The sequence below is a fragment of the Pyrgilauda ruficollis genome, unplaced genomic scaffold (genome assembly GCF_017590135.1).
Source record: "Pyrgilauda ruficollis isolate IOZ18807 unplaced genomic scaffold, ASM1759013v1 scaffold52, whole genome shotgun sequence".
NCBI lineage: Eukaryota > Metazoa > Chordata > Aves > Passeriformes > Passeridae > Pyrgilauda > Pyrgilauda ruficollis.
Genome location: NW_024526822.1, coordinates 846,181 through 987,743, shown reverse-complemented (window position 1 = coordinate 987,743; position 141,563 = coordinate 846,181). Strand labels below are relative to the sequence as shown.

General features: G+C 52.3%; 1 protein-coding gene and 1 long non-coding RNA gene across 3 annotated transcripts; one reads left to right on the top strand and one right to left on the bottom strand.

The window, feature by feature from the left end:
- Positions 1 to 60,656: 60,656 nt before the first annotated feature.
- ETS1 (ETS proto-oncogene 1, transcription factor) lies at positions 60,657 to 135,916 on the bottom strand. 2 transcript variants are annotated; one of them, XM_041480551.1, is made up of 10 exons: positions 135,823 to 135,916; positions 128,835 to 128,917; positions 126,447 to 126,591; positions 82,227 to 82,346; positions 81,530 to 81,730; positions 78,166 to 78,243; positions 76,897 to 77,142; positions 72,849 to 73,109; positions 63,433 to 63,551; positions 60,657 to 62,504 (listed from the first exon to the last, which is right to left on the bottom strand). In XM_041480551.1, exons 2-10 carry the CDS (start codon positions 128,904 to 128,906, stop codon positions 62,289 to 62,291), a joined length of 1,458 nt encoding a protein of 485 aa, XP_041336485.1. In that variant the 5' UTR covers positions 128,907 to 128,917; positions 135,823 to 135,916; the 3' UTR covers positions 60,657 to 62,288. The 2 variants fall into 2 exon arrangements, with proteins under 2 accessions (XP_041336485.1, XP_041336486.1); XM_041480552.1 differs by lacking the exons at positions 126,447 to 126,591; positions 128,835 to 128,917; positions 135,823 to 135,916 and adding an exon at positions 104,908 to 105,180.
- LOC121360587 lies at positions 96,253 to 98,919 on the top strand. The gene is made up of 2 exons (XR_005956228.1): positions 96,253 to 96,370; positions 97,802 to 98,919. It is a non-coding gene; the product is annotated as an uncharacterized LOC121360587 (long non-coding RNA).
- Positions 135,917 to 141,563: the final 5,647 nt, after the last annotated feature.

Sequence of the window (141,563 nt, the reverse complement as noted above, 5' to 3'; positions counted from 1 at the left end):
GACAGCTTTTATTATTCTATAAATATCGGGACAGGAGGTTGTTATTACCCAGCAGTAATTAATACAACATGCACTGTCCAATTAACGGCGTCCTGCCCTCCTGTGCACGTGGGGAATTCCCAGATGTGGCACAAGGCCGGCAGAAATGGGGATCAGGCAGGAGTATCCCTGAATCCAGTCCCCCTGCGCGGGGAGGATGAGCTGATCAGAAAACAGATGATGGTGAATGCTGCAGACATCAAAGCCTGCACGAGCACATCCCTGCACATCCTGGGGGGGCACGCAGGCCGTGCCGGGTGCCAGCGCTCCGCCCGGAGAGCCCCATGGAAAGTGGCAAAGGGAACAAATCCCAGAGCTGCAGTTGCTCCCTGCATGTTAATGAGCGCAGCAGAGCTCCAGGACATCTGCACATCCAGGGACACTGCTGGCTCCGAGGAAACCCTCCTCTGCTCAGCACAAGTTGTGGAAATGTCCGGCTAACTCCTCTGGATGCTGCCGGAAAAGCCTGGAGAGCTTTTCATTAATGGATGCTCTTGCTCCTCTTCCAGAAATATCTGAGGCTGGATGTTTTACACAATACTCGGGGAAGTCAGGACTGATGGATTTCCAAAGCAAGCCAAGGAGATATTTGGGGTGTGAAGGTGGACGGGTCATGCTGAGTCCCTGTAAGCTGGGTTACTGCAGTGGGGGCAGAGACCTCCTGGTGTGTGAAGGGAAGAAGCTCAAATGTGCTGTGGTGGGAAAATGGGAGAGTATCTGGTGTTGGTGTGGGAAATCAGGAGCTTTCAGAACTAGCTGTGTGGACCAGGATGAATTTTTTCCATGTTGGGTTTGCCTACAGCAGCAAGGATGGCACTTGGCCATCCCAGCACAGACCCTGCCTGGTTGTAACTCAGCTGCCAGGACCAAAGAAATTATTTCAGGAAAGCTGGGAGTCATTTTCCTCCGCAGCCACACAATGCCAGGGCGCCAAACTCTGGGAGCCCTGGCAGCACTGCCAGTGCCCACGAGGAATTTGCTCTTCTGCTCATTGATGGGAGTCCCCAAGAACATCCCCTGAGGTGACCTGTCAGTGGTGAGCCCCAGTTTAACTCCTGAGCTGGGTTTGTGAGCCCAAATCCTTCCTTAAGGAGGCAGGAGCATCCCTCAGGGACAGCAGAGGCTGCAGGGTGGGAGTGATCAGAGCAAGCAAAGAGCAAACCCACTCTGGCTGCTGCTTTCCAACCCAATTGCCAATGAATGGGAGCCAATAAATGGCCAATAAATGATCGAACTGACTGTGGGAAGGGACCAGCTCTGCTCCCTCAGTGTCTCTGCCCTGACCCTCCTGGGTGTTCATGGATAGAGTTTGGACCCCCGAGCACCAGGAGCACTTGGAAGCCTCTCCCCTCATCACCACTGACAAGCCCAGGGTTTGTAACTCTGGAAAGGCTCTTGTTTGGATTCCCAGCAGCAAATTTTGGCCCAGTACTTCGAGATGGCTCCCTGAGGGATGCTCATGGTGGGAGGGAGAAGCCAGGCCTGGGTATGTGCCTGGTATTATCCTCTTTAGGCTTGGCCTAAAGTGCTAGTGCATCCCTGAAGCTGGTGGCTTGGAATTCAGTCCTGAGGTCATTTTCTGAGCCTCTTTCCTGAGCAACCTCCCACTTACAACTTCACCTTCCCCAGGCCCTGTGTTTGCATGCTCAGCTCAGGCTGATTTAACATCAGTTGAGAGCAAGGGAGGGGCACAGGGGGGTTGAGCAAAGGGCTCAGCCCCTCCCCTTGGAGGCACAGATCCCACACACAGCCCGTGGCTGAGCTTCCCACGGCCACGGGGTTTGGCTGCAGGCTCCTGGTGCTGAGGTGTGAGGGAGAGCGAGCTGCACCGCGAGTACCTCCAGTGATTTATTTTATTGCCTGTGTGCAAAAGAGTCTTGGCACTCTGAGGGGAGGCTGCTGCCAGCTCCAGGCCAGCCAGGCTATCCCTGGTGGAAAATGGAATGGATGAACAGGAACATTTTCCCCTAATAGCAGAGTGAGGGAAGGAAATGATCCTCCTTGAACATCCATCTCTAATTCCCTGACCCTGGAGCAGTCTGGCAGCCTGGCCTTGGGATGAGAAGAGCTGATAAAACCCCTGGCCAAGCCCTTGTTCCCAGCTCCATCTGGGCTATCCCAGAACTTGCATCCCCTCAAAGCCACTAAGGGCCATTCCCTAGCCATTCCCATGCCCTGCACTGAGGCCTCCAGGTGATTCCCTCTGGTGGCAGTGCCACCACCTCAACTGCCTGGGGCGCGAGGAGGATGAAGCCCCTGGTGGAATCCATGTGCTGAAGAATTCCTGGCATCTTTCCTGCCTCTCTGGGCACTCAACTCAACCCAAATCGACTCAACCCAACCCAACCCAACCCAACTCAACTCAACCCAAATCGACTCAACTCAACCCAAATCAACTCAACTCAACCCAAATCAACTCAACCCAAATCAACTCAAATCAACCCAACCCAACTCAACCCGACTCAACCCAAATCAAATCAACCCATCTGAACTCAACCCAACCAAAATCAACTCAACTCAACTCAACCCAGCTCAAAGTTTTGGGTCTCCTAAAGGCTTTAACTCTGAACCTAAAACTCCCAAAGCTCCCAAACTCATAAAATCTGTTCGGAAAGATCACCTGGGTCCCAGGAGTGGCAGATGAGCATGCAAACCCAGGCACAAAAGGTGTGCACAGGAAAATATCCATGTGTGAGGAGGGAAATATTCATGGCAGGTCTTTGCCACAAAAATCTAGGTGTCAGCCCTGCCTGGGTTATTCCTGTCATGGGGATCCCTCAATGCCTCAGCAAATGCTTTCAGAGCACCCTGATTCTTCCCCTCCTCTTGGTTAAATATTCCAGGCCATTACCATGTCCTCATGTATTTCCTACACAGACAAACTGAGGGATGGAGGGGCAAAAGGCTGCTGGAAATTGGGATTTATCCACCTCAGCTGAGGATCTCAAGGAAACTGAGGGGTTTCCAAGGCCTGGGGGGATTTGTTTTGCTTCTTGTTCCTGTTTGCCCAGGATTTCTGGTGAGAAGGTTTTAGTCCAGAACTGGGAGATGCTGGGCTGAGACATAATTAATAGAAAACTAATAGAAAATTAATATCCTCTTTGTTCTTCAGCCTCGTCTCATGTCCCTGAGCCCACCAAAGGACCATTTTTCCCCCTGCAAAGCAGAGTGGGTCACTGCTGTGAGCCATTCCCTGCCTCTCCTCTATCTCAGACAGCATTTCCTCCAGGACAGAGGGACAAATCCTGCAAATTCCATAGAGGAGGGCAGCATCCAGCCCTCAGTGCCAAGAACCAGCACAGAGACAGCTCCAGGATGGCATTCCCAGCCCTCACCCACCTGCTGCTCCCAGCGTGGAGCCCTCCTGGCACCACTGCAATCCAGGACTCTGACGTGGGGCTATCCTGGGCCAAGCTCCAGGGAGAGCTTCCCCTGCTCCTCTCCTGGCAGGGCTGGTCTGTGTCCATGGCCAGGGCTGGGAGCAGCAGAAGGATCCAGAGCAGGCCTGGGAGGAGGCTGGAGCTGGGATGTGCTGGGGTTATCTCTTTAACAGGTTTCTCCTGTGCCTGAACATATGTGCAGGAACACATCCCTGGAAAAATATGTGAGTGGGTGAGCTTGGCCCCAGCTCCCTCCCAGATGGGACATTCCAGAGCCCACATCACAAAGCCATCAGCCGGGCTTTGACAGAGCTGCCAGCACCTCCAGCCTCTATCAGAGCCCAGAAATGTCCATATGATCCCTGCTCCCCCCCAAAAACGCCTTCTTGCTCTCATTTACAGGCAGGAAATGTTGGCAAAAGAGGAATAGTAGGGGGGAAAAATGTAGGGGATAAAAAAAAAAAAAAAAAGAAATGAGAGGGAAGAACAAAACTTCCAGAGGAAAATGTGGGAGAGGTGAGACATGAGGTGCAATATTGCTGAGCCCACTGCACAGAGCTGGGACCCCAAGGGGCACAGACACCAAATCTCATCCCCAGGGTGCCCCAACCCAGCTGTGTGGGCCCATTTTCCAGCAAACCCTGCAGGGTTGCTCCACAGCACCTCCTGGTCCCCTCCTGTCACTTCCAGGAGATGCTCCCAGGTTGCTCAGCCCTTCCCAGTGGTAGCAGCACCTCTCCCACAGCAGGGACTTTGAGCAGCACCAACCCCACAGTTTCAGGGCTGGTGCTGGATATGGAGCACTCCCAGGCTGGTCCTGTTTCCATCTGCAGAGAAGGGAGGTTTTGCTGAGGCCAGGGTGACATCCCCCAGCTGGGATGCATTTCAGCAGCTCCAGAGATTGTTCCAGGCTAAAGAGCTGTTTCCCTGCACACAGCCAAGTGTAATTCCCAGGAAAACCAGCTGAGCCCTTGGCCTGAGCTCAAAACACATTAGGAAATCAAAAGCATTTATTTTATCCAATTTTTCTCCTGAGCTTTGCTCAGTACTCCCAGAACAAGGAGCTTTAATAGACTTTGGTTTGTGACTGCAGACACCTTGCATAGCTTGGCTCTTTCATCACGTGGGAGCTTGGAGATCCATCATCTGGAATCTGCTTAGCGCCGTGTTCTCCTTCCCTGCTCCTGGATTTGCATTTTGTCCACTGGTGCCTAATGAATTTAGAGTGTCAGGGCTTATAAATCATGAAATCCAGCAACTCCTTGCATCCCCTTGTCTACCAAGAATCCCTAAGAGCCACAAAGGCATTTAAAACCTCTCAGGGCTGGTGCTGTGGGGATAATCTCCAATCTGAATGTTTGCTGTGCTCAAAATTGCTGAAATATGGCAAATTTGGAGGAGGTGCAAGAAGGAAATTGTTCACCAGCTCAGATTGAACCTAAAATTTTGAACAAATTTGGCAAAAAATGTCCAGACAAACCTTACTCCTTCTTGCCATTGCCCAGAAGAATGTTTGGTGTAGGGTTTAAAAAAAATATTTTTATGGATATTTTAGTCTTAAAAGCAGCCAGCCCATCAGGGTTTACTCCTCACCCAAAAAAAAAACTCCTCTTGAATGTCAAAGAACCATTTGCTTCTTCCAAAAATAAATAATTTGGCACAAAATCCCTTTGCTTTGACCTGGCCTGAACTTCCCTTGGCTCTTTGCTGCTGCTTTCACTCCTGTGCCTTGGCCCAGGATCCAGGGATGGCTGCAAACCCCTCGGGCTCAGCTGCCTTGGGATCCCATTCCTGACATCCAGGCTTGGAATGGGAGCTGGGAGCACCCAGATTTGGAGTGGGTGGGAAATTTTGGCAGGTTCCCAGTGGTCCAGAGGGGCAGGAGCATCCCAGAGACACTTCCAGGATGAGAAGCACTGGCAGCTTGGACAGACCCATGTTCAGATCCCCAAAACCTGCTCCTTCCTGTTTCCTTAAAATCAATATTCCATTGATTTCCAAGGGTAAAGCAGGTTCCCACTGCTCACCAGTAGATGATGTTATTTTTGGATTTTTCCCGCATAAACCTGCATCCCTGAAGGATCAATGTTCAACCACAGAGGTGGCCCAACCACGCTGGAATTATTTCCCCATATTTTGAGCCACCAAACACCTGGTTGCTTCCCAAAGCCAGCAGCTCTGTTTCAACACCCATAAATCCCAGGCTTGGAATTGGAACTGGGCTCACCCAGATCCTTGAAGCAAAATTTGGGTTGGGGTGGGGTAGTGGGGTTTTCTTCCCCCCATTCTTTTTCAAAATCCTTATTCTTTAACAAACTTGTTGCCAGACAAAAGACAAATTTTCTTTGAATGTCAAAACAGGATGTTTTTGACAATCTCAGGACATTCAAAGAGCATTTTTTTTTGTTTTCTTTTTGAAACAGGAAACTCGTCTGAGAGCCCTTTCCTGCAAATGGTTTCAGTTGTGACAAAACTGCCACTTTCTGACAGAGCTTCAGGTATTTTTTTATACAAAAAGATGCCACATGTTAAAAGTTTTGAAAAACCCATCCAGGTTGCTCAGTCCTGAAGGTGGATGTGGATTTTTCTCCTAAAAAAAAATCATTAAAGGGGAATATGTGGAGATTGAGCTGTGGAGCAGCTGGGAATGGGAATGATGGATATTTGGAGATCAAAGTCATTAAAGTGAATCTACCCATAGCATAGTAATCCAGGTGTCTCTGCTGCATCTCCAAATCCTCATGGCATCTCTTTGAGCACAAGGGGATGGAGGATGTTGAAGAAACATCAGTGAAACAGCACTGCTGAGATGCTCAGTTCTCAACAAGGAACCGAAACGAGATTTGCAAGTCAAACTCTCTCCCCCTCTTTGCACCCAGAGGGAAATGGGGCTCCAACAGCTCCAGGGGGCTGAAAAGAGGGTGGGGAGTTCATGGTGGGTGACAGGGGAGGAGCTGCTGGGGGTCTGGGTGCTGGAAAATGCTTTGGAAAATCCTGGGTGTTTTCCAGTGTCAGTGTCTGGATCCTGCACAGAACCTTGGAGCTCTCCTTGAGCCCTGCCCTTCCAGGTGTTGAACCTGAGCTGTGGAGGGGATTGCAGCAGGGGGAAACCCAACCCTGCACCACTAAAAATGGACCTGAGGCTCTGCATCCCTGGATCTCATCAGGTGAACCTGGATGTATTCATTAATTCATTCCAGGAGCTCTCTCCTCTCTTAGCCTGGCCTTGACAACCTCCAGTACAGGAGTGGGAAAAACAATCTGGTTTACACTCAGGCACAGACATTCCAAGACTTTTGTCTTTTATTTGCTGAGAGATGGAATCAACTCATCCCAGCCTGGCTTAAAACCATCATCTTGTGGGACCAGCTCATCCCAGCCTGGCTTAAAACCATCAGCTCCTTGTGGGACCAGCTTATCCCAGCCTGGCCTCAGACTTGGCTGGGTCTCATGCAGTCCTCAGCAGGACGAGCACCCCATGCTACAAATGTCAAAAGAGCAGCTGATGGGTTGAGATGGCTCCTCCAGAGGCTTCTGAACATGTCCTGGGCATTGCCTGGCAAAGCTCTGGGATGTCTCCATGAGATCCCAGCTCTGTCAAAGCTCAGGGAGCACCAATGAGCCTGGTGGGGACAGCAGGACCCCAAATAGAGTGGGAAAGGTGGAATCACCATCAGGCCCCATCTGGTTTCTGTATTGTTGGGTGGTCTGGAAGTTCTGGGATTAATGGGATCCATCCACAGTTCTTTGCATTCCTCCTCTCTGTTTTGGCCAGGCTTCTGCGAGGACTTGCAGGAGAAGTCAGAATATCAATATCAGAAGGAATGTAAGGAAATATTAATTCCCTCTGTCAAGGAGATCCAGAGGAAGGCAGGAGGAATTAACCAAATGTGAGATCAAGACAGGAAGATGTGTCCTGCTCCTTCCACTTGTATTTCTGTCACCCAGAGCAGGGAGAGGAGGGATTTGGCTCCTCATCATTGTGCTGGATACAAGCAAAGAGCAACAGCAGCACAAGGGCTCTGACAAGAAAGACCAAAATCTTCTGCTGGATCTGCAAGGAAAAGAGCTTTACTTTGTATTTAATTTACGGGAATTTCAGCAAAAAGAAAACACTGCAGTGAGAAATGCCTTGATTTTTTTCTTGTACAGCCCAGATTAACAGGACTGTGGTGCTGGAATTGTTCTCCTCTATCCCCTTCCCTCAGACTGTGCAGTGTCCACTTGGTGCTGCTGCTCCAGCACTGCCCATCAGAAATGTTCCACAGGAGTGCAAGGCACCAATAAAATTGTTCCCCAGAGGGGATTTTCAGACTCGTCTTTCATCTAATTTGATTAACTTGGCTCATTTCCTGCTCTCCCTGTGATCCCACTGACAAGATGTGCAATCCCAGGTTTATGGTGCCCTGATTGGGATCACTCAGTGACAGCAGGGAGCTTTGCAGGCACAACAGCCCCAGCCTGGCTCAGTGGATTCTTCCTCCTCTGAGTCCCCCAAGCTCTGTCTCTGCACCTGAGTGTTGGGAGATCATGGAATCACAGAATCCCAGGATGGTTTGGGTTGGAAGGGACCCCAAAGATCAGCCAGTCCCACCCCTGCCATGGCAGGGACACCTTCCCCTGTCCTGGGTTGCTCCAAGCCCCGTCCAACCTGGCCATGGACACTGCCAGGGAATGGCAGCCACAGCTGCTCTGGGAATTCCATCCCATCTCCTCCCCACCCTCACAGGGAACAGTTCCTTCCCAAAATCCCACCTACCCCTGCGCTCTGTCCATGGGGACCCACTCCCTGTCCTGTCCACACCACTTTATGAGGTGGCCCAAGGAACCACGAGCAGGCTGGGGGGCTCTGAGCCACTCCAGAGCATCTGAGGGTCTTGAGCTGCAGGTTCTGGGCAGTGCCAGACCTGCTATGCCTGTGCACAGGAATGTCCTGGCATGATCCCAGATTTCCTCCTGTTGCTTTTTTGGGTCCCAGCTTTGCCCCTCTCCCGATGGGAGGGGATGGGAAGCAGGGCTGCTCTCAGCCCCATTATCTGCTCTTTAAACAATGTTAAGCCTCCAAAAATAAATCCTCTGGAAGAGCTTGGTTTTGTTCAGCTCCTCGCCTGGCAGTGCTCCTAAAACATCCAGGAGTTTTCATGGAGCTCTTTAGGATAATATTTGACACTTCCATCACTTCTTTCATCCTGAAGTGCTTTTCCAACCTGAGACCACTGCTTCAGTCAAACTGTTCATGCAGTAGTGGAGTTTTTCCTAAAAAACAAATCCTACATCATGCTGGGAGCCCTGCTCATCCTCCATCCCCGTGGAATCAGTGAGGGTTCAGCACACTGCTCATCCCCGAGGGGATTATTGGGATGATGCCACTGCAAAGGGAGCACTGGGAAATGGTCCTGCTTTGGGAAAAAGTGGTGGTCTTTGGGAAAAAAAAAAAAATACATCTACAGAATATAGAGGACACTGAATTTGGCTCCAACCCTCTGCTGGTGCTGTTGCTAACACCCAAAGCAGGACAAGGACCTTCCAGAGTGAATTCCTGTGCAGCTTCAGAACCACTTTGGATCCAGACAGAGCAATGCTTTCCAGGATTTGGGAATAGTTTAAGGGTGAAGGATCTCCCAACCCTCAGAGTGCCCCAGCACACAATGCAGGCTGAAGGCAGTACAGCATCTCCCTCGCCACCTCCAGAGGACAAATTCACCCCGGACTGGGATTTTCCATCTATCTGCCCTTGGCCAGACCCCAAACACTTAAACCCCTCTTCCTGCCACACTGTGGGGGAGATGGAGATACTCACCCCATTCCAACAGGGTTAACTCTCCCTGTTCATTGATAAACTGGTAACAAACACCTGGAATAAATAAAATCCACTCCTGAACCCACAGCTAAACCCAGCACTGGTGTGAAACCCCAGGACAGAGCTGGGGCACAGCAGCCACACCAAGAGGATTCAGTGCCAAAGGCCCCATCACCCTTGGACTTGATCCTTCCAGGCAGGAATTTAACATTCTGCTTTCCTTTAAATTGCCACAAAGAGGTGATTGGCCCCCAAAACCTTGTTCTTCTCAGTGCTGGACTCCAGGAAGGTTTTGGGGGGAGGAGGGAGAAAATGCTTTTGGCTCCAGCAGACCAGGAGTTTGTGCTGCTATGGAGAATGCTCTGGAGCTTCCATTTCCAGGAAGGCTCCAGAAGAGCATCCATGCAAATTGAGTCAGGATTGCCAAGAAAAATGGAGCAAATTTGAAAAAATTAGCCAGGAGCTTGTTGCAGCAGCTTTCCTCCCTCTTCCAGACATGCAGGTGTTGCCCTGCCCTGGAAGATGTCAGCAGTGTGGCAGTGAGGTGTGGCTGATGTTAAACAGGACAGGACTGGAGGGCTTGATTGGGAAAATGCAAATGGATTGTGATGGAGATGAGGGGGTGTGGCTGGGGGGGAGCAGGACAGGGTGGGGAGGCCCTGGTACAGGCTGCCCAGAGAAACTGTGGCTGCCTCATCCCTGGAAATGTCCAAGGCCAGGTTGGACGGGGCTTGGAGCACCCTGGGGTAGCAGAAAGTGTCCCTGCCCATGGCAGGGGCATGGAATGAGGCGGGGTTTAAGGATCCTTCCAATCCATCCTGGGTTTCTAGAATTCTGTGGCATTATTCCCTCCATTACTGAGACCAGCAATCTCTCTGGTCCCCAAAATCTGCCTCTGCCTCGTCAGGTCCAGTGCTGGAAGAGGGAGCAGGGTCTTGGCAGGGTGGCCAGAACTGGAAAGATGCTGGAGAAGAATGGATGGCTTTTGGAGAAGGATGGCACCTGGAGAAGGAGGACACTTGGAGAAGGATGGAATTATGTAGAAGGATGGGATGATGGAGAAGGATGGAACGGAACGATGCAGAAGGATGGAATGATGGAGGAGGATGGAATGATGCAGAGGAATGGAATGATGGAGGATGGAATGATGGAGAAGGATGGAATAATGCAGAGGGATGGAATGATGGAGGAGGATGGAATGATGGAGAGGGATGGAATGATGGAGGGTGGAATGATGCAGAGGGATGGCATCTCCCCAGTAGTGAGGCTGGCAACGGGAATGTGCAATGCTGGGAGCTGCCTGGGCCGGAGTTAAAGGGGCGGTAATTACCTGATTACTGCCATTTAATGAAGAACAATTGAAATAGATAAGCCGTGGTTAGTGCTTGGAAAAACCCAAGGAGTTTCTAGGGAGACAAAACCTCCGAGATCTCGGCTGGAGGGGGGAAAGGGAGGCTGCAGCTCCTTGCCGATCCAGGCCGGGGAGGACAATCCCATTTCTGATCCCCAAATTTGACCCATCCCGGAGTGTTCCCATGGGATGACCTCATCCCACAAACCCAGCTAAAGCCAAGCACCAGCTTTGTGCAGCATGCTCGGAGACGAGGGAAGACAAATGGCATTTGCTGCCCAGGCCCCCCGGTGGCTCCTTCTCCCCGCGGCTCGGGCGTTTTCCAGCCGCCGCGGCTTCCAGCACGTCTCGCAGGGCCCGGGCAGAGCTGGAAAATGATGTTTAATGTGTCTGCCTGGGAAGGAGGTGATTAATTTGTCTGGGGGCATGGAAGTGCTGGTCGTGTTTGTGGCCACGGAGCTGCTTTCATCCAGGGAGGCACAGGAGGAGCTGTGGACACCTAGGAGTTGGGGCAGCTATTTATTTGCTTTATTGAATAAATATATTTAATCCTTAAGCCTTGGCTGACCTCCTGCATGAATGGGTGCCCTGTTGGGAAAAACCATGGCACCCAAAGCAGGGCAGCCCCCGCCCGCCCGCAGCCAGGGATGCGGTGGGAACGCCGTGCCAAGGGGAAGGGCAGGGGCCCGGCATCCTGGCACAACAAGAAACGCGGGCACGGAGGAAGGCCTGCGGAGATTACTCCCCCAGCACACAGCTGGGTTATTTCTGCTGCCGCCAGATAAAAGGCTGGAAGTTTATCCAGGCCGGGTGCAGCAGGGAGAGGTTTCCTGCAGACAGGTGAAACGCTGAGCACGGGGCTGATCCGAGAGCAGACGGCCTTGGGGAATATCCCAGCCCCGCTCCCGAGCCGCTGCAGCCCCCGCTGCCCCCGGCACGGGCAGACGGGAGGGGGCCGATAACAGCCCCGGAAACCCACCAGAGACACCCGGCCGGCCCCTGCCTCTCGTCACAGCTCCCTGCCAAGGAGGCTCCTGCACCTTGTCAGCCTCCGGGTAATGGGAACCAGCTGCCTGTGGAGGATGGAGCGGGGCTGGGGAGCGGGGGAAGGGACCAGCCATAATTCCTGCTGCTTGGCCGGGGCTCCGGCGGGAGGGAGCCATGGGGATGGGGATGGGGATGGGGATGGGGATGGGAATGGGGATGGGAATGGGAATGGGGATGGGGGATGGGAATGGGGATGGAATGGGGATGGGGAGAAGGCACTCAAAGAACCTGGCAGTGCAGATGCTGAGCATGCAGAGGATGCAGAGGATGCTCAGCTCCCAGAACCAGCTCACCTGTGGGTGCAGCTGACACTTGGCTGAGGTGTTTTTTCCAGCTCACTGGGGTTTCACATTCCCCAGGGTGGATGTGTTCCTGCCTGCCTTCACCTGTCCCAGAGGAAAGATTTGTACAGAGGGGATTCCATAGCCCAGAGCTGAGCTCAAGGCTAAAGCTATGCCCAAGAGACAAGCTGATATTTTATCCCAAAATATCCATTTCACACCCCAAACTGCAGCAGAGCTCAAATCACTGCTCTGCACAGAGAACAGACCTCCCAAGAGAGGATTGTTCTTGATGTGTGCAGCATCCTCCTTCCCTGTGCTCCTGCTCTCCAAAGTCACCAACACCCCAAACTCTCCTCATTCCTTTCAGGATTTTCACCCTCTTAGCTGGGAGTTGGAGCAGAGTGAGGATTTACACCCTTGTCCAGGCTGGGCTTCTGGGAAGAGCAGCATCTCCGAGGAACTGGCTCCATAATTGAGTTAGCCATGCTCATTTTCAGGAACAGGTTGCTGTTAACGAGTTTTAATTAAAACCATCTTCACAGTGTCAGCAAGTTGAAACCAAGGGCAGTGTTTCATATCCACAGTAATTTTCCCAGCCGGATCACACGCAGGGTGTCTGCCAGCATCGCAATTTTGGGGCAAAAAATGCCAAATTTGCCAACCCAGGTGGCTGAAGCCCTGCTTGGACCCCACACACAAAGCCCAAGGGCAGCTCAGCCTCTTCCAGCACCGTGGATGCTTCTCCCTCCTCCATCTCCCAGACTTTCTCCAGGCTAATTTTAGCAATCAGCCCCTCCAGAAATTTTCTCTGGAGCTTAATCCCACTTGTAGAGGAAAAAAGGAAGAGTTTTCCTGCAGTGGAGTGACTCTCTGCTCTTTGCTTGCCATGAAATTCAGGTTTTGGCCCTTTGGAACCTCTGGAAGAGATTTTCCCCTGCTTCTTCCCAGCCCTGGCTCTGCCCAGAGATTTCACAGCTCGTTGCAGCCACACTTTGAGTCCATCCTGAGTGATTTAAAGGCTCTTCCATGCTCTCTCCAGCTTTCAGTGCTCAGGGAGATGGGATCAGGGAGGGACGAGACAGGATCAGGGCGCTTTTGGATGCGCTGCTGCTGGAGTGAGGTGGATCCAGGCTGGGTTTGGGCTCCTGAAATCCCAGGATGCAGGACAGGATCCAGGAGTGCAACCCTGGCACAGCTGCCTGCCTTTTGCAGCTCTGCCTGTTGGATCAGATTCCTGGGCTGCTCAGAAAAGAGATTTAACTCACCAAGAGACAAAATTCCACTTCAGTCCATCAGTGGAAAATGAACATTGAATTGGATCCATTTCCCTACTCAACCCCCAATGCAAAAAGAGCTAAAACCTTGTGCTTCTCATCACAGAAATGCAATATTTTCCTTTATTTTCCCTCCCAAACCAGGTCTCCAACCCAAATCTGTGGCTGCTGTTGGATTTTTGTCTCCCTCTTGTGCCAGGCCTGGAATTTCCAGGGAGGAGGTGGGATGGTACCTTTGCCACGTCAGGTCTCAGCTGCACACTGAGGATGGGGTGAGCCCGAAGGGTTGCTGGGACTTGGGGCAGGAATTAGAGGCATGCCTTTAATGTGGGATTGTCCCAGAGGAATTCCAAAGGCACAAATCCTGCACGGACATGAGCACCACTCACCCACCACAAAGCCCAAGCGCTGGAGAAAAGCTGGATATTTTGGGAATCTCAACTCTGCCTTTCTGACTTGGACTAAAGGACTTGGCTTGCTGTTAAATAAAGGGAAACTCCTGCTGGAGGGGGAATTGTGAACCTGGCAGTCCCAGAGAGGAGCAGGGCGGGTTTTGTCTGACATGCCGGGTTCTCCCGGCGCTGGGGGATGCAGGAGCGATGGGACGCGGCTGTTGGAGGGGCAGGAGCGGCGGGGCCGATCCTCCCGGGGCATCCCGGAGCATCCCGGCAGGCGGGATCCTAACCCAAAGCAGATGGGGAGGGAGGGAGGCTTTTTCCAAGGACCTGGGGAGATAAAGGGATTAAAACCGATCATGTGCAGAAAGACAGCAGAGATGCCCCAGGGTCGGGCGATAAAATTTGGGATTAAGCCTCCAGCGGGGCGGGGTTTGCTGCATCTCCCTGCAGGGATGCCCAGAACCCTGTCTGGGAGGCAGAGCTCACTGCAGCCGGGAAGCAGAGTTAATCCATTCCCTTCTCAAGCCCCAGCTCGTGGCAGGTTTGACAGATCCCAGAGCTGCCTTCCCGTGTTCTGCCCATCCCTCACTCGGCTCCTGCAGCAGGAGCAGGACACGGGCACAGCATCCCCTCCTGCCTCTGCCAACCTCAGGTTCCACAGGGAGAAAATACCAGGAGAAGTCCTGGCTCCCTCAGTCCTGGGGAAAATGTGGGGATTTCCTTGGCTGGGATAGGAGGCAGTGCCCATGAGATCCCCACACCTCGGTTTGGACCCATGGGATTTTGGGATCAGTTTTGGGGCTTTGCCAGGAATGCCAGGTCTCCATCTCTCTGGCTCCTACAGAACCCCCTTCCCATCCATAAAGCATGGCAAAATTCCCTTTTCCATCTGAGTTCAGAAAAAGCAGAGGAAGTAGGGTGGATGTGGCATTGCAATGGGTGATCCCTGCCTACAGCACAGATTTCATGGACATTTGTGGGAAAAGCTGCTTTCCTTGGGGGGATGTGAGAACAGCACAAGGCCAAATCTGACCTGCAGTGAAAATCCAGGGGAAAAATAGTTTATCCAGAGGTTTTTTGCTGACATTTCTCCCTGCAGAGTGTCCTGGGCAGAAAAAAAGACCAGCCCCAAAGCCCTTTTCTTTTGCCTTCGTGGGACTGGGACTCTGCACTCCCAAATTCCTGCTGCTCCCTTTCCAGCCCAGCCTCGGAGAAGAATAACCCCATTGAATGGGCCAAGTTAATCAGGTGAGCTCCTGACACACCTCATTTATCTTCCCTGAGCCCGGGAGACCCAAAAAATGGGATTAAAAGCAGCGATAAACAAAAGATCCCAGACGGCCAAGAGATTTGTGGATTTTCCCCTGATCTGAACTCTGGGCCCAACATTTGGTTTTTATTTGGGAATAATAGGAAGTGACAGAATTGGGCTTTTTCTGCCTCACTTTGTGACTGATAAAAATATCCTGGAGGAGGTGGGAGGAAGTTCTGGGAAGGGGATGGACAGTGGGATCCACTAATTTGCCTTTTTTGGGAATTAGTGGAGGGTCTTCCCCACCTTGTTATTGGAGGGATGCAGCTCCCACCTCCCCTCCCCTGGTGCTTCCCTGGGTCTCCCTGTCCAGAGGGGAACAGAAGCTCACTCCTGGGTTATGGAGAGTGCAGGGCTGGGATGAAAACACTCCCAAAACATTCCCAGTCTCCAGGGCCACCCCCATCCATCACCCTGGATCCAGCCCCAAACATCCATCACCCCCAGGAGCCCTCTCTGCGTCCCTCTGATGCCTTGCAGACCCACAGCAAATCCCCTTCCTCTCCTGCAATCCCTCAGCCTGCCCTGCTCTCCCTCGGATCCAAAGGAAATCCCATTTCCAATGTAAAAATCTCCTTTCCTTACCAACATTCCCATCTCCCAGCTCTGTCTTCACCAGGGAATTTTGGGTGCTATGGAGCTGCAGCTTCCACTGGGCATCAGGGGCTCTGTGTCTGTAGGATGTGCCAGCACATGGAAATGCATCCCTGTTGGAACCCTGGCTGCTGAGAATTTCAGACTTTCTGTGCTGACAGAGTCTGAACCCCAGGAGAACACTGCATTGACCTGAGGCTGTGGAGAAGCTCCCAAAATTGATTGATAGCACTGGGATTGTGGGTGTGGGGTTTGGATAGAAGTGTGTGATATCACAGGGTGGAAAACTTAGAGATTAAGAGTTTAGAACAGAGCAATATCTATAAGGCAAGATGGAGGTTCTAATAATTTAGGTGTCATTTCTTAATTGGACAGTTTATCCTTAAAAGACCTTGTAGAGAGAGAGATGGGGCTCCATTTTTGTCTGTTAGAGTGAAGTGCTGCAGAACTCAAGGTTTGTGAGACTGTAGCATAGATAAGTAATGAACATCTGAGTCCCAACAAGAAATTCCATCTCACACATTTAATTCTGACCCTGGCAAAAAAAAGAAAATAAAGCCCAACACATCCCTATACATTTCTGGGGACAAATGGAAGTTCTTTCCCATGATTTATAAGAAATAGAGACATTGGGGATTCCAAAGCCCTGGAAATTAAAATTTTCCAGCAGTTTTCTCCTTTTACAGTTGCTCTTTCTGCCCTGGATGAATTATGTTCCTTCATTTGGAACTTCCCGAGAGGAGCACAGAGATCCATCAGCAGGCTCTGAAAAATCATCAGTGATCTCTTCAGTTCTGAATTTTTAGGGAAAACTGGGGTTTTTCCAAAAGATTTTAAAGGTTTCATAAAAAAAAGAAATGCAAAAAGCATGTTTTTATGTCACTTCTAAGAGCTGCAGCCTTGTTCCTCATTCCTGGGGTTTCTAAACCAGCATCACTGGCAAACTCTGGATCTAAGGGATGCAGCTTTACAGGAATGTGGTTGGGTTGTTTGAATTTAATAGAAAACAATCCCGAGAAGAAAAAAAAAATCCAAACACACAGGATGGTGGAAACAGCCTCTTTTATACTGCTTAGGATGCCCTCAAAGCAGTGAGGGCTGGGCTGGCTCTGCAGGTGTTTAAGAGGGAATGTTCTGATCTGGGCATAAAATTCCAGGGAAACCTCAGCCACCCCCCAGTTTTAGGGAGTTGTCCAAGGGGGAATTTAGTTTCGTACAGAATTAGTCTGCAGGTTGGTGGAGGTGGGCAAGAACCAAAGAGGTGTTTCCCAAAAATCAGTGTTGCACAGCAGATTCCAGGTGCACGGGGATTTAACCTCCTGGCTCACCTGGAAACACCTTCCTGGGACCCTGTGGGCCAGGAGAGCCAGAGCTTCCCTTTCCCTAAGGCCCTTCATCATTTGGGGTTTGGGTTTCCCACATTCAGCATCCCAAAGCTTCCCAGAGGAGGGAAGCAGGCAGGAGAGACAGAAGGAGGGACCTGAGCCCAATCCCAAAGGAAGGAGCAGCTCTGTCCCTACTGCCACTGGGGGGGAGCAGGAGTGTGGGACCACAGGGTGGGAGCTGGGGGTGCCCATGAGCCCAAACCCCTGGGGATGGGGTGTGGGCATCACTGCAGGTATTACAGCACCCTGCAGATTTGAGGTGTGGAAGGGCTGGATTTGGGAAGCACCCCTTGGCTCTAAGCAAAGCCCCTCTGGCTTCATTCCAGTGATGCTGGAAGCTGGGATGAGCTCTAAAAGCTGATGGAATTTTCCCCATATCTGTTCCCACCCCTGTCAGGTCCCCTGAGCTGTTCCTGTGTCTCCCACTCCTCACATCTCCCAAAACCCGATTTTACAGTTGAACCTCCACTTCTTTCCCTTTTAATTGAGGAGGTTTCCAGACCTCATTCCCAAGAACCTCACCTCGGGCTCCTCAGGGGATTAGAAAATCCCTGCCCATCCCCAGAGGGTGCACAGAGAGAGTCAGGAGCTTTGGGATCCTCTCCAAACCCCAAAAAGAGGGGTGGGATGAACTGGACTCTACACATGGAAAAGCTTCAGTTCTAAACTGCATCAGAAAAAGTAGGAAAAGCACAGGAAAACCATCCAGGGCATTGTGTTTTCCATGGTTCAGCATCTCCTGTGCAGTGTTTAAGAGAATAATGAGGAATAAAGGGAATAAAGAGGGAATCGTGGAGATGATGGGATCCACACAGCCACACACGCTGCTTTCCTGGGGAAACTGAAAGAACCCTTCCTGGAACCCTTCCTGGAATCCTTCCTGGAGCCTTCCTGGAGCCCTTCCTGGAGCCCTTCCTGGAATCCTTCCTGGAGCCCTTCCTGGAGCCTTCCTGGAGCCTTCCTGGAGCCCTTCCTGGAGTCCTTCCTGGAATCCTTCCTGGAATCCTTCCTGGAATCCTTCCTGGAGCCCTTCCTGGAGCCTTCCTGGCTGGACTGGCAATGTGGAATGGCTGTGAAGGGGATGAGAACCTTTGATGCAGGTCTCCATCCTGGCAGGGCAGGAATACTGCCTGAGTTATGGGATGTCCCAGGACCTGCTGCAGCCACAAACAGAGCTGGGTTCCTGGCATGGGGACGTGCTCCAGGCCCTCTCCATGCCTCTCCTGCCCCTCTGGCATTCCCAGGATTTGCTTTCTCCCCCTCAGGCCTGGAGCAGGGATGCAAACCCAGGCTCTCCATGTGCAGCATTCCCACAGTTTGGAGTTTCTCCTCATTTTCCCCCTCCTTTATCCCACAATCCATACAGAGGGAAGAGCAACATGTTTGGAGATTAAAACCCACCCAAACTCTGCCACCAAGGCAAGGGAAACCCTCTGGGAGGCTCCTTTTAGCCATGGATTATTTGATGTGGCTCAGCACGGTGCAGCACCTCCCATTTCCCTCCCATCCCTGGTATTACCCAGGCACCTGGGTAATTTAACACTGCAATTTGTAAATCTTCTGATTTTTGCAAAGCCCAATCAAAATACTCTTTCTTTAAAGGCATATAAATCACTGTAAAATCCTGACCTGCTGTGGTCAACAGCCTCTCTCTGGCCCTGATTATCATCTGAGCTAGCATCTCCATGGCCATGAATATTGGTTTTGGAGACCTGTAAGGCAAAAAGATCCATTCTATTATCAGCAAAAGATCTCTTTTGGAGCTTGTAGGAGCTTCCTCTCTTTTAAAATCCAAATAAAAAAGGAGCTTGAAAGCAGAACTGTGGGAGAATTCCCCTCTCTTCCCGAGCAGAGCATCTCCCGTGGCTGCAGCTCCATCCCGGGAAGCAGCTGTGCCTGTGGGAGCCCTGTCCCGGCTGTGTTATTGAGAGTGTCACGTTACAAATCCCCTTTCCATGCCCAGATCCCGGCGGGAAAATAAACGGGGCGAGGTCAGGACCCTGCCAATAAACAGGAGCCAGCCCTGGCTGGAGTGGGGCTGAAGGGATTTGCTGGCCTGGCCCTGCAGATCCTGGCTCTGAGGTGGTCATTGTCCATCCCCATCCTGCCAGGACACACAAATCTCCTGGGAAAAGCAGCCCTGGGAAGGGCTGGAGTCACTCACAACCCCTGTAGGTCGATCTATAATCGATCATCTTGCAGAGACAGAGGGGAATTGTTGGGTTTTCTCCAGAAATAATGTCTTTGGCCAAACCCCTTCATTTTCCAGGGAATATTTCTTGGTGAATATTTGAAGGTATGGACGACATTAAGGGGGTTGAAAATTCCTTCAATCAGAATAAAGCATGGCAGGAAACTCAAGGCTGGAGCTGTGGATCCATTCCTGGCACTCCCCATGGTGGATTTTGTTTTTGGCATCTGCTGAGGCAAAGGGAATGTTGAGGACATCCCAATGGGAGCCAGGGATCTTGAGCAGTAGCAGGGAAAGGGTTAACATGTATATTCCCCCAGGAGAATCCCATCCCATCCCATCCCATCCCATCCCATCCCATCCCATCCCATCCCACTGCAGTCACAGGAGCCCATGAGGGAATTATCAGGAGCATTGCCACCTTCAAACTCCTCTTCTCCCCACCTTCCCCAACCATGGATGCCCCTCCTGAGGATTTTTCTCCCTAATTAAGGATGTTTCCTGTGAATTTCTGGATTTGTTTTGCTGTGCAGAGTGGGGAAAGGCCAGAGAAGCAAAAATCCCCCCAGAAGGCACCAAAACTGAAGTTCTCCTTTTTCCATGTCCCTTTCCCACAGCTCCCTCCAGCAACTTCTGCCCTTCCAGAGTTTGGAATGAGGGCCCAGATAAATATTTTTAGAATAGAGGGGAATTAAAATGAATTTGTTCACCATAAGGACAGAAATAAAATAATAAATGAGAGATATTAGAAAGACAATATGGTTCAAAGCATTGGGGTTTCCATGGGATATGGGGGGAACCCTGGCACAGGTTGGGTGGATCACTGGAAGTGTCCCAGGCCAGGCTGGACTGGGCTTGGAGCAACCTGGGACAGTGGGATTTTGCCCTGCCACTGGCAGGGTGGAACAGGATGAACTGTGAGGTCCCTTCCAGCCCTGAGCACTCCTGGAGGCCAGTGATGCCTTGGGAAGGCTGACCTAGAACAGAGGCTGGACAGAGATATAGAATAAAGCAGGGATTTATTCAAAGGATCTCCTCCATGCCACCTTGGGCAGCACAAGAGCCCAGCCAGGGCTGCACCCAAGATGAACCAAAATGGTCTCAAAGTGCACAGCCACTCATGGGGTCTCTCACTGGGATCAGCTCTGCTCCATGTGCACATTGCAGTTCATTGTCCCATTACATCGTTAGGTTATGAAGGCCCTGCTTGTTTTTCTCTCTCCAGCCCATGTTGTTTGTGCTCTTGGGCTGAGATTTGGGTCATTTGTCCTTGGTCCCCAGCTGGAGCAGGAATTGTTTTGTCTCCCTGCTCTGTGCAGAGAGCTCACCATCCCATAATGTGAAGCCCAGACCCACACACTAAAGCAGCACAGAATCTGAAAAACAGAAAGACTAAAACCTGAGGCATCACCACAGTCCCACGGTTCCAGGTGATTTCAGAGCTTCACCCTCACTCAGTGCAGGACCCACCACAGATCCACCCCGGGAGGGGGCAGGGGTGAGGGGACGGTTCAGTGCCCAGGTCCAGGAGATTTTGGGTGGTGCCCCTGAAACCCCCGGGACCAAAGAACCATTGGATGCCCTGGGACTGAAACTGGGACCTGCCACGCCTGGGACCTGCCATCCCAAATGCACCTGGAGGGGGCTGGTAACAGGGAAAAATGAGAAAAAAAGAGGGAAAAAGAGAACAAGAGGGGAAGGGCTCAGCTGCACAAAGCTGCTCAGGTCAAGGAGCATCTGGAGCTGGTTTTAGGTCCAGATTGGAGCAAACTTTTAACAGACAAATTCTGGCTAAACCCAGACTTGCATCTCTGCAAACTGAAACTTTGCTGCATCTTCAGGAGTCAATAAAGGACCCACATTTTGTGTTATATTCATATCACATTTCATATCTCCAGGAGCCAATAAAGAACACAAATTTCATATCATATTTTGCATCCTCAGGAGTCAATAAAGGACCCACATTTCATACCATATTTATATCATATTGATATTTTTAATAAATGATATTTTGTATATTCAGGAGCCAGTAGAGCCCCCCCATTTTGAATCATATTTTGTATATTCAGGAGCCAATAGAGGCCCAACATTTTGTGTCTTATTTGTATCATATTTCACATCTTCAGGAGCCAACAAAGGCCCCATATTTAGGGCCATATTTGGCTTCATTTTCAGAGAGGCCCAGAAGGTTTTGGGTGACACCCAGGCACATGAGCAGTTCCAAACCTCTCTCTGTCTCTGTTGCACCTCTCCAAAAAGCAAACGCTGCAGATGCAGAGGAGAGATTTCTGTGGGTCCTGCTGAGCTCTGAGCGTTGCCAAGGCCACCAAAACCCCGAGCAAACATCGGTGACATCGGTGACACGGTTTGGGATGGGTGTGACAAGAGTTCTCCTCTCTCCTCTGCTGCGGGTCAGCTCGGTGACAGCTCCTGCTTTAAAGGCACAAAGGTGGTTTTTTTGAGTTTTTGGGGTTTGGTTTGCAGCTGCTTTGCCCAGGAGCTGAGTGAAACCCTCGAGATCAAGATAAAGGTTGCATGGCAACCGAGCACCTGATGGGTGAAATATGACACAAATGCAATCTGAAACGTGGGGCCTTTGTTGGCTCCTGAAGATGCAAAATATGATCTGAAATGTGGGTCATTATTGACTCCTGAAGATACAAAATATGACCTGAAATGTGGGTCATTACTGACTCCTGAAGATGCAAAATATGATACAAATATGATTGGAAATGTCAGTCCTTTATTGACTCCTTAAGATGCAAATTATGATATAAATATGATATGAAATTTGTGTTATTGGCTCCTGGAGATATGAAATATGATATGAATATAACAGGAAATGTGGGTCCTTTATTGACTCCTGGAGATGCAGCAAAGTTTCAGTTTGCAGAGATGCAAGTCTGGATTTAACCAGACTTTGTCTGTTAAAAGTTTGCTCCAATCTGGACCTAAAACCAGCTCCAGATGCTCCTTGACCTGAGCAGCTTTGTGCAGCTGAGCCCTTCCCTTCCCTTCCCTTCCCTTCCCTTCCCTTCCCCTTATTTTCCTCTTTTCCTCCCATTTCAGGAGCTGGGACCACAGGGATCAGTACAGGGGGAGGGGTTGGATTTGGGCTCCTGCTCCTGTTAAAGGTGGAGAAACCTGGGCTGGTGCTCCTGCTCTCGCTCCCGAGGGTGGAAAAACCTCTGGCATGGAGAAGAAAGCGATTGCTGAGCTCCAAATCCTTCCTCCAGGTTAGCTCCTTGATGAATGATAATGGATGGACTTGATGATCTTCGAGGCCTTTTCCAACCCAAAGGATTCTGTGATTCCATGATCTTCCCGTAAAAACTCACAGATCGCTGCAAATCCGCTGGAAGGGGCTGAGGTTGGAGATGAAAACTCCAAAACTCCCAGCCCAGAGGCTCAAATAAACTTTATTTTGGAGGATTTTAATCTCTTTGTGGATCAAAGCATGAATTGCATCATTTCTTTAGAGGAGGGTGGCAGAGAAAATCCCTATTTGGAAAAAATGGGAAACTGCAGCACAGCACAGGACTTTAAAAATCCTGGCCAGATCAAATATTCCACATTTCTTGGAGGATTTTTGGAGCACATTTCTTAGTGGAATAAACAAGGGGTGTTGAAAAACCAGTAAGAAAATAATCCTGTGTCCAGGGAAACTTGGACTGCTGGATCAGGGGAGGGAATTGTGCTGGAAAGGTCAAGTTCAGCTCTAAAAACCACCCCCTTGTTTGGGCAGATTCCCCTTTTCTGGAGGCAAAGGAGATTTTCCCATGGAAAGCTGTATTTTATTCATTAAGAGCAGAAGCTGTTCTGCCTGTTCAAATACCCTGATAAATGCTGGATAAATAAATCCTAAAGGATCTGTTTAATAAATGATGTTTTTAGGCATCCTCAGCAGGTCCCTTCTGCCCCTCGGTGGAATCAGAGGATGCCCGGGAGCAGCAGGAATTACAGAGGAAAATAAATTCTCCCCTTCCTTGCCACTCCCTTTCCCTCCCAATCCAGGTGTTTCTTTAGGAACCTCCAGGGTCAGAAATATCCAAATTTTCCTGATTTTTTTAAAGGCAAAGCTGGGAAGGAAGCATCCACCTCCAGTGACAATTTGCATTTCGTGAAATCCCAATTTTCCACAGATCTTTTAATTTTTATCGTGATCAGCCACAAGTCCTTTCCCTCCAGGAGGAAATGTTTTCATGGTTTTGGAAGGAGAATTTTGGCCCCAAATACCAACACAGCAGCAAAGAGCCCCCATCCTTCTCTCCGTTTTCCAAGCAGGGAAGGGCTGGAGCATCCCAGGCCTGAGGACTTTGCCTGATCCCCTCTTTGCCTGTTTTCACACAGAAAAGTGGTTTATTAATGAGGCCTGGTGGAATTATCTCCCCTCCCCACGCTCCTGTGAAATCCCACAGGCTCCAAACGAACGGAATTGCTGCGTTTGATCCCCATTTTCCCTCTCACTCCAGCCCCCCGTTCCAAATTTCCTCTTCCCCACCTCATAAAAAGATTTTCTCCCCAAGAAATGCTGTTCCTGCTTTGCTGATGGGGTCAGGACCTTTCTTTTTTAGGTTTTTTTTCCTTTTTTAATCCATTTTATTACCCCCGGGGAAGGAGGTTTTCCATCTGGGAGCTGTGTAATGCAATCCAAAAATAACAGCAGGGCTGCTCCCTGCCTGTGCCCCAGAGCCCTGGGAAGGGACCACCAGCATCCCTCTGGAATGATGGGGAGGTGGGAAAACCCTGCCCAAACCCTAATTTATAGAAATATATTCTGTATATTATGTTTAATAGTCATTATATGTATTATATATATTAAATACTTTAAATAATGTATAATATAATGTATACATGTTATAAAACATTTTATTATTTTAACATAATTATATTATTAATAATAGTATATTAATAATAATATTATATTCTATGATTAATAATTTAATAATATAATTATATATAATAATAGCACACTTATTATTATAATATTGAATAATTGTGAATTTTTTATAATAGGGAGACCTTTACATAGATATCATCCCTCTGGAATGATGGAGAGGTGGGGAAGACCCTGCCCAAATCCTAACTTATAGAAATATATTCTGTATATCCTCCATATTTTGTTTAATAGTCATTATATGTATTGTATACATTAAATAATTTAAATAATGTGCAATATAAATATTAACATCAATAATGTTTATATATGATTATACTATTATTATACTATCATATATCTAATATTATTATATATCCAAATTGTATATAATAACAAATAATTATTATAACATTATTAACGTATTATTATATTTATATTATTATAAATAATATCAAATTTTTATAAAATAACATTAGATAATTGTAAATTTTCTTTAATAAAGAAGACCTTTCTACAGATATCATTCCTCTGGAATGATGGGGAGATGGGGAAAACCCTGCCCAAATCCTAATTTATATAGTCTGTATACTCTGTATATTTTGTTTAATAGTCTTTACATGTATTGCATATATTAGATAATTTAAATAATGTACAATATAAATATTTTTATAAATAATGTTTATATTTTATTATAAGTATTATAATATTATATCTTATATATCTAATATTATAATATATCCATATTGTATATCCTAATAAATAATTAATATAACATTATTATCATATTATTATATTTATATTATTAAAAATAATATATTATTATTATAAGATAATTGTAATTTTTTTTTTAATAAAGGAGACCTTTATATAGATATCATCCCTCCAGAATGATGGAGAGATGGGGAAAACCCTTCCCAAATCCTAATTTATATAAATATATTCTCTATATTCTGTTTATTATGTTTAATAGTCATTATATGTATTGTATATATTAAATACTTTAAATATAACATAATGCATAATTATTTTAAAATAATATTAAATAATTATGAATTTTCTTTAATAGGGAAGTCTTTATATATACAAATATTTATTTAATAAATATATATTTTAAATAAACAATGATAAACAATAAATAATAAATAAGTAATCTTATCCATATAAATATTTCTCCCAAAACCCCATTCCTGAGTGTCACCTCCTTGAAGCAACTCTTGGAAAATTAAAAAATGAAGCAGGTGAGACTGGGAGCATCTTTGCCCCCTAGAGATCCTGGCAACCTCTGCATTTGGGCTCTTCCCAAAAAACCTCTGCTCCAGTGGAGATGCTGGGCCTGAGGCACAGCTGAGCTGGGCAGCATTTCCTGGAAAATGGGGGAAAAAGGAAAAAAACTCTTGTTTGCCTGCCTGTCAGCCTCTGCCCCACCACCCAGCTGTGTCCAGGGGTCTGGGCAGATGGGGAGAATTCATCTGAAAATAGAAAAATCCCTAACTTTTTTCAATTTTTCCCAAACTTTTGAGCTTCTTGCTGTGCCTCATATCCCAGCAGGAATCCCAAGCTCCCTGCAAGCATTGGATCCCGCCTGGGACCCTCCCAAATTCCCAGATCAGGGAGGAGGTGCAGGACAGCAGCTTGTCCTGGGCTGCAAGATGTGTGTGCTCTGTTTCCTGTGTGTCAGAGCTGGGCAGTTATCTTCAGTTATCTTTCTTTCTCTCTCCCCCAGCTCCTGCCATCCTGGGAATTCCCTGGAAATAGAGCAGCATCACCCACTCTGCACAGCCACAGAATCCTGGAAAAACAGGATCCCCTGGGCTGGAAACAAACATGAAATCCTGAGCTGGGACATCTTCCGCTGCATCAGAAAGTCAGATTATGCTCTTTTCTGAATGGGGTAACTGAGGGAAGTTTTGAAAACTTTTATTCCATTTTCAGTCTCATGTGAAGGGTGAGACAATACAGATGCGATAATTCACACCTCACAATCAGAAGCCAACTATTTCCTCATTACAATACACTATAAGTTTTTGGTTTTTTTTAGTTTCTCAGCTTTAACCACACCATGCTGAAGACGCCTTAAAGCCAAACATCTAAAATTACCCCTTGTGGGTCCTACTACAACGAATCTTTCAAAGTTCTATTTCTCCAAAGTATCCAGTCTTATTTGTAATGCCATCTTTAAAACTTGTTTCTAGTTCCATTTCTCTCTCAACAATGTCTGTCCTGTTCCATGGCATTTCTAAGTCAGCATGTCTTATCTCAAGGTTTACATACAGATGCACACTGTGTGAGCCTTCTGTGAAGTTTTGGGAATTTTCTATACATCTATTTCCCACACAGAACCTGCTCCTGCATGATGCCAGGAAGCAACGCTCAGCACAGCCCAGGACATTCCCAAGGGCAGAGTAGGGCTCAGGGGGGGATGCTGAATTGAGGATTCCCTGTGCAGCCCCCTTTGGATCACAGCACTGGTGTGCACCTCTTGAGAAAATTCTGAACCCAAACCTTCTTAAATTCTCATTTCTTCAGCTGAAATATCTCCCAGAACAAGACAGGGACAGCCTTGGCTCCTCCAGCCCGGGATCTCAGCTCCACAGCCCTGTCCCAGGATTAGGGGCTGCCTTGAGTCCTCATCCAGTGCCACCCCTGCCATGGGCAGGGACAACTTCCACTGTCCCAGGCTGCTCCAACCCCAATGTCCAGCCTGGCCTTGGACACTGCCAGGGATCCAGGGGCAGCCACAGCTGCTCTGGGCACCCTGTGCCAGGGCCTGCCCACCCTCACAGGGAACAATTCCTAATTCCAGTGTCCCATCCAGCCCTGCCCTCTGTCCAGGGGAAGCCCTTCCCTGTGTCCTGTTCCCCCAGACCCAGGGAAGCTGCTGAGGACTGACCCAGCCCGTACCATGTGGTCATCCCCAACCCCTCCACACCAGAGAAGGGTTTGGGGCTGGTAATTCCATGTGACACCAAGGACTTTTTGGGAAGTCCCTCTGAGGATGGACTGTAGATCTCCATGGGAGTTATTCCCTTGGACAGCCAACAAAATGTCTTTTTTGATATCTAATGTCTATCCCTGCATCCTCTTCTCCTACCCCCTGCCCTCCAAGGCTGTGGAGAAGCCAGAAGGGAAGAGGCACAGAAAGCCACCCCAAATCCTTATCCAACCCACTAAAAATGCTGCCTCTCCTCTGCAGCCCCTAGAAACAGCTGTTTTGAGTGGGAAATGGATTTGTAGAGAACTCTCAAAGAAAATTCTGAACCCAAACCTTCTTAAATTCTCATTTCTTCAGCTGAAATATCTCCCAGAACAAGACAGGGACAGCCTTGGCTCCTCCAGCCCGGGATCTCAGCTCCACAGCCCTGTCCCAGGATTAGGGGCTGCCTTGAGTCCTTCCCAACCCACACAGAGGGGGGAAGCAGGGAGGTTAGGAATCAAGAGGAATCACGAAAACGGAATCACAGAATTCCAGGATGGTTTGGGTTGGAAGGGACCTCAAAGTTCATCCAGTGCCACCCCTTGCCATGGGCAGGGACAACTTCCATTCTCCCAGGCTGCTCCAACCCCAATGTCCAGCCTGGCCTTGGGCACTGCCAGGGATCCAGGGGCAGCCACAGCTGCTCTGGGCACCCTGTGCCAGGGCCTGCCCACCCTCACAGGGAACAATTCCTAATTCCAGTGTCCCATCCAGCCCTGCCCTCTGTCCAGGGGAAGCCCTTCCCTGTGTCCTGTTCCCCCAGACCCAGGGAAGCTGCTGAGGACTGACCCAGCCCGTGCCATGTGCTCATCCCCAACCCCTCCACACCAGAGAAGGGTTTGGGGCTGGTAATTCCATGTGACACCAAGGACTTTTTGGGAAGTCCCTCTGAGGATGGACTGTAGATCTCCATGGGAGTTATTCCCTTGGACAGCCAACAAAATGTCTTTTTTGATATCTAATGTCTATCCCTGCATCCTCTTCTCCTACCCCCTGCCCTCCAAGGCTGTGGAGAAGCCAGAAGGGAAGAGGCACAGAAAGCCACCCCAAATCCTTATCCAACCCACTAAAAATGCTGCCTCTCCTCTGCAGCCCCTAGAAACAGCTGTTTTGAGTGGGAAATGGATTTGTAGAGAACTCTCAAAGCCTGACAGAAGGTTCACACAGTGTGTATGTATACTTTAGAGAAATACAGCTATGAAAGATGCACTGTAGTGGGACCCACGAGGGGTGATTTTAAATTATTGGCTTTAAGGCATTTAGAGCATGCTGTGGTTAAAGCTGATAAGCTAAAAACCACATCTAGTGTATTGCAATTAAGAAATAATTGGCTTCTGATTGTGATGGTGTGAATTATAACATCTGTATTGTCTCACCCTTCCTATGAGACTGAAAATGGAATAACAGTTTTTAAAACACCTCTCAGTTGCCCCATCTCTAGGTCAGAAAAGGGCCTAATCTGACAAATTTTGAGAAAAAATTCCATCCTTAACAAAACTGGGTGTTTCCCATGAAAACTGGGATAGGATATGATGGTCAGAGTGGCAGAGGGGGAATACTTTATTATCTGTTTATATCTCAATTTTATATAGATATTTAACCTCTATCATATATTTTATATACCTCTATCATATATTTAACTCCAAAATCCCCAAGGAAGGCATTTTCTATGTCCCCTTTCCCCATTCTCCCCTTTGTCAAACCAGTTACAGCTTCCAGGCAGGAAATAAAACTCAAATATTTTGCCACTTGCAACCAAACTCAACCTTTATTTATTTTAGAAACATGACTTGGAAAGAAACTCATAAATCCCTCATTCCTCAGAGCTTCCAAAGCTCCTGGGAACATCATTTTCCTTTGAAGTGGAAAGTGGGAAAAGTAAAGGTTGGGAAAAGAGGCTGGTCCTGCATAGCCCAGTTTCCCCTCCCCCTTCAGAGTTTCCAAAGGGTTTCTTTTCAATTTTAAAATGAGTTTCACTCCCTGGTTTTGGTTCAAAAAGTGCAGGAGAACGATCCAAACCTGTTGGATTCACAGCTCTTCCCATCAGTGTGCTTTAAGAAAAGAAGGGAAAAGGGGACATTTGGCCTTTTTCTCCTTGTTTAAGGGAAGATAGCAGGCAAAGTGTTCAAACTGGGATTTTTGGTGTTATTTTGGGAAGCAGAGCTGACCTTCAGCACAGCCAGCACCACTAGAGGGCCCAGAAAGTGCTTTAAGTGATGCTGGTGCTTTCCTTGTGCTTATCATAATATCCAGTGCCTTAAAATTGCTTGTGCATCACTAGATCCCATCCAAAAAATTATAATTAAAAAAAAAAAATAAAGTTCCAGCAGTTATTTGGGAGGATTTTTATACAGAGGCTCCTCCAAGACTCCTGCAACTGCAAATCTCTCCCATTTCAGCTCCTGTTTGCAACTGCCAATACCATTATTGTATTGTAATCCATATTTTGGACACATTTGTACCTGTTTGAAGTTATCTGGGATCAATACAACTTGAATGGATGTCATTCCCCTTCCCAGGCTGGAATTCAGCTCACAGTGACCCTCCTGCCATGGACAACTCCCAGGACCCTCCTGGAGCTGGGGCTGAAAGGTGACAATCAGTTCTCCCGGGATTTTTTAAACTCTTTTTCCATGAAATGAGGAAGGGAACAGCTTTTCCTGCTGTTCCTCTCTTGGATATTTGGGGTTCAGCTCAGCAAACAGGGAGGGGAAGGTCCCCAGGAGGCATCTGAGGGTGCTCCAGGCCCAGCAACAGGGATGTATCCGTTCTGATCCCAAACCTTCCCAAATCCTCAAATCTGCAGCTTAAATATCTCCCAGAACAAGCCAAGGACAGCCTTGGCTCCTCCAGCCTGGGATCTCAGCCCCACGGCCTAGGATTAGGGGCTGAGGCAGCCTTCCCAACCCCCACAGAGGGGGGAATCATGCAGGGATGGAGCAGGGATGTCGGGAGATGTTATCCCAGCCTTTATCTGTCATTCCCGATTGGTATCTGTGCTTCCAGCAGCCTCTGTCCCTCTGAATCCTCCCTGAGCACTCCCAGGGGACAGCACTAAGAGCTCCTGCAGCTCCTCGGGGACACCATTAGGGATTCGAGACGGGAAATGGGATATTCATGGGAGCAGTGATGGGGGAGGGAAATCCAGAGAGCAGAGCAGCCCCCAGCCCTGTTCCTGACCTCAGTTTGGGCACTCCCAGGGCCAGACTCATGGGGATCTCGGTGATGCCCCCAGCAATGCTCCAACCAAATCACAGCCAGGGGTTAAAGAGCCCTTCCAGCAGGAGCATGAGTCCCAGGGAATGCTGTCATTCCTGGAGTGCCTCTCCGGGCTGGCAAATCCACACACACAGGAATTACCATTCCCAGAGCCCCTCTCCAGGGTGGGAAATCCATGCAGGAATTCCCATTCCCAGAGTGCCTCTCCGGAGTGGGAAATCCACGCAGGAATTCCTGGAATGCCTCTCTGGGGTGGGAAATCCACGCAGGAATTCCATTCCCGATGTGCCTCTCCGGAGTGGGAAATCCACGCACCGGCAGGAATTGCCATTCCCTGAGCTCCTGGAGCAGCTCCTGAGCATCCCGGGGCCGGGAGCGCGGGGCCGGGGCGCAGGAAGGGGCCGGGCTCCCTGCAGAGCCATCCCGAGCAGCCAGGATGTTTCCTGGAATTCTTGCTGGCCCTGACCCGCTCTGGTTATCGAGGTGCCGCTGCTGGGCTGCCGCTGACCTTCCCCCGAGCCCGGCGTGCAGCATCCCGCTCTGGGCTTTATCTCTGAGGGGTTTCGCATCCTCTGACGTCTTTGGACCAGCAGGGAGCAGAGGAGGCTCCGGGGGCTGGAGGAGGCAGCAGGGGAGCACCGCAGCCTCCCCTGTCCTCGGGAAGCACGGGCACACAAAATCCCATGGGATGCTGAACCCTGCTGCCTCTGCTCAGCTTGGCAAGAGCAAATCCCATTGTCCACATCATCCATGAGCAGCTCCCAAAGCCCGCTATCTAAACTTGCACTGATGTAAGGTCCTAGCGGATCCTGGGATGGTTTGGGCTGGAAGGCACCTCTAAGCTCACCCTGTTCCACCCCCTGCCATGGCAGGGACACCTTCCCCTCTCCCTGGGTGCTCCATAGCCCCGTCCAACCTGGCCTTGGACACTCCCGGGCTGGGGATCCTGGATAACTTCAGGTGTCCCTGTGAAGTGCTGGGAGGCTCCGGTGGAGCAGAGGTGTGCCCCTTCCTCTCCAGCCTGCCGGCATGTTCACAGTTAATTAAACCTTGGTGGGAATTTAAACCCAGCCAGGCACTGGCTCTGCTGAGCCCCTTCCACAACCAACCAGCACCCATGGATGGATTCACCCCTTTTTGGGGGGTGGGAACCCCAAATCTGGCAACGGGGAGCTGCAATTGCCAAACCCAAGCCCCAGCTCGCGCTGAATATCCCAACCCTGCAGAGCCCAGCTTTTAAGGGGCCCTTCCAACCCACATTAATCCAACATTCCATGACTTTCTGGGGTTCACGGGTTCTTTGGGGACATCATCACCGCACAAGCCCCATCACCCTGCAGGGACCACTGCACCCCAAGCTCCGAGGCTGAGCTGCGTCACCGCCCGGCGGGGCGGCCTTGGCCCCGCTCGTCCCCTGCAGCCTTTTCCATCGTCCCGCTGCCCATTGTTCCCGCAGCCCGGCCCTGACCCCGGGTATTTATAATCCCCCTTTCCGGGCCGGCATTGTGTGCTCAGCCCGGGATGAGCCGGGCTCCGCTCCCGCTTCCGCGCCTTCCTGTTTACAGCGCCGGCCGCGGCGGAGCCGGCCCCGCCGCCGGACCTGCACAGCTCTGCTCCTCCTGCCAGCAGGGACGGCTCGATGGCTCACCAAAGCACCTGGGGAATGGGGATAAATCATCCCCTGAGCAGTGCAGAGACACCAGGGGGAGGACTGGCCACCCTTCTGGTCACACTGCTGGTCACACTGCTGGTCACACCCTATTCAGAGCAAGCCCTGGTGCTGGTTTGCCTCCTTTTTGCAAGGAGGTTCCTTGGGATGGACCCAGCGAAACCATAAAGCCCCTGGAGTTTGGGAATAGTTGGGTTAATCCAGGATGAGCTCTAAGACACCTTATTGCTATTGCCACCTTCAGCTTCAAACCCTGGAGAGATTGTCCTGGGGCTTCTCAGGCAATAAAATCTGGGCTTCAATCAAGTTCTTCTACACCTCTGAAACACTTTGTGATCCCACAACAATGTCCAGGCTCAGATTTGGGCCCCAAATGGATTTTTTTGTCTCCTAGAACAGGCAGTGTTGTAGCTCAGCAGGCCATGGCCATGCCTTGACACAGACAAGCCTTGTGTTTTGTATTGTAAAAAGTGGAAAATATCTCCATTCTCCATCAGATCTGATCTGATCCTGTGTGTGGAACTGTTCATTCCAGCAGCAGAGACCTTTTTCCCAGATAGATTTTATTGCTGAGGGAGGTAAATCAGAGCTGGCAAGGGGCAGACCTGGGGCTGCCAAGAGCCCGTGGTGACCTCTGCGACAGAGCTGGGCCACAACAGGATGGGCTGTGGGCTCCTCTCTGCTGCAGGGCTGAAGCTCAGACTGACAGAAACGAGCTCGGTGTTTAATGGGAAAAGGTGTGGCGAGAAATTCAGTCCTGACCCCGTTCCAGTTGCTCTTGCTCGTTCGGGTGGATGAGTGTGAGGGATCCCCAGTGCTCACCGCGGTGCTGTCCCGGCAGAGGGAGAGCCAAGGTGGAGGGAAAAGGTGGGGGTTTTGTGCTAGAAAGAGGGAAAATTGCAACAAGGAGGCAAACCAACACCAGGGCTTGCTCCGAATAGGGTGTGACCAGCGGGGTCACAGAAGGGTGGCCAGTCCCCACCCTGGTCCCTCTGCACGGCACAGGGGGTGATTTATCCCATTTCCCAGGTGTTTTGGTGAGCAGAGCCATCACTAACCCCGCAGCTTGCAGAGGTTACCCATGGCCAAGCCCCAGCCTGTACCAGCAGCCCGGGCACCCCCGGAGCCCGGCGGGGTCGCTGTCCCGGCAGTGGAACAAAGGCAAACGCCAAAGGCAAGCGGGAGCCCTGCCAGCGCTAATCTGCCCCTCGCAGAGCCGGGTGGAGCCAGCGCTGCAGGAAACCCCCATGCAGCCTCTCATTAACCCAGACTGCAGAAATCATTATCTCCGCTGCTGTCCCCAGCCCGCTCCAGCGGGGACGTCACTGGTGGCCTCCATCCATCCCTGGAGGAACTCGAGGCGTGTTTTCCCCTCGGAATTGCAGGCAAACAATGGCCCTGACTCACGGAGCTGCAGGGTTTGGGGGGGTTTTCCTGCTCCCAGCCCTTCCAGGGAGAATTCCCCCCAAAATCCCACCTGCAGCCCTGGCAGATGTGCAGAGCCCACAGCTGTCACTGCACATTTGTCCTTTATCAGCCCCTGACAGGCCAGCTGAACAGAATTCCAGATGTTTCCTACCCCAGAGCCCAGCCCAAGGTTTTGGGGGTTTTCAGTGTTGTTTTGGGTTGTTCAGCATTTGCTCGGCTTGTCTGGAACTGGGACATCTGGAGGGGGCAGCTGCCTGCAAACACTGATATTTTTCCCCCCCAAAACAGGAAAAAAATTTACAATTTCCATGCAGCTCTGGTTATTTAATATTTAATACAAAAATAAAATCCTGGCATTTGTCCTGGGACTGCTCAGGCAATAAAATCTGGGATATCTCAAGTTCTTCTACCCCCTTGAAACACTTTGTGACCCCCAGACAATGTCCAGGTTCAGATCTGGTCCCCAAATGGGTTTTTGGGAAAAAAGGTATAATTTCCATACAGCTCCTGTTAGCCAATATTTAATACAAAAATAAAATGTGCTGTCTAATTTGTTAGGTCATTTTTAACATTATTTATGGAGAGAGGGATGGATAACAAGAATAATCCCACATAAAGGAGGCAGTGGGATTGCACCAGCCTTCATGGAAGGATCTGAATTCCCTTTGCTGGGAATTGTCACATTCATATTTTCTGAAAAATCCCTTCACCCAGGATTTTTCTCCTGGGAAGCTGGGAAGCCTCCGAGAAAAAGGAGAGCAATTCTTATCTCACTTGCTTCTCCTGTGTTTTGCTCCTTTGGAATGTGGCTGGAGATTGTTTACTCGCAGGTCGTTGTTTCATTGGTTTCATGTGAATTATTTTGACTTATTGGCCAATCAGGGTCAAGGTGTGTCAGGACTCTGGAGAGAGTCACAAGTTTTCATTATTATCTTTTTAGCCTTCTGTAAGTATCCTTTCTGTATTCTTTAGTATAGTACAGTTTAGTATTCTTTAATATAATATAATATTATAAAATAATAAATTAGCCTTCTGAGAACATGGAGTCAGATTCATCATTCCTTCCTTCCAACATCAAGGCACCCCTTGATGTCCCTAAATACAACAGGGAATGGCAGCAGGATGGGAACCCAGCTGAAGGCTGGGGCATGCACTCCACAGGTTTCCCTGGTCCCTGGGAGGGACTGGATCAAACAGCTCCTGGAACGGTTTTGGATGTGTTGGTTTTGGCAGAACGGGAGCTCCTAAGTAAAACAAATATTTTTTTAAAAACAGATTTTAGTTTTTACTTTCTAATTTTATTTTAACTCAGAAGCAAAATATTTTCCATGGAAAGCCCCAGTCTGGCTGTCAGTGTCTGTGAAGTGGAGCTGATGGCCACGATCCAAGCATCCCACCCACTGCCTGTGCCAACATGGGCACGAGATCCTCAGGGCTGGCATTCTGCCCTCCTCTGCCAGACCTGCTGCAGGCACTGCAAACTGAGCACAAATCCCACCCCGCATCACCCCCAGCCCCCAGAGAACTCCTGCCAGGCAGCAGCTGGGGAAGGGACTCCTTGGCAGTGCTTTTGGGGAGCTGGAGCATCCAGGAACATGGCGTGGTGGGATGGGGCAGTTCCCAGCAGGAAAATTGGATTTTCTCAGGGCAAAAAGCAGGATGGTGCTGGCAGCATGCCTCAGGTGAGCCAGGAAATTGGTGGAGGTGAAACTGGAGATCCACGTCCCGTCCAGATGGCAGCCAGGAGGCTGCTGGAAGATTCCACCATGGGATTATGCCAAGAACTTTCTCTGCATTAATTCCCACTTTGGACTTTCCAGGTGAGCCCCTGCAGAAGCCCCGAGCAGTGTGGATGGTCCTGGTGCTATGGATGAGCTCTCTGGAGACAGATTCCTTCCCTCTTCTGGAGAAAAATAAAATTTCTACCTTGACCTGAAGTCTGTAGTCACAGATCCATGGAATCCAGGCTGGTTTGGGTTGGAAGGGATCTTAAAGCCCACCCAGTGCCACCCCTGCTATGGCAGGGACACCTTCCACTGTCCCAGGCTGCTCCAAGCCCTGTCCAGCCTGGCCTTGGACACAGCCAGGGATGGGGCATAACTCCATCCCTAATTAATGAAGGGAAACAGAGGCAGAACATTGATGGTGTGACTGAAAAACCCCACAGTTCCTCCATGTCCAGAGGAGACTCCCCAGAGCATCCCTGCTCTGTGGCCATCAAGCCCTGCTGGGTTCACATGGAAGATCTGAAAAAACAAGAATTAAAGGGATGGGAGAGGGGAAGATCTTTCTTTCCCTGCCTGATGAGGAGCAGCTACAGGCAGGGGAATTTCCCTTTCATTATATTCAGAGCATCTCTCCCTGCACCAGGAAAATCCAAGTCCTTTCCTCACCAGCCCTCTCAGAAAGTTCCCCAAGCCCTGAGCCTTTCCCCCTTTATTCCTTGTGGGGTCATCCAGGCTGTGAGGAACCAGCATAAACAAATTATTGTTGAGATGGGAGGATAAACAGGGCTGGGAGGAGGGGACTGGCATCTCCCTGTTATCCCCAGGGAACAGGGACATCAACAGGAACCCTTGGTGGCTCTGGGCAGGTTGGGAAAAGTCCAGCTTGAGGCTGTGGAATTCCAATTGTTCCTGCAAAACCTGGCTCTGGAGATGTTCAGCTTAAATCCAGCATCCTTGGGAGCACATCCATCAAATCCAGCAGTGCCACCAGGCATGAGGAGCATCCACAGAGAGCTTGTCCCATTCCTGTCTCCCTTTCCCCAGAAATTCCATTGGGGTTAAGGATCTTTTCTGTTGGAGCTCTGGCTGCTGAGAATTTCAGACTTTCTGTGCTGACAGACTCTTACCCCCAGGAGAACACTGCATTGACCTGAGGCCACAGAGAAGCTTCCAAAATGGAATGACAGAACTGGGATTGTGGGTGTGGAGTTTGGATAGAAGTGTGTGATATCACAGGGTGGAAAACTTAGAGTTTAAGGGTTTAGAATATAGTGATGTAGATAAAGCAAGATGGAGGTTTTAGGGCAGAGGTTGGTCCTTCTTCTTCACCTTTTTCTTCTCCTTCTTCTTCTTCTTCTTCTCCTTCTTCTCCACAGGTTGGGTGGTTTTGTGTAATTGGACAGAAAAGTCCACATTGTGGGCATGGGTGGTTGGTTATTGGGTTAAAAGTGAAAATAATTCAGGTGTCATTTCTTAACTGGACAGTTTAGCCTTAAAAGACCTTGTAGAGACATTTTGTGACTTGTTAGTGAAGAACTGCAGAGCTCACGGCTGTGAGACTGTAACATTGATAAGAAATAACAAACACCTGAGTCTGGGCACGAACCATCCAGAGCTTCAATCCCGACCTCGAGAGAGGAAGGAAGAAGCCAAAAACCAGCACTTTTCCACCCTGGAAAAGTGAACCCCTGTATGGCACAAGGGATAAATTTCATTAATACAAATTTTAATAGATTTTCTGCTTTTTAGAGCTTAATCCTCATAAGAAGGGGCCAGCAGAGGGGTTCTGCACTGGGAGCCATCAGAAATCCAGCACAAAGCTCTTTTTAGGGAAAAAATGGCATGGAAAGAAGGGGCTCTTGGGTTATTTTCCAGTGTTTCCTTGTGTCTTCCAGCTTTGGCAGATATAAGGATCCCCAGGATTTTTCCCTGGTGCTGTTGATCCCTTTCCATCCATACACTGAGCAGAAAAGGGTGGGAAAGGACCAAAATCAAGCAGGAGTCATTGGCAGGGAGGGGGCAGGAGCTGCCAGCATTGGTGCACCATAAATAATAACCAGAGGGGCTTTGGAAAAGGAAAGAAGTCCAGAGAAATTCCAGAATAAAGCAGGAGAGAGCTGGGATAAAGCCTGGAGGGTTCACCATCCTCTGCAGTCCTTGGGGCAGCAGCAGGGGCTCTCTGTGCTGAGCCCAGACATAAAAAACAGGATAATTTGGGAAGTGCAGGATGGATTTCCTCCCCAGGACCCTTTGGATTGTCTCACCAGTGCATTACATCCTCTAAAGCTTATAAATCAATTAACTCAGGCCTGCTTAGCTAATTAGAGCTGCTTACACTTCCAGCTAATAAAATATTTGTCATTTCTAAGGCACATGGGAGTTTTTCTTCAGCTTAACCCAATCACCCTGACAATTCCTGCAGCTGAAGACATTCCCAGAAGCACTTTTTGCTAGAGGTAAGAAGAATCTGATTAGGTAAGATGACAAAAACTTGCATTCCTGTAGTTTTCCCTGCTGGAGTGTGGATGGATGGAGATGATGATCCAGCAGCACTCCCACTGGTAATCCAGCAGTGGGGATGGAATTTGGAGGAAGTTTTGGGATTAAGGGTGCAAAGATCCATTGGACACTTGGGTTCAATGGATTTCATCATTTTGTCTTCATCCTTAAGCCAAGCCCTGCTGATCTTGGGAGGGTTCAAGCTCACCTGCCTGGGTTTTGGTGTTTATTCATCTCCACATGTTCAATTCAACAAAGGAAAAAGAAACTCTTTGAATGTGCTGCTGCATCCAAACGTTTTTGTTTTGTTTTTTTTTTCCTCCCTTCTATCTTCCCTTATTTTTTAATGGACTTAATAAAGAAGGAAATGTATCAGCCAAGTCCAGCCCATGTGGCTTTAACAACTCAATTTAATTAACATCTCCCAAACTGTCTTATTAAAACTAAATTAAATCCTGATTTGAGAGGTTTAATAGATCACCCAGACCTTGTGCAGAGACAACTGCAGCTGTGGGAGTGCCAGCAGAAGGAGCTGAGCCTTTCCCTGCTCACCTTTGTGGGGCCAGAGCTGCTCTCTCCCCCATTCCCAGGCTGCAATCCAGGTCTCCTGCTGGGTTAAATCCGTGTTCATTCTCTGGGGCTGCAGCCAGCCAGGAGCTCCCCGAGTCCTGAGTTTATCCTGGAAGACAGGAAAAACTGCCAAAACAGAGAATTATACCGAATGCACAACCCTTTCCCTGGCTTTTTTTAATCTGTTTACCTAAACCACATTTTTGTAAGGTTATTTTTTGACTTATAAAAAAAGAAGATGCTCAGGTTAAATAAGAATTATCCTAAAAATGGCCCTGTTTGCCATATATGCTGTGTGGGGAAGGATTTTGGCTTTGGAGGTAGGTGGAAACTCATCATTTTGGAAGGGAAACCGGGAAGAGCAAGAAAACGCAAATTTATTTTGGAAAATTTTGCTCCTGACAAGGAAAGTGCTGCTCCATCAGCCTCTTCTGTGGAGGAGCTGGTGCCTTCCCCCATCCTTCTGTGCCCTTTTCTCTCTATTTCCCTTTCCCCCTTTGCTTCCCTGCTGCTCCCTGGGGGGTTCTGCCGTCCCCCTCTGCTCTCCAGCTCCCAGGGATGCTCTCCCACCAGAAACCCTCCAGGAGCTGCTCCTGCTCCTGCTTTTCCCAGCAGGCCCTCAGCACCCGAGAGCTGATGAGGGCAGCATCTGCTTTCCATCACCCTGCCAGGCTGGGCTTAGCTCTGCTCCAGTCTGATCCCTGCCCAGGTGAAACCCTGCCCAGGTTAAACCATGCTCAGGTTAAACCCTGCCCAGGTGAAACCCTGCTCCCACAGCCCTGCCTGGTGGCTTCAGAGAGCTGGAGATCAAGGGAGCTCCTCGGGGTGAGGCTGAGCAGCCCAGAGCCCATCCTGGGGACACCTCCGAGCTCCTGGAGGGGCTGGAGCTGCTCCTGGGGACATCTGGGAGCTCCTGGATGGGCTGGCAGGGCTGGAGCTGCTCCTGGAGCTGTTCCAAGGTGGGGCTGAACCCACTGATGAGTTTTGGGGAGGGGGTTGCTAGCAGGGCTCAGCTGCTGCTTTCAGGGGTCCTGCCCCTTCCTGGGGCACTGGCATGGTGGGCAGGGCCATCCCCAGGGACAGTCCAGCCTGGAAAAGGTCCCTGCTGAGCCCAGGAGCCCGCAGAGCACAGGCAGGGCTGTGGGGCTGGAGGGAGTGGGCTAAGTGCCCAAATCCCCAAATGCAGCTGCCTCGGGGCCAGCTCTCCGAGCAGTGGGCAGCCCGGTGCTGCAGGGTCCTGTTTTCTCTGGGAAGTTTGGGATTCATTCATTGTGAGCCCTAAAGGTGCCCCTGCCCACCCAGCCAGCCCCGGGTGTCAGCCAGCAGCAGAGAGGGCGGCCAGGATGGCTCAGACTCCAGAGCTTGGGGGGAAAAAAAAAAAAAAAAAGAAAAAAAAAGCACTTAAAGCCCGATTAAACCACACTAATTAGTTAAAAAGCCATTGTTTCATCATTTGGTAGTAAAACAGTGACTTTAAACCAGCAGCTGCTCATTTTGCAATTCTCTTGACGAGGATTTTCCATCCCTGCTGACGCTGGTGGAGTTATATCACCTGGAAATCTTCTCCCAGTGTGTGTGGAGCAGCGTTGTTTACTGAAGAGTTTTAATCCTCCATTTACAGCCCCTCTGCTGAGAATCTGCGCTGAAATCAGGAAGGGCATCTGCAAAAAAAAAAAAAAAAAAATCCCTAAAAAACCCTTTGTAAGCAGAAGGGAAGGAGATTTGAATCATCGAGTGCTGGAAAACTTCTCTCATCTATTTATTCCTGGGCCTGACATCTCCAAGAAAAAAATCCCCAACCACTTTCCAAACTCCAAGAGGGGTCTGGAAAGGTTAATCCTGGCACAATTTTGCCATCAGCCCTTCTGGAAGCTGTTTCCCCATGGAAAATGTTATCTTGGGTAGGGCTGGGGTGTCCCTGGGTGCTGCAGGGCAGGAGGAGGATTAGCCCCAGCCGTGTTTGTAACTCTGTTAACTTGGGAGATAAGGATCCTGTGATAATTGCTGGCAGCAGGGAAAGAGAAATATTCCCCAGCTCCAGTCTTGGGGGACAACTCCCTTTCCCTAAAAAGCATTGGGGGAAAATGTTCCTTTGTCCTAAAAAGCATTAGGGGTAAATTCTCTTTTCCCTAAAAAACATTAGGGGAAAACTGCCTTTCCCTAAAAAGCACTTGGGGAAAAACTCCCGTTGTCCTAAATAGCATTGGGGGAAAATGCTCCTTTCCCTAAAAAGTGCTGGGGGGAAAACTCCCTTTGCCCTAAAAAGCATTGGGTAAAAACTCCCTTTGTCCTAAAAAACATTAGGGGAAAATTCCCTTCTCCTTAAAAAACATTAGGGGAAAACTGCCTTTCCCTAAAAAGCACTTGGGGAAAAACTCCCTTTGTCCTAAAAAACATTGGGGGAAAACTCCCTTTTTCCTAAAAAGCACTGGGGGAAAATGTTCCTTTCCCTAAAAAGCATTGGGGGAAAACTCCCCTTTCCCTGAAAAGCATTGGGGAAAATGCTCCTTTCCCTAAAAAGCATTAAAAAGTTGGCAGAAAACCATCAGTGAGCTTTTTTTCTGGCACGACACCTTCCTGGGGCTGCTGGGACTTTTCCCACAGAGGATTTCCAGGAGTTTTGTCCCCACCCATGGGTTGGGGTTTGTGTGCTGGTGGCTTCACCAAAAGGTGGCATCTCCCCAGGTTTGTCCTGGTGACCCTGAGCATTCTGGGGGGAATTGGGTGGTGTTTCAAAGCCAGAGCTCGAGTTAGAAATGTCACTTAAAGCCTGAGCTCTGTGTGGTTTGAAGTTGTTATTTTCTTTTTATAAAGGGTCCTTAGAGACTTTTAATTATTGGTATGAATAATCTGCTTTTCCCTTTCCTGGGAATCCACTTCAACAGCTCCTTGGAAAAGCAAAGTGTTGCCTTCCAGCCTCCCAGAGAAGCTGGATAGTGTAATTAAGGACACAGAAATTCAGGGAAAAGAGGAATGAACAAAACCATAGAAATTATTTTCCTCACTTTTTCAAAATAATTTTCCTCTCTCTGCCACCTCTGCCTTCCCCAGCTCTTCCCTTTCCTCTCCTGAAGCACTTGGTTGTGAGTGGGGTTCAACTTTCCACTGTCAAATTAAACTTTTCTTTTAGAACTAAAAAACTTTCAGTTAAAAAAAAAAACTGACAAAACATCTCAGTAAAAATCATAAATTTTGCTTCAAGTGAAAATTAATGCTAAACCCCAAAGTTATGGACAGAGTTATTGACCTGCTTATGTGCAATGATGATGTGGAACCAGCTTCCTTGGGTTTATTTTTTTATATATTTTGCTTTATTTGTAATTCCCAGAGCTGCTTTCCTTCTGCCCAGAGACCCTTTAGTAGCATGAGGTGGGGTCCCCTCCTGGGGGCTCCTGGAGCTTCTCCCTCTCCCCCACAGCAGTGAGATACCCTGAACTTCCCAGGGCAAACCTCCAAGCCAGGGGCAGCGCTGCTGCTCCAGAGGGGGCTCATTTTGGGATGTCAGGATTCCAGGCAGGAAAATCACCCCAGTGAATCCCCAGTCTGAAGCAGAGAGGTTTCCGTGGCCCTTTGGAGATGGAGCAGGGATCAGACACGTGGAGAAGGGAGAGGAGGAGGGACCCAGTGCTGCTTTGATCCCTCTCGGCATTCCCCCAAGGCCCCCATGTGCCCAGCACCTGAGAAAAGCTATTTATAAACCTGCAGGAAGAACAGGGAGCCCATAAATCTCCTGGGCTTCCTTTTCTCTCTGGAGCAGGAGGAAAATTAAAACCACGTGCTGGATTTCCCAGGGATGCTCCATCCTCCTGCCCGAGCCTGGAGGTGCCCACAGGGACCTGACTGTCCTCACCTGGGGGCACTCAGTAAGGCACGAGGTGAAATCCACACTCTGGACAAGAGGGAAGACATTTCCCTGACATTTTGGGATGGTTTAATGTAAAAATCCCAAAGCTCTCAGGCCATGAACTTTGCTGCTGCTGAATCTCCAGCCCCACGGCTCCTTTGAGGATAACATTCCCTCATCTCTCAGCCAAATCCATTTTATTGGAAGGAGGAGAGCTGATCACTTTGAATAGGAACCAAACCCTCCATTTTAGCAGGGAAGAGTCACGAGTCTCCTACAGGCTTCTGGAAGCTGCTGTGGAGATTCTCTGGTGGCTTCTAAGGGGCTGGGCTTGTGCTGCAGCCCAGCATCTCCACACTCAGCACAAATTTGGCTGCTGGACCCCAAATTCCTGGAGGAAAGGTGGATGCCATCAGGCTCAGCCATGCACTGGAGCGGGGCAGAGCCTCTCTCTTTGGGATCAAAGGGTCAAAGGGCACCAAATGTGTGACCTCCCGTGGGGGCCGGAGCTCATCCCGACCCCAGAACTCCTCATGGGGCTTTGGGGCAGCACTGGGGAGTGGAGGGGAGGCTGCTGCTGTCCCTGCTCCCGGGTGAGAGGGGAGCAGTGCTGCTGACCCCAGGGGCCACGGGAGAGCAGGAGCAGATGGCAAACAGAGGCTCCCAGTGTGGCCCTGCCCGCAGGGAGTGACCCCGGGCACGGGCATTGTCACCAACGTCCTCACTGGGACACGGGGCCCAGTGACTGCAGAGAGCTGCCCCGGGCAGCAGCTGCTAAAAATGCTGGGAGGGACAAAACCTGGCTCCTCTTTCCCCTGCAAAAATTGGGAATTTGCTGTGCTGTTTGCATGGCCATGAAAGAAACTGTCCCCACTTTTTTTGGTGTTTTTTCCCCCATCCTTCCGTTCTTTCCATGGTGCTGTTCAGCTCTGAGCCCTGGACCTAAAATGAAGAACTTGGGATCCCTTCTGTCAAAAAAACCCAAAAAAAACAAAACAAAACAAAAAAAAACCACTGAAAAGTTATTCTTGATGTCATTTTAAAGGTGGGGAAACAGAGCAGGGTGGATTGTGCCTTCCCCTTCATATCCTGGGAACGAGACAGGGAATTTCATGCAACTTTTCACACAACCCTGGCCAAAATCAAAGCTGCTGCCCATGGACACGTGGGATGCTCTCCACATGGAGCAAGGCTGCCCCACTCACTTTGCATCCACTGAAGGAAAAATAAATCAAACAAACCAGTCACAAACTCCCTCCTAAAAGCCCCAGTTCTCACGGCCGGCAGTGACCAGAGCCTCCCTGCGGTGCTTTCCTTGCAAAAACTTGGGATTTTTTATCCATGTAGGATAACTGGGGCAAAAAAGGGCTTATTTCAAAGCCATGAGGAGAGAGAGGTGCCAGAGACAGGAATTCAGGGTAGTGAGAGGGAGGTGCTTGGCTGCACATCTGGGATCAAACCTGTGAAAACTGAGGAGAATCCGAGACAACCACATTTTTTGGGACGGAGCTGGGCATAAAATCAGGAAAAGCAACAGAAGACAGAAAGGGAAAAAAGATAAAATCTCTTCCAGCACCATCCAAGTGTTTCTTAAACCCCCAGGCCAGGTTGCACACGCAGGAAAGCAGCCATAATTCAGGACATTGGGATGGGGAGCTCTGGGAAAAGCAGCGTCTGAAGTTTCCATAAAGGTCCCACAGCACCTGTGGAATATTTTCTCTGCTGCCTGCCCCTAATTGCATCCATCTGGGATGGAGGAGCTCTTTCAGCGCTGCCATGCGTGGGCAGAAGCTGCTGGGCTTTGCCCCATATTTCTCTCAGGTCCCAGATAAACACAGCCCTGTCCCTGGAGAGGCTCCGGGGTGCTGGGATAAGGCAAACACACCAGGTTCTGCTTTCAGGGCAGCTCCAAGAATGAAGCTCTGATTAAACAGATGATTTTCAGCCTCTTTTTGTGATATTGTTGGGAAAGAGAGGATGACAACAAAAGTAAAAAGGAGGGGCAATGCCTCTTGCCTTTTTCCCCAGGAGCATCACTGGGAATACAGGCACTGTGTGCCTCAGTTTCCCTGTTTATCTTTGGGACATGCTAAAATCTTCTGCCCAGATGAGCTTAACAAAAATCCCAATGTTTAAAGTGACATTTCCATGTGTCACCCCCACGTGTGATGCCCCAGCAGCAGGAATGTAAAGAAAAGGGGAAAATTCCCCCTCTTCTCATGGAAAACTCTACTGGAGGGAAACTCCTCCAGGAGGAAGGACCAGGGCGTTTGGAGCTGCTTGGAGCTCAGAATCCCCCAGGGATCAGCCTGAGGCTGCAGCAGGGGCTGGGATTGTCATCACATTATTAAACAATTCTATAAAACATCCAAGTTTTCTTCTGGTGGGAAAAAGCTGCAGGAGGGAGGATGGGGGAGCTGGAGTGGATTTTTTCCCTGATTGCAATTTTCTTTGTTTGGATGTCAAGCCCTGATGCTCCAAAATATCCCAGTGACTCCAAATGATTCTGGACAGTGATTTGAAAAAAAATCCTTTCACGTTTTGGCATCATCCAGTTAAATTCTGGTGAGATTTCTCTCCCCATTGTCTTCCAAGCAATTCCTAGAGAGTGGGGAGAGGAGGTAATTAAGTCAAGCCTCATTAAGTGTTTCAAGATTCCTTCTCTCCTAAGTTTTCCTGTGATCCATTCACTTGCAGCAACCTTTACCTGAGCTCATCCCACCTGACACAGCTGGAGAAGTGGGAAAAATCCAAATGTGAGGTGCCCAGGCATGGAGAAGGGTCAGAAGCCAGGATTTAGACCCAATCCTGTTGCCCTGGGTGACATCTCTGCTTCTCCTGACCAAAGGGTTGGGATGAGATGTTTATTGCCAAGCAGCAGGACCTGAAATTACAGAATCATGGAATTACTTTGTTTGGAAAAGACCTCTAAGGTCACCAAACCCAGCCACAAATCCCAGTGTGACTCACTGAGGTCTTGTGGGAAGGTGTGGTTCTGACACCACCCACTGTCCCTTGCTCCCCAGGCCATTAAACACCTCCTCAGGTGGATCAGAAGAGGCTTTTCATGGAATCATGGAATTCCACAATGGTTTGGGTGGGAAGGGACCTTAAAGTTTCTCCAGTCCCACCCCTGCCATGGGGACACCTTCCCTTGTCCCAGGTTGCTCCCAGCCCTGTCCCACCTGTCCTTTTCTCTTCCCCATGGTCCTTCCACCCTGCTCCCACCATCCCAGCTGAACTTCGTGTAGGGAAGTGGAATCCAGGGAGGTGGAAAAGGGTGGGAGAGGAGGAAGAGGAGGGAGTTGCAGGCCCAGCAGCTCACTGACTGTTTTGTTGCTGCTGTTTTTATTTTTACTCCCTTTATGTTTTTCCAATTTTGAAATTCCACTTAATTTAAAATAAAAAAAAAAAAATCAAAGCCCTGCCTGGAATTTCTCTTGCTGCCCATTCTCAGCCTGTGAATTTCCCAACGCCTCGGCAGGGGCTGCCTGGACTCCGTGGGCCCAGAGCCAGCTCTGGTTTCTATTACAGTGATTAATGCCAGCGACCACGCTCAGATCCCAGGCCTTCCACGCTGCTCAGGGATTTGGGGAATTTTGGTGCCAGCTCTGGTGAAGCCCTTCATTCCTGCAGGGCAGCCAGGGTCACGTTTCCAGCAGGAGCTTGGAAGCTGCTCTCCAGCAGGATGGGAGCAGGGCAGGGCACCCCCAGAGCTGCTGGGGTCCTCCTGCTTTCCCTGCTCTCTGCCAAGGATTTCTCCCTGCTCAGATCCCAGGTTCCCCTGCTCTCTGCCAAGGATTTTTCCATGCTCAGATCCCAGTTTTCCCTGTTCTCTGCTGAGGATTTCTCCCTGCTCAGATCCCAGGTTCTTCTGTGGGAAAGCCACTGCTGGGATATGGGGAGGGCTGGTGGTGAGAGGTTTGTGATGGCAAAGGCAAAATGGATCAGAGCATTTTCCTTCTTCCCTGTGTGCCCATAAATCCTGGAAACATCCAGGAAGCCTCCACCAGGACCAGTCTCTTCCTTACCCCCAGCGATTCCCAGCTAACTTCAATCCCTTCCTGGGAAAAGCATCACTAAATGCAGCTCTATTCCTTATACTTTCATTTGCTTTCCTTCGTTCCCACAGACCACAGCTGGCTGCTCCCAAATCCTGGGGGATGGGAGATTTCAGGAGGAATCAGGAAAGCTGGGATGAAAGCAATGCTGTACAATCCATGCCAGATCTCCCCTGGGAAGGCTGAACTCTCCACCACCCTGGCTGAAGGCACCTTAGAGCCACCCCCACAGTTATCCTGCTTGTGCTCACGGTTTTCCTAATGCTGGATTCATTGGATCAGCCCCAGGTGGAAATGTCCAGGCTCCCCAAACTCCTTCTCCAACAGATGTTCCAATAACAGCACATTAAAAAGGAAGTTTCCTCTTCCAGGTAGCTCCAGCTGTCAGCGATCCAGAGGTGAAATTTATCCTTTACTCTTGTCCCTATAAATCCTTTCCCAGGCTTCAGGCCAAGGCAGCTGCTGCTGAGGGGCCAGGGGTGCTCAGGGAGTTCATTCCTGCTGCCCTCATCCAGCCAGCCTGGACCTGTGGGGAAAACCCCAAAATGCCTTAAAATCCCATGGGATTGCCCTGTTTGCAGCTCCTGGAAACAGGATTTCTCCTTGTCCAGAAAAACAAGGTGGCCATGGAAGTGCATGGTTTATTTGGGATGTGTTGATGGCCTTGCCCTGCCCCAGCAAGACCTGGTCAGGTTTGTTGGGTCTCGTCTCTCTACCCAGACACATGGATCCATCCATCCCAGCTCTCTCAGGCGTCTCTAAACCCTTGGATGGACACCAGATTATTTGGGATATATCAGTGGCAATGCCCTGCACCACAGACCTCATCAGGTTGACTGGGTCACCTCCCTCTTCCCAGAGAGAGGGATCCATCCATCCATCCATCCATCCATCATCCATCCATCCATCCCTCCATCCATCATCCATCCATCCATCCATCCATCATCCATCCATCCATCCATCCATCCATCCATCCATCCATCCCTCCCTCTGGGTACCTCCAAAGCCCTCGTGCGTCACTCCTAAATCTTCTTTGGTTACAGAGTCCAGTACCAGGAGCCTTTAGGAGAAAAATATCCTGGAATTTTTTGGACAGCTGATCAAAACGTGTTTTGATTTAATTTGATTTCTCTCCAGCTGATTTTTTCAGCTGAAAGCCAAACTCTCCCCCTCTACTCCCACACAATTTGTATTTTTGTGCTGATTCCTTCCCCTCTTTAGTAATGCCAGTCCCAGAATTTCTGTGGAAGGCAGACATCTTTTACAAAGAGCTTATCAGAAATCCCATTCTTTACCTGGAGAATTGTCTTGAGGGATTATTGCCTTTTCCAGGAAGAATTTTTTCAGGCTTTCCTTTTGTGTGTCAGCTCAAGTCTCCACGGAGCTGCCAGAGCCATGGCACTCCGGGGCACACATTCCACAGCTCCCAGCATCCAGCTGGGAAGAGGAGAACAAGCTGGAGCTGCCTTGGCCTGTTCAGCCCTGCTGGAGGTCAAAGTCCCTCATGTTCATCCTCGTTCCTGGAATGCACATGGATATTGTCTTTCCCAAGCCAGGCTTTGGCTTCCCAGCCCAGCCCACACTTCCGTGTGCAGAGCCTGAGCAACCAACAGGATCCCAGCTTTGTCCCTGTACTGATGGGGATGAAGAGCCACCATTCCCTCCTCAGAACCACATTCCTGCACAACCCCACACCCCCCGTATGCTTCCCGCTGGCTTCGGCGAGACCTCTCGTCTGCTTCCCGCCGTGTCCTTCCTGGGACAGGGAAAGTGCTGGGAAAGTTCTTTCCCAGGGCACTCAGCTGGCTGTGGCCTTGGAACAATGCTTGGAAGGGAGGATGGGGAAAAAAATAGCCCAGCTGACGGCGTACGGACTCATCCAAGCAGCAGCAGTGCATAGTTTGTGGTGGAAGTGTCCTGGAGTTATTTCCTATGGAAATCTGGATTGGGTTAGCCCTGCTTGCAGGCTGGGATCTTCCCAGCTCAGAGGCCCTGTGCAGGACTCCCATTCATTGGTCAGCAGCTTTCCTACTCCAAGCTTTGCTTTTCCCAAGGAGATCTCTTGGTCTCTTCCCTGGCTGGTTTTCCGAGGGTTGTTCCCAAAACAGCATCTGCTGGAGGCTGATTGCCTCCCCTAGAAGACACCACGGGACTCCTCATTTGGGATCCCCCAAGATCCATCCCATCCCAGTGCTGGGGCTTGAGGATCGAGTCAGAAACCATGCCTGTGGTTTTGGTGGCTACGCATGGGTGAGATGGAGCTCCTGGACAGGGTTTGTCCAGCACAAACCAGGACATGCCTGGGCTGGGCCTGTCCGTGTCACCAGAGCATGACAAGGAAAGCAACCGGGAGCTGAGTTGTCTCCAACAACTCCTGGTGTTTTGTTAGGAAAACAGGGAAGACAAAACTGAGTTCATGTTTGTCAGCGTTTCTGATCTCTCTCTCAGAATGTGATTTATCCTGATTCGGTGCTTTTTTTTTTCTGCACACCAGAATTCCTTCCCATTGCACCTTCACGTTGCCAAGCCCACTCCCCCTCTCCACAGCTCCATCAGCTCCTGCTCCTAACATCAACTTGGAATTTTGGGACCCCACTGGCTGGCTTTAAGCCCTGCTTTTCCCAGGCCACGTCACCACTGCTCTCCCAAAGCCGACCCTTCCGGAGCATCTGGAAGCTGAGCGCACAGAAGTCGGGCAGGGAAAACCACATGGCATTTTTATCCCCCAGCAGAACCTCCTGTGTTTATTTCTGGAGTCACAGCAACCCCAAACGAGGAGCGTTAGGGCTGAGAAGGAATGTCTGAGAAAATTGTCAGCAGGGCTGGGAGACTGGGTGGGATGTGCTCTCCAGAGGGTGGGATGTGGGTCGTCCCAACATGCAGCTCTGGAGAACAATCATCTGCTCTGTGCTGGTGTCCCTCCTTCGTTTTGGTCATGGACAAGGCAAGATTTGGGGTGAAATCCTTCAAATTCTTCTTGTAAGCAGATCCTCAAGCTAATCCAGCCCTTGTCTCCAAGGGATCATCTCCATCTCCACACTGGGGAGGGCTGCCCACTTGCAGATCTGTGCAAACCCCAGGCAAGCACAAACCAGCTCCCAAGTGATTCCTCTCAGCTTTTCTTGTATGCTTAAACAAGTTTGAATCACAACCCAAATTGTTTATTAAACCAGTTTCACTAAAATGTGCCGCTCCTGGAAGCAGCCTGTGCTCATTTCCCCCTCTCCCACAATCCCGAAGCTCACAGAGGGGGAATCCAGCACTGCAGATGATGAGATTTTTAAATCCACACACCAAACCTGGATTTGTTCTGCTTCTGTTTGTCATTTCCATAAGCCATCCCAGTAGGAATTGCACATTCCTTGTTGCTAATGTTGTCGGAGAAGGACTGCCCAGATCCCCGGGCTGATACCAGGAATGCTCCTATGGAAAGAGCGTCGTGTTTTCCTGCCAGCCTTGTGCGCACACAGAGTGGCACTTCCTGAGAGGAATTGCAAACGGATTTTTGTTGAGTTGTTGAGTTTGTTTGGAGTTTTTCCCTCCTTGCTGGTGGCTGAGCAAGCAGCTGGCACAGCCTCACCATGGATGATTCACCGTGACCAGGCAAAGGCGGATCCCGCTCTTCCTGGCCTGTCTGCTTGTGACGGGAATTTTGGGTTCAGGTTGGAAGGTTTTGGGGATGGGCACTGGCTTTGGGTTGGGTTGGTGCAGTACAAGGTGGTTGGGAAGGGGAACATGCAAAATCTCTCCTGCTACAACGTGGTCATCCTGAGATTAGGGAGGGATCATGGGAGTGGATCAGAGTGGTTTGGGTTGGAAGGGGCCTTAAAGCTCAGCTCGTTCCAGTGGGGCACCTTCCACTGTCCCAGGCTGCTCCAAGCCCCATCCAGCCTGGCCTTGGGCACTGCCAGGGATCCAGGGCCTGCCCACCCTCACAGGGAACAATTCCTTCCCAATATCCCATCCATCCCTGCCCTCTGGCAGTGGGAGCCATTCCCTGCGTCCTGTCCCTCCATCCCTTGTCCCCAGTCCCTCTCCAGCTCTCCTGGAGCCCCTTCAGGCCCTGGCAGGGGCTCCGAGCTCTCCCTGGAGCCTTCTCCTCTCCAGGTGAGCACCCCCAGCTCTCCCAGCCTGGCTCCAGAGCAGAGGGGCTCCAGCCCTGGAGCAGCTCCGTGGCCTCTCTGGACTCTCTCCAGCAGCTCCATTTCTGATGTTGGACCCTCAAGCTGGACACAGCACTCCAGGAAGGATGTGCCATTGGCACTGGGGTACATTTCCAGATCAAAATAATTTCAGTTGCAGAAACTCTCCCAAAACTTGTGTGAGAATCCCAGGTTTGTTGACAGCAACTCAGCCTTGGCATCCAGATAGGATCCCTGTAAGGAGCTGCTGTGTCCTGCTGCAAGGAATTATTTCTTTGAGCTGCAGAACATATTTGGGGGGTGAGGAGCAAAAACAACCCCCAGGCTCCAAATAAGCCACAGCATTCCTGAGCAAACCCTTCCAGAGCTTAACAAACCTCACCAATTAACACCTTCCCCATTGCCACTCTCTGTTCCTCATTGCACTCTGTATGTGTTCACAGATCAGTTTTTTGCTTTCCAACCCTTCATGGCCAAATTTCCTTTCCCCGTGGAGGAAGGGAGCCCGTGAGTTGGATAAATCCTTTCTGACACACAGGGAGAGGAATGGAGCTCCCAGAGCCTCATTCCAATAATTTTCCTCGCTCTCTGCTGAACTGCTGCCAATTTTGCAGCTCCTCCACTTGGGCTGTAAATATTGGTGCTGTTGGAGCCCAAAAGCTGTCACAGCTCTGGGATGCTCCTGCTGCTCCCGGTTCACATTCCCTGATTTTCACCCCAAAATCAGAATTAGATTGGCAGAGCTGTGAGACCAGGCAACATTTTTTGGTTATTATCCCTGTTTTATGGAGGAGACAAGGATGTGTACACATCAGACCCCTGGAAGTGACCAAGGCCGGGCTGGAGGGGGTTGGAGAACCTGGGATAGTGGAAGGTGTCCCTGCCCATGGCAAGAGCTGGAATGAGATGAGCTTTAAGGTCCTTTCCAACCCAACCTATCAAGGATTCCATGACAGATCTTCCCAAAACCTGGCAAACCCCAGGGCAGCACCACACAGAGCCTCACACATCTCATCCACCCTTTGGAAAGGCACCCCTGGGTGCTGGGGGTCCCAGGGACCCTCAGGAAGCTGCTGGCATCCCACAGAACCCACAGCAGGCTGGACACCCTGGGATCCAAACCCTTTGGCACATCCCAGACCAACGTTTGACACGGCCTTTGAATAGGTCAGCAGTGACAGAGATTTCCAGATCCAGCTGGGAAACGGGCTGGAGGGTTTGGATTCACACTGAGGGGCATAAATTTATTGCTTCACACCAGCGAAGGGGTTTTCCCCTGTGTGGTGACACAAAGGGATGGTGACAAAATCGCTCCATTTGATCCCTTTTCCTGTGTTGATCCCACCCAGCCAGAAGTTCCTTGGATCCTCAAATCCTCCTGCAGCTCCGTGAGTGCCACTTTGTCACTTTTATTCATTTATTTGGCATTTCATCCTCTTTTCTCCTCTTTCCCTCACTGGCAGGAAGCCCCTGCCTTCTATTTTTATCATCAGGAATTGGCTCTGCCATGAAAGCGGGACCTCACAGGAGCAGCCCCAGGATCCAGAAAAGGGGAGAGGGAAAAATAAACATCCATCTCACCCTGTGCCAGCAGCTGAGCCAGGGCTGGATTGCATGGAGGAGGGAAAAGTCAAACCAGGGCTGTGCCAGCTTCGTGCTGGGAGTGAGATTTCCCCCACTTGCTATTTTTTGGGGGGATTTCATGATGAAAACCCAGCATGGTGATGCAGATCCTGATGATTTATGAGGAGTTCTCCTCCAAGGAGGACTTTCCACTTGGCCAAACTGGGCAGTGCTGAGAAGTGCTTGGAGGGGTTTGGAAAGAGGAGCTGGCAGTGAAGGGGGAACAGGTGCTGCAAAACACCTTCAGTCCAGGCCCAAAGGGTCACCTCATCCCAGGGTTTGGGGCACAGGATGGGGACACGGTGCCTCCAGGTGCCTTTAGTGTCCCCAAGGTGCAGCCAGTGTCACCAACCCCATTTCCAGAGTCCTGACCCCAAAAGAGCAGGATAGATCCAGCTGGATGAGGCTCTGCAGAGCTTTTGCACATCACTAAGGTCCACAATGACCCAGGTTAATTTTTGATCCTCCGTGTTGGTGTTCCCCATGTTCCTAGGAAAGCGTTTGGGATGGGTTTGGGAACACAGAAGCACTTGCAAGGGCTGCTCACAGCAAGGAAATGCCCTGAGCTGTTTGGGCAGGGCATCCCACCAGGCTTCCCACGGCATCCTGATGGTCCCAGCTCCCAGGTCTTGGGTGTGGTGTCTCCAGGGAAACCCCAAATAACATCCCCCAGTGTCCCCCATCCCACTTCCCTGGGAAATATCTGGGATAGAAGTGGGGAAAGGTGGCAGCAATGTGGGAATGGGTTTATTCTGCTGTGCTGGGTTGATCCTGACTGAGGATTCAGGAGATTGGAAAAATGAAACATCACAGTGGTGGTGAGGCTGGAAGGAGCAGCTGTTCCATCCTGTCCCATCCCGTCCCATCCCATCCCATCCCATCCCATCCCACTCCCAAACAGGGACCCCCATTGTTCACGTGTTTAAGGTAGACTGGGAAGGTTTGGGATCTGAGATTGCACTTGGGGAAACTGAGGCAAAAATGGTGAAAGAGGCCAAACTTGCCAAGAGCTCCCCAAGTCACAGATCCCGAATCCCAGACCTCCACTGGGAGATCCCTGCCAGCTCCTCATGCCCTTCAGACAGGAAGCAAAGCCTTTTCCTGCTGCCAGATCCCCCTGCTTGGCTTTCTGGGTTCATTCAACCAAGGATTCTCCCCGTGGAGCAAAGCCCCCAGCAGGAGGACAGCGATGTCAGCACCAGCTGGAAATTTTTCAGGAGCAACCTGAAAACCGGGACAGGGAAGGGGAAAAACATAAAAACCCCAAAGAAAAATCTCAATGTGGGGAATTTTAGTTTTATTTTTTCTTGCAGAGGATGATTCCCTGCTCCAAAAGAAACCCTTCTCTGGCAGGGCTGGAGCTTCCCAGCCTGCTCCCAGCTCCCTCCAAGCCCTGGATTTGGGCTGGGAGCCGGGGGCTCGCTGGAGGTCCGTGGTGGGCACGTTGGTGGTCTGCCTGAGCCAAGGCCAAAGGCTCTGGCTTCACCTCGTGCTTTCCAGCTGGGAAATGTCATTAATGGGGGCTGAAAATCCACGGCACCGTTCCTGCCGTGCCTTTCCCGCTGTGCTGGAGCCGGAGCAGCAGGATGGGGGTGGAGGATGCCAGGGATGAGCCGGGAGGAGGGAGGAGAGTTTGGGATGGCAGGAGGGCTGGAGGAGAAGGGGAATGTGGGATGACAGTTAAGGAATTAGCATGGAGGAAGAGGGAGAGGCTCTGCTGGGTCCATCAAGGGCAAGTCAAGCTCAGGGAATGGGAAATTGGGAAATTTACCCCATGAAAAGATAGCCCTGCCTTAAGGAAAAGATGAGCTCAGTTCAGCCTGACCAGGCTGGGAATGTTCTCCTCCCTTCCCAAAATGATGCTGAAGGCAGGAGGGGGATGCAGCATCTGGGGAGCATCCCCACCTCATGATAGAGAATTTTGGGGGATATTCTCACCTAGGACTGCAACATCTCAGGAAGCAACCCTACCCCAGGGATGCAGAATTTGGGGAAGTACCCGCACTCCAGGGATGAAGGTTTTGGGGAGAATCCTTCTTTGATGGATGCAGAATTTTGGGAAGTATCCCAACCCCAGAGATGCAGGATTTTGGGAAGTGTCCTTGCCCAGGGATACATCAGCTGTAGGAGTATCCTGACCCCAGGGATGAAGACCTTTGGGGAGCATTCTCACCCCAGGGATGCAGCATTTTGGGGAGTGCCCCCACCCCAGGGATGCAGAATTTTAGGAAGCATCATTCCTTGATGGATGGGGAGTTCTGGGGAACACCCCTGTGCAGGGATTCTTGGTGAGCACTTTGGGAACCATCCTTTCTGCAGGGATGCAGCATCCTGGGGAGCATCCCTCCCCCAGGGAGCATCCCAGGCACTCTTGGGAACCATCCTCTTTCCAGGGATGCCACACTTTGGGGAGCATCCCTACCCGGGGATGCAGAATTTGGGGCAGCAGCCCTGGCCCGGGCTCCCCACGAGCCCTCCGGCACAGGCTGTTTGCCTCGTGTCCCGCAATCCCGGATTCCTGCCCTCCGGAGCAGCCTGGCACAAAGGCTCATTGTGGGAGCGCCTTTCAAGCGAGGCCAGGGAACGGCCGCGCTCCCGGGAGCGGGGAAAGGCCGCTGGAAGAGACGGAAAGTTGCTGTTGGACGAGGTTCAGAGGCCGGGGCTCGGCGGGAGGGAGCCGGGGGAGGAAAGCAAACAGCAGAAAGTGCTGACTCCGAAAGGCAACCCCGGCATCCCACGGCAGCAGCCCCGGCACGGCCAGCCCGGCAGGGGGAACGGGCACCAAAGGTGTCCCAGTGCCTCCCAGCAGCCCTAAATCTCCATGCTGGAGGGGGAACGGGCACCAAAGGTGTCCCAGTGCCTCCCAGCAGCCCTAAATCTCCATGCTGGAGGGGGAACGGGCACCAAAGGTGTCCCAGTGCCTCCCAGCAGCCCCAGATCTCGATTCCCTGGTGTGACGTGCTCGCTGTGCCCGGATCCACCAGCGGGATGTGTGGAAGGGTGTGCTCACCCCACAGGGAATCACGGAATGGTTTGGCTTGGAAGGGGTCTTGAAGATCACCCCGAAACCATCACCCAGGAAGGAGCCAAGCTCATCCCCTGCTGCTCAGCACCCCATTCTTCTCCTTCCCCTTCTCCCTCTGCATCCCTCTGCTGCCAGCCCTTAAATTCATCCTTCTCCTCTTCCACCGCCTCCTTGCACCTCCCTGGGATCTCAGGGATTTCCAGAGAGCCCTTCCTTCACTTCAATTCAATCAATTCATCAATTCCTCTTCCTGTTTCCATCTCAGTGTCCCACAAACACCAGTTTCAATGTCTCATTTCAAAACACCAACCTGAGAATGTCCCTTTTCCTTGCTGGTCTCCCCTTGGAGCAGCAGCTCAGAAACCTTCCAGCCCAGAAACCCCCTCCATCCCACAGGGATCCCTCAGGATACGCTGCCTCCTGCTCCACTGCACTGCTGGATGTGTGCATCACTGCATAATCACATGCTGGAGTCTGGGAAAACCCTTCTGCCTGCTCTGGCTCTGTTCAATTACACCTGAGCAGCCACACAGCTGCCAACACACTGGAAAAATCCTCCTCCAGGTGCAATTCCCCGGACTGGCAGGATTTTCTTGCTGGAGAGGACATCACTCCCAACAAACCCCTTCCTCTCAGCTCAATTCTATCATGGAGCTCATTTATTCCATGATTCTACAAAATTATTGAATGCAAAGGTCTTGGAGCAGCCTGAATTGCAACCTGAATAATTCTGTTATATTCTATTTCTTTTCTATTCTATTCTATTCTCTTCTATTCTATTCTATTAATTTTCTGTAATTATATTCTATGAATAATTATATGCTATAATATTATAGTCTATGATTCCAAATTCCCGTGTTTTTTATTAGAAGCCTGGTTGCAGGATGCTGCAAAGGGGATGGATTTTGGGGGAGCAGAGCTGTGGCTGCGATGGTTTTTTCCATGGAAAAAGCTCTGGCCCCCTCCCCAGACTCCACTTCCCCATCCCAAATCTCACTGCAGCTGCTGGTGGCATGGAGACCTTGGGGACAGGGCAGGGGCATCAGGGGGGCACCTTTGCTCCATGTGCCCCCCCCCCCGGGCTGCCGCTGGGGGAGCAGGGGGCGATTAACTGGGTTAATAATTAACGCGGGGCCGTTAATGGGCGCGGGGCTGCCCCGGCCCGCGGGTGGTTTTGGTAGGAGCGCTCCACAGGCTGCAGTCCCGGGGGAATGCGGGATTCATGCTGCGGGGGGAAACCTGCGGCATCCCCAGGCTCTGCAAGGACGGAAAATCCCCCGAGAGCTGCGGCACCTTCACCCCTTGGGGGTTTGCTGCTCCCCTAGGCAGAGCCTCCGCTGGGAAAGGAGCCGAAAGGAGCCGAAAGGAGCCGCTGGATATTTATTTTCCCGGGCCAGCCCAGCACGAGCCCCGGCGCTCCCGCTGCGATGGAGAAGCCGCGCCGGGATCCAGGGCCCGCGGCCGCCCCGGCGAGCCCCGCTTGGAGCTCCGCGGAGCGGGGAAAGGATGGAGCGGGCTGCGCGCTGTCCCAGGGCTGTCCCCGCTTCAGCTCCGTCCCCTCCGAGGTCGGGATCGGCTCGGGAGTGCAGCGATGTCCCGGCAGCACGCCCCGGCTGCCGTGAGGACCATCAGGAGTCCCATCCTTGGGTATCTCGGGTTGTTGGTCCCTGCACGGCTGCACTATATAATGGAGAGAGTTGCTATAAATGGAGAGAGTTCCTTATCCTGGATCCGCATCCCCCCGTGCCTTGTCCTCTGTTCCTGACATCCAAAAACCCGAGCGTCACATTCCTGAGCAATGGCTCTGACCCGATCCGCACTGACTCAGCCAATGCAGCGTCACTGGTGTCCCTTGGGAACTTCCCTTCACGCAGACTTTTATGGATCAGCATCAGCTCCTGCCCATGGACGTCTTCCAGATGCTGGACTCGTTAATCACCACTTCCAGAGGCTCAGGCTCCAATCCAGCCCCGTCCAACTGGGCACAGCACAGTTTTCCTCCTGGCTTGATGAGGACAAGGAAACACCAGAGCCAGCATAACATTCCCTGGAAAAAGCATCCCAACTCCTGTGCAGGCTTGGGAGTTGGAGTGTTGTGAGTCCTTCCTGACACCTTTAGGAGCTGGAACAGAGGCTAGGTGGAGTTCAGAGGAATAAAGTGGGTATTTATTGAGGTGCCTTCAAAGGCCACACCTGGCAGGACTGGAGCCACAGTCGTGGCTCTGCCCAGATGGCTCCAAGATGGAAACAAGAGAGGGCTTGGCCATGAGATCTCCCATTTTTATAAATTTTAGTCCATTTGCATACAGGAGTTAACTGTCCAATTAACAGTTTCAAATTATGAAGTTTCCTCCTCCTTGCTTGCTTGCCCATCCTCCTCACATTGCTTATGCTTTGGGCCTGAAGAAGAGATTTGGAAGAGATTGTCCTTGAGTCTCCAGCTGGAATGGGATTGTTTTGTCTCCACCAACCTGTGAGAAGATGCCGGTAACAGTGAATATAAAGCTAAAAGCTGAACACCAAAACAGAACAGGAAAACTCAAAACCAAAGGTATCACTCCAACCCAGGATATTCCATAATAGATCCAAACATGTTTTTTTCCAGGATCTGAAGCACAGTGGTGAAGGACTTGGAGAGGACCAAGGTGGATTTCTCCTCCCCATGGGCCACAGCCTGAGGTCTCCAGAAGGAAAGTGAATTCCCAGCACAGCTTCCCGCTCGTGGCCATGGGATCTGCAGAGGTGGCCACAGCTGTTCCCCGAGATCCTGCTGAGGAAAATGCCCCTCTCAATGCTCATTTGGACTGGTGAACCACAGACATCCCATGCTCCCCGTGAAAGAGGGTTTGGAAAGTCTGGGGTGTGGATGCACCACCCCAAAGTGAGAGGGAGCTGTAGGGAGCATCACCCCACCATGATGTCAGCCAGGCCCTTCTTTCCCATAAACCCCCAACTTCAATAAAGGGGAAAACAGAGAAATTCCTGGATTTTCTGCTTTTTTGGTGTTCCCACTTTTTGCCCCAAATCTAAAGAGGAAAAGCAAGGAATAATCACACGGACACCAAGGGTTAGGAATTATTCTTTTTTTAATTTCACATGGTTTAAAATACGATATGAAATAAGGCTACAGTATATAAAAAACTCTCCAGCAAAATGATGTGCCAGCATCAGCAATTAAAACAAAACCAATCCCCTCCTTCTCTAGGAATTCAATGGAGGAGGGATTTTATTTCTTTTTTGAATCCTTTAAAAAAAAAACAAACGGAACCAGACACAACACACGGACACACACACACATCGCTACATCTCTAAGCTACCTCAGCTCAGGTTTTTTTAAAAAAGCACCTGCTTTTTCCTTGTTTTTTTTTTTTATTTTTTTTTAAATCTCGCTTTTAAACTTTTTTTTTCCCACTTTTAAAAAATATAAATTATATGAAAATACACGTTGGAAAATAGTCGAACAGCACAATATAACAATCTCTTTTTTTAACTTCTTCTAAGTTTATCAGCTTAAAAAAATGTGTAAAACCAAAATAAAACAAAAAAAGACTTCCTTATTTTTTTGTTGTTGTTTGTTTTTTTTTGGTTTTTTTTTTTTTTTTACTGAGGCAGTTAATTCCTGGAGATATTTCATTATAACATATATGTATACATAGATTTATCCTTTATTTAAACCTCTTTGGAATGTAGACAACAGCTCCTGGGTGTTACACAGACCCTACCAGGGAGCAGAGCACACCAAGGCATCCCAGTTTTCCAATGTTCACAAGGAACCAGCAATTGAATCCTAAAACCTCAGAGAAAACCCCTCCAAAAACTCAAAACTCAGAAGTGGAGATGTTTCCTGCAGCATCTGGATTTGCTGCTGCTTTCTGGGACCGTTTTTTGGAGGAGGTGTTGCTTTGGGAAGACAGGAGAAAGTGAAATTTTACATTACTTTTTATTTGTTGCCCTGTTTTTTCTCTCCCTGAATGATCCCATCTGGATGGGATGGTGGGAGTGTGGGAATGACAAGGATCTCCACTTGGACACACCCCAGAGTCCAAGGGTTATGGTGATCCCACACATGGAGATGGAGAGGGACTGGCAGCAGGAAAGTGCTCGTGGTTTTTGTCATTATTGGGGTGGTTTTATCATTATTGGGGTGGTTTTATCATTATTGGAGTTTTTCCCTTTGTTTTTGAGTTCCCAAATATCAACTATCAAGGCCCCCAGAACTGTTGCAAGCAGGGCTCAGGCTCTGCCACATGGGCCAAGGGAACACCAACCCACATGGAAACAGTAGAGAATGACCAGGACACAGAAAATATCCCAAAATCTCACCCAAAGCACCTGAGACGTTCCAAACCAAGACAAAATGACCCTGTTTCAACAGTGTCTGCAAGGGGGACATTCACTCCTGTGTGGAGGAAGCAGCACAGGAGGGAGTCCCAGCCCAGGCAGATCTCCATCATCCCTCTCAAATCCATCCTTTTGGGCCAGCAGATGGGAATTACCCAAATTTTCATGGACTAGAAGGAGCTCAGAGGGTTTGGGTTGAGCTCGTCTGGCTCAGCACAGCCCTCACCAAAGGCCAGCAATGAAAAGCAGAAGGAAAAAGGAACCAAAGCAAAAGAAACAAAGAGAAATCTGCACATTTCCAGTGTATAAACAGCACCCATCTCTGGGATGGCCTCTAGAACGGGAATAAAAGCAAAGGAAAATAGGAAATGATGGAGCTGATGTGTCTGGGACTGTTCACAGGCTGTGAGCTGGGAGGGCAAAGGGCTGGAGAAATGATGGGGAAACTCCAGCCAGAGGCTTCTTCCAAAAATCCAGACCTGCTTCCTCTGGCTCACCCTTCCTTACCTTCAACCATCTCCCCAAAATCACTGGGAACACACAGGCTCAGCTTGGAAACCTGGAATAAGCTCAGTGGGTGAGGGATTTAGCCTGGCAGGGGCGTGCGGTTGTAGCCAAACCTGCAATTCCTGCTATTAGAGGGAAATTTTATCCCATTCCTTTTCTTTTTCAGCTGGAGCATCCAAGCAAAGCAGGAGGGACGTCCTGGGGCACGGCCCACGCCAGGACTGGGATATCTGGGAGTCCCTTTCTAGGGGTGGAAGGAGGATTGAAGTGACCCATCATGTGCACGCTCAGGGCACTTTGCAGCAGCCCTGAACATCCCCAAAACCCCTCTGATTGCTGTTGGGATGCTCTCTGCCAGCTCCTCCCTGTGCACTCGGTGCCCTCACACCTCTCCCGGCTCCCTGTCCAACCGTGGCTCAGGCTGGATCTGTCCCACAGCCTCACCTCTGGGGGTCTCATCCATGATATCCCAATTTTCCTTTACTCCCTCCAGCTTGGCCAGGCTGCCTCCATCCTCCTCCTCCCTGCCTGCCCAAGGAGATGAGCCCGAGTTCCACTGCTCAGTGGGCAGCATCCCTTTCCTCCTTTGGGGTTCCTTTCACCTTCCTCCATCCCCTCTTCCTTCCTTTCCCTCCATCCCACCCTTTCCTTCGGACAACCCACAGCACCCAAATGTAACAACCTCCCTTCCTGGGCCCCCTCTGCTTCCACCCCCCGGCAGGAGCTCCCTCCTGGCCTTCCCATGTCCCTCCAACTCCATCTTTTGTGAGGACACAGCAATTCTGGGGCTGACTTTCCCTAAAATGCCCAGTTTTAGGATACAGAGGTGCTGGGTCCCACTGCTCCAGAGGCCAAGGAGAGCCCAGCACCTCTGGGCATCACTTTGGGGTTGGGCTCCCCTCCAGCTCTGCCCCTCTGTGGGGAGGGGGGGTTGTGGCTGAATATTCTGGGTATTTTACACAGATTCCTGTCCCACCACCCCATCCATTGGGATGGGGCAGGAATCACTCCTCAGCCCCTCTGGAAAGGCTCTGACCCCGACTCCCAGAGCTGTCCAGTGGGGCAGGAATCACTCCTCAGCCCCTCTGGAAAGGCTCTGACCCCTCTGGAATTCTGATTCCCTCTGGAATGAACTCTGTGCCCCCAGACACTCAGAGAAGGGATTTTGGTAAAGTACAAAATGCTGCCTTTAAATGCAAACACCCGGGGGGGTGAAAGACTCCCTTGGGAGGCCAAATCTGCAGGGACCTGGCTTTGGGATTGTGCTGGCATACAGCAACAGCCTCTGACACTGCAAGTCCCACCATTGCCCCCAGGGTGGTGGGACCTTGTCCTCAGCCTGCCCAGAGCATCCCAGGGAGCACGGGGAACAGCAGGAGTGACCCTTCCAGAGCAAACCAGCTGCAGGAAGGGTTTGGAGGCCAGAGGGAGCAGCTGCCCTGGGCCTGATCCCACAGCCAGCCCTGGGGACACTGTGCCACTCTCACCCTGACAGCAGCAGCCCAAGAGCCATGAAGAGCCCATTTCAGGGACAATTTCCTTTCTGCTGTGCCCACACATGGCCATAAATACAGAGCTGCTTGAAACAGGAAGGAAAAAGCATTTCCCTTTGGGTTTTGAACTTTTTCCTGATTTTTCCCCTCAATTGACTTGCATATTTTCCATTTACCACATTGAAACATGGGAATTTCTCTCCTTAGCCCCTCCCAAAAAATAAAAAATTCTGTAAGCACCAAAGTGTTCCTTGAGCAAAATAAGTGATTTGGAAAATGCCAAAAGACATTTTCCTTGGAAATTTTGAGAGGATTTGTGCAGCCAAACATTAAAAAAGCGCAGGGATTTCAACCAGCATTATCAGCACAGAGTGTGGGGCTGGAAACAGGAGTGGCACCCCCAGCCAGCATCAACAGGAGCCACCTTGGAGTTCATTTTCCTTCCCATCCCAGTCCCAGCATTCCAATTCTCCAGTGGGGTCTACATAAACTAATTCCTCTTTTTCTCTTTTTCTTCCCTGGGATAAAACTCTCTGCTGGCAGAACAGAAACAAACACGCACAATATTGCAATACTGAGACCATCTTAGAGCTTAAGACTATTTAGGAAAAAAAAAAAAAACAAATACTGGCACAAAATTTAATAAAATAAAACTTTAAAAAAAAAAAAAAGTCTTGATCCCTCCTAGGAAAAATTCTTTCTTGTAGAAAAGAAGACAATCAACAGAAAGGTGATGGAAGAAGAACAACAGTTCTTGGTCTTTTCCTATATTGCCCCTCCCCAAAGCAAGAATATTCACCCATTTTGGTTTTCCAAAAGAAAAAAAGTTTAAAATTCCTCAAATCCTCAGGAATATTGTCATTCCTGACCTGTCAGTTTGTGTGTGAGTGACCAAAGGGATTCATTTCATCGCATTTTTTTTCTAAACAGCCAAGGGTGAGGAGGGGATTGTTGTTTTTTTAAAGTGAGCTACATTTTCCTGGCTTTCTCAAAACTCAGAATCTTCCCCCAGAAAAGCCTGTCTTGGAACTTTCAGGAAATCAACAAAAAGCCCATCCTTGCCCAAAGTTTTCCTCTTCCTCCCCCCTCTCCCCCAACATCCTCAAAGCCTAGAATCTGAGCGGCCCTCGGAAAAAAAAACGAGCAAAAGAACAGCGAAAATCAATAAAAAAAGAACCACCAAACGAGTCCCGTGGGCTCCCCCGGAGGACAGCGCCGTCCCCGCGTCCCTGTCACTCGTCGGCGTCGGGTTTGACGTCGAGCATGGCGTGCAGCTCCTCGGGGGTGTAGCCCAGCAGGCTCTGCAGGTCGCACACGAAGCGGTACACGTAGCGCTTCCCGGCCGTCTTGTGGATGATGTTCTTGTCGTAGTAATAGCGCAGCCCGCGGCTCAGCTTCTCGTAGTTCATCTTGGGCTTGTTTTTCCTCTTGCCCCATCGCCGGGCCACCTGCAGGCAGCGGGGATGGGGAGGAAAGGTCAGCCTGGCTCGGTTGCTACGTCTGTGTGGATGTTCCCTTCTTAGCAGGAAGGGGGAGGATTTTCACAGAATTCACAGAATTCCTCATCACTAAGAACTGATGCTTGGGAAAAGCAACCTCTGTGCAATGGCAGAACATGGCAGAGCATCCCATGAGGATTCATCTGGATAATTTCGTGTGCTGTCTCAGATATATCCTCATATCCCAAGTCTTTCACCCCTTTCCCAAGGTTCCTCCTCCACCTTCTGCCAGTTCTAAACCAGATGACACCAACATGCAATGGCCCAGTGCCAGCCACTTCTGCTCTTTGACAGGCTCTAGTCACTCATGGAATTATTTAGGTTGGAAAAGCCCTCTAAGATCATGGAGTCCAACCATTCCCAGCACTGATCCACATCCCCAAATGCCACATCCACAGAGCTTTTAAATCCCTCCAGGGTGGACAGCCCTTTCCATGAAGAAATGTTCCCTAATATCCAACCTGAACCTCCCCCAGTGCAACTTGAGGCCACTTCCTCTTGTTCTGTCACTGGTACTTGGCAGAAGAGACCAACCCCCACCTTCCAGTCAGGGGAGGGGACAAAGATCCCACCTGCTTGCCAAAGCAGGGGACAGTCACCCCTCACCTGTACCCAGCCTATCTGAAGAGCTTTGCCACTGCTCCTCTTCCTAAGGTGTTCCAGCTACTTCCCACCAACTTTGGGCACGAACCCCAGCTTCCAAAGGGTGACCGCATACAAATTTTCAACAAACTTTCAGTTGGACTCTGATTCCTTGGTTCCCCACAACATTCCCAAGACCAGAACAAAGTGGCTGCCCAAAGGGAGGAGGAGAGGGTTATCCACACTGATATTTCTGAGGAATTTGTGTTGTGCACTTAATTCCAGAGCACTTTACCTCGTCTGGGTCTGAAAGTTTGAATTCCCAGCCATCGCCCGTCCAGCTGATGAAGGATTGACAGGACTTGTCAGTGAGCAGTTCCAGCAGGAATTGCCACAGTTGAATGGGTCCACTGCCTAAAAAGACAAAGGAAACATGAGATATTAATGCCAGGAAAAGCACAGTTTTTTCTATCACAGAGGGAGGGAAATTCCCGTCCAAGAGGTGCTCACTGAGTAAAATAAAGCCTTCTCCTGTCAAAAAGAGCCACCAGCAGCCACAGGGCAGGAGCTGAGCTGGGAGTTAAACCCTACAGGTAACAGCTTCCTATTTGCAGGAAGAGCTGAATATTCATGCCCTGGAATGCTTCACATGGAGTTACATAAATAGGATTATTTTTCTGGCACACAAACAGGAGGAGTCACTGCCTTGGCACCGCAGCAGTGCCAATCCCTCTGTGCCAAAGAGCCGCCGGCCACGGCTGAACTCCGGCAGACTCCGCTCCCCGACCGTGACTCTTTGCTCTGTGCTGCTGATTGAGATAAGGGGGACCCAGCTACGAGAATTCCATGGCCTCTTTCCAAGGCGTGTTGCTGCAGGAATGGGCTCTGCGGGCTCATGGGGAGGGCGGGGGCACACAGAGCTCCCCAGCCCAGGATCTCCTCATTGGCACAGCCTCAGCAAATCCACACGGAACCTCCCTGCGGCTGCTGCTTCTCTGGCCCAGCTGGACGGGTACGAGGTGATGCGGAGCATCCCATGCCATGGGCATTCCATGCCATGGGCATTCCACCTCTCCTTCCACACCTCGTCTCCATCTCCCCTCCAATCTCTCACTTGGGCCATCACAAATTTGTCCCCAGTGAGAGTGCCCCCAGTGAGAGCCTGCAGTGGGGTTTGGCTGGAGTCACGGAGAAGTTTTGAAATATTTGTCTCTCCCTTGGGCTTGTGTCCCAATCCAAGGTAGAGGAGAAGCCCTGGAGCTAAAATATCTTTGAAGAGCAACTTCCAAATGTGACCACACCCCAAGTATTGCACTTAGCTGTGGGTAAGGTGTTTTGGGAGAAACCCCGCCATCGTTTAAACCCAGCTTGAAATAGATCATTAATAATGACAATAATTATAACGACACAGCCAGAGGAGAGAGGAAATTATTTATCCCACAGGGAGTTGCACAGGCTGGATTTGCTGGGGTAATCCCAGTGCTGACAGCACTGAGCAATGTTTCAAGCAGGGAAAAAAGTTATGGGCCCAAAAAAAGGGATGGAGCCCAGCCTGTTTCCAGGAATGACAATGGATGCTGTCTGAGCTGTGGCTGTGGGATAACCCATGGAGGGAAGGGAGAGCTGCTCCCCTTCTCCACAAAGTTTAAAATTACTCCAAAGCTGCTGGGGAGGAGGAAATGAGAGAGCTGGCTCCAGGACACGGGAATGGCCGTGTCCCATCCAGCCCTTCCCAAATGGATTCCCTCCTGTTATCCCTGTGGAAGCACTCCAGGGCTTTGTCAGCACCAGGCCTGGGGGTTATCACAGCCCCAGGCAGGGCAGGGCAGGGCAGGGAGCTCCCGGCTCATCCCGCTGGAAAGGGGAAGGGACTCGGCGGGGAAAGGCTCCAGCCCGCCGCTCCTCTGAGCTTGCCAAGATGTTGACTCCACAGCCACGCTCTCCAGCAGGGATGGAGCGGGATTATCCACTCCAAAATGAGGGAGGAAATTCAGATGACGCCTTTGCCTCTTGTTGAAAGGGAGGAGTGAAAAGCCTGGCCTGAAGTGCCACCACATCTCCAGGCTCAGGCCTATTTATAGCAGTGAGCTCTAAACGCAGAGAAAACACTGGGAAAAAGGTTTAGTGGCTGCCTGAGGTCTTCCACAGGTGAATTCCTAAGGGAATGAGTTCTCTTGGCCCATCTGGCCTTACACCAACTCCCCACACACAGCCAGGAAGCATCCAACACCCAAATTGAGTTAACAGAGACACAGCCCCAAGTGTCCAAGGCCAGGTCCATCCCCTCCCTTTGATTTCTCTCCTGCCCAGCTGAAGAATAAGGATTTTTAGTTGATTCCTTCCCCAAAATAAGAGGGATGGAAACTCATCAGCTGGGTGCCGGGTTCTTGGGTGAGGAGCTGCCCTCAAAACAGCCCTGGGCCATCCTGGCCCTGCAGGATCTTTGGAGGTTCCAGCCTCACTAATCCTGAGCCAATGGCTGGTGCCATTCCTGTTTGGTTGCCAGCTGGCAGGAAGAGGTGCTGGCAAACCCAGGAATTCTTGCCCTCTCCGTAGCAAGCAAGGTAGGGCTCCTGCCACCGCCCCCAGTGCCACCCTGCTGGGTATTTTGGGATTTCCAAGGAAGTGGTGTCATCCTTGGAACAGGGATTCCCAATGTCTATTATGAGCTGCCTGTAGGACACGCGTAAAACCCCAAATTCCTCTCACTGGACAGGCAATTATGTGAGGAATGTGTTTGTGCAGGGCTCCAGGCATGTCCCAGCTCCTGTAAACACCCCCTCCCTGCCCGAGGGGGAGGCAGTCGAGCCTGGCAGATGTGGCACCGCTCCGAGATGGCAGCGAGGTGGCAGGAGCCAAACCCCAGCACATGCCCAGGCCTGTGCCCCAAATCAGTGCCTGCAGGGAGGAGAACAGAGCAGGGAGCAGTGCTGGAGGTCAGGGCATCATCTGCTGCAGCTGTAATTAGTGCTGGGAGGGGGAGCTCCACAAATGAGCCACTCTGCAGCCAGCAAGGAGCAGGGAATATCCTCCCACAGGATTTCAAGGTGGCTCATGCAGCAATGCCACTCCCCTCAATGTCACAGGGCAAGTAGGAAGCTCCCAGGTTTGTCCCTGCACCCAAACCTCCTCACCCACAGGAGCTGGGAGCAGCGCCCATTTTCCATCCCTTGTGCTCCAACCCTTCCCCTCACCCCAGCCAGGGCTGGAAATCCCCATCAGGATGCCAGGTTGGGATCACTCCACACAGCCAGGCTGTCCCAAGGCCAGCGGGTGCCTCCCACCAGGGGATCTGCTGCCTTGGTTATCCCAAAACAACCATGTTTTCCCACAGCCTGGATTGGGCTGCAGCTCCAAGCGTGAGGTGGAGGGGCACAAGGCAGCTTTTATGGCATTGCTCCCTCCACACACATCATGGGGCTTCCCAGAGCAGACCCAGCCCGGGCTGGGGAGGAGGGGCAGCCCCTGCTCCACAAAAGACAAGGGGAGGACTCAGAGGGGTGGGGGTGTCCTCCCACCCCACCACGACCTCCTGCACCCATGGGGCTGCTAAAAATAGCACCCACAATGGGGGCCCTGTCTGGCCTTGGTGGCACTGAACAGGGTCCTTCAGCAGGGACTGTCACACCACAGGAATTCTGCGGCGTCAGGGGGAAAATATTCCTCTGGGCCGGGTGTCAGTCGGAACGGTGGGGACTGGGAGCTGCTGCCCGAGCGGGGCTTCCTCAGCACCAAACCCTGATGGTGTCCCCAGAGCGAAGGGTTTGGTGCCACGCCATCCCTGTGCCATCCCTCCTTGGTCAGGACAAGTCCCCCACCTCCTTCCCAGCCACGGGGACACCAAACTCTGCCGGGTGGGGCCGTTCCAGTGGCACAGTGTCCGTGGCACCACCCGGCTTGTGCAGATGGGCACCGCACAGGGAGGGCACAGCCCCAGCCCTGTCTTCTCTCTCGGGACGGTTTTACACATCCACCCCTCCCAACGGCCTCTGTTTTGTTTCCCTTGGTTCAAACAAGACAAGAAGACAAAAAAACCCCACCTACCAACCCCCAGTGAGGCACCTTTGCCTGGTGCTCTGCGGTTTGTGGTTCCAACCTCACAAAACAATCTGCCCTGGCAACAGCTCCAAAACAGCCCCTGCCCCACTCCCTGCCAGCCTGCCCACTCCCCTGGATGGCACCAGGGTCCCCAGATCCCCCAAAGTGTCGGGAGTGCTGGTCCCCATCACTCCCTTGTCAGAACAGTTCTCACAACTCCTGCCCAGCTCCTGCCCAGGCTGGTGCAGGCATCAGGCACTGCCACGTGGTGGAGCTTGGATGGAGCATCTCCAAAGAACAGGTGTGAAAAAACAGGAAAGGACCCAGGAAGCCCTTCCTCCTTCCTTAGGGAGCAACATGGCCATGACTGCAGGCAGGAGAGCAGCCAGGGGGCCAGTCCAGGTCAGAGCTGCTTCCCTGCTGCAGCTCCTCTGCTCTCAGGAAGAGTGTTGGGAGGACTGATCTCATAGAATCTCACAAGTGGGAAGCAACTCACACAGATCAACTCCAGCTCCTGGCCCTCCATGGGACAACCCCAAGGGTCCCACCCTGTGCCTGAGAGCATTGTCCCTGAACTCGAGGCTGACTCCAGGGGCACCTGGCAGAGCTCCAGGGGCTTTGTGAGCTCCACATCCCCCTGACAATGGTCCTGCAGGCCATGAGCTGCTGAGCACAGCAGCTGGGTGTGTGCAGGAGACCCAGGCAGAGCTGCTGCCCCCATCACCCCCGGGCTGGAGGAGCCCTGGGGAGAGCTGAGCTCTGCCACGCTTGGGCAGCGGCGCATGGGGCTGGGTTTGCTCTCGTTTGCACGTCTGGCAGGTGGGGCAGGAGCCACTGAACCGGCCCTGGTGCCACCCTGGAGTCCCCACCCTGGGGAGCCCAGAAGGGCACTGAGCCCATTGGGCCCTGCCTGAGGCAAAAGTGGGCAGGAGCTGCTGGGTGGCCACCCTGAAGTCACCTGTGAGGACAAGTGAAGGACATGAGCCAGGAGGGGCAGGGTGACACCATCCCCTGCATCCCAGCAGGGCCAGAGGAGCTGTTGTGCTGCTGGGCACAGGAAGGGGGTGCCTGCATTCCCCAGCTCCTGTGCCCTGGCTGCAGATGCCCACATGGACTTTGCTCCAGCCGTGCAGGCAGGGAAGGTGCTGGAATCCAGGGAGGCTGCAGCACAGGCTGGGGAAGGGAAGTGTGGCAGGAAAGGGGACAGGAAGGCAGCTGCTGGCAGATTTTTGGGTGCTGATGGCCACAGCACCGGGTGGGATCTCGCCTGTGGAGGCTCCAGAGCAGCACAGCACCAGGGGGAGGGGCAGCAGCACCTGAGCTGTCCTGAAAGAGACCCACTTTCCTTGGCACCGCCTCGACTTTCTTGCAAAACAGCAGCTGTGCTTTCACTGCTGGCTCACAGATAAGCATCGCTCACAAACAGCCTGGGGAGGCTCCGGGCTCTGCAGCACAGCAGCTCACACACTGCACGGGGCTCAGGCACATCTGGGCCCCACGGCACAGCCCTGGGGGTGCTGACAGCCCGGCTCAGCGAGGTCTGGCCTGGGCAGGTCCAGCTCAGGGGAGAGAGTGCTGGGGTGGGATAACATCTGTGAAGGAGGCTGTTCCTGCAGGGCCTCCTGAACTCCTGCTGCCCAGCAGGATAACAGGGATGCTCTGGGAGGGACACTCAGGGCATGGGTGACATCAGCTGGAAGGAGCATTAACTCTTTAACTGCTGGGACTGGCTTTAAGGGATCAGCACCTCCCTAAGCAGGCCCAGAGCAGAGGACAGGCAGCAGCAGCCATACAACCCCAGCCTACATCTGTGGGATCAGGGCTCGGTGTGCACTCACCTCATCTCTCCCATCCCTCTCCCCTCCCCTTAGGAACACGAGGGATGGCCCTGCTGGGTGCTCAGTGACGTGGAGCACCAGTTCTGGGCCATGGCAGCACTGACACTGCGCATGGAAAGCCCAGGGTGTCAGTCCTGCCCACCACAGAGCAAACAAACCCCATAGCTTGGCTGCCAAACCACACAGCTGCTCGAGGGAACCCAAAACCAGCTCAGTGCCGAAGCAAAGGCAAAGCACCAGGGTCTGAGCCTCCTGTGGCCCTGCAGCACCAGGGGAGCAGCAGCACGGACTGCAAACACCAGCACGGGGCACAAAGATCCAGCTGAGTTTATCCACCCGGTGCCAGGGCTCCTGCAGGATGCTGGTGGCCACGGGAATCACCAGAGGCTGCAGGAACCAGCACGGGCACAGCCCCAGGGCATGTGCAGGCAGAGCTGAGCTCGCTTTAGCCCAGCTGGGCTCAAGCACTGATCTCTGCCCACCCACACCAAACATGCCTCTGCTGCTGAACCACAGAGCTTAGACTGAGCTCAGCTGAGCCAGCGTGAGGTTTAGCAGTGAACACACATCCTGAGCCATCCCTCACCTGGATTTCATGGATGCACTCTGTGTCATGGCAAAGACAGTAAAATCTGGATTAATGTAGAATCTCAGAATCACAGGATCTGCTGAGCTGAGAGGGACCACCAGGATCATTAAGTCCAGCCCTGCCCAGACCCCCAGCAACCCCACCCTGGGCATCCCTGGCAGCGCTGCCCAAAAACTCCTGGAGCTCTGGCAGCCTCGGGGCCGTGCCCATTCCCTGGGGAGCCTGGGCAGTGCCAGCACCCTCTGGGGGGAGAACCTTTCCTGATCTCCAGCCTGCCCTGCCCTGACCCAGCTCCAGCCATGCCCTCAGGTAAAATTCAAGCTGTCCAAGCTCCAAACCCAGGTGTGGAGGGCTGGCCCTCCCTGCAGAGATGGAAACTAAAATTCATCAACTCCTGAGCAATTACATTTCTCCTTCAAAAAAAGATAAGAAAATTGCATCAACCTCTCTGTGAGCAACCATGGCAACTTGTTAAAATAGGTCAAGATGTGGGGGCAGATAAGGCAGCTCTGAAAGGCCGCTGGAGCTGGGTGAAGAACACATCAAACGCAAACGGAGCTTCCGCCAGAATGCACCTTCTCAGCGCCTCTGGGGCAGATACCATCAGAGACCTGCTGGGGCCACCTCCCTGGGCACCACAGAAACTGCTAACAGAACCTGAACAAGATTGTCAGGTCCTTAAAGTCAGGACAGAAAGCTCTGGTGTCCCTCTTCACCCTGCCAGGTCCAGCAGGGCCAGCACGAGGAGGGGGCTGGGGGCTGGGTGTGCCCTCGGGTGGGAAATGGAACCCCAAAATCTCGGTGTTTTGGGCTCCTGGGCTGGCAGAGCACTGCTCTGCTCCTTGGGAGGCTCCACCTCCTCAGCAGAGCCACAAGCAGAGCCCAGACTCGGAGTTCCTCTGCTCTGGCTGCCAGACAGCACTTCCTCCCCTGAGTAAAGTAAGAGTAAAGCACAGCATTGCGCAAAGAGGCCTGAGCCCTGCCCGAGTCCCCACTATGAGCTGCCCCCGTGTCCCCACTCTGAGCCCTGTCTGAGTCCCCACCCTGAGCCCTGCCTGTGTCCCCACTCTGAGCCCTGAGTCCCCACTCTGAGCCCTGCCCGAGTCCCCACTCTGAGCCCTGCCCAAGTCCCCACTCTGAGCTGCCCCTGAGTCCCCACCCTGAGCTCATCTGGCCCAGACCAGACCTCCAGCCCTTCTCAGGGCAGCCTGAGTGGGGTTTTCCTCACTGACACAGACCCAGAGAGTGGGGAGCGCCCACTTCTCCTCCAGTGTGAAACCCAACATGTTCTGCTTGCTCTCCCCAGGCCCTGCTGTCACAGTGACCCAGCTCTGGCTCCCTTTGCTTGGAAAATGCAGAGCTGCAGGTCTGGGGGCTTTAAAATGGCTCAGAGGGCATCTCTGGAGTCACTGCCTGCCAGGATCACCCATCCAGGGCCCTTTCCCAATGGCAAAAGCTGTCTCTGCTGGCTTGAGCCCTGAATATTGCTCAGCAGCCTTTGGAGCAGGAAAACAGAGCTCCAGCCTGAGCATTTCCCAGTGATTCCAGATTTTCCTCTCCACATTTAAAGCCTATCAAGTGAAGCAATGCAAAAATAAATAAAGAAATCAGGTGTTCCCACTTATTGATCCCACCAAAATGCCTGGGCCAAGGGATTCTCTTCCCAGCTCCAAGAGGGGCTGGAAATGAGGTGAGGGAAAATGTTACACAGAGGAAAGTGTTTGGAATTGTGCTCTGGCACTGCATGAACCCAAGTCTCCCCTTCCCGAAGGCACAGCTCCAAGAACAGCCTTTGGGGTGCTAATATTCCTTGGAAAAACACAGGGCCCAGCCACTGACTTCAGCTCCTTGCCTCTCTCCAGGGGTGGCTCTTCTGCACTCTTTTCCATGAGCAACACCAAACGTGGAGGGAAATATCCAGCTTGGAAAAGATTGCTCCTGATTTTGCCAGCACCTTGGTGCCTCGGTTTCCCCAGCTGTTCAAACTCATCCTGGGCTCCTGCATACCCAAAGCACTTCCAGTGCCACAGGGAAAGGCATTGCCAGGAGAAAATAGGAATAAAAATGGGAATAAAAATGGGAATAAAAAGAGCAACTTGTACTGAGTGGTCTCTTTTCTCAGGAACATCGATCTCCATGGCACAGCAGAGAATGAGCTCCAGGGCACAGTCCCTCCTGGCCCTCCCCAGCACACCCCAAGCCCCAGTCCATTCAGGAATGCAGAGCACACTCATATTTGGCATGGACTTGGTAGAGTCTCATTCAGCAGGCAGGGCTGAGCTCTCTTCCTAACTAAAGCCATAGCAACAAACCACTTCCTTTTTTAGACTCCTAAAATTATCTGCCCACCTTTCCTCCCCCCTGCACCTCTCCCACCCTCACAAAGGCTCGGTGTCAGCCCCGGAGGAGCCGTGCGTGGGAGGGCACTCGGGGACAGTCGCGCCTCAGGATCTGCTCTGAACCTGGGCACGATCTTTATCAGCACAAACTCTTTCCACCAGCTGCTCCCAGCTGGGGCAGGACAGATCTGAAGGTGCAGAGCCAGGGGAACTGGCAGGAGGGTTTCCTCAGAGCACAGGGAAAAGCCATGGCACAGAAGGGCTGGAAAGGATTAGCTCAGCTTTAGCTGGAAGTCCCATCCCACCAAGTTTCTCTCCTTGGAGATGCCAGATTGCTGAAGGGCTGTCATAAAGTGCAAGAGTTTCCATGGCCTATCACCTTCCCATCTCTCCCAGCGCAGGGAATGGAAAATGTTTGGGATGGCTCTGGCAGGGCCCCATCCCTGCCTCACACCAAGGTACAGCGGGGCCTCCTCTGCGCCAGAGGGAGAGGATCCATCCCCACACACAGAGCAGTGCTGGAGCTGAACCTGCTCCTGCCCCAGGGGGAGAGCACAACCAGGAGCCCACCAGTCACCAGCACAGGGCTGGAGGCTCTGCAGCACCTCCTGTGCAGGAGCCAAACCAGCCCCAGCTCCTCCACAGCTGGCCAGGGGCAAAGGGAGAAAAGGCATTGAGTGCCCCGTGCCCAGCCAGGTGCCACATCCCCCATGAGCTGTGGGATGTGTGGGATGCCCATGCTTGAAGGAGATGCAGCCCTGGGCTGACCCCAGCCACCCAAAAACCCTCCCTCACACCCCTGCACCAGCCACCCCGAGCTGGGGCAGCCCGGAGTGCCCCGAGACTCTGCCCCTGGGCACGGGGAGGTGCTGGGGGGCACAGAGGGGTTCCCAGGACCGTGCCCTACCTGTGTAGCCAGCCAGGGCAGCAGCAGGGATGACAGGCTTGTCCTTGTTCATGTCGGCCCGGTCCCGCACATAGTCCTTGAAGGTGCCCTTGGGCTTGTGGCTGGGCAGGGTGGCAGGGTAGTCCTCGGAGTCGAAGCTGTCGTAGGAGGGGACGCGCTGCAGGCTCTGGAAGGAGGACTGGCTGCTCCAGGACTGCGTCAGGCGGTCACAGCTGTCGTAGCTCTCTATGCTCTCAAAGGAGTCCTGGCCTCCCAGCTTACCTGGGGGAGGCACAGCAGGTGAGACAGGCCTGGCCAGCACAGAGTGCTTCCCCTGGCCAGCACAGAGTGCTTCACCTGGCCAGCACAGGGCACTTCACCTGGACAGCACAGAGTGCTTCCCCTGGCCGGCACAGGGCACTTCCCCTGGCCAGCACAGAGTGCCTCACCTGGCCAGCACAGAGTGCCTCACCTGGCCAGCACAGAGTGCCTCACCTGGCCAGCACAGAGTGCTTCCCCTGGCCAGCACAGGGTGCCTCACCTGGCCAGCACAGAGTGTTTCACCTGTGCACTGTGCAGGCACAGGGCAATTGATGCCGTTCCTTTACATCCCATCTCCAAAGTAAGCACAGCCCAGAGCTGCAATATTTTTACCTTTGCCATCCAGAGCAGGGCTGAGCCCTGGAAAACTTCAGGCAGAAGAGCAAGGCAGAGAGAGACAGGGGAAAAACCCAAATCTGGCCTCTCTACCCAAGACTGGCGCCTGGGCCTGACTGGAAATGGTCCCTCATTTCCAAAGGCAATTTCAGAGACAAAATTCACTTTAGATACTCAAGGCTGAGCTCAGGAGCCTAAACATGGGCACTCCAGGACCTCTTCATTCAGAGGGTGAGGCCCTGGCACAGGGTGCCCAGAGCAGCTGTGGCTGCCCCAGCCCTGGCAGTGCCCAAGGCCAGGCTGGACAGCCTTGGAACAACCTGGGACAGTGGAAGGTGTCCCTGCTCAGGAGAGAGGTGGAACAAACTTTAAGGTCCCTCCCAAGTCAAACCTCTCCATGATTCTCTGATTTCTATGATTCTCTTGCTGCTGAAGGATATTGGAGGTCTCCAATAAATCCCCACTACGTCTGCCAGCCCTATTCAAACACTGCTCAGGCACACCCAGCTCCTTGAATTTGGATGTTTCTACACAGCAGCCTTTTGCTGCCATCTGTTCCAGCCAGCCCCAAATCCCCAGCCAGCAGCAGGTTTGCTGGAGGAGGAGAGCCAATGGCTGAGAGCTCCAACAGCTTTTTCCAGCTCTGGTAAGGTGAGCACAGCTGGTTTGTGTCAAAGTCACTCTCTGGGGTATTTTTAGTCAAAGCCAGAACATGAGAGGCCAGATCCTCAGCAGTGCTGATTTACACCCCCCAGAGCCAGCCCTGTACTGAAACAGAGCTAAAAAAGGCCCCAAAGAACAAACTGAAATTGCAGCCTCTGATCTCCCTACTCTACTGATTGCTCAACCTCTTTCCTGACAGGCTAACAGGATCATTCAAGTTCACTAATTTCCCAAACCCAGCTAAAAACAGCTGCTGGGATTGTGCAAGAGCTCCTGGAGAAATTTCCATTGGCAGAGCTACCCACAGCCTGGGCCCAGAGAGCAAATCCCAGGGGACAGGGAACGTGGAAGGGCGCTGGCACACGCCCCCAAATATTTGTTGTGTTGTAGTTTGAAGAGCACTTGCTGTGAAAAGATTCAACTACTGCAGGGCCTGCCCTGATTGCTGGCCTGGAGTCACTGGGAGCTGGGATCCATTGGCTTCATTCTGCTGGGACAGCCCTGCTCCAAACTCTTTTCTATTTTCTTTTTGTTTTTTGAGGATTTTCACACTCCAATCCTTCCCTGAATCCAGATGAGGAGAACACAACACTGCTGTGTGTGTACATTAATTGGCATAACCAATTCCCTGAGCAATCCTGCAGCACAGGCTCATTTAGAAAAGGAATTAAAATCTGACAGAGATGTGATTTGTGTCAATCCATTGAAAATTCACCTAAATTCCACCTAGCTGGAACAATCACGACCTGCACTTACTCAGGACAAGCTTAAATGAGTTTGACAGCTCCACTCCCCAACCAGCCGCCCTCGCTGACAGGGCAGAGAGAAACAACTCCCATGGGACCCCAAAATTTCCTCCTCAAGGCCCCACAGAAGGCCTGGAAAAGGGCCCACAGTGTCTGGAAAACCTTCACCCTGAGGTGATGCTGAAGGGCTTGACTTTGTGTCAGACTAGCCTTGTAAGACAGTGCAAGGTAAAGAGGGACATAAATATAAATTAACTGGGCTCTGCTTTATATTAAGGCTTTCCCCCAGCCCTGGGAGGATTTGTGTCCCCCAAAGGCCCTTCCATGGCTGAAATGCAGCCCTGGTGTGAGCACAGCCTCTTGCAATCAGCGTTCAAGTCTTTGCTAACAGCAGCAGCCAGGGCTCTCTGTTCCCTCCCCTGAAACCATTTTTAGGTTTGCCACTGAGAACAGGCTCGAGGTAGAGTTGCAAAAGCCTTCCTGAACCATTGCACTGTGAGAATGATGAAATCACCTGTATTAAAGAAAAGGTCAAGAAAAGGCAAAGACAGTGCTGAAATTTAGGCAGAAAAACAACCCCAAAAAGAGAAGTTTCCCCAAAATTAAAACCCTGCTGCCCTTCTGGCTCAGGTCACCTTTCTCAGAAGGAGAGGCAAGAGCACGAATAACAACTTCCCTCTAATTAGCTCCCCCAGCCTGGAAAAAGAGTGTGGAAGTTCAAATGAGCTGCACGTGCCATGCAGGCTGGAAAGCAGCTCTGGCTTTCCTGGGAAGGCAGCTCATCCTCAGCTCTCTGCATAAATGGGTTTAGCTGCTGCACATCAAACCTGGCTCACAGCACCACGTCACTGTAACGAATTCTGGGGCTGAGGACGCCTAGATTCCATTTTGGGGGATGGCAGGCAGGTCACATCTCTTCCCTGTGCCCCAGGTTCCCTACCTGGAATCTGGAGATAATGATCCCAGTTGTGAGGGACTTTGAGCTCGATGGATTCAACTTTTTGCTTTGAACGGAGGCAGAGCCACATCCCCAGCCTGGCATCACTGATGTGATCACAAAGCAATCAGACATGTGGGCCTCACGTGTTCCCAGTCTCACAATATTAATTGGGAAGGTATTTGGGCTCAGATCCTCCAAAGTGTTCAGGTGTTTAAATCCCACCACCTCAAACACAAATCATGTACCTGTAACTCTTTGAGGAGCAGCATTTGTGGGGTCCTTAGCTCTGCTGCTGCCTCAGCCCCTGACATCTGCACCTCATAACCAAGCTCAGGAATTGGCTACAGCAGAGTATTTCAAACAAGCAGCCATCAAATAATGGACAAAGACTTCAGATCACAGAGTGCAAAACTCTTCGGAGCCTTCAGCAGCAATTCCTGATGAGAACTTGTGAAGAATTTGTGGGGATTTGCCTGGGCTCCTAAAAATGGGATTTCTTCAAGCACCCAGCAGTTTGTCCTCCCTGATAACATGAAAGCTCAGTTCAATTTCACTCAGGCATGACATCAAAGCACAGCACCAGAAAAATGCCCTTCTGCAGAGGATGTAAAAACAGGCAGCAGAGGAGAGCAAAGAAAGACCTTCCTCAAGTTTTCCCTAGAGAGAAGGGCAGGGAGGGCTTAGAGCCACCAGGGAAGCCAGCATTTTTGGGAGAGATGTGTCAGTACAGCACAGCTCCCTCGGTGCTCCCAGAGCCATTCCCTCGGGAGGAAACGTGAGAACAGCAGGAATCCAAGCCAGTCCCTGTCGGACAATTCCCTTTCCTGGAAGTTTCATCGTTCTATTTCTCCAAAGTATCCAGTCTTATTTACAAAGCCATCCTTTAGAACTCTTTTTCTAACTCCATTTCTCTCTCAACAACATCTGTCCTCTTCCATGGCATTTCTAACTCAGCATTTCTTATCTCCCAGCTTACATACACACACATACCGTATAAACCTCCTGTTAAACCCTAAAAACTCTCTCCACATTCATTTCCCGCAGGGTTTAAGCCCGGCTTTACCTCGGCTGGCACGGCCCATGCACATGTTGTCTGGAGTCACCACCTCCTGCTTGATGGAGAAGTAGTCGGTCTGCAGCGCGTCCGGGGCCGGCTCGCGCAGCAGCACCGCGGGGTAGTCGCTCTCGTACTTGAGGGACAGCAGCTCCTCCGAGCTGATGGGGTGCAGCGTCTGGTAGGACTCGGTGATGAAGCTGGGCTCGGAGAACTCGGAGGGGGGCACGCACTGGGCGTGCTCGATGCCGTAACCTGGGGGCACAGCGGGAGTCAGACCCCGCCCGAACCAGCCCCAAGTACCCAGAGCATCCCACACCCCTCCCTCAGGCACTGCTTTGGGCAAGGGCTCCAGAAGCTACAGAGATGGGGTCTGAAAATGCAGCAATTTAGCAAAGTAAGACACCCCAGACCATCCTCGATGTGCTTTGCACCAAACCCCTCCCAGGGCAGCTGCCAGAAGGAAAAAGCTGGAAAAACCTGGGGAGTGGAGTCTCAGCAGAGGAGCAAAAGGGTAAAAATGTTTCATTGCTGGTTGGGAAAGGTGAGTCCTTGCACAGCCACCTCTCGCCAGTGCCAGAGCCTGGAATCCCACAATCTCAGGTTTTGGATTGGAAGGGAACTTAAAGCTCATCCAATCCCACCCCTGCCATGGCAGGGACCCCTTCCACTATCCCAGGCTGCTCCAAGCCCTGTCCAACCTGGCCTGGGACATTTCCAGGGATGGAGAGTCCACAAACTCTCTGGGCACCCTGTGCCAGGGCCTTCCCACCCTCACAGTGAAGGATTTCTCTCTCACACCTCATTTAAATCTCTCCTTTTCAGGTCAGTTAGGCTTTTTGCTGGTTCATGAAATATCTCCCAGATTTCCAATGCCCTTAAAGAACATCTCCAAAGCAATGGCAAGGGCAGGAGTGCAGGTAGAGACTCCTCCCTTTGCTTGCTAGGCTTCTCCCTGGCAGTCCAGAATTCAGCCTTTCCCCCCATTCCCCCCCTTTTTTAACAGGCTTTTTACAATTCCCAGTATTCAGGTGTGCTGAGGCTGCTTTCAAAGTCGGCTGAGTTACAGCTTCAAACAAATAGCTTGAAGAACTCAGATGCTGGCACACAAGGCAGCCACCAAAAAGTCCAGGAGGCTTCCAAATGAACCCCAAACCCTTGGAAACACAAGATCCCCCTCTGCAGGGTGCACTCCTGTTGTGGTGTGGACAAACCTCTGCTCTAAGGTGCTTCCAGGCATGGCAATGGTGATAATTGACACTGCTAATTGAGACTTACTAATGAAGTAGTCTGAGGTGTAGCGGGACTCGGGGTAAGTGGTGCTCACTCCGTTTGCTGGGTACGGTTTCACCTCTTCTGCAGAGAGGAAAGGAAGGAAATGTCACCAGTGGAAGGCACACGGAGCTGTGCAACACTTGTTGTGCCACAGAGAGCCCTGAACTTCCCAAAATCTCCCCAGGTCAAACTGAGCAACAGAAATTAATCCAGAGCTGAAATCCCACAGGAACCTGGGCCACGTGGGGTCCTTTGGGAATTCCTGCCACAGGTATGGCCAAGCTTAAACCCAACCCCAACAGCAACAACATTCTCAGCCAGAGCTCCAGGAGGCTCTGAGCTCCCAGCTGCAGCATTTCCCTGCTTGCCTCAGGCTGTTGCCTCTCCTTCTCCTGGGGGTTGCTGACCACACTTCCATGTATGAGCTCCTGGAAAACCTCCCCACACAAGGACAGTTGTTCTCCTGGAAAAGCCCTATTTTTAGACCAGCAGTAGGTGGGTACGAGGGAGTTGGTGACCCATCCCAAAGCCAGCTCCTCTAACCCCAAATCTGTGAATTCCCAGCCTGTGCAGCACCTGATACAGGCAGAACATTCCATGTTCCAAACTGCTTTGTCTCACTGTCCCTGACCCCACTCCTGACACAGACTCCTCCATGTATATATGGTCAAAATGGCAAATTTCAGCTTTCCTCAGGCATAACTCACTGGGACAGAGCATGGAGCACATCAAGGCATAGATTCCCTGCTTCCTGTGCCTTTTTCCAAGCACCTTGCTCCTCCTGAGCTTTTCCAAGCACTTTGCTCCTCCTGGCCTGCGCTGAATTTGCCTTCCCATGTAACAGCCACCCTGCCCCTACCCTGAGCAGTTTTTCCCTGAACACCTGACTCAATCCAGCATGGCATGCTGAGCAGGGATAGAGGGATGGGGGTTTTCTTTCCTTTAACCAAAGCAAGGCCCCCTGGCAGCCCTGGCTGGGTTTGTTTCTGCCCTGGCTCTGGAGAAGCCGAGCACAGATAACGCACGTTCGCCTGTGAGGAGCCTAAATTTGGCCCTCTCCCCTGGGGACTGCAGGCTGGAAAATATTCCCTAACAAAAGGAGGGGTTGTGCAAACACAGAGGACTAATGAGAAATGCTCTGTTCCTCTCTCCACAGCGTCTGCCAAGGGGCAGGGGGTGACCACAGAGCAGGAGAGAACCTTCGGCTGTGCTTAGAGTCAAGTGCAGGGCACTGCTGACTGCTGGTAACTGAGGAGGTTATTTTAGGAAGAATTATGGAAAAGTGAGCCTGAAAATACCCAAATCCATGCAGGGAAAAGGCACCCATGTGCTGTTTTTAAATCCTGAGCAGCCTGTGGTACGTGAGTCACGCAGTGCTCACAGGGGACAGGGTCAGCTCAGGGGACAGCAGGGTCACAGCCTGTCCCAGCACGACCCTGGGCCAGCAGCACAGGTACAGCCAGGCATTTTGGGGCTAAGAACCACTCCCAGCACCAACAACCCCAGTGATGATGGTGGGGAAGATGGAGAGACAAGTTGGAGCCCTGGCTGAGCCTGGAGACACCTGGATCTCTTCCCACGTCACATCCAGGCGCAGAGGGAGAGCCCCAGCTCCTCCTGTGTGGAAAGGGACGTGGCAGGGACAGGGACAGGGACAGCTCTGTTCTGTCTGAACAGCTCCAGCCCAGCTCTGGTCGGGGCTGGAGATGAGCCCCAGCACTTACAGGGAACAGAAACCAGTTCTGGGGGGAGACTGGTTATTTCTTGGGGGCTCTCTGTCACTCCCCAGACACCTCACTGGAAATGTGTTCAGAGCCCACCAGAGGAGCAAGGGCCCTGCTTGCACAAGAGTGACAAAGTCATCAATGAAACCAAACAGGCAACAGAGATTTCTGGCTTCCCAGGGCAACACCAAGAGTGTGAAGACACAGAAATTCAGCTTTATTCATTTTCAGCCTTTCAGAAGAAGAGTTGCAGCAGGCATAAAGATTTTCAGCTTCTTTGAAAAACTCCTCCCTATCCCAGGCCTTTGTAGCACCAATTCAGTGTCTGAATACCCACATGTGTCAGTGCTGTCTAAAATTATGATTCCCCTCTGCCATAAATTTACAGCATCAATTCCATCTCCATGTGTGGGGAAACTGCAGGAAGGAGGTGCAAACCCAGCCCTGGTGCCTCAGTCAGTACCTGAAGCACATCCCACCCTATCCAGTGGGCACAGCCCAAAAAATCACAGAATTACAGAATCCTAGAAGGGCTGGGTTGGAAAGGACCTTGAAGACTTCCCAACCATGGGCAGGGACAGCAGGGAAGAAGGGCTATGGGAAGGTGCAAGCAATGGCTCAATGCAAGGAGAAATTGGGCTGACCACAAGGTTTGGCTTTGTTTGGTTAAACTGCTCGGTGTTGATCCAAGCACTCCATGAAAAATATGCAAAACAAAAGGGACAGACCAGATTTAGAGCCCAAGAGCAGGAAAACAGCCTGGCCTGCCCAGAGCCCGGGAAGGGCCATGTTTACCTTCTGCAAACCACAGGTAGCAGTAAAATTAGTAATGGGCAATTAACATCCATTTGTCAATGGTTTCCTGGAAGGAATAACTATGCTCCCCCTCCCCTTCCTGCCACCAGGGTCAGTAGGACAGCACAGGGGACATTCCAGGAAAGCAAACAGCTCTGCAGAGAAGGGAGCTGGGAAAAGAGCCCAGGTGTGCTGCAGCTCCTGCTTGTGGCTCAGGTAGAGGTGCTCAGCTCCTCACCTGCTCCTTAGAAACCATCCCAGTGCTCTTGGGCATCCAGACATGGAAAATCAACACCCTAAATTAAAGTGCGTGCCCCCAGTCACTGAAACTTAATGCCCTTGGGTGCTGTCATGCAGGGAATGGCACAGATGGCTTCTCCTCCCAGAAATGCTGGTTTTGGGGACATGGAACACCCTTTTTTGGGACATGGAACAAAGCAAAGCAGCTTCCAATTGCCACTGGGAAATTCGGCTAGGATTTTGGCTGTATTCCTGTACCCAGTTCCAGTGAAGGAAATAGTAAAATTCACAACAGGAGCTGAACAGGCTGAGGAAAAATGCTTTGGAAAATCCCACCATGGATTCCAGGCAGTCACAGTGTCCCTGCCCACTGGGGATCCCTGCCAAGCAGCCGGCACAAACACTCTGCCTCTTTGAGGCCCTGCCAGGATTCGCCTTGCCCGCTGCCGTGGGATGCCCATTTGGAATCCTGCTGAAAAGCTGGGCTTTGGAAGATGTTTTTCCTTGGATTAAAGCTCATGGTGAACACCTCCTGGTCTCTGGAAAGCCCCAGAACATGGCTAGCAGGGATGCTGTGAATTGTTCACCTGGGACACCCCAGGACTGACCTTTCTGCAGGATCTCCAGATGTTCCCAAAGGATATCTCCCACAAAGTCAGGCGCCAGCTCCAGGAAGCACTCCTTGCCCAGGGCACAGAGGGCAGCTCCATTCATGCAGAACTTCTGGAAATCCACTTCCTTCAGGCTGAACTCGTTCACTGCCCACATCACCCAGTCCCGCACGTGCGTCTCCGTCCACTGCTGGGGGTCTGCAGAGGGATCCAGCCGTCAGCACCCCAGGAAAACAGGACACAGACAGTGCTGCAGCTGCCCTGCACTAGCACAGCCTCATCCCTGGAGACTGGCAGCCCACTGGCATCAGGGTGTGAGGAACACCATGCCCAGCCTGGATCAGCCTTAATGCAGACACGTTTCATCCAAGGAACAAGCTTTGGATTTGTTCGGGATTTCTAAAAATCCCATCACTTCTCTGACCCCCTTCTCCCACCCATTTCTCCAATTTTCTTGGTTTCTCCCTGTCACCAGCCTCTGGTAAAGGGTTTCTGCTGCTTCTTTCTTTAGTGGAGATGACTTGTCCACATTTTTCCAGCTGAAGCTTCCAAGAAGCTTCAGGTGGTATTTGAAAGGCAACATCACCTGAGGAGAACCAGCAGAGGAGATGGCAGACAGGGAATTCTGGGCAGCTTGGAAGGAGGACACAACCCCTGTGGGCACTGTGGTCATTCACAGGAAGCCAAGTCTTACCTTTGGGAATTCCCAGCCGCTGCTGCTCCTTGGCAAAGCCGCTGAACGTGGCTTTCAGTGCCTGGGACATCATTTCTTTGCTGCTGGGCGTTAATAAAGGCACATCTGCACATTCCATGTCTGAAAGAAGCAAGAGAGGAACACAGCCATGAGGACACGGGGCTGGGAAAGATGTCAGGGAATGCTAGCCAGGTGCACATGGTGTCCCTAAGCTTCTGGAATGTGCTACTGGATGATGATATCAAGGCCCTTCCAGACAGTCTGCTGGGCTTCAGCATTCCAGGTGTGTCTGGAGCCTGGGAAATGGCTCAGCAGCTCCAGGCACCGAGGAAGGTACAGTCCCACACCAGGATCCGCAAGAAAGAGGGAAAAAAACATCCCTGAATTACCACTCTGTCATCCCAGCACAAAGAAAAGCAAGGAGAAAATTAAAGAATTCTAGAAAATTCTTTATCCTAGGAAATTCTTCCCTGTGGGAACGCGGAGGCCCTGGCACAGGTTGCCCAGAGAAGCTGTGGCTGCCTCTTCCAAGGGTCCAAGGCCAGGTTGGAACAACCTGGGATAGTGGAAGGTGTCTCTGCCCAAGGTAGGATGTGGAATGGGATGGGCTTTGAGGTCCCCTCCATCCCAAACCATGCCAGGATTCTAAGAGTCCATGAAAAAGTGAGCTGACAGCGGGCTGAGACAGGATGGAAGAGTGGCAGAATACCCATTTGAGGGGGGAAGGGAAACAAAGGGCTGGAAAATCCCACATTAGCCCAGAGTTACGTCAGGCACATCCATAGCACGGAGCCAGGGTGAGTCATGGCCAACACCAGCCATCCCATGGGACAGCGGGGCCAAGCCAAGAGCCAGGCCTGGAGTCAGTCCTGACAAGGACCAAACCTCTTCCTTTCCTTTTTTAAATCCCTTTTTCTAATTTATTTGGAAGCTTTGTAGCCAAAGAGTCTCACAAATAAAAGCAACCATTTGAGGCAAAATATCTGAATAGAGGTTTGGCTCTTTTTCCTGTACTTTCAGTATTCCTGAAAAACATCTTTGATGGAGAAGGAAAGTCTTGAACAACCACCACCCCAAAAACTGCCCTTGGTCAGCAGAGATGGAAATCTTCCACCTGAGGTTGGTTTAGCTCTGCAGCCTAGTGGAAATTTTCCATGAAAACTCAGTGGAAAAATTAGACCACGGGCAAAGTCTTTGGTGTTCTCACAGACACTGAAAATCAAAGAATTCTGTGTCTTGTGGAAACTCAACCACCACAGTTTCCATTGCTTCAAGTTCGTTAAACTCCTGATTTAATAAACCTTTACACCTGCAAAATGCTGCTGAGGGCCTGTTCCAGGCAGTGCTGGTGTATTCCTGATAAAACACAGTGTCAGGGATGGAAGCAGCCACTGGGAAGCGCCAGCCCAGCTACCCAGTCTGGAATTCCTGCTCCACTCAACTCCTCCCCAACCAAATTCATGGCCATCATTTAAAGGCCAAACAACCCAACACTGGGTTTTTTCCAAGTGGGAATCTGAGGGTTGGGTCAACAGAATTCCAGGGCAGTGGTGGAGTCATCACCCCTGGAAATGTTTAAAAAACCTGTGGATGTGGCTCTTGGGGACATGGGTTGGTGGTGACCTGGCAGTGCTGGGCAGTGGATGGACCCCATGATCTTAGAAGGCTTTTCCAACCTAAACAATCCTGTTTTTCCACAGATAAACCTCCACATGCAGCTCTGTAGCACAGGGTGAGGGGGACAATGCTGCAAAGCATCCCCAGATCATCTGCTGGATGCTCCTGACACAATTCCACTGCCAGGCCAAACCCAGCAACCACTCTGTCCCCACTTCTGCACCTTCCACCTCTCAGCCCCAGTACAAAAATTCCCCCTTCCCTTTGCACGTCCTCCAGCCAAGTCCCCAAGGCTCTCAAGAAATGATTTGCAGACTCTTGGCTCAGGTAGAAGCAGTGAAATTCCCAACACAGAGTCATTCAGGACACAATTCCTGCCCTCAGCCCAGCACACAAATCCAGGATTGCCTCCACAGTGGCAGGATCAGGACCTTTGAAAGCAAATCCCACATCCAAAGGCTATTTGGCAAATTACACTTCATTATTTACTGATTTGGCTGGAGAGGGCATGGAAAATGAGCAGCCACCATCGCTATCTCTGTTCCCCATCTGCTGCTTGAGATAACACTGGGAGAAAGTGGCTCGGTGCCCCTTTCCCTTCATCCTCAAGTTACATTTGAATGCTCTGCTCTCCCTGCTCTGTGGTCACAGGGACCACCCAGGAATCTGCTCCCTCCGCCTGCCTCAACAGCAGCTCCTGCCTGCCCTGGGAAGATGAGTCAGGGCCAGGCTGAGAAAACGGTTCTAACCCCAATTTTAACACTGAATCACCATGAAAACCTGTGTGGAGGTGAGCTCCTCAGGCCAGACACCAAGAGCAGGGTGAAAAACGGTATTTTTATCTCTGCAACAGCAAGGGCCCATCCCTGATCCTGCTCTTTGGTCATGCAGGATCCATGGGTTGGCTTTGCACAAGCCCAGCAAATCAATTTTTCAGTAGCGGGAGGATAAGATTTCGGTTTAGGAAGGTGAATGCTGAGCTCTGCACAAACAACCTGTCAAAACAGGGGAGACTTAAAAGTGATTCCCAGGGAGAGGTCACAGGGAAGCAAACAATCTGTTCCCAAATAAAAAAAAAACCATGCCAGAGGACGGTTTCTATTTAAACACCCAAATCAACCCAAATGTGCATTTCAAGGCTTCTGCAAAATCTGTTGTGCTCAGCAGATTTAGGACTAAAACATCATCTGCATTTTTCCTGCGAGGTCGCAGCCACTTGTTTGAATTTCTGCTGAGGACAGAGCAGCCCCAAAGCCCTGAGCCTGCAGAAGCCTTGGCTGGGTCAGCAGTGCCCCAGAGCTGGGGAAAACTCACCCAGGGAAACCAAACGTGTGTGAAGCTCTGCAGACATGTCTGGGGACAAGGCTTGGCTGGGTGGCTCCAGAAAGATGGGGTGGATGGACAGTTTTTACCCTAAATTCTTGTGCTGCTGCTTTGGGTGTACTGAATTTATTTAAATAATTCAGTATTTATTTTAAAACTGGGTGGTTTATGTGCAGGGAGCATGGTGGGCTTCACCCAGCTCTGTGCAGGGCCAGGACTCGGACTTAGTGATCCCTGTAAATCCCTGCCAACCTGGAATATCCTGTAACTCTATGAACTTTGCTGGTGCAGGGAAATTCCTTCCCGTGGAGGCAAACCCAGCCCTGGCAATGTCCTCCAGCCCTTCGCCTCCAGTCTGGCATGCCTAAAGGTCAGAGTTGAGCAGAATTTCAGGAAGAAAAGCAACAAGCCTGGCTTAGCTGCCCCGGTATCAGCTTTCAGTGCCATCTGAAACCTGTTTGCAAGATTTTAATCAAACCTTGCACCAATAAAACCTCTCCTTTAGTGCTGCCCATGGAGCACAGGGCTGCGTGCAGGGCTGGGGCAGAAGCCAGCAGCAGGCCCAGCTGTTCTACCTAAACCCAGTTTAGGAATGCTGAGGCTTTAATCCCAAAAGCAAGCTCAGCAGCAGGGGCCAGGCTGGGATTTCTGGCTGGTTTTTACGAGCCCATCAAAGCCCCCTGACACGGCTGCCACGTGCACCCGGCTGTGGGGATGCCATGTCCTCGTCCTGTGCCGACAGAGCCGCCTTTGATTTCCCTCCTGGGAGAGCAGGCAGGGAGCTATGGTTGGATTTTTAAACAGTGCCAGGAGTTGCAGTCGCCCTGGAGAGTTATGTCAGCAGCATCTGCAGAGCAGAGATGCAGGATTTGCCTCGCATGGGGACAGCTTTTATCTGGCTGCAGCTTTCCAAGGCAAAGAGGGATCTGGAGGCTCCGTGGCTTCTCCAAACCAGGCCCCTTCAGCTCCCTGACAGCCCTGGGGATGGGACTCAGAGACACAAGAGGATAAACCACCCTGACAATGCCCTGGATGGATTCTGTGCTAACGGGGACCTGCCCAGACCCCCCAGCCAGGGGCATGTGGAGCCTGAGAGAAAACCAGGAGCAAAGCGGCCAAGATCACCAAATTCATCTCCCAGCCACATTCCCACTCTGCTCCCACCAGGCCCTGCATGTGTAAACTATTTCCACACATCTGATCTTTTTAAAGGACTCAGATTTACAAACTTTAGGGATTTTGACCTTCAAATGCAGAGAACTCCTCTGCACGCCAAAGCCATTTAATGCAGCTGATTGCAGAAGGAAAATAAATGGCACACAGGGCAAAAAAAGGATGGTCAGAACAGAAGGATGGGAGCAAAGTCATTTTTCAGCAGAGTTTCCACTCGGGGTCAGTGACCCCTCCAAGCTCCCCTCGGCCACTCACTTTTTTTTCCATCACAGCCCCAGTGTGTCCCTGGGTGGGGTTTCACCCAGTAGCTGCTGGAAATGGATGTGGGGAGGGTCAGAGCAGAGACACCTGACCCCAACAGCACCTCCTGTCCCTGCCTGGATGGATGGATGGATGGATGGATGGATGGATGGATGGATGGATGGATGATGGATGGATGGATGGATGGATGGATGGATGGATGGATGGACGGACACCAAGGGCAGGACCCTGAGGCCTCCTCAGCCTCCCCTTCCCAGGCCTGGAGCACATGGATGCCATGGAGATCCCAGGCCCTTGTGTGGCTTGGCAGAGGCATGGGGACAAGGGCGAAAGGCGTGAAAATTAAACAGGGTAGATTTAGATTTAGATTTAGATTTAGATTTAGATTTAGATTTAGATTAGACTTAGACTTAGATTTAGATTTAAACTACATTTTAGGAGGTAATTCCTCCCTGTGAGGGTGGGCAGGCCCTGGCACAGGGTGCCCAGAGCAGCTGTGGCTGCCCCTGGATCCCTGGCAGTGCCCAAGGCCAGGCTGGACAGGGCTTGGAGCAGCCTGGGACAGTGGAAGGTGTCCCTGCCATGGCAGGGTGTGGAATGAGATGGCCTTTAGGGTCTCTTCCAAGCCAAACCATTCCAGGATTCCATGATTAAATTAGGGGGGAAGATGCACATTGTTTTCAAACAAGATCATTTGCAGAGACTGTGCATCCAAGAGCTCCATGAATTCATGCCTGTGTCCCTCAGAAACCCCAATCCTTGAGCCCTGAGGCAGCTGAGATCCCCCTGGAGCCCCCATCCCATCCTGGAGCTGCCCACGCTCCAGGATGTCCCCCCACTGCTGGGTGACGATGGAGCAGGAGTTTCCCAGAGGGGTGGCAGGGGTTCACTCTCCCACCCTCCTCCCACGTGCCCGCAGTGAGTCCGTGGCCACCACAGTTCCCCCCCAGCCCACCCCGAGCTCATCTCCTTGAGCCCCTGTGCCCCAGCTTTCCCCAGGATTCAAAGCAGGGCAGAGCTGGAGCTGGGGGAAGCTGGAGCACAGATTTCCCAACGTCCCCCAGCTGGGAGGGTTCAGCAGCCCAGAACCTTTCTCAGGATCAGAGGAGGCTGAGGAGAGGGGGGCTGGGAGCTGAGACCCTTCCCACGCTCCCCAGCGAGGCTGCCAGGCACCGTGGAGCCACCACGTCCCCACCACATCCCCACATGTCCCCACCATGTCCCCAGCTCAGGTTTCCAGCACCCCCAGGCACCTCCAGCCCCTCGGGCAGCTCTGCCTTTCCCAGGTGCCCCCCGCCCTTGAGCAGGGACACCCGGGCAAAGAACCCTGGCTGAGCCCCCTGTTATTTAGGCAGGATTAGGCAAAAATTTGTGTGCACTTTTGAACTGTTTTCACAAGCGTTGCCTCTCACTCCCACGCAGGAAGCAGGAGAGGAGCCGGCCTGTTCCAATTAGGGCTCCTCGGACCCAAAGGGCAGCGAGATTCGAGGGGGGGAAAGGGAAAATGGGACAGAAAACTGGAAAAAAGAACCAGAAGTAAATCTGGGTGGGGAGCAGGGATAAGCACAGCAAGGGCTGTTTGCTGGGGCTGTGGGGATGGGATGGGACAGGAGCAGATGGAGGAGATTTGGGTCCCCTTCCTGCAGCAACGTGCCAGAGACCGGCCCTGCTTCCCTCTGCAAGGATGGCACAAAAGGTGCAGACATTTGCTGTTTTAATTTAAAATAAATATATTTCTTAAACAAAAAATAAAAAAATAAAAAAATAAAAAAAAAGAAAAGAAAAATAAGTCTTTTTTTTCCCTCCTTCAAGCAGTGAAAAATAAATAGTGAGATGAAAGCTGGGCTTCAAGAGAAAAACAAGAGAGGAAACCGAAAGCCCACAGTGCTTAGCACTGCAGAAAGCCCAACAAAGCCGGCTTTTTTCCGGCCCTCAGCAGTTTTCTTAGGGAGATGCGGTGTGCCATGGGGGCCAGCTCTTCCCCTCAAAAATGGGCCTGAGCACTGTGCTCCCTAAATGCAGATAAAAGCATCTTGTCCCAGGTTTGGGCTCTCAGCCCTCGGAGCACCAGGGGGGAAGGTTCAGCTGCAGGTGAGGTGTTGGGATGCTCTGCTTGGCCTCAGGTTTTGGGGTTCAGCCCTGTGTGCTATGGACAGCCTGGCCTGGCTGTCCATGAGGAAAACTGGACACAGAGCAGCCACCAGGTGAGGAAGGGCTGGTTTGGCTCTGGGGTTCTGGCAGCTGTGAGGGACCAGGCCCAGGGAGAGGATTCTGCAGCCCCCATCAGTCACAGCCCGCCCTGCTCAGGCTCCGGCTCCTTCTCCTCCCTTGCTCTCCCTGCTTTGTAACGTGGGTGTTGGATGGCAATCCTGGGAAAGCAGCATCCTTGAGAGTCCCAGGAGCTCATAGGGGAGCAGCCTGGTGGGCAGCTCACTCCATCCTTGGCTTTTGTGGAGAGAAGAGGGAATGAAGTGCTAGAGAAAGGCCAGGGCTGAAGCTGAGCTAAACCACAGCCCCTGAGTCAACGCTCACTGCGATTATGGGAAAGTTCCCCCAGCTCAGCAAGGCCAGGGCCCACGGCTCCTCTTCCTTCAGAAGCTCAAGGGCTTTCCTCGGCTGGGATTCACCCCATCCTCCCCATTTCAGCTGCTGGAAGGAGCACAGATGGATAAAGTAAACCCTGGGGAGATTCAGCCACCTCTGAGGTTGGGGAATGTGGCCATGGCTTAACAGCACTCGTTGGAACCATCAAAGAAACAGGACTGGTCATCAATAAAATTCCATCAGCATTACCCAGAGCAGCTGTGGCTGCCCTAGCCCTGGAAGTGTCCAAGGCCAGGCTGGACAGGGCTTGGAGCAGCCTGGGATAGGGAAGGTGCGTGTGGGATGAGATGAGCTTTAAGGTCCCTCCCAACCCAGCCCACCCACGGGTCCTAGGATGAGCTGCTACAGGGCTGGAGTGGTTCAGCTCCAGCGGCGGCTCAGCACCAGACCCTCCCACTCTTGAATCAGCTCTAAATGGCCTCTGCAGTCCCTTCAGACCTAACAGCATCACAACCTAAAACTTCCAGCAGCCTTTTCTGAGCCCCTGGCCTGGGGGCAGAGTCCAGCTTCACTAAACCCCCATGGAGGCTCCAGGCTGGACACAGCCAGGCCAGGAGTCTGCAGCCAGCCAGGAGCAACCTCCACCTGCCCAAACCCCTCCTGCTCAGGAGGCAAAGGCGTCGGGCCCTTAGAGCCCTTCCCTGCCTCTTTCCCAATGGAATATCCCATGGGCAGCGTCCCCTCTGGAGCCAGGATTAGCGCCTCACCTCCAGGCTGGGATCGCTGCCCAGCAGGGCTGGGAGGACCCTCCCAGGCTGGCGCAAACCTGTGAGCCACGCTTCCCCGGATAATCACCCTAATCCCTGCTAACCGCGCCTCTAAAGACTCTAATCCCCGGGCAGGGCACACACGCGCTGCCGAGCCTGGAAAAGCCTGTCATGGACACCCAGCCCGGCTGGAAACAGCTCAGGTGGAACCAGCCAGCCCAGGTCATGCCCCACCTCTGGGAGATGCTCCTTTCAACCAAACCCCGCTGCTCACACCCCACAGAGCTCGGATTGCTCAACAGCAATGGGGAAAAAAGGGGAAAACCCCTGCCAAGCCCCAGCACTCTGCACCGAGCAGATGAGCACAGATATTGCCCTGCTGCTGGCACAGAGCCCAGGTGCTCACGGGGCTCATGACCAGAAGCTGTTTGAAGCTCCTCACTGTCCCCGGGCTGGGCCGGGAGCCCTCAGTGCCAGCCGTGTCCCCGGAGCCTTGCAGGGCTGCAGGAGCCCAGCCTGAGCCTTCCAGAGCAATCCCACGCTGGGCTCCAGCACTCAGGGAGGGCATGGTGCTCCAGGTCACACGCACCCACCGTCCCTGAGAGCTCACATCCCCTTCCAGCCAGGTCCCACCCTGTTCTGCTGTTCTCTCCTCAAGTCCCCAGCTGATGTTGCCATTTCTGGCACCTTTGATGAAGGAGGGATGGGACTGGAGGATTTGTCCCAAGAGAAGGATGAACCCATCCCAGAACCCTGCCATGGGTTTTTCCTGGATTGCAGAAGCACCCATGGGATGCTCCCAAGGTACTCCCTGGGCAGTTCAGATGGAACATTTCTCCATCCATCCAAACAAACCCTCAGACTCTTCTGCAGATATTCATCTCCCTGTCCTTCATCATCATCCAGGAACAGGGACAGACACAAAGGGGATTCAGCTGCAGCACATCCAGCTGCTGCTGCAGGCTGGGGCTGCCAAACCATGCACCGGAGTCTATCAGCAAGGGAGAGCAGGGATGTAGCAAGGCCAGGTTGAGGATAATTGGCAGAACATCGTGTGGGGAAGATGCTGTCAGGATGGGAAGTGTGAAAAGGGAAGGCTGAGATCTCTTGGCAGGGCTGTCCCTCACAGCAGGAGGAAGGCCAAGGAACCTTCACTCAAGCTGAGCTCTTTCATCACTCACAAAGGATCCCAACCCTCCGAGCCGCCTCAGACACTCCTGAAGAACAAACTGTGCCAGCATACTTTGTGAGTAGCCACGCATGACCTCACAGCTCGGGATGTTTTCATCCCACAATCCCGATGATCCATGTGCAATGACTCCATGCCCTGGATAAAACCCCATCATTTGTGCTGCCCATCACCAGGACACGAGACATTTCTGAGGCCAATGGACTCCAGAGCTGTCCCTGCTGCTGGGAAATCACTGGTCCCAACAGAAGCCTCAATTACCCTTGCCTTGGGAAGGGATTAGACACGGAGATGCTCAGCCAAACACCTCCAATCTGTCTGTCCCGAGGAATTCCCAGCCTTCCCTTGATTTCCCTGCTCAGACTGATCCCTCTATGTCCAGGCCCAGCCTCTGCCCCCGGGCCGAGTCACACCAGACACGAGGCAGCACATGGCAGGACAGTGGCACTGCCCCGGGGCCGGGGTGATGTTCAACCCCCCAGATATGTCCGTCCACATCAAAGCCTCTGCTGCGCTCACCAGCTCCCATTCATCCTCCGGGAATGTTTGTGAGCTGGAGCCGCCGCTGGTGTGCCCATGCGCTCATGGGGAAGGTCCCTGGGGATGTTCCCAAGGCTTCCTGAAGCCCAGAACATCCCCGCAGGATGCTGCCAGCACAAGGCGGCGATGCGGAAGGATCAGAGGATGACGAGGGAGGGAGGGAGGCTCGGCAGCTCCGGGTCACCTCCGCTCGCTGCCGCGGGCGACGGGCGCTGGGCGAGCCCTGCACCGCTCGGCAGCTGCAGATTCCTGCCTGTCCCACCCCCTCCTCCGCAGCCTTCCCGGGCACCCCTTCCCCGCAGGGCAGCGCCAGCCAGACAGCCGGGATTGCTCAATGGCAGCGGCAAGTCGCATCGCGTCCCGCGGCTGGCAGGGGGACCGTGCCCGGCCAGCCCCGCTCCTTCCCGGCTGCGACAGCTTCCACATCTGGGACTGCTGGGCTCTGCCCGGGGCAGCGCTCCGTGAGGTGTGCAGGGCAGAAGGAGGAGGAAGAGGAGGAGCCCAAGAGCTCCTTCACCTCACAGGAGCCTCACAGGCTCCTTCACGGGAGCCCTGTCCTCACCTGTCCTCCCCGTGTCCCCCCTCACCCCTCCGTGCCCAGGGAAGTCCCCGCACACGAGGACTCCAGGGCTGCCCTCCCTTATCAGCCCGAGCTGTCCCGGTGCCAGCTGCAGTTTCCAAAGGCGGAGAGGGAAGATTAGGATATTTAGCTTTGAAATCAAACAAATAATTGCACAGGCTTTCTGCAAACAGATCAGGGTTGGGAGGTCAGAGAGCAGCTGGTAAATCTCAGCACTGTTTGCTCTGCCTAAATAATATTAGACCAAGAATAATCAATCATTTTAATCAACAAAATTATTTATAACTCTTTAGAGCAAACAGTCAACTTCACTGGCAGCTGCCAAAAGATGGCAGGTAACGATCCACATGTGTCCAATTCCCCTGTGTGGTTATGGATTGGCTCCTTTGCATCCCTGGATTTACTTGCCCCCACAAGTGCCATGACTCTCTCTGAGGGTGCCCCTGGCCAGGCTCACAAGCATACACTGAAAAACACACAAATACACCCAGCAGCCCCCTACAGCTGAAACCCCTCTCCCCCAGGGCAGCTCACAGCAGTCACTACATGCTCCAAGCACCTTCCCATGTCCCAGTGCAGCTGCATCTCCCAGGGAGGGAGGGAGGGAGAACCTGCTGGACAGGAGAGGGAGAAGGTGCTCCTTCTGCTCTGCCACCTGAGCCAGCCCCATCTCCTCAGCTTGTGGCTGTGCTGATGGCACCACCTGACCCCTCCACGGGCACCACTCATGTCCCACACTCTGCACATCCCCCAGCGCCGGGCAGGCTCCGCACAGCAGCAGATGATCCCAGCAGCCACAACAGGACAGAAACCTTTTCCTGGCTGGGTTGGAAGCCATGAAAGCCAAGGGATTGCTGAGAGGAGAACAAGAGCCATCTTCTCCTTTGGGACCAGGAGGGAACCAGGACAAGGCCATCCCTGGATGCTCCTGCCAGCCCTGCACCATTTCACCTCCCTGTCCCCTGTCCAAGCTCAGCTCCCCCAGTGACAGAGGCCAGGAAGGGCCTGGGAAAAACCTGGGAACCAAGGTTCTGCAGCCCACGCCAGCCTCAGGAACAGTGGTGCCAAAGTAATTTCATTTCACAATTTCCCAGGAACAGTTCTCCTGGTTTTATTAATTTTTAAGCAGACAAGAAAAGCAACAAAGGGGATTTTCCAGGAGAGCCCCAAGATTAATCATCTCCATCCCAGGCTGAGCACAGGGCTCCTGGGCTTTGCCCAGGTGTGTTACACCATGCAACATTCGGGTTTCCAGTATCCTCAGGCACAGGAGTGAGGGTTTTCCCAATCCCCAAGAAGTTCTTCTTTTCCAGCTCCTACTTCTAGGAAGCTTCCCACCAGGGAAGGGACCAGTGCAGGGATTGGGCCAGACCAAGCCCTGGGAAGATGAAGGTGGGAGTGAGCTGGAAAAGGCGGCCAAAGACGGGCTGCCCCATCAGGCTCAGTCCTCCCCATCGCAGAGCCAAGCGCTGTCCAGGACGGGATTATGTCAGCTCCTGGCCTCAGCCGGGAAGAGCGAAGGGCAGGCAGGGATAAATGCAAACGGCTGGAGGTGCTCGGATCTGCCCAGAGGAAGCCTGAGCTTGGAAACCTCGGGTGAGGGCACGGGGAGAGAGGCTGAGACACTCCCAGGCCTCGCATCCACCCCGCGAAGCATCCGGAAGCTATTAAGGAATTACAGCCTCCCTGGCCCCGAGCCCTCCCCGGCAGAAGTGCCTGGGAGCAGATGGTGAAAGGGCTGATTGAATTCGGCTGCTCACGCCAAGAGGCTCTTTAGGAGACACTCAATGGAGGAGGGGGTGGAGGGGGCGGCATTTGGGACTCGGGAGCTGGGAGCCCTTGCCAGGAACTCCAGGAATCCTCCGTCAACCCTAAAGAGGTTGGAGGAGCTTTGGCAGTGACTTGGATGTGTGGTTTGAGGGGTGTGAGATTCCCCTGGGAGCTTGGCCCCGAGCTCCTGGTGCTCCAGGAGTGTCTCTTCAGTGATCCAAGGCTGGTTCCTCTCCCTTCATCTCCAAGGGCACCATGCATTGGACCAGCTCCCTTCCAGGGATGTGGGATGGCCCCAGGAGCTGTGGGATCTCAAGCCTTGATCTCAGCTGAGGAGGAGGCACAGGAGCTGTCAGCCCAACAGACCTGCCCATCCCCAGGGCTTTCCTCCCAGAAAAATGCTGGTTTGTAAAGATCCTTAATTCCCAACTTGGTGTAATCCCACCCCATTCCCACACTGGGTATGGGATCAGACCTCCCAAAGAGCCCTCAGAGAGAGATGGAACTCCAGTTACTCTGGATGGGGAGGAGGTGGGGTAAAAAGACCAGGATGAGAGAAATGCAGGATGAAAAAGAGCCAACAGGAGGGGGAAAAAAAAAACAAAGGAAAAATGTGCTTCGAAAGTCGTCCTCGGTGCCAGCCCTCCCGGGGGTGCTGCCAGTGCCCAGGCAAAAACACAGACGGAGGAACCAAAATTGCCTGGGGATGAAGGAAGGGTTTAAACCCTCCCTGGAAAGTGGAGGGGAAGAAAAGGAGGAATGCCCCAAAAACCAACATAGCCCCAAGCTCTGGGCTCCCTGCCCTGCCAGCTGGCTCCAGCTCCCCATTCCCTGTGTCCCAGGGGGACAAGGTATCGGCTCCGAGGCCCCCGTGCCATCCCCGAGTCCATGCCTGTTTTTCCAAGGGAGAAAGCTGCAGTGAGTCCCCCCGGGATCCTTGGCCGGCTGCCCGAGGTTGGGAAATCGGGAGCCTGGTCAGGCTCTGCCGGAGGGGCCGGCACGGAGCGCTCCGTGACCGTCAGGGGATCTTTGCGGAGCAATCTTTTCCGAGACAAGTCATGAGATTATTTCTTGCCTGGAATTTGCTCCCGCAGCTCCCATCGGCTCCGGACTGCTGAGTCAAGAGACCGCCGGGGCTGTGCCCTCCAGATGAGTAAATAAATTGCCATGGGGAGTGCGGGGGGCCGGGGGGGCTGGCGCCCGGCGGGGCGCGGGATGGGGCAGGGAGGGGACCCGATGACTCCCGAGCCTTGGGCTGGGGATGGATCCCGGCTTGGCAGCCGCGCATAGAGTTAGTCACCAGATTAGCGAGCAGTTACACACGCGGCTTAAAGGCACATCATCCTCCCCTTCCCTTCCCTTTCTTCCTTTTCCTCCGGGGCCTTATCCCCCTTTTCCCTTCTTCTTTTATTTTTGAAATTTCTTTCAGCCGAGCTTTGGCTCTCAGTGAGTGGCAGAGCCGGGCAGCCCGACAGCCACGGAAGGCAGAAGCCCCTGAAGACGCCAAAGGGGGGGAAGGGTCCGGCCCGGGGGTGACACAGTTCGGGGCAGCCCCTCCTGATCCCTCCCCTCCCCATCCCGCAGCGCCCCTCCGCCGGGCAGTCGGGTCACTCTATAGGATCCATATGGCCCCGGCTGCTCCGGGCTCGGCTGCTTGGAAGCAAGAGTGGTGCGAGTCATCCCGCTCGAAGGCAAACAGGCGCAGGGCCGGGGCCTTTCATGTTCCGGCCTTTGGAGCCAAATTCAAATCTGGAGCCGCTTAAAGGGATGGAAAGAGCCCCAGCGAGGAGCGGCCCCGCCGGGCCGCGGCTACCGGGACAGCTCCGCATCCCAAACCCCGCGGCTGCCGCTGGAAAGGGAAACCTTCCCAGCCTTCCCAGACCCCACTGCTGCCGCTGGAAAGGGAAACTGTCCCAGGCTTCCCAGACCTCGGCACAGCCCCGAACATCGAGCCCGAACTTCCTGGCAGCCCTTCACAAGGATGGGCTTGGGAAATGCCGCCGATGCTGCTCCCAACCTCCGGGCTCCTCTGCTGCCCGGGGCTGATGCCAAGACTTGAGCAAAGGAGTTTTTCCTCATTTCCAGCTGCAGAGCAGGAGGAATTGCGTTTGCTGACCTCATGGAGCAGTCTGAGGGATGGAGCAGTTGGGTAAAGTGCCTCGAGCACTTGAAAAGAGAAAGCTCTTGGCATTGCATTTTCAAACCGCTTCTAACAATAATGAGTAAAAAAAGAAGGGGAAAAAAAAAAGGACCCAAATTTCACGTGTCCCACTCCATCTTTTTTTAATTTTCCAGTGGAAAAAGCCAGGACTACTCAGCTTTTGCAAGTTGTTTCTTCAGAGGGTTCAGGTTTCGGTAAACAATTGCTCAAAACTAAAAGGTAAGAAAATAAAAATCCCCTTTTCTGCTCCCAGAGCAGTGACCAAAATTCAGTGGCTTTGCACAAACACATGCAGGCACCTCTGAAAAAAACTTTCATGTGGGTTAAAAAGCCACAGTTTGATTATTGTGATAAAATGTGCTGACAACGGGGGGTAAACAACAGAAAACAACCCCAAAGCACTGCCCAGTGTCCAGCTTCAGCTTTTGGGCTCTGCTGGTGGCAGTGGCAGCTTCCCTGAGTGAGCAGGGTTATCCTGCAAGGCCATGCCAGGAGAGGCAGCACCCCAGGGGGATGGCAGAGAGCCCATCCTGCCGTGCCTGACACTTGGTTCCCGAGGGATGCTGAGCCTGCCCCAGTCTCCCAGCACCCCCAAACTGGGAATTCCCGGGGGCGGGGGGTGGTCAGGGCCTGCCTGCTGCCGGGGAGGAGCAGGGATGAGCTGGGCACTGGAACAAGAGCATAGAGAGTGGGAATCCTGCAAGCAGAGGGAGACCTGGAGCACCCAGCTGAGGATGCTCCCACCTTCCTGACGTGGCAGAATGGGAGTGCCGTGCCTCAGTTTCCCTAAAAAATAAGGTCTCATCAAACCTTTTCTCAACATCTTTTGGGGTGCAAGGCCCCAAAGCTTTAGAAATAAGCTTTTAAAGAAAAGCTGAGTGCCTGGACTGCCTTCTCCTGCACTCCCCACCAGCCATGAGAAGAATGCCTTGGAATCACGTCAAGTATTTGAGATGAGGTGGGGGGAGAGAGAGGGGCACGGCGAGGGGAGAGGGGGAGCTTTTGACTCAGTGTCTGGCTTCTTTCATCAATCCCACATTCCTGCTCATGCCATCACCCTCCGGGAAAGTGCGACAACCTACAGAACCCATGTGGAGCCAATTTGGAATCCCCTCCGTGTAAGAAAATGCATTTTGTTCATTAACAAGCTCTGGATGCTTAGCTGGGGTGAGGAGGCAGCCCCACAGCCATCCCACAAACACAGGATTCAGTGGGAAGATATCCTACACACATCTACAACCCAGAGGAGAGCAGTGCTCCCTGCACTCCCTGCCAGGACATTGTTCCAGCCCAAATAACCCCGGGGTTCCTGCCCCAGCCACCTGAGCTGGAGGTCTCTGTCTCTTCTGGCTTTATAGGAAAGGTTTAAACATGAGGAGAAAAGCTGGAAAACAGGGAATTGCTGGAGCAGTTATTGCTGTTGTGCCCAGCAGCAACTGGGAGATGAATGAATGGGAATTCCAGCCCCAGAGCCCAGTTCAGAGCCAGACAGAGCCCTGTGACTTTGCACATCCCAATCCACAACCAGGGCTGTCACAATGACTCCAATCCTCATTCCCAAAGCAAAGGGAGCCACAGAAAGGAGGGGATTTTCCTCTCTGGGAAAGCAAGCTGCTGTTTCTCTGTGTGTTTGTGATATTTCTCTGGCAGGTTATATTTATCCACGAGCTCCAGGAACCAGATGTGGGATCGAGGGGCTGTGCTGCACCAGCTTCCTGCCTTCCTGCAAACACCGGGTCCACCTGCCCTGCACAGAGCAGGACACAGCCTGGAGAGCCAGGAAACTGTGCAAGGTCAGCACAGCCGGGGGAGGGGACAGGGAAAAACGTGTCACCTGCCTGGTCCTGCACAGGGGGCATTGCTCCCATGAGCTGGTGATGTTCATGGGACAGAGGAGCAAACCGGGGCTTGGATTTTTGGCAGTTGACTGAAAAAAAAAACACCCCAAAACCTCAACATAAAAATGCAGAGTTTCAGTTCAGAAAGAGATGGTAGTGAGAGAGCAGGGCTTGACCCATCCAGGGCTACTCTGAGCCAGCCACCCCTCAGGAGAAGGAAGGAACACCTCAGAGCAGCTCTGAGTACAGCACGGGGGGCTCTGCCTCCCCCTCAGCCGTGCAGGGCTCAGGCTCTGCCAGCAGCATTTGCAGCCTGTGAATGGCTCCAGAGCTGGGTGAGACACTGAGACACCACGGCTGAGCCCTCACACCAAAGTACAAACTGAAACCACCCTGGCAGTGCCCAAGGCCAGGCTGGATGGGGCCCTGAGCCACCTGGTCCAGTGGGAGGTGTCCCTGCCATGGCAGGGGTGGAACTGGATGAGCTTTACGGTCCCTTCCAACCCAAACCATTCTGGGATTCAGGGATTTATTTCTTTTCTTGTCATCTCTGTGCACTTGGCCTCCAACAGTCCATCCCAGGCTGTCCCTCCCCTGTTCCAGGAGATATTCAGGCACATAAAGCCACTGTAGATTTCCACATTTTCCCATCTCTGACACAGAAGCCTGCAGGCACAAATCCCCAAAGCTGGGGAAGCTGGGCTGGGGAGATGAGAGCAGCTCTGCAGGGCTGTGCAGCAGGAGCCACCCCAGCTTCCCAAAGTCACCTCTGCAGGAGGAGATCCCACTCCAGGCCCACTATCTCCAGAGCCATCTCCCAGCTCTGCCATGGGCAGCACTCAAGTGCTTCCCCCCCTCAAATTCCACTGCACCTGGGAAAAATGTAGGAGCTCGTAGGAGAATCAATAAATATTTATTGTTTAACCAGCAGTATTTTGACTGGAGATGTAAGCATGGCCCTGTGCCAGGGAAACAAGAGCCTTCTTGGCCAGCGCTGCAAACAAATTTTTGTCTGTATCTCGTTGGAAGATTATAAACTACACAATGAAAGGAAAAAAAAGAAACACAGGCAGCGAGCAGCTTAGTCACGGAAGAGGAACAAAAGAGCTGAGATGGATAACTGTGGCATGGGGTTACAAAAAAAAGGGCTGCAGGCCTGAATTTTGGCTGTGAGACAGCTGTGCTGCTCAGATCAGCTGCAGATTGTGCCACTGGCTTCTGCTGGGATGGGACTTGAAGCTGCACCAGGAGGCTCTGGAATGACTCTGGAATCCACCAGGAACTCCCAGCCAAAAACAAACCGGGGAGTCAGGGCTCAGCCTACATAGGCACAGCCTTGCCCCTGTGGAATACCCCAATTCCCACAGGGATCCCAGGCCCAAAGAACAGCAGGCCCTGGCTCCAGGGGAATTTTAGTGCTCAAATACAGCAGATCATCCCCTCCTTGTGCGCCTCCTCAGCATCCTGGCACACTCCTACCCAGCACAGGTGCTCCACCAAGCAAGACTTGTCAGCCTGGAGGGTGCCAGAGCTGCATCCTTTGGATCAGGGACAGCACTGACACTTGCTGTCCTAAATCCTGCCATTTCCTCACCTGGTGCCATGCAAGGACCAGCTGACAGTGCTAAAAAGAAAAGACTCTCCGGCCTTATGTAGGACAGATTTACTTGGATTTGTTCCCTTCTTCCCCAAAATCCCAGCGGATCCCAGTGCCACAACTGACAAGAGCCATTTAGGGTGACAGCTCTGCCAGCTCACATCCCTGGTGTATTCAGACAGTCTGGTCCTACTCACCTGAGGCTTTAATCTATGGAACAACCTGTGCACCCTAAGCCTGACCCAGCTGCCCCCAGCTCCTCACACAGCAGGATCCATTCCAGAGGAATGTGACTGTGGATTTCCACATTTTCCCATCACTGCCACGGCAGCCTGCAGTTCCACCCAGAGCTGGCTCCCAGAGAAGCCTGGGCTGCCCCATCCCTGGAAGTGTCCAAGGCCAGGTTGGACGGGGCTTGGAGCCACCTGGGCTAGTGGGAGGTCTACCAGGTGAGATCTTTAAGGATTTCAACCCAAACCATTCTGGAATTCTGTGATAATCCCGTGGCAAAGCTCAGTGTGCCACAGTCCCAGCCACTCGCTGCTTGCCTGCCAGCAATCTGCTCTGGATTTGGGAGTGCAGAAAGTCTTAGGATGTCTCAGCAGCTCCTTTGGAGAGCTGGAGTGCAGCATTCCAGCTGAGCCTGTGTTATCCCTGCATTCTGTAAGGCCCATCAAAGCATGGCACGCTGTAATTACATGGCAAATTAGGGGCCACTTCATGTAACGACACTGTAATTACACACTTGGTGCGTGCTTTGGGGAGCTCAGGATGGAAACGTGAAAGGAATCGGGTTTGCTCCTGTTCCCTGGAAATCTCCCCTCCCATATCCAGGTTAAAAACCAGGGATGTGCTTGGTGGATGTGTCCCTGAAGGACAGCTCCGTGAGCTAGCCTCTTTCCACCCCTTTTCAGAGCTTTGGTGGGAAGCTGACACTAAAAAACTTAAAGCTGGTGGCAGCCAAGTGCAGCCAGACCCCCCTCCTGGGAACCTCTCATTCCCGCATCCCGGCTGGATACCACAGTAATGGGCATTTTGTCAGCGCATACAGAGGTAATTGCTCTTCTTCAGCTGAGTTCTCACCTCCTCCGCAGGCAATCAGCACCGAAAATGCGAGAGCGGCCCCAAGCCCTCCACTGCTGAGCCTCAGCCTCGCTGCTGATCATTCCAGCCCACACAGAGCATCCCAGCCGAGCCCGGCTCTCACCTCGGCTGCACTGCAGGGCAAAGCATTCCAAAAGATGCGGCTGCGATTCCCTGCATCCCTGGAAACACCAATCGGTGCTTTCCTTTCCCCAGGCTCTGGCATCCTGTGCGTCCCCGGGAGCACAGGTGAGCGCCCTCCCAGCGCCAGTGAGGCAGAGGGGGACAGAGAAGGTGCCAGAGCAGGGAGGGAAATGCTGGGGCTCTCTCTTCTGTGTTTTACCCCGCACGGAAAGAAAACGCGGCCATGCAGGAGCCAGCGCCCATCGGCAGCAGGGAAACTGAGTCACACAGCAGCTGACACAGTTGGAGGGAGGGCTCAGCCCTGCGAGGATAACGCAGGATCAGACCTGTCTTTTTGAGAATAATGAGAATAATGTCCCAAGTCCCTGAGCACTTTTACCCCGAGCAGCTCAGCAAACTGACCCCCGTTGGTCGGGCTGATTCTGCTGTGACCCCATTCCATGACCTGGAGCCAGGGCTGGCTGCAAACTTGTCCTCCCAACACAAGGCAGAGGACAGAATGAAGGATCCCCCTCCTAAAACCTGAAGAAGGGGGATTTTCTTTGCCACTTGCCCGTGGCAAGGCTCTGTGGAGGAGCTCTGCGTTTGCCAGGCTCGCTTTAAATGTGAACTCCCGTATTTGTCTGTGCTGAAAACGAAAGCAAAGCCGGACCTGGCTGTGGAAAGGGGGAGAAGCACGATCCAGGCAGGTCCTGCATCCCAAAGCAGCTTCCCTGTACCTGCACCACCACAGCAGGAGAACCAGAACCTTACAGAGGTTTGGGTTGGAAGGGAAAATCTTGCTTCATCCCTAACTGATGCTGTCCCAAATCCTAAACAGAGGGAAAAGCTCTTGCCAGATAAAAACACACCCCTGGGATGCCACCCACGCACAGGCCAATGGAAACAACGTGTCCATGTCCCAGCTGTCCTCAGGGTAGGCATGGGAAGAGCCAAAAAGCCCGGATTTCTGTGCTGCGTGTGCACGGAGCAAATCCTTTTTCCAGGAACAAATCCCACCCTGCTCACATAACACACCTCCAGGGAAAGGAGGGCTGGATGTAGGATGGGGAGTTTGGCATCCCTGCTCCACCTGGGATGCCCAAGAACGACACCTGGGATTACAGCCCTGCTCTGGTACCTCGGGGGACGCAAACCTGCAGCTTCCTGAGCCAGAAATGAGCACTGGGAGCCCCAGTTCCACCCCCCAGCTCCCAGCAGGGCTGGAGGTGCTTCCCAGTCTGCCCACAGGCAGCAAATGCAGCTTGGCCGAGCTGCAGGAAGCAAAGTGATTTGTGGAGGGCAGTTCGTCAGCCCCCAGGTGAAGTTCCCTTGGGGTTGAATTTTGTGTGGTTTGGGGTTTTACTGTCTCAGAAATCGTCCCACCAAGCCATTGGTGCATCAGCCATGTATGTACAACCACAAGTGATGTTACCACCCTTCCATCACATCCTCCTAAGAATATTCACGCACATAGAATTGTGTCCTGAAGGAGAACCCACCCCCATGGGGTTCTGGCTCTGCCCTGCTCATCTCACTCACACATTCCTGCTGGTAATAGCGGGGCTGGAGGGGGAGGATTTGGCTTTGGAAGCTTTCTACAGCTCCACATCCCTTCCAGGTTATTTTTAAACCCTTTGGACACCACAAATCTCCCCGAAGTTTTGCAGGCAGAGGTGTGAGATGGAGCAGGGTTTGGTTTGGGGGGTGAGGGGACAGAGTTTCACGGGGCATCAGGCACCTGGCACATCAAACATCCTGCACAGCTGAAACCCTCTGGCTGCAGGGCCCTCCCTGCCCGAGGTTAACCCCCCGGATCACATTGGCACCGCTGCTTTGTGATGGGACAAGGGGCTGGAGTCCTTCTTACCCCATTTTGGACTTAAGGACGATGGGAACTTAGCCCATTTTGGAATTAAGGACGAATGGGACAAGGGGCTGGAGTCCTTCTTACCCCATTTTGGAATTAAGGACGATGGGAACATTTGGTGGTGGATTCAGGGCTGAAGGAACCATCGGGGAGCAGATGAGCCCTCCAGGAGCAGAGAAACGATGTTCCCTCCTCCCCTGGCTGGATCCCAGGAACACAACCCAGCAGCATCCATACTCCTTCCCTCACCATCAATCCCACCAAACCAGAAAGCTGCAGCTTTTTTCTCTCCGAGTTGGAGGGGAAATGAGGTTAAGCCAGCTAATTGACAGCGCTGACCTTTGTGGCTCCCAGCGAGCGCAGCCACCAGCACAGGAGCGGCTGCAGCTGAGGCCGATGGGGGGGCAGCGCTTTTCTACCTCTTGGGTTCGTGTTTTTCAGCGCTCTTCCTGCCCAAGTTTAAACTTTGGGTCAGCTCTAAGAGCATTTTGCTGACATCAGCCGCAGAAGAGCTTTCAGAGACAGAAGAAAACGAAATTAAGGCAGGATGAAACTCCGAGTCCTCCCTTCAGGCACCAGGGAATTCCACTGCTCCAGACACCCAGAGCCTCTGTGAGAGCTCTCACCCACCCCAGGAGAGTGCAAATTTTAACAGATACTTTACTCTGGAGTGAAAAGCAAACCCCACCCACCCTGATGGTTCAGGTGTTTATTCGTATCCCGTTTTCCTCCCCTCCGAACAAACAGGCTGCCCCCGGGGGCTGAAGGGAGGAATGAGTCTTCGCCAAAGTTTTAGGAAATAGGCACAAGCAGGTCCTCAGCTCCTCTCCAGCCTCTCATTTCAGCTGCGTAGGTGCATTCTTAGCATCCTTCGGGCACTTTGAAGCCTGGCGCTCGCCAGCCCACCCCGGGAGCCAGGCTCAGTCCTGCTGCCAGGGCAGGGAGCACTGGCATCCTCTGACCAGCACAGGGTGCTCCCTGTGGCCGGGGAGGGCGGGAGGAGGGATGCCGAGGGAGACTCCTGCGCTGGACACTGCGGAGCCCATGGACGGCTGATGGCCAGTGGGTGCTGCCTTCGGAGCTCTCTGCAGCCCAGCTGATGCTGCACCAGCATCTACTGAAGTCGAAGCACTAACCCCTGTGCGGCTCCAGCACTCAGCTGTCATTTTATTTCCACACGCAGCCCAAAATGCCAATGCCTGCGGGAGCTGTGCCTCCCTTCTGGCTTTCCTAGAAACTTCCTAACCGGCAGAGAAATGTACAACTCAATCTTTAATTTGATTTTCTTCGCCGCACCGGTGCTGCACAAAACCCAGCACACTTCCAGTTTGGCGCGGTGGGAATTGCAGCAGGGAGAGATGAAGCAACAGGACTCGTTTAATGCAGAAAAAAGGGCTGCTTTTTGTTTTTCCTGCGGGTCCTCCAAACTCCATCCTCCACCTCGCCTGGGCAGGGCAGAGAGGAGTTGAGCGCCCGGGGTCAGCGAGCAGCCAGACGCCACCAGTGTGTGAACAGCAGCCCTTATTCTGGTCAGGCTCGGCTCGGAGCAGTAACCACAGCCAGCAGCAGCTGAACTCACCCCGCTACAACACACAAAAACCCCTTCTCGCCTCCCTTCAGTAACGTGTTGCTCTCTGCACCCTCTCTCCACCCATTTCTCCAGCTCCAGAAGGGCGAAAAAAAAAAATCAAAGCGGCGGGCTTTCCTGGATTAAACGCGCTAAATCCAGAGTATTTAGCACTGGAGTTGTGTTTCCCAAATACCACGAGGGCTTGGACCACACAAGACATTTCCAGCCAGGGATGGGGGAACTCACATCCCAGCTAAGGATGGGAACGGGCGACGAGCCCCGGGAGCGCATCTCTCCTGCCTGCCCGCCGGACGGGCTTCCCTACATCCCGGCAAGGATGCCAGGAGCGCGAGGGAAGGAGGCTGGAGGGGCGGCGGGATGGATTTTAAGAAAAGGAGGGGGATGGAAAGTCATAAAAGCGCTCGGAAAGTCAATTCGCCTTCGGCAGCGGGCAGAGCCCGGGCGGCGCCGCTGCGCTGAGACTTGGGGTGCGCTCCGTGTTCCCTTCCGAAAGACATCCCCAAAAAACCCCACACCGACCTCTCTGACCAGCCCTGCCCCAGCGGTCCAGCCTCTCCCCCCCGGCCAAACCTCTCCCGCCCGGCCAAACCTCTCCCGCCGCCGCCTTCGCCGGGAGAAGGGGATGGGGCTGCGCGGAGGGGACACGGCGCTCACCGGGGGACGGGAAGAGCTCGATGTCCACCTTCTCCGTCTTGATGATGGTGAGATCCACCGCCGCCTTCATGGCTGGGGTAGCGCCGCGGGGGCGTCGCGCCGGGAGCGGGGGGCGGCGGCTGAGCCCCGCCGAGCGCGGAGCGGGGCGCCCGGGGCAGCGCGGCCGGCTCTGCCTCCTCCTCCCGCTGCTCTTCCTCCTTCTCCTCCTCCTCCTGCTTCTCCTCCTCCTCCTTCCTTCCTTCCTTCCGCGCTCCCTCGCTCCGCTCCCGCCTGCGCTGCGCTCCCCGCTCCGCTCCGCTTCACCCGTCCCCGCCGCCGCCGCCCCGGCCGGGCTGAGCCGAGGGGAGGGCGCTGGGCCGGCCCCGAGCGGTGACAGCGGCACAGGGACCCGCCCCGCCCCGCCCCGGAGGCGGCCCCGGCCCCCGGCGCTACGGGGAGCGGAGCCGGCGCTGCCGAGGGGAACGGGGGTCCGGGGACGGAGGGGACAGAGCATCCAGGCCGCCTCCGCCCCGACCTCTGCTCGCAGCCCAGCCCCCAAACACGACGGGATAAGAGTTTGAGCACGCTGGCTGCAGGCAGCCCTGGCTGGAGCCCCTGCCCAAACCCGATGGTTCTTGAAACCGGGCCAGTTGTGTTCACCCTGCCTGTCTCGACATGAAGCGCTGCCTTTTACACTCACCCCTTCGGCTCCCATCACCCCTTCATGCTCACATCATCTCCTCACATCTCCATCTCCCCTTCACATTCCCATCATCCTGGCTGGAGCAGCCTGATCCTCTCCCACCCACAAGCACATCCAAACTCAGGGGCACAGCCAGGGCACAGCAGGGCACATTGTGCACATTGTGGGTGACAGCCAGGGGTGGCTGCTCCTGGCCTGCCTGGTAGAGGTGGGAGGCTAAAGAGAGTGAGGCACTGACTGGATAAAAAGCATCTTGAAGATGCAAGATGAGTGTCATGCCAGCACAGCATGGAGTTAACAGAAGAATATCGGTTTTCACATGAAATCTGTTTGATTGTATTTAGGTAGCACAAACTTGAGACCACAAACGGCACACCAGAAGGAGAGTATGACTCACAGATGTCAGCTTACCGGTACGGAGAAAAAAAGTCATTAGCAACCAGCTTTTGTGGTTCTGTCACTCCGAAAGTCTTTAACAGCTTCCGACTACAGCACAGATCAGGCTGCTCTCATCGAAGATGGGCTCAAGTGACCACAGCCCTGTAGGAGCAGCTGCCCGGGGTCACAGTCACTGCCCAGCCCTTAGGATGGACGAGGGTCCCACTTGCAAACAACCCTGAAACCTCCCGAGGCCCCAGAAGATGAGCTGCAGAAGCAAATGCTGCAGCTCCGATTATTTCGCTTCTGCAGCGGGGCCTTTGTCAGCCACCACGGCGTATTTATAGCAGGGGAGTTTGTGCAACTGAAAGAAGCTGCGAGGTTGCCGGGGCCAGACAAGGAGAGGCAGCTCTGGCTGCACACACGGCTTTGCGAAGGCAGGCAGGTCGAGCAGCAGGAAGGCTGAAAGCTGGTAAAGCTGGGCAGGGAGCTCCAGCCCCAAGTTCATCTTCCTCACCCAGTGACAGCCTCCCACAACCCCAATTTTTCAGGCAATCTTGTTTCCAATTTACTCGCAAGCTCAGTTCTGGACAACCTATTCCTGCAGCAGTGGAGTGGGACCAGCGATTTGCTGTGATGAAAAACCTCCCTCCACTGATTCCCTAGGGCTCAAGAGAACCTGAGCTCAGGCAGAGCACAGGGCTGGAAACCGCAGCTGGTGCTTTGAAACCTACCACAGGAATGAACCTGGAAATCCGAAGGTGGAAAGAAGATTGCTGCAAGGATAAAATGTGGTCCCTCCCTGGGACAGGATCATGTGCTTGCACCTGCCCTGGGTTTGGGTTTCTTTCCTCCCTGTACAGCAACGATTGAAGGAAGAAACTACAGAGAGGAGATTTAGCAGAACGTTTCTAGTTGAAAATCAGAAGGCGATTCAGGAAAAACAGCTGCCTTTCTATCTGATCTCTGATCCCTCCAGAGCAGGCTTGGGCAGAGAAACCTGATGCAGTTATCAGAGCCCCCAGCCCCTTCCCTTCCCTTGCCTTCCCTTCCGGCGCTCCCGGGCTGGGATCCCGCGGCAGGGAGGGGAGGGGGCTGCTGCGGGTGCCGGTTTGTGCAGCTGCGGACGGAGCCATCAGAAAGCACCTGCGGTCCCAACCGTATGGAAATGACCCCCCGGGTGGATCGTTCGCCCCGCTCGGAGCGCGGCTGCAGCAAACCACAACCCCCGGACCGAAACAGAGCAGGAGGCGCGGCGGGGTCACTGGGACTTGCCCAAACACAGGCTGGGACAGGCTGCTGGTGGCACACAGCACAAGGCTCTCCTGGGCAGACAGGCCCTGGAGGGAGCTGCCACAGATTGAGGTGCAGCAAGAGGAGGCAGCGGGTGCCCTGAGGTGTCTCTGCTTTAGCCTTGCCCCCCCAGGGTGATGCTTTTGGCTCAGCTGCTCCTGCAGTGTTACAGTCTGGAGGACTGGCTGAACTCCAGGGCACCTGTACTGGAGATCCTTCTCTTCTGGACCAGGACAGAGGCTCTAATAAAGACCTTTCTCACAGCTTGTGTGGTTTTTATTAGGAGGCATCCACACCCTCCTGGCATCCCGGCTGAGCCCTGATTCCACAAAGCCGATGACACTGAGCCCAGCTTGGTGCAGGACAGCTGCAGAGGAGTTCTGAGCTGTGCCTCACCCCCTTGTGCCTCCCCAAACCTGTGTTCCATTTTGCTGGTGCAATGCATGGCAACCCCTACACACGGAAACTAGAAATGCTTCCAAAAGTAACACCAGGACGAAAATCCCCAAAGGGGAGGAAGAGAAGAGAGTGGCTGCAGACAGAGGTTTCCTCCCAGGGCAGCTGAATCTCTCCTTCGAACTCCATCCCAGCAGCCGCCTTAATTTGTGTTCACTTCAGAGCTGCAACATGAAAGCCCTGGCTCTGAGCTCCAGCTGAGCCGCTCAATGGCTCAGTGTTCGCAGAAGGCATGGAAGGAATCCATTGATTAGTTTCTTCAGCTGGGATGTGACCATTCCGAGTCCAAGACCTGCCAAACATGACTTCGCCTCAGCAACTGGTTTCTATTTGCTGCTCACAGGCTTTAGGAAAATCTTTCCTCTTCTCCATCCAAGTCTCAGCCTCGCTTTCCACTGTGTCGTTAGGAACGTGAATATCCTTTCAGGCTCCGTCCGGGAGGGAGGATGCCGGGCTGGAGAACGGCCCTGCAGCCCAAAGATGGGCGATAACCATCTGCCCTCCCTCCGCAGCGCAGCCCCACTGTCTGCAACTGCTGCGAACAAAGAGGGGATGGGCAGTAATGCCCCATTGTTCCCAGGGCCGCTGACTAACCTTGGGTTAACAGAACAAGAATAATTCTTATTCATTTAGCACTGAGGAAAGGTGTTAGGAGAGCGGAGCCTTTGCTGTGATTTCCGAACGAGAGGACGCCTCTTCCATGACCTCTCTCCTGGCTGGGATGGCTCTTTCACTTCTCCACGGCCAAATTCACTCCTGTCCCAGCCCAGGGCAGCTGCTGGCTCTCCTTCAGATGCCGTGGAGCTGGGCCGGATTCTCCTTTCCCTCGCACTTCCCCATTCTCATTCCAGCAGGAATTAGGTGTAACTTCTGGTCTGGAGAGGGAGCTTTTCCGAGCACTGCTGCTACCAAAACATGGGGTGAATACAACGGCCACGTAATAACGTGGAGCATCCACCCAGCTGTAATGGTCAGGAAATGAAGAACACCATATCCAATTAAAACTGCAGGGGGATATTTATGGCAGAACATAATTAGCCAAATTGGAGCCTTCCCCAAAACTGCCATGGGATTTTTAATGACCACGAGCGGTCAGAGATTGGGTTTGATGTTTTGTCAAGTAAACAATACCCAGAGGGCATGAGACAAAAATCAGGAGCAAAGGGGAAAGGAAAAAGAAAAAAAAAAAAAAAAAAAAAAAAAAAAACAAAAAAAAAAAAAAAAAAAAAAAAAAAAAAAAAAAAAAAAAAAAAAAAAAAAAAAAGTCCTGCAATTCCAGGGAGAAACGGAGACATGAAAGGATTTATCATAGCGGGGACATTGTTGGAAGGAGCAGCAGCCACCACTCCAAGAAAGGAAAGAGCAGGGAGGTGGCCCTGGGTGTGGAGGTGGCTCTGTGCAATGAGAGGAAAGAGCAGGCAGCTGCCGCAGCCGTTCCCCTGGGATATACCTTTCCTGGAATTTAAAATGATACGAGAAATTCTTTCAAGCGCCGTAATAGCTGGGAAGTATTGGAGACTTTTGGTCAGAGGAGGCTGGGTTAGCCCTGCTGACTCCAGCCTCCCGTTTTTGGCTCGGGCATGGAAGAAGAGCTCGTTAGTGGCACCTCCTGCGTGTGCCCTGGGCAGGCTGCGGGAGCCGGGCCGCCCCCAGAGCAGGGTCCCGGAGGTGATGGCCGTACCCCAGACGATGGCCGTACCCCAGACGATAGCCGTACCCCAGGTGATGGCCGTACCCCAGACGATGGCCGTACCCCAGACGATGGCCGTACCCCAGACGATGGCCGTACCCCAGGTGATGGCCGTACCCCAGACAATGGCCGTACCCCAGGTGATGGCCGTACCCCAGACAATGGCCATACCCGAGGTGATGGCTGTACCCCCCTGGGGTCTCCTCGCTGCGGGGCTGGAGGCACGGAGGGTCCCGCAGGCTGGGCGCTGGGGGCAGGAGAAGCAGGGCAGTGCTCCCGCTGGGATCCCCACCCCGGCCGGCCCAGCCCCGAGCCATCGCGGCCACAATGCCCTCCTGTCAGTGACTGTCCCCGGGCTCCGAGCCTCCGCGGCTCCTGCTCTCATTAAGTCCCGGCGGGGAGGGCTCACAAAAGCCGCTTTGTGGCCAGCGGGGGTCAGGGCTCGGCACACAGAGCCCCGTGGCTGCGGCAGCCACAGCCCTGTCACACTCCCGGGACCCCGAGCGAGCCTCAGGCTGCCCGAGCATCTCCAAGTGCCTCCCGCTCTTGCCTTCCCAGAAGCGCTGATCCCGCAGCTGAGGAACTGCTCCGGGCTCCGACAATGCCATCCCAATGGGAATGGTGGCACCCAGCTGGCAGGGGTGCTGTCACTCACTCGTGTCCCTGCTGGAAGTAGGGGCTGGATGGAAAATCCCCGAAAGCTGCTCTGCAGCCCTGTTTGCTCTCCAGACATCTTCCCGCTCCCCTAAGTCACAGCACTGAGCTCTGGGTAAACACATCCTGAAGGGTTTTGCTGTTGAACTCCCAATATTCTCAATTACACCGAGCACGTGCAGCCAATACACATCAAATCCCACCTGCAGGACACCTCTCTTGCCTTTGCTCAGATCTCCTGGCCTCAGATCTCTCTCCTTCAGAGTACAAACAAAGCAGCCAGCTCAGGTTTAAGCAGCACAGCTCTGCTTGTGGCTGCGCTCTTGGCATTGACCAGTCTCTCCTTACTGAATTGAATCCCTTGAAATTCCCTTCCCTGGGATACATGGAGGGATTGCAAAGGAGAGCCAAAGGAATCACTGCTCATAAATGGTCTCCTGACAGCCAGACTGTGATCACTGATGCTTATCTGCCCTTTCCATCTTTCAAAAACCCATCAGCACCAAAACACCACCCACTGCTTCACCAAACACCGAGGGACAGTCACGTTTCACTTTATCGAGGTCCAAGAGACACACCAGCACCTCCCAAGGGAGGTCAGTCCAGCTCCAAGCTCTGGTGTAGAATCCACAGCCTGAGAAGTGGCAGCCACCAGGACAATCCCATGCTGGCAGCCAGTTGGAAGTGATCAGCCCAGGAAGATAAACCACAGGACTGCAGGGACCCTCGGATTAACATCAGGGCCAGGACAGAGGGGTTCAAGTCATGGAAGTTTAATTCCTGGCCAATGTTTCCACCTTTGTACATCCATCCCTTTTTTTAATGACACTTTCTCCCTTCCCAAGGAGCTGGGAGCTCAGCAGCCACAAAGGAAAAGCTCAGGGGCTGGGGCCGTGATGGAAATCCCGTAGAACTGGGATTTCCATCCCTTGTTCCACAGGACCCTGGAGGGCACAACCAACCACGATCCAGCAGCCAAGGAAGGTCCCTCCATCCCAAATCACTGTCCTGCCAAGGCTATGAGGTGACAGGTGCACACTAGAGAGATAATTCAGGGGTGGGCACGATTATCCCACTTACACCGTGCCTAGAGCATGGAAATTCCGGGATGAGACCACAGCCCTGGAGCTGCCCTCCCCAGAGAGGCTCTGCCTGATCCACCCCCAGCATCACTCCGGGATGAGGGATCCGCCTGTCAATGCGGCTCAAAGAGGAAAAACCCTCGCCCGGCGCTAGAAACCTCCTCTCCCGCAATTGTCCGTGCTTGGCAACCTGGCCTGGCAGTGAATAACGCCAGGGAAATATTCCTCCCTACACGTGTTTGGGTTTTTCGGGGTGGTTTTCTTGGCCACAGCTCCTGGCTCTACAACAATGCCCGGCTTGTTCGGCCCCGCGCTGCAGGGCAGGCTTGAATAGATCTGTCTAAAATTATAAGCGGGCAGCCCCTGGGCTCTGCGAGATCACAGAGCCCACGCTGGGGCTGAACAAAGCCCCCGCTATTTCCCAACAATTAGGCCGGCTAAAAGGACATCTATCTCCTGCCATCAGAGCCACCACGTGCCTACCAGCCAGCCCATTGTGCAGCTAATTAAATAACACGCCTCTCTCCCCGGGAGCGTCTCCTGATTAGCTCGCCGAGGTCCTAAATCCTTGCGGGTGTGAATGGGAACAGACAGCTGCTGGGCAGGGAACTGCGGCTCCCGAGGGACACGGTCACCCCGGGACAGCCACGGGCAGCAGCACCGCGGATTTCAGGGCTTTAAGGGACCTTACACCTCATCCAGTGCCACCCTTGCCATGGGTTCCACTGTCCCAGGCTGCTCCAAGCCCTGTCCAGCCTGGCCTTGGACACTTCCAGGGATCCAGGGGCAGCCACAGCTCCTTTGTGCCAGGGCCTGCCCACCCTGACAGCGATTAACTCCTTCCCAACATCCCATCAAACCCACCCTGCTCCAGGCTGAAGCCATTCCCCCATCCCATCTTCAGGAAGCTGTTGAGCAGAGATCCTGGGATCCAGGAGGGCTCAGCACACTCTGCTTCCCTATCCACCTCCCAGCTGCCTGTGGCAAAAGCCGTGAAAACAGATGATTTATTTATTATTTTTCATGCTTTGCTGGTGGCTGGAAGAAAAAATCAGATGCAAATATTTTTTCTAAATATGTTCCCGGCTGATACAGAGCAGTTTGTTGTAGGGTTTTTTTCCTTTTCCCACACTTCTCATTGGGTTAAAGCAGTGGAAAGAAAATAAACAAGGAAAATGTTGTGTCATTCAACCAGAGCTAAAACTTTCTATTTTTGCACTTTTAATATGGGAAGGAATTGCAAAATGGAAAAAAAAAAAAAAAAAAAGAGAAAAGAAAAGAAAAAAAGGCCTATTAAAAGTAATTTGTTAACAAGCTCTTTTCACCCAGTTAGTTCACCTCCTTGAGGAGAATTCTGTGGGAGGGGAAGGTCTTGGATAAGGATGAGGCCAAAGGGAAGCTGGGAAGCTGATTTGTGTTCTGTGAGATGAAGCAAAATAACCTCTGGGGCTTGGAGTTTCCTTCCAATCTGAAAAGGAGTTCTGGGAAGTGAAGAAAATCCACTCAGATGATGGATCAAACACCCCAAGGCTGCCTGGCATGTCCTGGGCCACCACAACCATCCCTGGGGGAGGTGGACATGGACCTTCTGAGCACCCAACCTGCACCAGCTCGAGCCAAAAGCCACGGCAGGATTTTCTCCCCATCCTAGCCCTGCTCCTCAGGCTGAGCTCCAGCACAACAGCCCAGAACTCCTAAATCACTCCAGATGTTCAGCACCTTTCCTCACACGCTCCCAAGACCCGGAAGAAATTCAGCTCCCTTCTGTCAAAGCCCCAGTCAGCAATAGTTGCAAATATCCCTTTTACCCCCTTTAAATTCATCATTTCCCACCTCTGGCTATTTCAATCATCATTTTCACACTGAGAGAGCCTGGCTGCAGGACTGGGAAGGTGGGGCAGCAGATTAATGAGCTGATTTCCTGTGGACCTGCGGCTCCAGGCTGGAAGCAGCTGGACCTGCTGCTGCAGACAGAGCTCCATCCACCCAAGGCAAACAGAAAATCCCCATTCCTCATCCCTTGTGGAGAGGAGGCAGTGGGAGGAAGGACACAGAGGAGGAGGAAGAGGCAGAGCTTGGTTTTGTTCTAATGGCAACCAAAGCTGGCTCCTGCTTTTGAAACCCACCCTGGGGAGTGCCTCCTGGTGGAGCTTGGGTAGGAAAAAGCTGGGAAGCTTTAGGAATGTGTCAGGGAATTATTAATCAGTGTACGTGCACAGCCATAGGGGTTCACTGCATAAGCGCAGGGATCAAACTGATGCACGCTGTTGAAATCATATTTGCCCTGCACTCAGGAAATGCAAAGATTTTACACCAAATAACCAAATTTTACAGGGATGCATCCACAGGGCCAGGAAAAACATCATTAAAAGAGATGCCATGTGTCACACGAAGGCCCAGAAGGGGCTACACAGGAGTCCAGCCCCAAAGCCAGTTTAACATAACCCAGGAGCAGCCTCCTGAGTCCTCCAGCAGCTTCAAACCCCACAGGCAGGTCTGAGAGCTCCATTCATCCCAAACTCCCAAATAAAGGGCAGGAGCCAAGAAAAAGCTGCCTCCCCTCACCCAGCCAGTGCCCTCGATCCCAAAGCTCTGGGAATGGCTCCACAGGCACTTGATTAATAAGGGCCCAGGGGGGAAAAACGGTTTATATAACCTCGTCTTCTCTAAACTTCCTAAGTGCTTCAGAAAGTGGCTGCCCTGGAAACCCAAACTGGAAACGAAAAATATTATCCTGCCATTTATAAACATCCCTGGTGCTAATGAAGTGAGGAGCAGCAGCGATGGCCAGTGAGGGCGAGGTGCTCTTGGCAGGCGTGGGAGAGCCCCAAAAACCCTGACTTCAGGTGGCTGTGGAGGGGAAAGTCCTCCCACCATGATCCAGTGCCACTGGAGCTGTGAGACCCCGGGGCAGAGATTTGGGAAGAGGGATGGCTGTGGAAGTATGGCTGTGCTAAAGGCAGGGACTGGGGGAAAATGTGGGGGGAGAAGGGCAGGGTGATCACAGCCAGGCAGCAGCAGGTGGGTGAAAGCTCTCAAATCATTCCCTGAGCTCAGAGTGGCTGGGGTGAAGCAGCACATCCTGCTCCTGGAAAGCAGGGAGGGAATTTCGGTGCTTGCTGCACTCCAGACTCTGTGGGATGAACTGCCCAGGCCAGGCTGCTCGTGCAGGCCAGCAGAGCATGACTGTTTACACCACTGTGCTCTGAATAAACACAGAGCAGCCCAAATTTAGCTCCTGGGTTCAACCACCCTGCTCCTCGCAGCCCCTCAGCCACACATCCCAAGCAGAGAGCCAGGACAGCAGAACACTGCAGCCCGTTGCTCCATCTGCTTTCCCTGCTGGCATTTCCCACGGAGATTTGTTTGTGCATCAGCACCAGAAAACGCTGAGGTTTGGCTGGAAATATTTGGATTTGGTTTTGACAAAATATTGATGATTTCCGCCCAACAATCTGTCAGTTTTGGCAGCAACAAGGAGAAAAGGGGAGAAAAAGAGAGGTTTTTTTCTCAAGATATGGGGACTGAGCTGACACCCAGCCTGGGACTCGGCACAAGGAGAAGGCAAAGCAAAGCTACTGGGCTGCCTCATTATCCTGTCAGTCTGATTACTGCTCCTGCTTCCACAGAGTGGCTGTTTGCCTGGGTGGAAACACAGCCAGAGCTGCCAGACACACGAGGCCTCTGCTCTCCTGGGGTCAGGCAGGGGCTGGATGCAAAGCAGAGGAAGAGCAGCTCTGGTCACTCTGGAGATGTCACAGACACCCCAGGGGAGTTGGTGGTGAGGAGCTGGTCCAGGGCAGGAGGAGATGCCAGCTTTATTTCCATCACTGCCTTCCAGAATTAGTCCTGTCTCTGGAGTCTGGAAAACTGGGTTGAAATCTCCCAAGCACAGACTCTTCTGCAAGATGCCTGGAACTGACCAAATTAGAATTTTTTCCATGAACAGGCTCCCTTGGGACATCTCTTCCTTCTTTCCTTTTCTACCTCAGCACTGACATCAGTTTGACCAAGCAGGAGCTCCCTGGCCCAACTCGAACCTCAGATGTGGAGAGTGAATCACACAGACCTGGGAGAAAGGCATTCCTGACTTCTGAAAAAGAACTGCTGCTGAGTTAAGGAGAAGGAGTTTGTGCTGGATCTTCTTAGAAATCAAACCTCCCCTTCGGTGGAGCAGTTAATTTTCTCAGTTTTTCCTAAATACCAAACCCTGGCACAACTTGAGGCTGTTTTCCCTTGTCCAGTCCCTTGTCACCCCCAAGAAAACCAATCCCCACTGGGCTCCATCCTCCTGACAGGGATTTGTGGAGATCCCGGCTTTGCATCCCAACCTGTCCTTGCAGCATCACAGGGAAAGGAAAAACATCAAAAGACAAGCCCTGTCTGACCTTCGGGGACCAGAGGACTCCAAAGGCAGCTCCCAGGGCACGGAGAAGCTCCTTCCATGAGCCTAAAGCTGGAAATAAGCCCTTGTGCGAAGTCCACCCTCCATCCCAAGCTCTTCCCACACCTCCCTGAAGCCATTTTGGAGTGTCCCATGACTGTCCCCCAGAGGAGCCATCATTCCAGCACACGCAGGGCCTCGTTATCCCTGCCTGCTTCCACAGGGGCCTGTCCCTCCCAGGACCAGCTGCACAGAGAGGAACCACGTTCCAGCTCTGGTCAAACAGCCAACAATTGCCCCAGTGCAGCTTTTCCAAAGGCTATTGATCCCAAATCCCACGGGGGAGGGTCCATCTGGAGGGCTGGGAAACTCCAGCACGTGCTGGGGAGGCTGCAGGCAGCTCCAGGGCTGGCCACGCAGCAGCCAAGGCTCACTTCAGACGTCTCTTTTTGTGTGTAATCTGAAGCACTTGCACAGCCCCGCTCTCCAGGGACCCTCAGCCACTCTGCTGACCTCACTGAATTAAGTATGGCAATAAAATGTGCACTGAATTAATCATCTGCATCTCCAACGTGAGAAACTGCTGTGCAGGGGCTCACAGGAGCGGCTGCAGGGATTTAGGGATCTCACTCCAAGGGAAGGCAGTTTAGCGGTTTAGATGCCTAAAGACTTTCTGGTAAGTGATACAGCCAAGGTCTTCCAAACCTCAGCTGTAAAATCAGTCTGGTCTCCTAGAGATTATTCCTGAGAACCCTTCTGCCATAAAAAGCCAGGCTGGACAGGACTTGGAGCAGCCTGCTCCAGTGGAAGGTGCCCCTGACCAGGGAAGAAGATGAGCTTTAGGGGCCCCCAGCCCAAACCATTCTGGAGAGTGAATCACACAGACCTGGGAGAAAGGCATTTCTCTGTTTCCATGACCATGGGTGCTGGGAAGGGTCACCAGGACTGGGAGCTTGGGTGAATGACCCCAAGAGGAGGTTGCCCTGTGGGGTCCTTGCAGTCCAACAGCTCATTGCTGCAAAGCTGGGATGAAGAGGGGTCTGGGAGAGCAGCAAGAGATCAGGGACCCCATATTTCCCCCAGAGGCTCCAGGTAAGGCGAGAAACATCACAGGCACACAGCAGGCTCTGGAAAAGGAGGTGCAGAGAGCTCCTTTGGAAAGCTCAACCCTGGCTCTGCTTGGAAAAGGAGGAATAATTTCCATTCCCAGTTGGCAGCAGGGGCAGCTCAGGCTGATTTCTGTCTCATTTTAGGAGGAGAGCAGAGACATGCAATTCCTTACAGGGCTTCCAAGGAATATCCCTTCAAATGCTCTCCTGCTTCTCTAAGCCTGGCACTTCTTCCTGCTCTTCCCCTCTCCAGTCTGGACAAGTTCCCAGAGCTGTGCTGGGGCACAGGACAATCCCATCCTCCTGGAAGTGTCTCTGTGTTGGAAATAACAATTAAAAGAACCAAAAGACAGTCCTAATTGTCCCCCTCCCTCCCCCAAACGTCTGACAGCAGTTTCTCAGGCTGAAGTGATGCAAATAGCTCAGATAAGGCTCAGATAAAGTATCTGTGCTCTCGAGGGCTTATCTGTGCTGAACACCAACTCCAAAAATCCTGAAATTTGCCCTGTGGGACTGTCTCTGGAGGCTGATTTCCATCTGAAGCCCCGACCTCCACAGGCTGCAGAAACAGCTCCTGTTCAAATGCATTCTTGAGATAGCAGGGTGGGACCCGGCAGGTCTGCAGCTCCCCTACTGCGGCTATCTGGGATTTGCCTCCTGGTGGGAATGTTGCAAGAGCGGGGCTGATGGCTCAAGGAACCGGTGACGGCACCTTTCACCACCCCCGCTCACACTGCCAGGACTTAGGGAAAACCTTCCCTGCTCTGATGGAACCATCACTTTCCCTTGGCTACAGATTGTTCCGTGCTGGCTTTTGCTTTCAGGCCCTGCTTAGTGACTCCAGGCAGAGGGAAGGCTTGTGGGACAGCTCAGGGTGCTGGGAATTCCCTCAAGGACCTGGCAGTGTGGGCATCGGGATAAGATTTGGAGTTCCTGGGGGCAGCAGGGATCCGGGTGCAAAGTCTCCCCAGGCTCTCTGACCATCCCGGCCTGGCAGGATGCAAAGGCAGTCAGCAATCCCTGGGACAAGGTCTGATGGAACAGACCCAGCTCCCAGCAATGGCCAGTCTCTAATATTCACTTATTACCTGCTTAGTGAGCCAGCACAGATGTGTGTGTTTTGGAAAAGGTGTGAGACCTGGGAGTGTCACCCATTCCCATTCCCATTCTTAGAGCACAGCTCAGAATGGGAAAGGAGCTGTGAAGTCCAAGGCCAGGCTTGGAGAAGGATAATTGGGATCACTTTGTAAGCTGGTACAAAGGCCTCTGGGCTCTCACCTGGGCTGAGACCATTCCTTGTCCTGTAGGAGCACCAAGGGTCTCCCATCTCCTGGCCAGACCCCACATTCCATGTGCTCCACAGACTCTGGAGTAAAAGAGAGCAGGAAGGATCTCCCCCTGGAAGGTTTGTGACCAAAGAATCCACAATCTAATCATTTATACACCTCATGCAAATCTGGCAAGGATGGGAAAATGGAGCTTTCTGAAAACCTTTCAAAGCTCTGCAGAAATGGCCCAAATCCCGCTGATCCAAGCAGAGAGAGATTTCCTCTCTGCAGAGGTTTCAGCCGACAGGCAGAGTTCTCAGGCAAGAATGATGATGGAATTCTATAGGATGGCTCATAAACCAGAGAAAAAAATTAATTTCCTACTAAAAATTCCCAACAGCTCATTCCCAAGGGCCACAGGACTGCTGTAGAGTGCTGGCTCCCCTTCCACCCCAAAAACTGGGATTGAGGGAAAACATGGGCAGCTCTGGGCTCCCAGGGCTCTGCAGCACTGGCAGCACCAGGGTGAACCATGAGGTACCAAAACTAAGGGATTGAGGGAAAACCTGTGGGCAAGGTCCAGCTCGCAGTGCCCCGTGGCACTGGCAGCACTAGGGTTAACCAGGAGCCCCAGAATCCCAGGGATTGAGAGAAAACGATCCGTGGATGGCACTGGCAGCCTTAAGGTTAACCACGAGCCCCAAAATCCCAGATTGATGGAAAACAATCCATGGATAGCACTGGCAGCCCCTGGGTTAACCACGAGCCCCAAAATCCCAGGGATTGAGGGAAAATGAGTGGGCAGGGTCCAGCTCCCAGCACTGCTACCCAAAGTGAACCACAAGGCACCGAATCCCAGGGATTGATGGAAAATGTTCCATGGATGGCACTGGCAGCCCCTGGGTTAACCATGAGCTCCAAAATCCCAGGAACTGAGGGAAAACACTCCATGATGGCACTGGCAGCCCCTGGGTTAACCATAAGGCACCAGATCCCAGGGATTGAGGGAAGACGAGTGGGCAGAGTTGGGCTCCTGGCGCTGGGAGCACCAGAGTGAACCACAAGGCACCAAATACCAGGGATAGAGGGAAAACGCTCCTTGGCACTGGCAGCCCCAGGGTTAACCACAGCGGCGCCCTGTGAGGCAGCGATTTCTGCTTTATTTCAGCAGGGGAAGTGTGTCCCGGCCTGATTAGCCCAATGGTTTCCTCTTTTCCCATAACCTCCAGACCCCCATGGCCTAAGTGTTTACTTTCTGAAATAAAAAATCTGCCAGTGTTTTTCTTTTTGCGGGGCATGTGTATTTTGGGAGGACTCGGGGGGGAGGGAGTCGGAGGGGGAGCTGAATGGGCCGGGAGGCTGGCGCACACCTCCCTCCCCTCTCCCACCCCTCACCCCAGCTCCTTCCCAGCTGCAGCCTCGGAGCTGAGACTTCTGGCTTCGATGTGAGGAAGAGAGAGAGAGAAACGCATTAATGAGAGAGTTCAGGCTCTTGCTGCAGCAGCCATAAACACAAGGAACATCTGGAGGGAGAGAGAGGTGCTCCGAGCTGCCAGCAGCTGAAAGGATCAGGCTGTTTGCAGGGTCCTGGATTCCCCGCTCCCCACGGCCCCTACTGTGCTCTCCTGCCATCCCATTGTCCATCCAGGTAGAAAACACAATCAGACAATCCTAAAGGCTGGAGAAACCCTCTAAGATCATCCAGCCCAACCATTCCCCCAGCACTGCCAGGTCCACGACTAAACTGTGTCCCCCAGTGCCATATTTTCACATTTTTTTAACATTTCAAGGGACGGGGATTCCACCAGTTCTGTGGGAGAGCTGTTCCAAATATCTCTCCCCACTTCTGCTGCCCTCCCTGCTCCTCACCAGCCCAGCAAAGCCCCCTTAAGTGCTGCTACAAGGGCTGGCCACAGGCAACCAAACCCTCTGGAGAGGATGCCCAGTGTCCCCACAGGTCACAGTTCTGAGGAATTTTCTTTGGAACGCTCAAACCCCACACCCTCCTCCCCCCCAATTTTTCTTTGTGTGGCCTGTCTGAAGTGGTTGGTGGTGCAGAATGGTTTCCTTCTCTGGAAAACCCAGCAGGTACATCCAGCTCACTCCATCCCTTTAGAGGAACTCCACCCCTTTTGAGGGGTCAGTCCTGCTCCAAGGGCACCCCAAAACGAGACTCTTCTGCAGGCAGCCTCAAGGCATCACAGGAGCCCTGGCCAGGTTGTGGCTCAGATCCCTTCTTCCCGGGCATCCCATTGTCCCTTCCCCAAGGCACACCCGAGCTCTCAGTGCTGCTGCTCATTGTTCATTTTTGCAGCTCCCAAACTTGAGTTCTGCCTCTTGCTGAGCTCCCACCCCTCTTTTATACCTGAGAATCCCAACAAATCTCCAGGCTTCTCCCAAACCCACACTCCAGCTTTGCCCCAGCCTCATCCCAGGGCCCAAGGCCCTGTTCTGAGCATGGTCCCTCATCCCCAGCTGACACTGCAGCTCAAGTGGGAAAAGAGCTCTGAGCTCATTCTCTGCTGATGACCAAGGCACAGGGAGCTCCCTGGGGTTTTGTCTTGGACAGGCAGCACAGAGAATTTTCTAGAGTCAGGCAGGAAACAAATGGAAAACTGAAAGCCTGGATTTTTGTCATTCTGTTGTCTCAGTGCAAATAATCCTCTCCAAGTGTTAAGCTGCAGCAAGTCCCAGCATCACTGAGTGTCACAGGAACCCCTGGGGGTGTTTCCCTCACCTGGGAAACAACAGGATCCACAGGAGCCTCCAACTCCAGCTCCCACTGACCTGAGAGCAAAGCAGGGGCTGCTTATGCTTCCCAGCAGATTCACACACACCACAGGTGTCCCACAGCCCTGCAATTCATTCCCAAGGCATGGAGGGATCTCCTCTCTGCACCAACACTTTGGAAGGTGCCCTTAACTGAGAAAATTATGTGTGTCCTTCAGCAGCCCAGAGTGTCCCAGCACAGCAGCTGGGACTGGCCTTCAACTGGAGCTCATGGAATACCCAAAGATCCACATAGAAAAAGTGAAAAACCCCCATTCTAGCCAGGCCCTAAACAGCCTCAGGCCCAGAGAGGCTGTGTCACCTCAGTGGCCAGAGGGTGACACCAGAGCCCTGAGGCTCACTCAGCCCCTGGGCCTGGAGAGCTGTGGGTCAGGGAATGCTGCAGCAGGTTGGGAAGGGCAGGAGTTTGTGCAGGGCCTTCTCTGAGCCATGGAATGATTTCCCATCCAGTGCATCCCTTCCCATGGGGCTCACCCTGATTTCCCCCCATCCTGCTGCCCATCACCCTCCTCCACATCCTCCTTTGCCTGTTCATGTTTGCCTCCTTTGCCTCCTCAAGACGGTGAGGAGAGCCTGGCCGGCCCAGGGAAGGGCTGGCCAGCCCAGGGAAGGACTGGCCCAGGGAAGGGCTGGCCAGCCCAGGGAAGGACTGGCCCAGGGAAGGGCTGGCCGGCCCAGGGAAGGACTGGCCGGCCCAGGGAAGGACTGGCCGGTCCAGGGAAGGACTGGCCGGCCCAGGGAAGGACTGGCCCAGGGAAGGGCTGGCCGGCCCAGGGAAGGACTGGCTGTCCTGCAGGCAGGAGCAGCAGCTGTGCGTGCCCTGTGAGAAGGCTCCCATTCATCTCAGCGAGAGCGTGCGGGGGAGGCAGCGCAGCACAGGGGAGGGGGAAGTGTTGGAGGAGGCTGAGAAAAGGAAGGAGGCCGCAGTTAAAAATAGGATAAAAGGACATGAAAAAAAAAAAAAAAAAAAAAAAAAAAAAAAGAGGCAGATTTAAAAAAAAAAAAAAGCTTTGCTCAGAAAATGCTCTGCAGCTGGAGAAGCCATCGGGCTGAGCCTGGTCAGCTTTACTTTCCCCCCTCCTCCTCCTCCTCCTCCCCAAGCCCCCTTCCTCCGAGCGTGGGCCTGGAAGATGGCCCAGAAAGCGCTCACAGAAAACGTTTTCCTGCGGGGTTCTCCACCGGGAGAAGAGCAGGCAAAGGAGGGGACACGTGGGGAAAAGCAGGCAGGCTTGGCCACGGATGTGGGTGGCCCCGTGGGACCCCGGCCCACAGCCCGGCTGGGCTGGGAGCCGGGCTGGGAGGAGGATCACAGGGTCCAGCCCTGCTTGCTGTGGGCACAGAGCACACCGAGGTGTTTCTCCAGCTGCAAGGCCTTGGCTCTCCTGGCCAAAGCAGCTCAACACCAGGACAGCCCAGGCTGCAATGCCCATGAAGCACCAGCTCTGCTTTTTGCTCTCCAAAGATCCCTGGGATGGTTCAAGGCCAGCCTGGACACAGCTTAAAGCAGCCTGCTCTGGTGGAAAGTGGCCCTGCCAGTGGCATGCCATTGGGATGAGGTGGTCCTGAAGGTTCCTTCCAACCCAAGCCATCCCAGGATTCTGTGATCCATTTCTCAGTGAAGCCAGGAGCACTCCCCCAAATGCTCAGAAGTACCCAAAAGGCTGGGAATACCTTCAGTCCAAGGATGCTAATTCAGCACAACAGCTGTAGAAACCTCTTCCGCTGGAGACGGAGTGGTTCCATCCCTCACTTGCCATTAACAACAGTTTTATCTCCCCTATCAGTAAGGAAAACAAACCCACTCTGAGTGGAAGGGGCTGTTAAAGTGGCCTTGGCTCCTAAAGGCAGCATAGCCAGCCCTGTGTCTGTGCTGAAATTGTCATGGAATCACAGAATCCCAGAGTGGTTTGGGTGGGAAGGGACCTTAAAGATCATCTCATTCCAACCCTTGCACCACGGGCAGGATGCCACTCCCTAGATCAGGCTCAGAGCCCCACAATACTTTGATAATCCCACTAGCAAATATTTTCTTCCACTCCAGTTTTACACCTAACCTTGTATAATCCAAAAAATATTCCCAGGGAGGATTATTGGGATCCTATTTCCTTATGAATTCACTGTAAGGTGCTAAGTGTGGCTTTCAGCATCCTTTAGCAGCGCTTTGGGCAGGCACAGGGCACCTGGGTGGCAGGTGGAGCAGTCAAGGTGCCTTTACTGACCTGATGCCAAGGAACAGAGCTATGTGCCCTTGTGTAGCTCATCTCCCTCCTTCTGGTAGGCTGCCTTCAGTTACTGGAGAGCTGCTCTAACATTTGCCCAGAGTCTGCTCTTCTCCAGGCTGAGAAGATGCCTGGAGGACTTCGGCTTGATGACAGACTCCCTGTGCTACACTGGGGGCTCAGACCATTCTTCTCCTTGGAATTGCTGTGGGATGCTCAGCCACTGTTTCTTGTTCTTCATTGTGGTACGGTAATAAATAGTTGGTTGCTTTAATAAAGACACACTTGAAACTATAAGAGCTAAATTTTAAATAAAAATTAATTTGAGAAAAATTTCTAAACCTGTGGCCCATTACCCCAGCCCAGCAGAGTAGCCAGCAGCTCCCCTCTGGATGGCCTTGTTCTGTCACCTCTGGGCTGGGCCTTTCCCTCCTGTGGTGATCCCTGGGCACTGACATTCCCAACATGTGCACCACACATTGTGGTACAAGCTAACAAATAAAACTGACTCCAGTCCATTTTCAAATGTTGGACTTTCAAGACAAAAAACTCCACCCCTTCTTGCTTTATCTCTGAGCTGAATCCACATCAGGCTTTCCTTTATCCATATCACAGAATAATCTTATCAGCTTCAAGCACAGTGTAAATAAACTTGCTGAAGCTTCAAAGGCAAAGCATCTTCCCTAAACGCAAGCAGCCCTCAAACTCTTAGAAATGTTGTGGGTTTCTATTGCAGGAGGATATATTCACACTTGCATTTTCCTTGTTGACTTGTTTCTTTCACCAACATCAAGACCATGAAAACCAAAATAGCCTCTGGTGCAGCAGAAGAATAGATGACAAATGGTTTTCATGTGCAGCTGAGACACAAAGGAGAAATGAAAGGCTGTTCCTGGCCCCATATACAAATAAGAGTTTCCTCTCATTTAAAATTAGAAACTGCTCTAGACTGAAGAACCAGCAACATGAAAAAACAAATCAGAGAAAGAGCACCTTGCATTGCAACAGGAAGAACTAAAAAGTAATTTTTAGGTATTGCAAGAGACCCAGGGACACTGTCCTGCTCATCCCAACTCACTAAAAGCGGGATCAAAACCTGTGGGAGACGGCAACAGCTTGGATTTCTTTCCCTGGCTTCACTAATGTTTGAGGCAGGCTCCAGCCTCTGCAACAGGAAAGTTCACAGAGCCATGGTGGAATAAGGAAGATCTGGGCTGCAGATATGTTGGTCCCTGGAGAGAGCACTTTCACAGAAAATGGGAGAGGGTTGGGGAAAAAGACCTAAAAAAACTTTCCAGGCACAGACTTGCAAAATGTTTGAGCAAATCCAAATGTAGCCAGGGCAGATTTCATCAGAGCAGAGCTGACATCATGCTGAGAGAGGTCACTCACAGGAGTTGAGCAAATAGCTGGAATAAGGATGCCTGGGAATAGCAGAGGGGCTTTGCTCCAGCCACAGGCACAGCTCTCTGTGTCCATCTCCTGCTCACACTCAAGTGCTCACCAAAAGAGAAAGGAAAAAAAAACCCAAATGCCTGAACTTTTGCCAAGGAGAGATTTCAAATTACATTTGACACAGCAGTCAGTGGTTCTGCTGAGCCCTTAGCTGCAGAAAGTCTCTGAACCTCAGGGCTTTCCCTCCCAGGGGCCAGTGAGCACCACTAAGGAGCAGGAACGCTCACTGGAGAGCAGCACATGCCACAGGGGAGCTCACACGGGATTTAAGTGCTTCAGGACAGGCTTATGTGGGACAGAAGGGAAACATAAACTTCATCTTGGCCCTTGGAAAGGTCATGTTGTGCAACTTGAGCTCTCTCTCTTGATTCTGTGGCTGGGCCGTGCTGGGGGGTACCTGAGCCCTGGGCTGCTCCCTTCTCACCCAGCCAGGCCAGAGAATATCTGCCCTGTCAGCTGCTCCTCCAGGAGTCCTGAAATCCCAGGCTGGGCTGGCTTGCACGGCACCTTAAAGCTCATCTCATTCCACCCCACCTTCCACACCACAAGAAGCAGCCCAAAGTGCAAGCTCAGCACGAAAATTCATCTGCTGGGGCAAGAATCAGATACTGGTGCTTTTCTAACATCTTCCATACTACAGAGGTGTAGGAGGAGACATCAGCTAGGCCCAGGCAGGGAAGGCATGAACACATTCCCTGGGCCCTGGCAAGGAAGGCATGAACACATTCCCTGGGCCCAGGCAGGGAGTTGCTTTAGCTGATGGCTCAGTGTGGCCTCTCCTCTCCAGCTCTGGTGACCAGCAACATCCCAAGAAATCATCTTCCATACTACAGAGGTGTAGGAGGAGACATCAGCTAGGCCCAGGCAGGGAAGGCATGAACACATTCCCTGGGCCCTGGCAAGGAAGGCATGAAGACATTCCCTGGGCCCAGGCAGGGAGTTGCTTTAGCTGATGGCTCTCTCCTCTCCAGCCTCTCCTCTCCAGCTCTGGTGACCAGCAACATCCCAAGAAATCAAAAAATCCCAGAACTGGGTTGGAATAGACCTTAAAGCCCATCCGGTGCCATGGGCAGTGACACCTTCCACTATGCCAGGCTTCTCCAAGTGTCCCACATGAACACATTCCCTGGGCCCAGGCAGGGAGTTGCTTTAGCTGATGGCTCAGTGTGGCCTCTCCTCTCCAGCTCTGGTGACCAGCAACATCCCAAGAAATCAAAAAATCCCAGAACTGGGTTGGAATAGACCTTAAAGCCCATCCAGTGCCATGGGCAGTGACACCTTCCACTATGCCAGGCTTCTCCAAGTGTCCCAACCTTGGACACTTCCAGGGCTGGGGCAGCCCCAGCTGCTCTGGGCACCCTGTGCCAGTGGAAAACATTGAGCTACAAGAGACCCAAAATTACCAGCAGAGTGGAATGGGAATTTGGGAATCTCTGTTTCCTTGCAAGTCTCCATGGATGCCACTTTGCAAAGCCATAACCAGGAGCCACGACATTAGTCCTGCAAATGCCAGGAGAAATGCCAGCAGCTTGGCAGGTGCACCCTGCCCACGGGATCCTCGCAGAGACCCCAGGAGCAGCAAGTAGGGCTGCTGCCCCCACATGCAAGGGAGGTGCACACAGAACTCCAAAATTCCAAAAACCAGCAAAATCACCAGTTGAAAGGGGTGAGGAGCTCTCCCACACCATGGCAGGCAAGAAGGAAGCTCCTACTCATCAGCATCACTTCAAGAGGTGGACAATAGACACAAAATCCCCATATTTAAGGGGTTATTTCTGCTTTGTGGGCCAATCTTCACTAAGGGAGACCCTTGACACTATCAAGGCAGGTACCAACCTGGTGATGCTGTGCCTGAAGGCTGCACTAAGGGCAAAAACCCAATAAATGAAGGCAGGACTGGGGCAGAAAGCAAATATGCAACAACGCTTGGGGGGGACACAACAAACAGAGACTGGCAGAGACTCAGGCTCCTTTTTCCAGCTGAGGCTGCTCCGAGCCACTCAGCACAGTCCTACCCGTGCCACTGCCGTGTCCTACCTGTTCCACCCCGTGTTTTACACGTGCCACCCCGTGTCCTACCTGTGCCATAGTGCTCCAGCCCGGTGGGCACCTCCTGCGTGGCGGGCTCGTCCCACAGCGGGCAGCACGGCCGGGGCTGGCAACAGGAGGCCTGGAAGGCACAGGTCACCCAGGGATCCTCGCAGGGAACAGGGACTCCTTGTTTCTGGAAGGAGCAGGGGGAAACTGTCAGGAGAGCGGGATCCCAAAATGTCAGCGGTGCTGCCCCCAGAATCAGGCAGCAAGTGCTGCTCTGGCAGATCCCAGCTCATCTGGGGCCAAAAAGAGCCATTTTTAAACCAATATGAGGAGAAAAGTGAAAGTCAGAGTGAGGCTGAGTCTGGCAGGATTGCAGCTTGAGGGGTCTCCCATGGGGACACTCTCTGGGGCAGGGCTTTGTTCCACTCCCCACAACTGGGAATGTCACTTTTAGGCAGCAGGAGGCCCCAAAACCCCCAAAACGTGGGGGGTCACCAGGGAGTGCAGAACCACAGCCCTGCCCAGGCACTGAGGGGGAGCCTGGTCCCAGCTGTCATATTTATGTTCCTATTCCTATTTATAGGGATACTATTTGGGATTCTTTTCTTTTTATTTTCATCATAAACATTCTATGGACACACCAATAAAACCATCACAAACAATATTCATATTGTTTATGATGGTTTTATTGGTGTGTCCATAGATATGTTTATACATGTGGTATGCATACATGGGTATATGAGTTATACACCTCATATGAAATGTACAGATGCATATATAATGTATACAACATAATGTATCATTACACACACATTACATAATATACATATTATTATGTGTTAACACACAAGCCATTATAGATGTACTGATTATATGGGTGATACAAGAATTCATACACCCACACCCATGTAATCCTAGCTTATAACTCTATATAAATTATACATTTATTTTTATTGTATATGAAGCTAAATTTATACTTTATAAAGAAAATATATTTCTTAGACATGAATATAGAGGTATTTAGAAACATAGCATGGTTTAGATCGGGAACACAGCTTTGATAAATGATTCCAGGATATAATTTTCCTTTTATTTTGGACACACCTATTTTATACATATTTATTTATGTGTATATATCTAGTGTGTATATATATGTACACACCATATTTATTATGTGCATCTGTGTGTATATTTTATATATATATTTACCATGGACACACACACGTATACATATATACCATACAATAAATACATTGCATTTAAATGTTTGTCTCCCTAGAAGAGGACAATACCATGCACATACCTATAAATAAATGCAGGATGTTTGAATTTTTTATCATTGTTACCATTTCCCTGCGGGGGAATAGATTTCCTTGATGGCAAATCAATATTTAAAAGCCAAATGCTTGCTCGGAACCATTTAAAGGAAAGCTATGAAGCTGCCTTGGGAATATTTCACAGCTCAGGATGGGCTTTTTTTCCCAGTTTGGGGAAAATGTTGGGTTTTAGCACAAGTTCTGTGCAGCCTGAGGTGTCAGCCCAGAGCTCTAAATGCTCAGCAGTTCTTTGGACAAATGGTTAGAAATGCCATTTCTCTGAGTAGAGATCTGATTTCTCTGAATATAGGTCTGATTTACTGAAATATGGATCAGATTTCCCTAAATATGGATCTGATATCTTTTTTTTCCTAAAAAAGGCTCAAATCCCTGCCCAACCTGTCCCAGGATCACACTCCAACCTTTATTACACACAACCACCCATCAGCTGCAAAGAGAGCAGAGCTGGCTTGGGACAGGGAGCACTGGAGTGGTCCCAAAACCCCAGAAACCCACAGGAACCCTTCCCAAGCACTGCCTGCTCTGTGCTGGTCCCACTGGTGCCAAGTGAAGGGCAGCAGGGGGAGCAGGCAGCGGGACAATGCTTCCCCTGACACTCCTCCCAACACCAGCACAGGAAATCCCACCCAGGATCCCATTTCCAGGGGAGGTTTGCAGGCTCCAGAGGGTCAGAGAAGCTCTGGGTAAACATTTGGAATTCAGGACTGCCCTGAACTATCTCAAACCTTGGATCCTCAGAAGAGGGCACCGAGCTCAGTCAGAGCTGGAGAAATCACAGCAACCTGAGAGAAATCTGCTGGGGTAGGAAACCAGCCCCAATTCCTGTCTTTTATAGAGGCATGGAAAGGTTTGGGCTGGGAGGGACCTTAAAGACTGTCTCACTCCAAGCCCTGCCATGGCAGGGACACCTTCCACCATCTCAGGTGGCTCCAGGTCCCATCCAGCCTGGCCTTGGACACTTCCAGGGATCCAGGGGCAGCCCCAGCTGCCAGGGTCTCCCCACCCTCACAGGGGTGAATTTCTTACTAAAATCTCATCTGTGCCCACCCTCATTCAGTGCAAGGCCATTCCCCTTGTCCTGTCCATTCCTTACCATCATTCCAGGCCGAGCCAAAGCATAAGGAACTGTGTTGCTGATGGTTGTGTCCATATAATAACTCATCATCTTGCAGATGCCTGCAGGAATGGAGAGGGGCATTAGATTCCATGCCACAAAAACTGACAGCACCAGCTAAATCCATGCTTTCCACAGCTGTATAAAGCTTGGAGCAGACTGTCACCTGAACGAGCTTAGGCTGGAAAAGTTAAGAGAAAAAATACCTGGATTAATAGGAAATATTGTGATTAGAGGGGTTGTATCAACAATGCAGCACCCAGATGCAGGAGTGTAACCAGGGGAGAGCCTGACAATGGGGACTGAATGATCACCTGCAAGCTGAGGGAGCCGCTCTGAGGGAAGATGAGATCATATTTCCTTTGCTGGAGAATTGGTGGGAAATTGTTGCCAATTTTTTTCTTTTGAGAGAGGAAAAAAAAAAAAAGGCAGTTTGTTGAGATCAACACCTTTCCTGTGAAAGCTTTGTCAGGCCCAGTCTGTCTCACAAAGAATTTTGCAGCTTTCAGGACACATCCTCTGTTTTTGCACAGGAGCTTGTGTTTCCCTTGCTGAATCGCTGCCTTGCAGCCCCACACGGCATTCCTCACTCGGGATTCTCTCTCCTAAGCAAGTCCTCCTGCCAGAGCTGCTCATCACTGAACCCATTTGTGCGGCTGAGAAGCTGCAATGTGGCTCTGTCATCAGAGCTGCGGGTGTTCCTCCCTCCCTCCCTGCAATGCCAATGGAAACGCAGGACCAAGGGCAAGGTCTGTGTTTTGGGGAGGTGACTCCAAGGTGCTGGGAGGACAGAGGGAAGGGGAATGAGCTGGGCTGGGCAGGGCTGGCTCAGGCCTCAGGCAGGATGGCACCTGGAGCTGTGAGAATGGCTGTTCCCAGCCTGGTGGTGCAGAGGAGCTGCTCTAACCTCTCTGAGGACACAGCCCTGGTTTCTGGGGAGCCCCTCTGCCCTCCTGCAGAGCCCTGGGCTGTGGCCGCTGCAACTGCAAACACCTGGCTGAGATATCTTACAACAAAATCCCAGAACATCTGCTCCAGCCCTTAACCTGGCACTGCCAGGCCCATCACTATCCCAAGTGCCACTTTACACGTTTGGAACACTTCCAGGGAAGGGGACTGCACCATGTCCTGGGCAGCTGTGCCAGTGCTTGGCAAACCTTTGAGTGAAGAAATTTTCCTGATATCCAGCCTAAACCTCCTCTGGTGCTACCTGAGGCTGTTTCCTTTACTCCTATCACTTGTATCCTGGGAGAGCAGGGAACTCCCCCTGGATCCCCCCTCCTTGCAGGGAATTGTATGGAGCCAGAATTCACAAGATTGGAAGGGACCTTAAAGACCATCGAGTCCAACCCATGCCCTAACATCTCAACTAAACCATGGCACCAAGTGCCACATCCAGGCTTTTTTTAAAGAGGGTCCCTTGAGCCTCCTTTTCCTCAGGCTGAGCCCCTTTCCCAGCTCCGTCATCAGACCCGTGCTTCACGTGTTTTTTGCTTAGCTCTTCTCAGCAGAACCAGCACAGCCACATCACCTCCAGCCTCCACTTCTACCCTGGACCCTTGAACATCCTGGATGCCCTGGCACCCTGTCCCAGCCTTCCCTCTGGTTCTTGCCCGGGGCTTTGCTGCTGCCGGAGCTCTCTGCACTTCTCCACCCCCGGGGAAGGGCAGAGCTGCTTTGGCTCTCACTCAGCACCTCAGCAAACAGGGACCCCCAGAGCATCTCCCCCGTGCCCTGTGAGTAATGGCCCAACACAAAACACCTGCATGTGCACAGTATTAAATTATCATCATCATTTCCTGCTGGTTATTACTAACTCTGCCTCAAACATCAGCAGAATTTTTTTTTTCAAACTTCTCTTTTTTAATTCACAAGACTGAAAATTACCCCTACGTGGTGGAAGAACAACCAACCTGTTTCTCTTTGTGCTGTACCCAAAACCACACTGAGTGCGAGTTAGTGTGGCTGAGAAGCCTTAACTAATCTTAGCATCTGAGCACGCCCTGCCAGCCCGCCCTAACGAGGCGTTAAAACGCCTTGGCTTCAATCTCCCTGCAGCTGGGGCAGCTGCAGCTGGGCCAGACAAAGTGTGTGCAGCCCATTGCTGCAGCCTGGGTGAGCACAGAACGTTTGGGTTCCAAGGGACCTTAGAGCTCATCCCGTGCCGCAGGCAGGGACACCTTCCACAAGACCAGGCGGCTTTAACCCCTGTCCAGCCTGGCCTTGAGCACTTCCAGGGGGGAGCGACCCTGGCATGAAGGGCATGCCCTAACGCAGGGCAAGGTGCTCCATCCCAGCCCGTCACACACCTGACCCCGACCTTCAGCGCATGGAAACCATCTCAGGTAAACACGGGCTGGCCTTGCCCTAAAGCAAAGGTTGATGCTGCCAAACAAAGCAAGACAGACAGGGTGGAGCCAGCCAGAGCGAGCTGGGGCTGTTCACCTGCCGCGGTGACACCCACGTGTGCGAGGGTGAGGGCTCACAGCCCCAGCAGCAAACAGCAGCCCCTGCTCTCTGCTTTGCAGCTCGTGCAGCAGCAGCTGGGGTTGCTTTGGGGTTTTGTCCCCTTTGTGCAGGCACCTCGCTCGCAGCAGCTCTCGAGAGCGCTTTCATGCCTCGCTGCCTGTCCTTTGCATCTTTCTCAGGCTGAACCTTCCAGCAAGGCACCACTCGCTGCTGCTCGAGGCCGTGGCTGTGCGCTGAGCTCAGCAGCACCAAACCCATCCTGACACCCAGGACAGGCTTCACACAACAAGGAATAGCAATAGGATTCAACCAGAGCTGCAAAGCAGCCCCGGCAGCTCCCTCACCAGCCTGGAAGAGGTGAATTAGCATCTCTAGACAGCAGCTCCAAGACATTTAGAGTCACTTTGCTTTCTGGTTTCTCTTCCCCTCCAAACTGGGCTGTTAAAAAGCACAAGAGAGGGGCAGAAATATAACACAAAACTCAGTAACAATTTGCATGCCCATCTCTGTGGGTTCAAGAGAAGTCCTGGTTAAACACAAATTAAACCAGTTCCCCAACGTGATGCAGGTTTTGTGGGTGACAGTGGTTAAAGGGCAGAGAAACAAAGTCTGGAGGCTCTGAAAAGGACCTAGAATAATGGAATCCCCGAAGAAGGAACCCCAGAAGGGGCTTTCCAAGCCCCACTATGGATGGCAGGGATGGCACCCAGTAGGTGACATACCCTGCTGGAAAAGGCAGGTGAGCAGATTCTGGGCAAGGAATAATTGTGCTCTGGAAAAGCAAGTGTGGAAAAGGAGATAGGGACAGCACAGAGGGAGCTCTGCTGTGCTTTGTCCAGGCTAATTTTAACAGAATTTCCACCACTTCCCAGAGGAAACTACTTCACAGCCCAAAACATCTCTCACTGTCAGCAAGTTTCCCTGATGGCTGAGCGATATTTTGCTTCTCTTCAGCTTCCTCTAATAAGAGCCCAAAGAGTTCCTCTCCTCTTTAGGATGCTGTCAGGGAGCTCAGCTGAGCTCCATTCCAGGCTGGAGCTCTCAGGGCAGGTAATTTGGCTGATACTGAGGAAATCACTGCAGATTTACATCAAGATAATCTAGAGCCACAGCTTGCTGAGAGCTGCTAGTAAATAGAGGGGAATCTGAACCATTTGGTAAAATCCTTAATGATTTAACAGCTTGACTTCAGCCTTATTGTTTGCTCTTTTTATTCCTGTCCTATTGTGAAAGCATGTGTGGGAGAACCAGCATTTATTTTGGGACTTGATCAAGTACCAGCCAAAGCTATTACACTCTTGGGTCATTTCTAAACTGAATTAAAATTTTAATTTCATTTCAACATCCATCCCTCCTCTTTTACAAGGTCGGGATTTTTTTTTTTTTTTTAATTTTAAGTCAATTACTGAGCTTGGTTTAAAAAGGGAAAAGCTGTTTGTGCTCATGATTAACACACACTCCCCTGCAGAAGCTGGGAAGGAGTTAAAAATGAATGTTAGAATAAAGTGAGCTTTGTCTGTTGGATATATGAAGACACTTCACAGTATTTTCATGTTTGTTGTTTGTTGTTCAGTTTTATGTTTGTTCAAGGATAGGCAGAGGGAAGTGGAGCAATGCCACAGTGACTTCCCAGTGGCAGTCAAGTCCCATCCCTGTTTCCCAGTTTAATGCTCCATCCATGGCTCTGCTGCAAAGTCCTGAGGCTCAGACTGTTCCCCAGTTTCTGAGCTGCAGCACCACGCTCAGCTCTCAGCCCCAGCTGGGCACCAGGGAAGATGGCACTGCAGGGTGGCACACCTGGGACAGCCACCAAACACTGCTCGAGTTCTTTCCTCCATCCCAATAAACCGAGAAAATTCCTTTTCCACTGGGTCTGACGAGAAGCCAGGAGGATGGGGAAGCATCAGCTGCCCCACCAAAATATTTCTGGCTTGAAGAAGGTGAATCAAGGCTTTCAGAAGATACAGCAGCCCCTGGCACACCGCCACCCTCCCCGGGCTGCCAGGCTGACCCAGAGCTGCTCAGTGATAACCACTTCATTTTTGCATCCAGCAATAATTTACCATCTTTGAGGGGGTGGGGCAAAGAGCCGCTGGAAATGACATCCTTCCGCCAGGCTTTAACCCTTGGGATCCGGGCACTTTCCAGGCCGGCTGCCAGCCCCGTTCCCAGGGGAAGAAGGGTTGTTGATGTGTTGGCATCTTAGAAACCTCCTCCCATTCATCAGCCCCCGGCACCGCCTCGCACAAAAGGAGCATCCCTAAGGCAGGAGCAGCGGACAGGAGAGTGCTTTCTACACTTGCAACCATGGTTTGAACAGATTGGCCGCGCTAAATCCCACATTTCTTATGGTTTTATAACTTTAGAGTGTTCGCACCCGGTTTCCTGCGGGGCAGGCGGGCGGGGCAGCAGGAGGTGCTGCGGTAAACAACAGAGCAGCAATGGCCCTTCTGCAGCCGCTGGAAACACTCCGGGAGGGTGAAGGGCCGGGAGAAGGTCACCGGGGAAAGCGAGGGGCCAGGCCGAGGGTGTGAGCCCGGGCCGCTGTCCGGGGCTGTCCAGCCCCGCTGGCTGCCGGGCTCGGCGCTCTGAGGGGACGGGGCAGGGCCCGCCTGGCCCCGCATCCCCGGCTGCTCCAGCGCGGGCCTCCTGCCTGCCCCGGTGCCTGTCAGGTCTGAGCAGGTACGAGGGCACCTCAAGAGCCTTCCCGTTTGGCTGGACAAGCTCTGCCTGGGGTGGCTGACAGCGGCCGTGGGAGAGTGCCAGGGGGTTAAAGTTTGGCCCAGTCTCACAAACCCCTGGCTCTCTGTGCTCGGGAGTAAACTGCTTTTTCTCTACATTTCTGCTGCTCTCTGCTCATCCATCGATTACTCAGCTGCTAATTAAGCTAAGATAATGCCCCCATCAGCAGCCCCAGCAGATGCACAGCGAGCTGACAGCACGGGTCAGGCAGGAGAGGGTTTAGGTGGGATGCCAGAGCTGTTGCCATTAAATCACCCTGCTCTGTCCCAGCTCACAGCAGCCACTGGCAGGAGGATGTGAAGGGAGGGTTAATTAGGTCAGTTGTTGTTTCACTCACGAATTTGCCTCCTGAAGCAGTAGACTCACCGCACAATGCCACAGGCCAGGGCCTCAGCTGGGGCAGAGCACAAGGGGAATGAAGGGGATCAGTGTCCCACTGCTCAGACAGGGATCCCTGCCCTCTCACGCCTTCCCCATCTCACAGAGCCCAGCCTCTCCCTGGCACAGGGCCTCGGCCAGGGCTGGACAGCCCAGCTGGGAGTCCCCCAGGATCCCTGTGCGACCTCCAGCAGGAGACCTGGAGCAGCTTGCCCCAACCCGCTCTGAAATTCCCACCAAACCTTGCTCTTCCACAGGGCCCCAAACCACTGGGGAACGTGGGGTTACCTTCTGTTTCTTTGTCCCTCAGCTTGCCAGATGGGAAAGAGGTTTGTGATCTGGAGGGGCGCACAGTCCCTCCCCCAAAGCTCAGTGGTGAACCTGAGGACAAGGGACACACACCTGTGCTCCCCCTGTGCTGGGGAGCACCTCGGGCTTTCACACACCCCCAGACCCTGGGCAAGCTGAAAACACCCCAAAAAATCAGGCCTGCCAGAGCATTATTTTCAGGGCAGGCAGGAGAAAGCTGCACAGCCAGAGGAGCAGGAGGCAGCAGGAAGGGGCTGCAGCAGCAAAGCGGCTCGGCCCCAGCCTGCAGCCCCCGCTGGCAGTGCAAGAGGGAAGCTGAGGTGCCTCTAACACCCAGTGAGGGGCCACATGCACAGCAGTGATTTACACACTAACGGGAAGGGGAAGGCCTTGGCCGGGCTCCTCAGGGACTCACAATTCCCACTGCCTGGGCCGGGGGGCAGGATTCTGCTCTTCCCAAGGAATGGCAGCACATCCCTGCAGTTGTCACACTCCAGCTTCTCCCAAAGGCAAATGCTGGCACCTGTGGTGCTCTAGGCCCTTTAGGGGATGGCATCACCGTGGAAAACATCTGGAGGGGTCATAGCAAATCCTTCCAATCATCCCTGCAAAGCAGGAATCAGCTCCGGGTCTGTCTGTCCCACCCTGGGCACTTTGGATCTCCTCCCCCTCACAGCAAAACCAAACCAAATTACACCAAAACCGAATTACAATTCAGAACAGCAAAGGAACTGCAAATTTAATTCACTGTACTAATGCCAGTGCATAGCCTTCCACCTCTATGAGGAAAATAATAATGTTCTCCTAAATCTCCATCTCCAAAATTTATGTACCAAATGTATATATATATACACACATATATATGTATTAATTTTTAAATGGAAGCATCATCTGAGACATTTACAGAAGATCCTGCAGTAGCAAATACACAAATCAGTTACTGGGTGAAACTGGAAATTGAGTGAGGAAAAGTAAATCACCACAAACCAAATCTGAGGTGTCCTGAAAATGTCTACAGGTACCTCCGACCCCCAAAAGAGTTCAAAGAGCCTCTCGCCCCTCCACTTACGGCTCAGCTGAAGGACCCGGGGAAAAGCTTTCTATCCACCACGGCTTCCCACACTTGTGTCCGCTCTCCTCCCAGCTACCTGGTGCTCTCCGCGCTGGAGCCGGGGAGGATGGAAATACCATAGTGTTCGAGGCAGGGCTGCTATTCAAAGGGAGGGGGAGTGGTCAGCCCCGCACCCAGGGCGCTGCGAACGCCGCCAGCCAGGAAAGAGCCACCTCTGGCCGCTGTCACGGCGCTGGGGAAACAAAACAGCCGCTGCTTGGAGGTGGGGATGGGTACAGCCCCGACAGCCCCGCCGTGGGTTGGCCTTGGGGTCCCGTGCCCTGTAAATGCACCCGAGGCTCCAGCCTGTCCTCCGAGCGCTGCTGCAGCCCCAAGTCCCGTGAGCGGAGTTTATTCCTGCCCAGGGGGCGAGTTAAGGCTGGCAGAGCACGGCCAGGTGAGGCTGCTGCAGCTCTGACCCCAAACCCAGCCCAGCAGCTGCCCGAGGTGCCCCATGGCACAAATCCCTTCCCCTGAAGGGCCCTGGCACCGCTGCTGTCCCTGCCCCGGGCGGGTCCCGGTGCTCTGCTCCGCTTCCTGCCTCACCCCCAGCCCTGGGAGGATCCAGCCTGCTGCCAGTCCTGCCAGCTCTTGGCATGCACCTCGGGAACCAAAAACGTGCCCTGGTGGCCGCTGTTTGCTTTTAAACCCCTGAAGGCTGAGGGAAGCTTTTAAACCCCTGAAGGCTGAGGGAAGCTTTTAAATCCCTGAAGGCTGAGGGAAGCCTCCCTCCGTGAGGAACTGCGGGGGGAATTTGCTCACTGGGCAGCGCTGGGAGCCACCGGCCCAGCTCTGCCAGGGCTGGATGGCCCGCATCTCCCCAGAGCCCAGTCCCAAGGCAGGTGCTCAGGGTGTCCAGGGTCTCTCCAGGCAGGAGAAGGGCAGGAGAGCACATTCCCGGCTGGCCAGGACCAGCAGAGGGACAGAAACACCGCGTGCAGTGATCTCAGTCCTTTAACGCCCCTGGGAATTATCCAGAGGTTCTGGAACAGCAGGATCTGGGGTGGCCTTTGTCGCACACCCCTGTCTTCCTCTTCACAGCCTGGCCAGGGAGCTCCAAACGCCAGTGACCCCCCCAAATCCCGGGTGCAGGAGGTCGTGCCCATCCCTCCTCTCCCTCTTGCGCTCTCCGGGCAGCAGAGCTGCCTTTTCCTCCAGGAGAGGGCTCCAGGCTGGAAATCCTGCCCGGCTCCAGCACGGATCCCATCTTGCTGTGTCCATGAGCAGCCCTGGAGCAGCCCCTGCCAGGGGCAAAGCCCAGGCCCCAAGGGTTCTGTGTGTGCTGCTCCAGGACCAAATGGGGCTCTGGGAGCACCTGCTGGGATTTCCCTGGAGATCCTAACAGCGAACTGTGAGAGAAGAGCCGCAAAGAGCCCCCAGCCCCAGCAGAGCTCAGCCCTCGCTGCCCCCCTGCACTGACCCCGGGAGGTTCTGCTTGCACAGTATCTGCAGGAGGGGGTGATTGCCAGGGAATTTAGCAGCACCCTCACCAAAAAACCCAAGCAGCCTGTACATCTGAGCACTGTCACTGCTGAAGGGTCGGCGTGTGGGGAGAGGAATAACTCCTGGAGACTCCTGCCCCAGCACAGCCCTGGGTATTTTGAGTACTCTCAGCACAGTGGGCATTTGCAAAGGACAAACCAAAGCTGTGTTTGCTCCCACGTGGGTAATTTCTGCCTGCACAGGGCTCCTGTAGCATCTCCTGCTGCCAAATGTTCCCCAGAGAAATCAGATGTTCTGAACAAGTGTTCACAGGATGAACAGTCCCTCCTGTCCCCCTCTCCCAGACCAGGAGATTGCTAAAATGCACAAAATGACAAATAGCAAAAAACCCCATTATTTATGTACATAAAACTATTCCCAGGTCCTTCAGGAGCTGCCAAATGATGAATGAATCTCTCCTTTAGCCCTGAATTTAGAAAGACACAGCTCCAGGTGGCCCAAATCAGTTACCTGCTGGACTGGCCAGGCACGGCTCACTCTTGTAGCTGTTTTAACACAGGAAATTATTTACAGGGTTCCATCTCCCCAGGAAGGTTTCCAGCCTCCTGGGCTTTGCTACAAAGGCTCTGTCACATCTGAGCTCCAAAGGAGTGGAATGTGTTCAGCAATCAATTTTTATCTGGGCAACTCTTCCTGGGATAACCCTGCTGGCAGCTGCAAGCAAGATGTCCTTGCCTGGATGCTCTGCTCAGGAGGGTGCTGGGATGCAGAATCCAGACATTAACAGCTCTGTGGAGTGGCTGTGAAGCCAGCTGGGAGGCTGGGACATGGAATCACAGAGTCATGGAATGCTTTGGGTGGGAAGGGACCGTGAAGATCACCAGGTTGCACGTGGTTGCCTGGTTTCAGGGTCACTGCTGTCACATCAGTCACCCAAAGCATTTGCTTCAGCTCACAACAAAAAGTAGGGTTAAATTTCGGGCAGCTCATGGAATTGATCATAAAGTCATTGCACTTTCCATGGCAGCTGCTTTGGGTTTGCTCCGTGCTCATAAAAAATAAAGTGATCCCTTAATGTTTCCCTGAAGCAGTTATTGATGGCTTCACCAAATTGGGGATGTCTTGGGGATGTTTCACAAGTTCTGCACTCGTAAGCTGCTTAAATTTGGGGCACTCAGGCTCCTGTTGAAAGGTGCAGCACACTGGTGTCAGCAGAAACAGCCCCTTTCCCAATACCCTGAGGAATCCTCACCACCACTTGGGGTGGGAGCCCAGAGCAGCAGCACTGGGAGGGAGCTGCACCTGGAGATGCTCCTGGTTTGTCTGCTGGAGCTGGGCAGGGAGCGTGGATCATCTGGGCAGAATTCAGCCCAGTCCTGAGTGCCACCGACTGTCACCTACCCCAACTCCTCTCCCTTGCAGCCCCAGGTTCCTCTCCAGGCACAGATCCCTGTGTTCCTGCCTGTGGATCATAAAGCACTAAAAGGGAGAAGCTTCCAGAGCCCTTCATGCATCACCATTTCCATCTTACTCTGGGAGAACAGAGAAGGAACCAACAAAATTATCCTGAGCACCTGAATCTCTGCTTTTGGTGTTACCCCAGGGCAGAGTGAAATGAGGATTCCTGAGCTGGAGAAACCTTACCAGTGTCTGCCCTGGAGAAGGTGACACAGCCGGGTCAGGAGCTGCCTGTGCCTGGAAATCCATGGCAGCTTTGCCCAGGGAGATGTTCCCTCTGCCCCTGCTCAGAGCCCAGCGTGACTCACAGCCTGTGCCAGAGCTGGGCACATCTGGGACCCAGGTGCTGACACCCTCTGGAGCTGCCTGGCCTCAAAAGCCAACAGGGACGGAACCAGAGCTCATCCCTCTGGACCAACCCCCATGAATTCCCTCCTGTATGGGGCCCAAGGATGCTGAATGTCCCAGCTGAGGGGAAATTTCTGCCCTCCCAAGCAGGAGAAGCTCCCCTTGGATCAGACAGGAGAAAGAGCTTTTTCTACCCTTGGATCAGACAGGAGCTCAGATCTTGCATGACCATTACCTTGGATGTGCAGGTGCAGGATATGCACTAAAACAGAAAAATTTGGGGTGCACTGGAATATCCTGAATGCTTAAACTGCCCCAAAAGTGACTTTTGTGATGCTTCTTTAGGCTGGGAGCTGCTGCACATGGATCTCCTCCACATCAACCGAGATAATTGTGATGGGCTGGCTCATCCATGGTTTATCCCACTTCTCTAAGGGAGATCAGCTGTGTGTAAAAATGGGCTTTAAACAGGGAACATCTGAAGGTGTCAGGACTGTGTGAGAAATGACATAGGGAAAAATTCCTTTTTCATCTCTATCCACATGGATAAAAACACATGGAAGCATATGGAGGTGAGAAAACCCAAAATCACACCAATAACAATATTTTCTTCCCTGTGAGGGTGGGCAGGCCCTGGCACAGGGTGCCCAGAGCAGCTGGGGCTGCCCCTGGATCCCTGGCAGTGCCCAAGGCCAGGTTGGACACTGGGGCTTGGAGCAGCCTGGGACAGTGGAAGGTGTCCCTGCCATGGCAGGGCTGGCACTGGATGGGCTTTAGGGTCCCTTCCACCCAATTCGTTCTGTCATTCTGAGATTTGGTCACGTTTTCACTCTGGAAGAGGAAGTAAGAAGTTTCCATTCAGCTCTAACTCTGCTGTTAAGCAATATCTCCAGGGAAGTTCCAAGCAGAACATCTCCAGCCTGAGCCCTTGAGATGCAAACTTGTGGATTTTGCATAGTTGGCACAAAACCCGATCCCTTTTCTAGAGGCCAATGTGAACATTTCCATTGCAAACTCCTTCTGCAGGTGCCTGCCCACTCACACCATTAATAAAGTCATGAAAGCTGCAAGAACAAGGTAAATTAATTCTCATTTCTGTCAACATTAACTGGGAAATCAGTCCTTACCCACAAGTTCTCCCATTGCAAGAAGAATTTGGCCTCTTGGTAGGAAGAAGGATCTTTGATTAGTCTGATACACTCAGACAAAAAAACAGCGAGGATCTCATCACACACACCCTCTTCAAAGTGTAAATTAAAATCCTCATCCAGAATCATTTAATCGAGGACTATAAAGCCAGATTTCAGAAGTGCTCTTTTCCAAGGCAGGCACATAAATAGAGATCAGATTTATAAAAATGCTATCAGCCAACAATTCCTGCTCAAACACATCTGGCCAGATTTCAAAACCAATTCAGCAGCCAGTTAATCACTTGCTCTTTATTATTTAACTTACTATTAGCATTGGGGGTAAAAAAAAAACCCGAGAGATATTTTTATTTTCTTTTATCTTTTAAAATATTCCCTGCATCTTGCTGGGGTGGAATTCAAAGCCTTGATAAAAATCATGACATTTTAAAAAAGTCAACTGCTTCTCAAGCCCGTGTAAAAATGCAGGGGGTGAATTGAGATCACTGCTTCCCTTTACAGCTTCTTGTTCAAAAAATGAGATTAGCACTGCACTGAGAATGCCACAAAAAACCCACCCAGAAAATAATCAGCAGCTTATGAGGGTTGAGCTGGGATGGGAATGAATAGGAAGTTGGAATTCTCATTATTGCTGGCAGTTCTCTGAGGACACCAGGGCACATCTCAAAGCTTTGTGTCCCCAGGGCTGGCTCTGCTGGAGGTGGCCCTGCCTGGGCAGCACAGTGTCCTGGGTTTGGAATTCCTCCTTCCTGGCAAGCAGTGGCTCCAAAAATATTGGGGAAGGGTTGAGCAGTGAAAAAGCTCCTAAGGATGGAGCCCCATCTGTCAATGTCATATTTTCTGGAAAAATCCCTTCACCCAGGATTTCTCTCCTGGGAAGCTGAGAAGCCTCAGAGAAAAAGGAAAACAATATTATCTCATTTGCTTCTCCTGTGTTTTGCTGCTTTGGAATGTGGTAGGTGATTGTTTCATTGGTTTCATGTGAACCATGTTTTAACTTGGTGACCAATCACTGTCAATCTATGTCAAGACTCTGGAGAAAGAGTCACGAGTTTTCATTAGTATCTTCTAGCTTTCTGTCTGTATCCTTTCTGTATTCTTTAGTATAGTCTAGTATAGTTTTAGTATGGCATTCTATAATATAATATAATATAATATAATATAATAATAAATTAGCCTTCTAAGAACATGGAGTCAGATTCATCATTTCCTCACCTTCGTTGTGGTCTCAGAAAATACAAGACCCCTCCCTGGAGGGGTTTAACAGAGTGGGTGTGGCACCTGGGGACAAGGTCAGTGGTG

Excerpts from the sequence above, each read along its gene's own strand:
- ETS1 (XM_041480551.1), bottom strand. The coding sequence starts at position 128,906 with ATGATGAGTTATTATATGGACACAACCATCAGCAACACAGTTCCTTAT. Across the intron at positions 82,347-126,446 it reads GCTGGAGCACTATGGCACAG|ACATGGAATGTGCAGATGTG; the intron begins GTAGGACACGGG and ends TGCTTCTTTCAG. Across the intron at positions 73,110-76,896 it reads CATGGGCCGTGCCAGCCGAG|GTAAGCTGGGAGGCCAGGAC; the intron begins GTAAAGCCGGGC and ends TGCCTCCCCCAG.